Below are 144,179 nucleotides of genomic sequence, written 5' to 3'. Positions count from 1 at the left end.
AGATCACATGACATAAAGGAAATGAATAAAATAAGTGTTGACAAATATTAATCTTTAAAAGAAAAATGAAGGTGTCATTTTATATGTTACTGCAGAAGCGATCATAAATATTCTTATTTTTACTTTGTCGTATAAATTAATTTGTGTAAATGGTTATTTTATTTAAAGGGAAACTTCGCAAAAAAATCAAAAATTGATATTATGTCCATTCTGTATAAATAAAGGCAACAGTAGTATACCGCTGTTCAAAACTCATAAATCCAGGGACAAAAAACAAAATCGGGGTAACAAACTAAAACCGAGGGAAACGCATTAAATATAAGAGGAGAACAACGACATAACACCGAAACGTAACACACACAGAAACGGACCAAGCATCAGACAAAACACCACGAGAATAACAAATATAACATGAAAACCAAATACATGAATTTGGGATAGGCAAGTACCGTGCCACGTCTGATCATAAGAGAAAACACAAACGCCTCAACGTTAAAATGCAACACACACAGAAACGAACAATAATATAACAATGGCCATCTTCCTGACTTGGTACAGGACACTTTTAAAGGGGAATAAAAGTGGTGGGTTCAACCTGGTTTTGTGGCATGCCAAACCTCGCACTTTAATGGCAAAGTTAAATATAACATTGAAATGACAACATAATATTACAGGACTACAATACAAATAAATAGGAGAACATATTAGACAAAGAAAAACATGATTAATAGATAACAAAAAGCATCAGGTTTAAAATTCAATACGCCAAAAACGCGCCTTGTCCACACAGGACTTACAAGTGACGCCCAGATATAAAAGATCGAAAGTGAAAAAAGTACAAAGTTGTACAGCACTGGAGATAAAAAGTTGAAAAGGTTTCGCCAAATACGGCATTGTTTTTATGCCCGGGATAAGAACATTCTTATTATATAGAACAATTCATGCTATTGCAAACAGTAAATTTTATCAAATGAATATGAAAGAGATATACATAAAGAAACTGAAGTATTAACTAATTACAGAAAACTAAACCCGAATACATAACGCCCAGATATAAAAGATCGAAAGTAAAAAAGGTACAAAGTTGTAAAGCACTGAAGATCAAAAGTTGAAAAGGTTTTGCCAAATACGGCATTGTTTTTATGCCCCGGATAAGAACATCCTTATTATATAGAACAATTCATGCTATTGCAAACAGTAAATTTTAACAAATGAATATGAAAGAGATATACATAATGAAACTGAAGTATTAACTAATTACATATAAAAACGCTCAAATTCATAGATATTAAAGTTTCATTCTGCTAGATAAGAGATCACCATCTAATTTAAATTTAGAGTATCAATTCTCTGCGTTCGGCCATTTTGTCATCTTCTCCGATTTGCACGATATGTCTAAGGACCAAAACTACAGTAACCTGATGTAGTCATAATTGCGTGTCGATATCTTGTCAATCGTACAACAATAAGTTTAGGTTTAAGTACAAATTACATGTAAGTATGCATTAACTAAAAATTAACATATATATACGCACATTCATTAAATACTGTAAATAGTACAGAGCCCACGCCCTCCTATTTTAAGTTGTAAGTAATTTTTCATGTACTGTAGGTCTAGATGTATTTAGTTGTGTTGTTTTTAAAATAATTGATATAAACATCAGTTTCTCTTCATCAAATGCTCAAAAACGATTTTTTTTTTAAATTAATAAAAAAAGTTATTACCAAGGTTTCTGTTTTATTCACAATATAATTGAAATTTTTTTTTTTAGTGTGCGGTCTTTCAATTCACTTTTCTGTCTTGTCAGAAATATCGTAAAATACTGATTTCACTTTCTTGCAAATACCAGCCAGTGACTTACTTTTAAACAAATTTTAACACTTTTTTTTAGAAATAGTGAAACAGTTTTATTTTTTTTATCAACCTTGCTCTATAAATTCTTGGTATCCTTCTACAACACAGGGGTAGGGGTATTGGCTTGCAATGTTGATTCGATTTTTTTATAAGCCGCTATGGTAAATTCAGAAGTTTATGTGTCCTTAAAAGATAATCATCACAATCCTACCTATCACATTGATATTGTTGATATGCTCTTTAATATGACTATTTATCTATTTTTAGTATTTTATACTGTGATAATTTCCCTGGAAAATCTCTACTTTACAAAAATGATTAAATGTTTGTGTTTCATTGTTATATGCATACAATTAATAAAGCGAAAGAAAAGGTGACTCTTTAAAGAGAAATTTATAATTTTTACGTTTACAGGCAGATTATTTTGGATGTTATTCTGTAATGCCAAAGTACGTTACACACTTAATCTTTAAAACATTATCTGATCTATAAATAAAACATAAATGAAGGTTTTAATTTATGTATAACTGATATTCCACAATGGCCAAAAAATACTTTATAACAATGATTATTACAATTGTGTAACTATCTATCGTCTGACGGATGGCCTTGTGAATGTTTATTTCATAGTTAGCCAGGTGTTTACTGACACTGGAGCGCAACTCGTTTTAATTATATCACTTGTAATTATTTTTCTGGGTCGATGCCACTGATAGTAGGTATCACAATCCCAGTAGTCAGCACTACTTCTGTGCTGACATAAATTATCATTGATATGGTCATATTTATAAATTAACTGTTTATAAAACTTTAGAATTTTTGGAATATTAAGGCTTTTCTACCTCAGGAATAGATTACATTAGCTGTATTTGGCAAAACTTTTAGGAATTTTGGTCCTCAATGCTCTTCAACTTCGTACTTTATTTGGCCTATTAACTTTTTTAGATTTGAGTCTTTTGTAGACGAAACGCGCGTCAGGCGTAAATACAAAACTTAATCCTGGTATATATGAGTTTATTTACTATGAACAATTAATTAATGAAAGATCCAATTTTAAACCATAGCTTTAAGTCGTGTTATAAACTTTTCTTTCTGGTCGGGAATTAAAACGAAAATATCTTTTAATTCAAAATCAAATGACTATTATTATATTAACGTCTAACATCTAGTTGATGACAAAGTACAAATTAAGTATACATTTACTTAAAATTCACATATATTTACGTACATTCAGTCAATTACAGTAAATAATACAGAGTCCCTTGTATTCAGTTCTAGTGATTTTTTTAATGTAGAACCTAAATGTATTAACTTGTGTTGGTGTTTCTTCATTAGACAAATCGTGAACAGAAATAGTTCTTTCCAAATTATCAAAATAGTTGTTCCCTGTTTTATTCACAATATTATAAAAAAAAACTACTGATAACTCTCAGGTCAAGACCATCCATTGATTTTTGTTTTAGATTTTAAAACTTTTATGAAAAATAATAAAACAGTAAGAGACTTGTTAGATATAAAAACAAACTCTGCAAATTCTTTGCATTCTTCTAAAACTCTAGGGTGCGGGTACTGGTTTGCAGTTTTTGTTTGTTTTATAAGACGCTATGGTAAATTCAGAAGTTTTTATGTCCTTAATCTTTCATCATTACAATCACGTTGATTCACGCCAAAACACGTTAATACGACTATTTATCTTTATTTAGTATTTGATACTGTGATTATTCCTTGCAAACCCTCTACTTTGTCTGCCTTTGATTTTTGCAAAACATAAAAATGGCAAAAAAGAAAGCCACTCTTTTGGAATACTCTACGTACGTTACATTTACAGACAGTCGTTTAATAGATAATATTTTTGTAATGGCAAAGTACGTTACAAACTAAATCATTAAATAACTATCTGATCTATAAACTTAACATAAGTGAAAGTATAGTTGAACACAAAACCGAAAATTCCACAATGGCTTCACCTAATTACGATGCGTATTACACTTATGAAACAAACGATCGCTTGGCGGTCGTCTTTGTGAATGTATATGTGACAGTTAGCCAGGTGTTTACCGACACTGAAGCTCAATTAGTTTTAATTATATAACTTGTAATATAATTGTACTATGAATAATTAATTAACAAATGATCCAACTGTTAAAATAGCTTTAAGTCGTGTAATTATTTGAGCGAAATGTATTGTTTAGAATTTGAATATTCCCCATTTTGTAACTGACTTTTAATGGAGATATCATTAATTTTAATATATTCATCTCAAGTTTAAAATTGACACATTTATCAAAAAAGGTGGCGCAAAGTGCTACATATGACTTAATGTCTTTGAATTTTAGGCAGATTTGTTTTGAATAATTGGACACTTAAAAAGTATTACAGACAGAGCATGTCCCCCCCCCAAAAAAAAATAAAAATAAAAATTCACTTTAAAAATATCTTTATGGATACACTCTGTCAGCAAAATGTATTATTCCCTATTTTTTACATATCAGAATGTAGTGTTTGCCCTTTTGAGGTGGTATCCTTGATTTAAATCTAATATCTTTAGATTAAAATTAATACATTTATAAAAGAAACAAAACAATTAGTGCCACATGTAATTTGGTGTCGTAGTCAATTTATCATTGACAATCATTTACTTCAAACATATATACAAAATGGTAAAAGCAGTTTGTTGGTTAAACATGTCTATCAATTACACTGCATTTAAATTTATATGAAACTTCATTTAAAAAAGAATATGCATATGTTTTTTTTCTAACTAAATGGCTAGTTTTATTATAAAACTTATGTACATATACCTTTTCTCAAGACAATTCTATAATTTTCTAAATTTAGAACAATTTTACTTTTTTAATGACCTGCTCCCCGAAAACAATTCGCCGATATGTTTGCCGTATTCCGTGAACTCAGCGTGAGCTTTCTCGTAAAAGTCCGAGGTTCGCAATACGAAACCACTCTTTTGGAATACTCTACGTACGTTACATTTACAGACAGTCGTTTAATAGATAATATTTTTGTAATGGCAAAGTACGTTACAAACTAAATCACTAAATTATTATCTGATCTATAAATATAACATACGTTTAAGTAAAGTTGCACAGAAAACTGATCATTTCACAATGGCTACACCTATTTACGATGAGTATTACAATTGTGTAACAAACAATCGTTTGGCGGTCGTTAGTGTGAATGTATATGTAACGGTTGGCCAGGTGTCCTATGACACTGAAGCGCAGCTTTTTCTCATAACTATATTACTTGTAATATAGTTTTACAATGAACAATTATTAACTGAAGAATTCGAATTTTAAAGCATAGCTTATAATCGTGTTATCCTTTGAGCAAAATATATTTTTCAAATCTAAATGTTCCCAATTTTTTTAACAAAAAAAAAACGTCACCAAGTGCCATATGCATGCTTTTTAATGTATTAGTCAATTTGTCATTGTGTATGAGACTCTGTATGTTAGGCAGATTTGTATTGAATAATGAGACATACAAAATGCGCACAAGACATGAAATATATAAGTTTTAGTGAGGGGTTAAGGTATGCATTCGAAAGACAATTTAAGTCTTCATTTAATAAGATTGTTTTGATAAAATCAATTTAATATTTAAGAAGTTATTGAAGTTTTCATCGGCACGTGCTGTTTTTATGAAATATGTTAGGCATGACTGATTATTATATTGAATACCAATTATCATGTTGATTAGCTCGTTTGATCTTTAATAATTAGGAGTCATTAGTGATGGTATTAACTTCATATAAGTGAGCTTGGCAAACAAAGAAAACCCAGGTGTCTTTTGAGAAATAAAGAACAATGAAGATATAGTGTTTTAGAAAAAATGTCAAATAATCTTTTCGTTTTGTTTGCAATAATTGAAGCCAGTTGGGAAATATGAGAAATCTTCATATAGCTGGGAAATTTCACATGTGAAAAGAAAATAAATTCTGAAAAATGAATTTGTCTCGGTTTTCAGAATATTATCATATTGGGTACTATTTCTAAACAATTTGTAACTTGAAGTAGGATTGTATAATAAAATTCTAAACTCAATTCTAAAAAATGTTTTTCGCGTGTTATTTTCTTGTCAGTTTACTGTCCTAAATAAGTTTTATTGTATATTGAATTTTCGCCATTTATCATATTTTGGTATTTTACTGTCAAAATTAGTTTGAAAAAAAAAAAAAAATTGTTGGTCCATTATATTAAACAACTTTTTTTTTATATTTGAAAACGCACATTATTTTATAAAAATTAACATATGCATCTAAGTTCGATTTCAATTTCTACCAATATTTAACTCTTAATTGAGCAGTATGTAACGAATATATACGTCCATCCTGTGTGCAAAGATGATGACTATAAAGGGTTCTGAGTGCACTTTGCATATCCTGAGTGCACTCACGAGGTCATGAGCAGTGTAAGGACGTACCAACTTCACTCTGTCAGTATATATATATATAAATTATGACGGCGAAAACAAACTATATAGATGTGGTGCTTTTCTGTATTAACCTTTACCAGGAACGTTAAGAACTAAACCCTTGAAAGCTCCGGATGTGTACAAAATTATAGAGATATCAATTATTGATCAAAAGGGACCAAACACAATTTTCAATAAAAGGATCCTGACGGAATTCAACGACTTAAGCAATAAATCGGAAAAAGATGTCATCAATAACAAGTTGAACAAATTTAGGGCAAATTATTAAAAAAAAAAGGGTTTCTCAGTTCCTTTTTTACAAAACAAAATCTGTACAGTAATAAGGCATTCAATAAACGTTTCTGTCAAAAATACAGAAAACGACGGATCAAATCTTCAGGTCACCCCAGCTTGTGATTTTAAATTAAATTTTAAGACACTATTTTAATTAATAAAACAGAATTATATTGAAAAAGAGTTGCTCTGCAGATTGTTCCTTTTTTTTCTCCAACACGAATGCTGTTGACTATTTAACAGTATTTAATATTGATACCGTTTTATTTCTCTGAAAAAGCTTTTTACAAAAGTAATTAATAGTATCCCTTTTTTTTTAAAATATGCAGAACATCAATATAGCAAAAGAGAAAGCGACTCCTTTGGAATTCTCTACGTACGTTGCATTTGAAGACAGCACTGGGGGTTGATATGCCATATATTTTTCTAGATCTGTTGACGAGTCTATTTGGTGTGTCTCGTTTGTAATTGTTTACATAGATTTAAACTGAATTTTTGACTGTCAAATAAAACGGTATTTCACGCCAGTTTCAAATTTGACTATGAAAAATTACGATTTATAGATGATTACATGAAATTAGTTTTAAATATGTTTTATGTTTATTTTTACACCCTGTTGTTAGTTATATTTGCTGTATATGCTAGTATATCTTGAATTTCAAAACCAATATCTGGATCCATCTGGCCTGAGCATGCGCAATTTCGTCTTCAGATCTTGTCTAATCTGGGGCGGACCTGTCCTCAGGCCTGGTCAATAGCTGACTTGTCCACGTGTCTGTTCTACAATTGTCCTAAAAATCAGACCCAGGTCTAGTCTACCATCGACAAAGTTAATTTTCTTGCTTCAAAGTGCTTATGTCAACTTGAATGCACTTCAAACTCCTATAAAGATTGTTTCTCTATAGAATCTAATTATCAGAAAATTATAATAAAACTTAATATCAATGTTATATACATATAGAAATAGAAAGAAGATGTGGTTTGAGTGCAAATGAGACAATTCTCCGTCCAATTCCATTCTGTGACAAGTAAACAATTTTCGGTTAAAGTACGGCCTTTAACATGGGGCCTTTTCTGTCACCGCACATTCATGACTCTACAATCTGTTGATACCTGTATCTTGACTTTGCACAAGGTCATGTTTTTCTCTCCCTGTTTATGACGTCTTTACACTGAATCCATTTAATGTTGAATGTATACTAATTGATAAGTAGGTATTAGATATATCATCATATAGTTGTTATTTAGTTGTTATTGGTTCTTAACTAGTTGCTGGAGTACTTTCAGATCTGTATTTAGTGTCTATTTGTTGTAGGGATGTATAAGTACATTTTTGTACCCGTACATGTCCACTCTGTGCTTTTGTTAGATGTGTTTCTATTAGTACCTATCTGAAAGTTAAACCGTTTTCAACTGATATATATTGTTCTTATTTTGTACTCCTACAAGAATGTTCCAGATAAAGGTAGGGTTAGCGCCTTTAAACTAGTTTAACCCTGCCACAATATATTCGGGTTCTCTCAAGTGACAAGTCTGTAATTTAGTTGTTGATGTTTGTTGCTGTGTTCATTACAGACTTCGTTCATCATTATGCACACAATTTACGATGTTAGTTTTCTCATTTGAATTATTTTCATTTTTTCATTTCATGGCCTTTTATGGCTGACTATGCGGAATGGGCTTTGCTAAATGTTGAAGGCCGTATGGTGACCTATATCTTCAATTATTTGTGTCATTTGATCTCTTGTGGACATACACTCACCCCAGAAAATGGATGGAATTCGGGTGCATATCCTGCTCCACGTGTGGCACCTATTGTGTTGCTAATATTAGGAAGCATACCACAGTTAGGTGTGTAGTTTTGCATTTTTGCACCTGTGGATTTTTCAAATATGAGAGCTAGTACTCAACAAAACTTGTTTTTGGATAGCTGAAAATTAAAATAGATTGTATAGTTGGTTTGAAGGAACATCAATATTGTGTAATGCATGTATATATTATAAGCTGTTTTCTGTATGACAGTCAGTATTTCATGTTCATAGCAGACATTGGTCCGGAAGTTAATGTAATGTTTTTTTTAACCAATTTGCCGCACGTACTTTCTGATTAAATTTTACATAAAAATATGGCAAAAGCAACCAGGTTTTATATGATCATTTTGAAGATTAATGTTGTTTCAACAGTTTCAGAAAGGATATCCTTCAAAGACTTTGCAATCTAGTTTGAACTAAAATTTTGGGGGATATGAGACATTTTCATTCCCCTATTTGCAATATGTTATAGAAAATAAAATCTGAATATTGCCATGGATACACTAACATGGAAGTATATTTCATAATTTAAACTTTCACAGATCTATGGAGATATTGATAACATACATGCACATCATGATAGGAAATAAAGCCCTGTAATATTGTATCAACTGGGTGATGTATACTTTGTATAAAGGCTACGGAAATATTTCAACCTACAAAAGGACAGTTCACAATTGGGAAGCTGAAACCATCTCTTTTGGCGTAACTTCTTGTTTTCATACGACCTTAATTGTCAATTCCTAGAGGTTAGACAAAATATTAAGCATACTTAATTGCATCTGTTATATTTTCCCTCTCAAGTTTGATCGGAAAGATGCGTTTAACATAGTAACCATATTTTGGATAATTTACTGTATTGGTAATTTTAATTCGATGTAATATTTTCAGCTTCCGCAAATATAATTGAATATACGGGTTTGGTTTATAACAACTTACATGACTTGATAACATTAACATTTACACATGACGATTTCAAATTGTTCGTATTTTCATTCTCGGCATGTAGTTTCTCTACTGGATTCGGTTTATACTAAACATATCTATTAAAACCTTATGCGTTTCAATTACAAATCTGGAACCCCCCCTCGTGCCCCCGAATCAGGAACGTTGAAAGCCAAGAACGTTTGATGTATAAGATAAAATAACAAAAATACCAACATCCGAGGAAAATTCTAAGTCCCATTAGCAAATGGCAAAATCAAAAGCTCTAACACATCAAATAAATGGATAACATGTCATATTTCTGACTTGGTAATGAGGTATGTCAAGAGTCATATGTTCAACAGAACAGGTAAGTACTGAGACAAAAAGGAAAACTATAAAATATATAAACTGATACAAAACGTTATAGCATTTAGAATCTATAACATGTACCATCTTGTTTTCTTATAAGCACTAACATTTACATTGAATATCTATCTATTATATATGTTGGTTTCATTAAGATAATCAAGATCCTGATACAATTAAATGTGTTCTTCGTGTACAAATACCTTGATCTGTCCTGAATGTTCTTGCATTTATTTGCATTTATTTGTACTGTTTTCCTGTCATATAATGGTGTCATATAAGTAATATATTTAGCATCGCAATAAAAGTGAAAGGTTTGGCTAGCCACAAAACCAGGTTCAACCTACCATTTTTTGTCCTGTACCAAGTTAGGAAAATGGCAGTTGTTATCTTATAGTTCGTTTATGTGTGTGTTGTATTGTGTTTTTTTCACTTCAGTGTTTCTTTTGTTTCGTTGTTTACCTCTTATAGTCGATGTGTTTCCCTCGGTTTTAGTTTGTAACCGGATTTGTTTTTGTCTCAATCGATTTATGACTTTCGAACAGCGGTATACCACTGTTGTTCATTCGTTCTTGTTTTGAAAATACGTAAAATATTGGCCACTAGACCATAAGCAGTGAACAATCAGTCAAGATAACATTCTGTAGAGTTAAAGATAATGGAGGGACTCATGCAAATATCATCGTTAAGGGGAAGTGCATATATGCAGCTGTAACTGTAAAAATATAAATTCCTTTTTTTTAAAGGTCAGATAGTTACCAAAGGTAACAGGCTTATGATTTAATGAGCCAGACGCGCGTTTTGTCTACATAAGACTCATCAGTGACGCTCAGATCAAAATAGGTATAAAGTCAAACAAGTACAAAGTTGAAGAACACTTGGTATCCAAAATTCCAAAAAGTTGTGCTAAATACGGCTTAGATAATCTATGCCTGGGATAAGAAAATCCTTAGTAATTCAAAAAAATCATACTTTTGTAAACAGGAATTTAGAAGAAAAAAATGACCATATAATTGATATTCATGTCAAGACCGATGTGCTGACTACTCAGAAACGGTCAACATATGGGGTTTTAATTTTTGTGCTTCTTTCACAAATACTATACTGCAGTGGTCGCATGGTTTGACGAGTGTATGTTTCTATTGAAATTTGGGAAAACATAGGTACGGAAACACGTTTAGAGCTATATGAGCAACATCACCATTTTATGTACTACGCGTATATTTTATTAATTTAATGTGATCAAATCTGTCCAAAAAGAAGTATAACCAATGCTCATCAATCACATAAGGTGACAAATCAAGGTAAGAACCAAAACTCGCATAAACTTCGAGAGGAACAAGAATTGGTGCGTGTACAGGACAATCGCTTCTTACTATGCCAGCATCATCTTCCGTGCGAGTTCACACTGTAAATAAAGATATAGAATAAAGACGTCAGATTTTCGTAGTCCATCTCGATGTCAAAAACCAAGGAGATTTCTGTTGTGAATGATGTCCCGTTTCTAAAGAGATTTTGAGGTTTTCGTAGTCCATCTCGATGTTAATAACCAAGGAGATTTCTGTCGTGAATAGTGTCCCGTTTCTCAAGAGATTTTGTCTAATTTCATCTATTGATTGATTGGATTCTAATTAACTGAATGCTCGGTATAATGTAATGAATTGTTAACCTTTATTTCAATTTGATATGTACTTGTTATTTTATTTTTATAACGGTGAAACATGACCAAGTGCCTTCGATAGAAACACCCGAACCAAGGTTAAAATAAAGTTCATCATTTTTCTGACAGTCAACTGCGGCAGAAATGCCAGTTGTTGTTGTTCCAGTGCTACTTGGCCAATCAGTTATTGCAGAATAAGAAATTGTACGGCCCCTTTTCTTAAGGGTGTAACCAATATTATCTTGTCCGGTTCTTATATAGGAAGAAATGAAATATAAACCTGGAAACTCACATACAAACTTCCCAGTCGACTTGAATGATGCAATATCATTTATTCCAGTATTTGTTAATATGTTTGAAAACCTGACAATATTATCTGAAAAACTACCTCCACTGGAATAGGCTGTCAATGCGACTGAAAAACAATAAGAGAAAATGATTTATGCATGTGTTTCAATGTTAATATTACCTTGCTTCTTTCTATTTGATATTATTTCGGAATTCATCAACGTTTTATAATATAATGTCGTTGAACAATATGTTAACGTTTTATGTTATTTCAACCACATACTAGCATCAATCGATCGATTTGAGTAACAAATGTATCTTTCATGGTTTTGTAAGACGATTACTTTTTAAAAAGGGAGACGAACAATGTCAAAAGGACATTCAAATTCATAAGTAGAAAAAAAAAACCCAATAACAACGCGATATCAAAAGAGAAAGATCAATAGAAAAAAACCGTACGCAAAGCACAACATAGAAAACTATGGACTGACAAAAACGAACCCTTCCATTATTTATCAATGCATTTTGCAAATGACTGGTCTTTTTGTTTTTTACATGCTTATGTTTGCGCTATCCAATGCTATTTTTATCTTTATCCCTGTATCTATTTATCTTTACTTTTGTGGGGAAAAGATTTTAAGAAGGATGTTTTCCTTACAAATAAAAAATATCGAAATAAGTGCTATCTAAATAAAAGTATTTCACATGATAAAAAAGTATAAATATATATACAGGTTGTATTTTTGAAAATGTGCTCGATTAAGGGTTGTCCTTTTTTGTTTTGTTAATCGGAAATGACAATTAACAGTGTATGAAGTACAAAGACAAAAGATATTTTTTCAGATGAAATACTTGTGTTCATATTTAAATTCGTAAGTTAAAACGGCACGCTATGTTTCTCTTTTTTGATGTGTTGACAATACCGTGTATACGTAGACGATCACGACTCAAGGAATCAACAAGGTAAAAAGTCTATAAAAAAATGCCAACCTATCACTATATATTAAAGATACACATACAAGATGGATGTTTTCTTGTTATAAAATCAGGTTAATTTCACTATTGTCTACATAAATAAATATATAAAGGAATAACACTTCGCTTAAGATTTTATTATTTTTGTTTTTTTATAAAACTAAATTTTGATTAAATTAGAAGTTTTAACAATTCATCCTTTGAGAATTAGACTTAAAGAATGTTTGGTGCATTTGAATGCTACACTGTAGTAGCTGAATTAACTATTCCCTAAAAAGTTTTTTGTTAAGAAAACTATCGAGAATTCAGAAACAAAATATAATTTAAAATCGTTAAATCCTGTCACGAACGCTTCAAACCGTAACTAATGAAGCACTTTCAATTCGCAACAATCATGGTAAAATTATAAACAAAGTTTTGTTTCTAACAAGAAAGTGTAAAAAAGTCATCCGGATTCATAATAAAACTTATGGAGAGTGCTTCGGACGCATGAAATTATAAAACGTGTTGTTTTCAATTTTTATGAATGAATATTTGGGAAACATTGATTCGTTTATTATGAATATTTATACTGCTTCTGTTTATGCTACGATTTGTTTTATAAAAGTGTAATTGTTTAATGTACTGGAGCTGGTGTATTGGAATGTAGGATTTCATACACTTACCCTTCATTAAAATGAGAGAAAATAAATATTTATAATCTAGAAAATAATATACCTTTTCTACTATTTTCCAATATCAAAGTCTTGATATTTGCTATTTCTGAGTATACATCAATAATGGTCAAATTTTGGTTAGTTTCGATACTCTGAAGCTGATTGTTTGTCTCCTTAAACAAATGCATCATTCGTAAATTTACGTCATCAAACGTTTGATTTTGATTTTCAACAAGCATATGCAAATCGTCTAAGAAATCCTTTTGTAATTGTTTAATGTTTTTACCAGAGTTCAGTGTTAAATTGTACAAAGCTAAGAAATCCTGATTTCTTGCATTTTGGTTATTTGTCAGCAAACTTGCGGTCTGCTGAAGTGAATGTATCTGTGTGTTCACAGCGAGTAAATTCATAGTCTGATTAACATTTTTCAAATTTTCGAGAGCAGATACTTTTTTCTCCAATTCTAACGTGAGATTAGTTAGACGCCCAACCTCTGTGTTATGTTGTATTTGTAAATCATGATAATATTCCTGCACCTTCGAACAATTTTCCGCCAATATCGTGTATTTTTTCTCCAAGTCAAACAGTCTAGCACTGTCATTTTGTTTGCTTTTTTCGCTTAACTTATCCTCCACGACAGAAAGTTTATGTTTAAGTTGTTCTGCCAGTATCGTAAGCGTTTGGTCGTTGTCATGTTTTAGTTGGTAGATCTCTTGTCCAACTTCGTCGATTTGATGTTTCAAAACTTTCTTTTCAGCTAAGAACTCATTGATTGCAAGACACCTACTAGTTCCATTTCCATTTGGTTTGACTGCATTGTCTGGTTCAATGAGAAAACAATGACAACTCACAAATAAATTGAGGAAGCACAATAGAACTTTATAATTTACAAACCGTATATATTTTTCGTCCATCCTTCAGATCTGATTAGTTATGACAACATATAGTCTAACTGTTTTAAAATTGATCTGCAATAATATTTATATCTCAAGGTATTTTGCCAAGTCATGTTATTTTTCTAACATAATAACAAATAACAGAATCAATCACTATCCTTTTGTTTACTTATTTGACAACGTTAAGATATCTCAAATCTTCATAAGCTCTAATTTTTTTCTGTACCCAGTAGTTAGTAGTATAGTAAGGGTATGTTCCAATTCAAAAGATTTAATTTAAGGAGGCTCGCGAGTATAAGATTTTCAGAAAAAAATAAACATTTATTTTTCAATACAAATTTTATTTATTACCTTAAGTAGTTGTTAGCAAATTCATTCCAAAAATCAATTCGTGTAGGCCCCAGGTGACTTTTAAAATATAGATATCATTGAAAAAGCTCCAAATTATCTCCCTTTGGTGCAAAAATGCCTTTTTTTGGCATTAGAATTAAAATATCTTTTATAACTCATCGGTGACCTATATTTTTTATTGTTGTTTTCGAATAAGCTGTACATAAACCAAATAATTGTACAATTTAAGAGATTTCTGTAATTTAGTTATTTTTTTATTTCGATATCACTGCTATTTCTCCTATCAGTTCAACAGAGAAAAATTACATTAAAGGGAAACTTCGCAAAAAAATCAAAAATTGATATTATGTTCATTCTGTATAAAAATGCTCAAATTCATAGATATTAAAGTTTTATTCCGCTAGATAAGCGATCACCATCGATTTTAAATTTAGAGTATCAATTCTCTGCGTTCGGCCATGTTGTCTTCTTTCCCGATTAATAACAACGATATGTCTATAAACCACAAAGGAACAAAACTACAGAAACCGATGTAGTCGTAATTGCGTGTCGATATCTTGTCAATCGTACGGTTGTTTTATCCGACTAACTAACTTGCTACGGAAAATATTAAATTACCATGGTCTGTTGTTTTTAATCTGTTGATATTGGAATTAGGTAAAAAGTCAAAGTTGAAATCATAAATAAGTGTTCCGTGAAAATTGTTTTCGAAAATCTAATTTGTTCATAATTCTTTAAAGTAATAAAATTTTTTCTAATAAATTCTGATCTTCCCTCATCTGATCACCAGCATGGCTAAAGGTATTACTTCCAGGTATTGTGAGGGGTGTGAGGTGACACGTCCAGGTATTCAAGCGATGTCCTGTCGGGCTTGCAAGTTCATGCATCGTTTCACTTCTGCAGGTATTGATCAGTGTACACGGCCGATAACTTATAACTTTCCTTTTTGAACTATCAGATGTATAATATACAACTCTGTCTTACTTGTCATTACTAAACTCATACGCTTGTTTATAAATAACATTTCTGGTGTAAAGAATATTATTCATAAAAATATAAATAATACCCAAAAAATAAGATTTGATGAAATTAAACTATTTAAATATTTTTTCCAACAGTGAATTTGGGAAAATGTAATATATACTCATTGTCAATAGTGTAGGACAGATTGGAACATACCAGAAATATTAATTTAAAAAAAATGTACGCACTTGTCGACGATTCGTTTATACGACTGGGTAGAAAGTTACGGAACTGTAGCGCAATTTAAAATATATACATGTATACATTGGACATAAGAAAAAACATATATTTTGAATAAATTGGGGTAAAAGATTTGTAAATAGACTAGTCCACGTATGCCAACAGTATGTAATCATCGAATGCCGATAGACTATTGTATACCAGAAGAAGAAGAAGAGAACAAATTTGATTTAAATACAGGTCGATGTATAATTTGCTTTGGTTCATCGAAGTTGTGGACATAGTAAAATCACAGATTTATATTTCAATAAGATTGTTCACGAACAAAGGAAGGAATTCGTCATCACAATTGTTATATATGCCACGTGACGAACACTGATTATCCCCAAGGGATGTGAATATTTTGCTGGGAAACTATTGAGTATCAAAGTTTCAAATTAATTTCGGGATTTATTTTCTTTCTTGGTATTCAATAACAGAAAAAAAAAAATTACTCGTCCGCTAAATAGGGGTATTCTTGTCAGATAAAAGACTTTAAGTTATATTTAAAAAATAGGGAAATATGACATTAAATTGGTTCTGTCTTTTTTTTAAACATCGTTAAAAAGATGTGTGTTTAAGGTGAACGCCACAAGAACCCTGTAATACTAGTACGAGAGTATAGCATGTAAACATTCCTTCTCAATAATATGGTTGTATTGGAAAGCTTTTCATACAGATTGACAACTCATGGTCCGATATGCATGTAATATTTGCCACATGACGCCCATAGTTCTTTCTACCATCATCATCTTATTCTTTGATATTGCTGTAAACATCGATGGTTCACACCCAAACAAAATGGGAGTAATGTACCTTCAGAGCTTCTCCGTGTTATACACTTGTGAAACTTAATATATAGACGAAATTTCTGTATTGAAATGAATCTACATCTCACAAACAGGATTTTCAAATAACGATTTTGAGTAATCACCTTACAAACCAATATAAACGTATGGCAAGATATAACCATGAAGGAATTTAGTTTTTGTCAGACGCAAGAACTCATCACTATCATAAACGTATACGTATATATGCATGCAGTTTCAAATATCAAGAACAAGCGGTCGATGTCGATAGTCCGTTTTCTAACTGTTCAGAGTTAGACATGTCACTTGTTCATTCTTGGAAGCCTTCATATTCCCCGTCCAACGATGGGAACTCGTTCTGTTCGTGTTGACTATAAATGCTTGTATGGTAGTTCTGTCGTTTATCTGTACAAGTGGTTGCATTTCCTCTCCTTTCCCAACAAACGAACTAACGAAACGCTACTAGTCTGCTTTCTCTGGAGCTCATCCTCAATGGCGCTTATAAATACGTCAGGAAACTTACATGTATACTAATAATGATTGTTTCAAGAACAACGATGTATGGACGAACTATTCTAAATTCGTCAATATCAGTTATGCATGACTAAAATATAAGTTTTATTACAACTACTGTATTACTTATTTGGATTAATGACGGCTATCATGTTCAACATTGCACAAATATTATCATAGAATTTAAAAAAAAAAAATGTACAAAAATCCTCAAAAAAAATAATGCCTTAGCTTAGATAATTGGTATTCTTTTCACAAAAAATTCGTGTAAATGATTGTCAAATGAATTTAATTATGTAAGAATGAAATGTTAAAAAGAAACTAAAAAAACATCATGCATGCTGTATGTTGTATTTTATTTCAATTAAAAACTTTAAAATTGCGATAGTTTAATGAGCATTTAAACACAGCCAGATTTGAATACAAGTTAAGAAATTCCGGTAAAGTCAATGATATCAAACAGATGTGCAATGGTATATCAAATTGGGTAATATTGCATTTAGTTTTTATTAAAGATTAAAACTACTATTTTTTACATCATATTTGAATATTTACGCCAATTGCCGCTAAGAAAGTAATCAAAAATTGTTTCCTTTTATTTTTATACACTTTCGGAATTACGAATCTGAATTTTATTTTCAATTAATTTACACAATTTAATTATTGTATCTTTATTCTCATCGTGTATTAAATCTTAGTGTATTAAATACAGCATACTCTTTCTAATCCTTTCTGTCAAGTTATCCTTTCCAAATAACAACATTCATACCTGTGTACGCTTGAACTCACACCTGCGGCTAAATAGTTACAAGGTAAACGAATTGACATCAAGCCGAGAAATATACAGTGACCTTTACAAAATTATATACACACTCTGCTTACACATTAGTTGCATTGAAATGATTATCAAACAATAACGGTAAATAGAACTGAAATATTTTCAGTTCAATATCAGTAAAAATGTTCAATAAATATTTTATGAAAAAAATCTCAACAATAATTAATTAAATTTATTCGAAAACATTTACTAGAGATAATTTTATAGGAGTTTAATTCAATCAATACAAAACGGTATATGCATATTCATTTTCGTTCATTCTTATATTGTGGTTAATAACTACGACCATTCGTCAGCTGTGCGCTTTTAATTACGTATATTGTCCATAAGCTGTAAGAGTTAAACAGATTTTATTTTTTCCCAGAATTCAACACATCGGGCTTAAACGTCACGACCCACTCGAGAATTCAACCAAAAAAGTTACAAATACTTGATTTTTCCGTTATTAGAAGGAATATAAATTTAAAACTTTGCAAATGTGTTTTTTATGTTAAGATGAGCATAATTAGATGATAAGTAAAAAATCGCGGAATTTCCCTTTAACAAAAATGTATGCTTCTTTCGAAGGCAGATTGTGAGCGTAAATGAACGGTGACCCCATTTATTTAATTCATTTTTCTTTTAAGTATAAGATAAGTTTATTTATAGAAAAATATAGCGACATCCTATATTGAATTAAAAAAAAAATGATTTAGACCCGCGAGCCCCCTTAAGACACTATAATATGTATTCTCAATTGTTATACTACTTAATCAAATTTTATACAGCTACACGACAGTGTTTCTGGATTATTTAGAATGTAAAACTAACCCTTGAAATTTGTCATTGCAAACAGATCAAAGATTTGCAGGTAATTTAAAACTTCATCTACCAAATTTTCATTTAATCACGTAGAGGCTTATACCAATTGCTGTGTAGTATTATATTTATTTATATATTTATTTATATATTTCTATAACGATTATGTTATCTATCCAAGTCAATATTCTCATGCAGAGTTTTTGTGACCTCAACGAATGGTAAATGGTGATCACATAAAAAATTATATGCTTTTACCATGACATGGAGAGTTAAAGATAAAACAACTTTTTTGTGTTATAATTGTTCCGCAGTTAATGCAATAAACCGAAGGTTGAAACTGAAATATATATATATAAACAAGTCGACATTCCATTTTAAATTTTGTTCATAAAATTTAATTGTGTTTTGGTTTTTATTATCGCAGGCAAATCAAATGCACATTAGGAAAGAAGCACTTGCTGTAAGTATAACTTTATTGGATTACATACAAGAAGGATCTGAACGATGTTAACAAAGAAAAATTGACAAAGAAGTATATAATAAAAATGGAGTTAATAATATACAGCTGAAGAATTATATGCGCAAAAACACTGTTCATTTTAAAATTAAAAAAAAAAAACCCCAAAAAAACCGAAATTAAGATATACTTTAGATGATATGCGTAGTCGTTCAGGTAATAATCGAAATAAAATATCAATACGATTACATGAATGACTGTTTATTGTTGGGAGTACCGACGCTTCATATGTTTTTTCTTAAAGTTTAGTCATAAGATTTGATTTAAATCTCACGCCTGTAGTTGTTAGAGCTGTAATAGTTTTGAATACTTTCGAGTTAATTACTTTTCGCGATATACTTTGTGCGAATTTTTGCTTATAGAACAATAAGGCGAATGTAAATCGGCAACGAATATGTCAAATTTGTATCTTCATTTATATAAATACGAACACGCAAATATGCGAAAATCGCCAAAACAACACGCACCATAATCGATCAAGATGTCTAAAACACGAAACGCTATGAAAACAAATATCCGCAAATGAAGTTGGTTAAAAGTATACTTGAACTGGTTGGATGTTAAATACCGTCTGTTTTTTTTTTTCACATATAACAGTACATATTTATCTTACAGGTAAGGCAAGTTAACGACTGTGATTTCTTTTGCTACTTATCGTTAACCCTTAACGTAACTGTTGTGCGACAGTTGCTTTTCAGTTCCCTTTTTAATTTTTGTTACCTCATATTAGTATTTAACATTGAGAATGAAAATAGGGACAACAACTCAACTTAAGAGCCGGAAACAGACGAAGTACACCGATTGGTCTAAAAAACTAGCTAAAGAATGTCTGCACCTGTAGGATGTGGACTATTATAGGTGACTATGCGGTATGGGTTTCGTTCATTGTTGAAGGCAATAAGGTGACCTATAGTTATTAATTTCTGTGTGAATTGGTCTCTTATGGAGAGATGCCTCATTAGCAATCATACCACATCTTCTTTTTATATTCAAGATAGTCATGTTAATAGACAAAGCTATATATTTATATTTTCTATTTTATGCATGTAAGCCATGTTGGTTAGGAGACAAAATCAAAGGCAGCATTTATAAAACTAGATACCGCAAAGATAATTGTAGATAAATTTTGTTGCATTGGGCCCTATAGCATCACAGGAAAAGATTTCTGTTAAAATAAACGGACGACGACAACGATCTAAATTTCAGATCACGTAACATGCATAGTAGCAAAAATTAAAGACAAAAATAAGACTTATTAAGAAGAATAAATGTCGGAAATACAAATCAAAGTCAATCCGAAAGCAAAATTATAAAAAAAGATTAATTGTATATTACATATAAATATGTTTGAGTTAATTCAAATTCTTTAAAGTGTACAAGAAAAATATGTTTCCGAGGTATTTTCGAAAAGATAAAATTTTATTTTTAAAAAATTCAATTCTTTTAACGAATATTGATTAAATCAACATACTTAAATGCTACATATATATAGTATGCTAGAACAAAAAGAAATGTTATGCGTCTAACCCAAAAAAATAATATCATGTATAATCGGTAGATATATATTAAAGGTAAAACACCTTTATATTTTATTCTAATAATAATACTGAAACATTGCAACTAGTATTGGGTTTTTACAGACAATTTTAAATATTTTACCACTTCATGATTCATATTTTTAAAACATTCAGAAAATTTTGGTTGTTGGTTGTTTATTATACGGGTGCATTAAATAATGTGTGACTAGAATGAACATTTCAAGTCAGTCGTCATTCCGTCCGTAAGTGATGGGTAAATTTCCCTACCTTTTTTGTACCCAGTCAGGAATATGACAGTTGGTAGCCATTCGTTTGATGGGTTAGATCTTTTGATTTTGCCATTTGATTAGGGACTTTCCATTTTGAATTTTCCTCGGAGTTTAGTATTTTTGTGATTTGACTTTTCCCTCATTTAACCGACTGAAAAGTATGCATATATCGTAAACACACAGCTTCGTACGGATACAGAGGCCTTGTGTGCTGGTTGTATTTTTCTTTATTACGATGTGTGTTATACTATTTTTCTTTTTTAAACAATCGCGAAATCGTTTTCATAAACGTTTAAAACTTTTAACAAATACTTTTGCTGTACATTTTTGGTCCTCATTGCTCTTTAACTTTATTTGGCCTTTTTAACATTTTTTAAATGATTATGAGCGTCACTGACAAGTCTCTTGTAGACGAAACGGTGTAACTATAAAATTTTAATCTTGATAGCTTTGATGAGTTTATCTGCAAATTTGTTTTAAAGTATTTTTAGAGTAGAGAAAGATGACCTAATGTTAAATATAAAATATTTATATTTAAACCTTGTGTATCCACCTAGTTAAATGTTGAAGTTTTAGTTTATAAATATACATAATAAAGTAAATAAATTGCTCCAATTCATGCGACCTATTATCTTAAATCATATCAGTACATGTCCTACAAATGAGAACAAAACAAAATGTAAGGTTATTTTCCTTGTTACAATTTAGGACAACTTTAAGGTTTACTAAAAATTATAATTTCTCACGAGTCATGGTATTAATATAAATTGTATATAATGTATATAAATGTACAATTCACTATAAAAACCTAAAATTCCTTAGAGAAGAAATCTCACATGGCAAATATAATGATATTTTTTTTACCTTTTTTGTTTTTGTATTACATTTACGATAGTATCTGATTATTTTATAATTTGATTATATGTTTCATTAGTTTCTTCATCTGCAGTGTAATTCAATTTTTTTTGTGTGATTACAACGACTTCCAAAAAGTACACAAGTTTGTATTGTGAATATTAACAAACCTATGAGGAATTATTCTCTTGTTTTCTCAAATTGTATACGTGCAAAGTGTGTATTATTGGTCATTCTTGTAATAGGTTACGTTTAGGATAGTTATGTCATTATTGATAGAGGTTTGTTTTTGATGACAAATGTAGGTTTTGAACCAAGGTTTTAAATTGAGAAATTTGAAATCAGCTTTATTGAAGATTTACGGACGTAATCATGATAAATTCTACTTTTAACATGTTTAATAAACGTCTGTGTCACAAATGGCGACTCGTTGTACTCACAATTCTGTCGTGTGTAGAAATATTAAACCTGGTTTTGAAGCTAGGTAGCTAGATTCTGGTACTGAGATGACCTCGTTAGTCAAAATCGAAGTATCAGTCTAAATATGAGACGAAAAAGCCATGTCTGTTCTTTCTTTGTTTGGTTGCTGCCCCTGAATTGGTAATTTGAAGAAAATTTTGCAGCTTTTGGTTATTATTTTGAATAATATTATGGATAGAGATAAACTGTAAACAGCAATAATTACAGCAAAGGTAATCCAAAAAATAAGTCACAATGACCAAAATAGTCAATTGACCCTTCAGGAGTTATTGTTCTTTAAATTCAATGTTTAACAATTTACAGAAATTTTGTAAATTTTTACAAAATATTTTCCACAGTTACTACTTGGCCATGTAAGGGATAATTGTAAGCAGCAATATTGTTTAGTGAAGTAAGATCAACAAACACATCACCATCACCAAAACACAATTTTGTAATGAATCCATATGTGTTCTTTGTTTAATATGCACATCGACCAAGGTGAGCGACACAGGCTTCTAGTTTAAGACAAAACAATATCAAGATGTTAGATTTATGTATTAATCAACTGTGTATTAAATTCTATGTGACCTTGGTATTACGAAAGGTTGCAAAATATCTTTTACTATTTATTTTCGAATAATTTGCGATATATAGAAACCGAATCTATAAATAAATAGGTTTGACATACACAATATTTTTTGGAATATTATTTTACAAGGGAACTATTTAAGTTCAGATAATAATACACATGATACATGTCTATTGGATTGTATGTTAAATATTCAAATTAATTGGTAGCCTTGAATATTTAAAGTAACACATCATAATAAAGCCGTAGTAAATTGAATTTTGAAAAGTTAGAAGAGATTGCATTTGCGTTTTAACATTTGATACTCATTAAATTATAATTTTAGTTGTCGTTCATTTCGGCATGAAAAATCCAAAGATATGTAAAAAGCTGTATGGAATTGATAAATAGAACAAACGAATCTGCAATTGTTATCATTTACTTCCTACTAATGCAGATCTTGGTCACTAAGATTGTGGTAGAGAAGTCGATAATACAAAGGAAGATGAAAATAATATTTTTTTTAGCTGAAGGGGTCCCTAGTCTCATCATATAATACCCTTAACTTGACACTTTATCTTTTCTAACGTGCAATGCCCATTGTCTTAAGTCTTTTATAACCACAGCATCAAGTAAAATCATGTTTGTTCCCGACCTTGTGCACCCTTACATGTAGAATGAATCATGACAAAATAAACAATAAAAGGTGTTTACAAGTTTCAGTTCCGTGTACGTTATATTTCCTCATAAAAAGAAAGCATTTAATTTCATTTAACGGTTAACGATAAAGAAAAAAAAACCAACCTCTTACGATGACAATACCTAAACTGAAATCAAAACTGTATATTCTTAAGAAATGCATAAAATTAAATTGCTGTCATGATAGGCAAATAATACATGTATATGAAACCATGCCATATTTATGACAACATGTAAACAGATCACAGAATAACATTTGTTAGAAGCATGCAGTAAGATATACTATTATTCAAACATTCTTAACATGTTAAATGCTGCCGGAACTTGATTGATATTTGATACTTTTTGTTTGTGTGCAATTTGTGAGTTTAAACAGTGGATGGATTTTAACAAAATTAAATTTCAATTGAAAATGAAACTGGTATTACATGGTTCATTAAATAATATCAAAACTGTTTCTTTCTGTTCAACTTTTGCGTGAGTTCTATTCTTCCCGTAAGTTTATATACGGATTTAACACTGGGTCTATCTTGGTAGGGTGACTACCCTATTGTTAAGACGGGTATTTGTTGCACGATATCATCCGTTCAAACAAAAATAAATAAAAGTAACAGTTGTATACCACTGTTCGAAATTCATCAATCGATTGAGAAAAAAAACAACAAATAAGAGTTACAAACTAAAACTGAGGGAAACGCATCAAATATAAGAGAATTATGACACAACAGAAACAGACCATTAAAATGTAACACACATAGAAACGAACTATAATATAACAATAGCCATTTTCCTGACTTTCTAGAGGACATATTAAGAAAAACAATGGTGGGTACCTTGAAGATCCTATAAGTCTTTAAGGATCTTCAAGGTACGCTCCATGACTTTCTAAGCATTAGTGCTCCAATCGAATCTTCCTATTTACTTAACTTTCAATTAAGAATTGAATGCTCTTTTTTGTAAATTTATTGGGGTGTAAAAGCGTTGACCGAAGTACATTTTGTATGAAGCGTTACAAAATAAAGCATTAAATACTTATAATTACATCTTTACCTATAGGATCATAAAAACACGCCTTTTATCAAGTTTTTATATCATTTACCTGTGCACTTTATTGTGGGACCTCGTGTCATCATGAATAAAAAGTTGCATTGTGTAATGCAATTGATTAAGGAATATCACGAGATTGCTAGTTAGCCAATCAGAATAACGTATTATAATGAAACATACATCTAATGTAATTATAGAGTAATAGGCAATTGTTACATATTGCTCATATGCAAATCGTTATCTGTTATGGGTGTCATGCTGGTTGATTAACCAGCAAATGCACTTGAAATAAATCTCTAAAAAAATGATACATACGTGTTAAGACAATATATTCATTGATAAATGTAAAACGTGAAAATTTGTAAAATAATCGTAATGTAAGGACAATAACTATTATACTATGTAAGGCGTTAACTGTGAGTTGCAGTCATTTATGGTTTTATACGTTTTTTTGATTATCATTTAGACATTTTTATTTCTGTTCTTGCGTGATTGAAGCAGAGATAAAATTGTCCCAAATAGTAATTTAAAAGCAATTTTCCTGGATGTCTTTATTAAAATGATTGATAACCACAGGTTTTATAGATATTGCATTTGCTTTTCATAGTTTCAATATATCAGTAAAAAAAATTGCGTTATTATAATGTTACAGGTCAGAACCTCCTACAACGAGTTAATTTATGGTTTCAGTAATCATTATGTTCTTGTTGGTGCTTAATAGGTCATCAATTTTACTCCTATTCAGTTTACAGATTTTTCAAAGTTTTCAATTTCTGAAAGAATGTCATATACAGGCAATAGTAGTGAATTGACGGTTTAAAATTATTTATATGTTGATCATGTTTTCCTGATCATTTTTCTGTTTCCAGTTTTTGTAAATCTATAAGTATTCAATGTAGTAAGTAAAACGTAGGAATTTTAAGAATATGTTTTTTTCAGGCAAACATGACGTCAAATTAACTGTTCTATATGCATCCATTTTTGAGTCCTACATACAACCTCGGTCATATTGACGTATTTTCAGAACATGTATTGGTGGTAAGTTTTGAAGCTGCAGCATACTTCGTTACAATACAACATATAAGATGATAGACTAAATACAATAAATTGGTCAGAAATCATCATTTGAACAATATCTTTGTTGACTTTTATCACTGACAAACATGAAACTGTATGCGTTCTGAACATTCCGTGAAAGTAATGCTTTTACTTTTAATTCAAGAAAGCAAATCTCACACTACAATTATTATTGTGACCAATTTTGATTTCGATGAGTGCAATATATTTAAAGGAAAATAGAAGAATAACAGACGACAGACCGACAGTGATAAGAAAAGCTCACACTGGACCTCTGCAAATACAAAATGTTTGACTTGTATAAGGTTTTTAAAGGTTGACATTGGTAGACATCAATTGACTATTTCATTACTCATAATTATTTCCAATTCTATTCATACAAAATTGTTTACAGGGGAAATTTACACATATTCCTTTAATATATTTTTAAACTTCTTCATTGAAAAAAGCATTATCAAAAATAAGGTGACGACTAGTTTTTTTTTTAGAATAGGTAGAAACAACGTATTGTTATACATCCATATATATGGGATTTAATCATTATTAAAGTGAGCATTGAGAAGTGATGACACGTTTAATTTTGTTCCGCAATGGTGCTCTTATTACTATTCTTCTTTTAACAGCTGGAGTGTTTGCAGGTAGGTATCAAACTAATTATTTTTATTTATCTATGCATCGTAACCATGCATATAATTTATGATGGTCTTTGATCGAAATTACGACGCTGGTAAATGATTGAGGATTTTTTTCTGATGTTTTTTTGCTATAAATAGATAAATTGTAAAATAAGAAAAAATCGGTTATTGTAAGTAAGTTTTGTTAAACCAGGTTGAAATGCTGAAATACAAGAATTTCAATTGAACAAAACGATTGTTTTTAAAATCACATGTTTATAAAAGGCCTTTCGTGCATTATATAACCACAAGTGCCATTACAGAGCTAATTACCTTTAATTTGTGTTGGTTAATGCCCGGGTGTCACAATTTCTGTAATGTGTAATTTCGGGCTAAATCCATATCAACGGTAGGCATTTGTCTTTATTTTCAAGTGAAACTTAAACACACTCTTAAAGTAACAATAGTATGTATTTCATTGGGTGAATTCATACGCTCCCATGACTTTAATATGTATTTTCTACTTCGCCCCAATGTTTTGAATATTATGAACTAAAATCAATGTCGAATATCATACTAACAGCACGTTTTATGCACTTGTGCAACTTAAAAAATACTGTGAACAAATGGTCGGTTTGCATGTGTATTTATGTCCGGTCATTTGGGATTAAACAAATGGCAAAATCAGAAATAGTTTGCATAACGAATTGTCTTTTTTATCATATGAACGGATTTAATCTTTACAATCATCTTGCCTATCTGTAAGTATATGTGCTTTCTTTTCATCTTGCAGTTTAAACCTGTACTCCTCATACTTGAAATTGAGAATGAAAATGGGGAATGTGTCAAAGATACAACTACATTACCAAAGGGCGGAAGACAGTCGAAGTCTTCCTATTGTTCCTCAACACAGCGAGAAAATCTCACACACAGAGGCGGGCTCCAGAGGGTTTTCAAACAAAAATATGTTCTTATTCATTGTAAATGGATATTATTCTAAACTCCAAATCATATAAATGATCTAAAATTAAAAATTATACAAGACTTACAATAGCCAGAGGCTCTTCACTTCGGACAAGAGCAAAAAAGCGGCCAAATCACATTACAAATGTATATGATTTAGAAAAAAATCACTATTTGAACGCACTACTGAGTAAATGATGTATATGAATAATGCTATTGATACACGAAGGATAATATTGAGGATAATATCTAGTATCAAACACATATTAAGAATTGAATAGTTAATTGTTATTTGTAAATATTATGTTAAGGTGGGGCAATATGAATTCTTTCCGTATTCTAAAGTAACACACATTAAACTCAAACCTTGATTATGTCATTTTAGCAAAACAAACATAATGTGCAAATAGAATTTTTTGTCAAATAACTAAAATTAGTAAGAGGCAATAGCTATAAATCAAAGTTCAGTTTAAAAGTAGATATATAGGTTAAGAGACAAACAAGGTTATGAAACAAAAAGAGAAAAACGTCCTGTTAAAAACAAATCAAAACACAAAAAGTTATATATTTCTCCTTCCTTTCTGTTGTTCATATTGATATATTTTAAGAAAGAAATTAATTTATTAATTTTCCCCCTTAACTAAAATTATTTACAACAGTCGTAAATCTTTTAGGATGAAAATAAATGAATGTGGTTAGTTCAAAGTGCTTTGATGGATTTAACTTTAGGCGGGGTCTATTTTTTTCTAACTTTATTGTCTATCATCGTCCTTTGTATCCCAATGAATTCTTTAGAAACTATGTAGTAACGCTTTGACAACTAGATAATTAGTTTGTTTGGTGTTTAATGCTCTTCAAATACTTGTTAATTAATTGTTGCCTAATCTAGTTTGCTAATGGATAGCATACATATCCTCATAATTAATTCAATTGAAGGGGGGATAAACAGATTTAATAAAAGTGTAATACTAAATAGTTTTCTAAAGAATTCATTGTGATTCAAAAGATAATAATAGACAATAAAGTAGTAGAGAAGATGGTCGAGCAGACTTTTAACAAGGCTAGTAGTGATATTTGTCAAGGATATTTTCCTTATTATGCTTTTTGCCAGAACCAGAATTATAATTTAGTACGCCAGACGCGCGTTTCGTCTACATAAGACTCATCAGTGACGCTCTTATCAAAACAGCTATAAATGTATTAAAATGTTTTTCATGTTGATAAAATAAAGACATCTTCAATAAATAAACAGGAAGGATTAGTCATCTGACAGTAAAAAAGTATGTAACGCTCCTATATTCATATATTCTCTTCGCATAGGTTATTTTATATAGCTTTTGTCGTATGAAGGACATTTTTTTTGCATGAAATTTACCATGATCAAATTTACATTTATCGTAATATTAGGGGACATGATGATCATGATTTGCAACTTTCTAATTGTTTACATAAAAGAAAGCATTTTTTTAATAGATCCATGTACAAATCATTCTTTGATTGAGAATGAAGAGAAAAGATCGTCAGCATACACTTATAATTTCGACACTGATTTCGCATTTAGTGATGATGCATTGGAAGAGGGGTGGTACAAAGTTATCAGCAAGTCAGGGACGGAAATACCGACTGAAGCACCCGATACATTCAAATGTGGAACGTGGTATCCAATATGGCTAGATGGTAACTACAACAAACTAGTTTGAATAGAAAACATATTACATATCTTAGGAGGATGATCGAAGCCTCAGTACCTTCTTAACATATTTTTAATAAAAACAGATTCTTTAATTTTCGATTTATTTTTACAAAATCATGGACACTATACCAATGTGTTGATAACTGTTTTTTTTGAAGCCTTCAATTGAAATCCAATATAATTCCGAAGTGACAAATTTTTATACAATTTTAAGTTCGGAAATTTGCAGAAAGTCTGCAACTCAAGATATTGTCCTTTAAAGCATTTGTTTTTGAATGAAGATTTTGATGTTTTAATTACATCATTTTCAAAGTGCCAATATGCCAATGTTATTGAATTCCATCTTGTTGTTTAGGAAAGTCTATACCATTCAGAAAAAGACAAAAAGTCTTACAATTTGTACTTTATTTGACCTTTTTATCTTTTTTGAAATGTGTGTCTACTGAAAACACTATAAGCCTTATGTCCATGATTAGTTAATTTCATTAACATTTAGATATGCATTTAAAAACGCTTTTCACAGATCAACCAAAACAAATAAAAAAGTAAAGAGATTGCGTCTGTTTGTCATTTTGTGACGATTATGATCATCCAAAAAGGTATACATAAACAGAGAAGCAAAAAAACACAAATGGACATTCAAGCTCATTAGTCGGGAAAACAGTTGACCATGATGTGACGAGAAAGATTGCAAAAATATCAGAAGACAAAACACTGCAAACAAAACCGAACGAGCGCTATGCAAAATGAACCCCACCAATAACTGATGGTGTTCCTAATCTTTGTCGGTTTCCTAAACGTAGAAAAGCTTTTATCAGCTGGCTCCTCTCCCTTGCCTTTAATATATCATAAGGTCCAATGAAATGCAGAGTAGCTTTGTCTTCTGGACCTAATTTATCTTTGATATGATTACAATACCTGGGTGATGTAGACAGGCATGTTATCAGTATCTGAAAAGAAAAATCAGTTATACTTAATTAGTATACTACTAGAAAGTTACTTGTTACCTGCCCAAGAGATGGTATAAAAGACACTTTAAAGTTCTGATATTTGTGAATATAGCACACTGGAAAAAAAGTAGAAGTACCCAGTGATCTTGCTCCACAAAATGATACCCCTCCCCCTTGCAAAGTCCATGATTTGCTAAGGGGAAACCCTAAAAATAATTTTAATAAAAAAATTAAAGAACCTCACATACCCCACACCCCCACATTGTCACTTAACAAACAAAATCTCACCAGATTCCTAAGTTCAAAGACTCATAACTCTACAAAAGTCAACTGATAAAAATTTTCTTGTGGATATGCACAATTAACATATAATGTCCTCATAAACTACAAAGTTTCAACTGTTGCAGTAGTATAATTGGGCCAAAAAAGTTCTAAGGGGCATAACTCCTAGAAAAAAAATTGAATCGTAATTTCCTGCAATAAGCTCATCTACATATTAGTATGTCCTTATTATCTACAAAGTGTCATGAAATTTTGTTGTGTGGTTTCAGAGAAGTTGCGATGACAAACTGTTGCAGTAGTATATTTTGGCCAAAATTCTAAGTTAAAGGGGCATAACTCCTACAATAAAAATTGAATCATAATTTCCTGCCGATATGCACATCTACATAGTAAGTCCTTATTATCTACAAAGTTTCATGAAATTCTGTTGTGTGGTTTCAGAGAAGTTGGGATGACAAACTGTTGCAGTAGTATATTTTGGCCAAAATTCTAAGTTAAAGGGGCATAACTCCTACAAAAAAAAATTCGTAATTTCCTGTCGATATGCACATCTACATAGTAAGTCCTTATTATCTACAAAGTTTCATGAAATTCTGTTGTGTGGTTTCAGAGAAGTTGGGATGACAAACTGTTGCAGTAGTATATTTTGGCCAAAATTTTAAGTTAAAGGGGCATAACTTCTACAAAAAAAAAAATCGTAATTTCCTGTCGATATGCACATCTACATAGTAAGTCCTTATTATCTACAAAGTTTCATGAAATTCTGTTGTGTGGTTTCAGAGAAGTTGGGATGACAAACTGTTGCAGTAGTATATTTTGGCCAAAATTCTAAGTTAAAGGGGCATAACTCCTACAAAAAAAAAATTCGTAATTTCCTGTCGATATGCACATCTACATAGTAAGTCCTTATTATCTACAAAGTTTCATGAAATTCTGTTGTGTGGTTTCAGAGAAGTTGGGATGACAAACTGTTGCAGTAGTATATTTTGGCCAAAATTTTAAGTTAAAGGGGCATAACTTCTACAAAAAAAAAATCGTAATTTCCTGTCGATATGCACATCTACATAGTAAGTCCTTATTATCTACAAAGTTTCATGAAATTCTGTTGTGTGGTTTCAGAGAAGTTGGGATGACAAACTGTTGCAGTAGTATATTTTGGCCAAAATTCTAAGTAAAAGGGGCATAGCTGCTACAAAAAAAAAAAATCGTAATTTCCTGTCGATATGCACATGTACATAGTAAGTCCTTATTATCTACAAAGTTTCATGAAATTCTGTTGTGTGGTTTCAGAGAAGTTGGGATGACAAACTGTTGCAGTAGTATATTTTGGCCAAAATTCTAAGTTAAAGGGGCATAACTCCTACAAAAAAAAATCGTAATTTGCTGTCGATATGCACATCTACATAGTAAGTCCTTATTTGTTGTGTGGGGTATAATAAACTGCTGACACAGAGAAATGTCTTGCTGTCAGCAGAAAATTCTGAAAAAGACAATTTGAGGGACAGCAGCATTGACAATTAATACGAAGTCGCTAGACCATGACATCGGGGCAGGGCATCCAAATAACTAAACTGATTTGTACTGATAGTAATGCAATTTTATAGAAAATATCATTTATCTATCAAAAGGGATCATTAATTTTACTGGACTGAAAGTATTGATCATTTAAGAGTTGATCGAAACATTTTAATCAATAAGCTATATATTAACATTACCTTTGTCTCATGGAGCAAAAGGCCAAGACATTGTTTTATGAAGCAAGAATTGCCTAGTCCAATGATCAGCTGTCCAACATGTTGGCTAAATCCTCTTATCTTTGATGGATCCATAGTTTGAAGTGTCTCCTTATCAATAGCCTCTGGTTTTTGTCTAGTATCATGAATCTTTTGATCAACTAATGAATCATTGGTTGAAACTTTAACCTAAGAACAAGGAAAACCATATAGGACCCACTAATTCATAATTAATAACTACTGTACATTCAGAAATTATTGCAAGGTTTCTTTATACAAATAATTTGACTGGTTTAATATCGCAATAATAACTAGAGGCTCTTAAGAGCCGGTGTTGCTCACCTTGGTCTATGTGTTGCAGTGCATATTAAACATAGGACACTCTACATTTTTTAAGACAAGAATAGAATTCATGACAAAACTCTCTGTTTTTGTGTCAGTGACTTGTTTGTAGAACTTACTTTACTAAACATTCTTGCTTACAGTTATCTCTATCTATAATGAGCTTGGCCCAGTAGTTTCAGAGCAGAAAATTTTTGTAGAAGATTAACTCCTGAAGTGGTCAATTGACAATTTTGATCATGGTGACTTATTTGTAGAGCTTACTTTGCTGTTTACAGTTTATCTCTTTCTATTATAATATTCAAGGTTATAACCAATAAACTGCTTCGCTGAGCGCAGCTGGATACGCCCCCAGAGGTCCAACCCTGAACAGTTGGGGCAAAAATGGACACAATATTCAAGCTTGATACAGGTCTGAATTTGGATTGTAATTAAATATTTGACATATTATAGGTTTCTGAATAAATGTAGCCAAAGAACTTGGAATTGGTTATATGAATAAAACCCCAAAACTCGGAAACGGTAATTCTGAAATTTATAAAAAATGAAAGGGAGCTCACGTCAATAGATATAAACAATTCACCAAAGTTTCATGCATATTGGTTAAAGTTTTTTTGAGTTAATGCATAGATGCCAACCCCCTTTTGACACAATCAGTAACAAACTATCAAATTTTCCGTATTTTTGAAAAGTTTTCAGTAATCATTCATAAACGTGCATTTACCAATAAAAATTACTGACGAGTGGTTGCAAAGTGATGTACACTAAAATTTGTCATTTAACATGTTGTCTGTAGTATGTTTTCCATTCATTAATTGTTCAGATGTTCTCGACTCAAACATTTTTGTTTTGTCAAGGAGAAGTAGAGAAAGCGGGAAATCTACTTAATAAAATGCAAGTTTGCCTCTTCGGAAGTCAGTTAGTTACCCAACAATAGGTTGATAACTCCCGTGAAACCGGATGCATTACATTGGCGTTTCCTAAATACTGGACCAGGACGGAAAAGTAATGATAAAAATCCGCGTTTTACAAAATTGAACGTCGATGATTGGGAATCCGTAACTATTCGACTTTGACCGTAATAGCGTAGTTTTTATCGCAAAATCTGAAAAACTACGGAAAAATCGTAATGGTTGGCATCTATGGTTAATGTCCGACATGTTGACGAAGGACTGACGGACAGACGGTCAACGGTATACCATAATACGACCCGTAAACGGGCATATAAAAACTGCAAAATTTCCTTAAAATTAACAATTCAGGGGCAGCAACCCAACAACAGGTTGTCTGATGCATCTGAAAATTTCAGGGCAGAAAGATTTGTACCTGATGAACAATTTTACTCCTTCTCAGATTTGCTCTAAATGCTTTAGTTTCAGATATATAAGCCAAAAACTGCATTTTACCACCAGGTTCTATTTTTAGCCATGGCAGCCATCTTGGTCAATGGGTGTAGTCATCAGATACATTTTTTAAAGAAGATACCCTAAGCATAATTTAGGCCAAATTTGGTTTAATTTGGCACAGTAGTTTCAGAGGAGATTTTTGTAAAAGACTACAATAAAATGCTCCGCTGGGCGCAGCTTGATACGACCGCAGAGGTCGAACCCTGAACAGTTGGGGCAAGTATGGACACAACATTCAAGCTTGATACAGCACTGAATTTGGATTGTGATTAAATATTTGACATAGCATAGGTTTCTGACACAGAATGTGCTCTAAGAACTAAAAAATTTTTTAATTTACCTATTCAAACCATATCATTATCATTTGCTTTTATATATAAATCAGAAATAACCAATTTAAAATGGAAAATTTTAAAGTAAAAAAAAGTAAAAAAAAATCCCCCCCCCCTTATTTTGTGAACCCCCTTATGATTCATCACCCCCAAACTCAATCCCAGCCTTCCCTTTGTGGTATGGTACCTTGCAGTACAATTTCATAGAGATCTATACACCTGAACACAAGTTATTGTCTGGAAACTAGAAAAATGCTTGTTTTTTTGGCCCCTTTTTGGCCCCATATTCCTAAACATTTAAAGCAATTACCCCCAAACTCAAACCCAGCTTTCCCTTTGTGATATGGAACCTTGTAGTACAATTTCATAAAGATCCATACACTTACACACAAGTTATTGTCCTGACTCTAGAAAAATTCTTGTTTTTTTACCCTTTTTGGCCCCTAATTTCTAAAATTTTGAAGCAATTACCCCCAAAATCAATCCCAGCCTTCCCTTTGTGGTATGGTACCTTGCAGTATTATTTCAGAGAGATCCATAACTTGAACACAAGTTATTGTCTGGAAACTAGGAAAATGCTTATTTTTGGCCCCCTTTTCTTAAACATTTGGGCAATTACCCCCAAACTCAATTCCAGCTTTCCCTTTGTGATATGGAACCTTGTAGTACAATTTCAGAAAGATCCATAGACTTACACACAAGTTATTGTCATGAAACTAGAAAAATGCTTGTTTTTTGCCCCTTTTTTGGCCCCTAATTCCTAAAATTTTGAGGCAATTACCCCCAAAATCAATCCAAACATTCCCTTTGTGATATGGAACCTTCCAGTACAATTTCAGAGAGATACATACACTTGCACAAGTTATTGTCTGGAAACTAGAAAAATGCTTATTTTTGGCCCATTTTTGGCCCCTTATTCCTAAACGTTTTGGGAAATTACCCCCAAACTCATTTCCAGCTTTCCCTTTGTAATATGGACCCTTGCAGTACAATTTCAGAAAGATCCATACACTTACACACAAGTTATTGTCATGAAACTAGAAAAATGCTTGTTTTTTGCCCCTTTTTTAGCCCCTAATTCCTAAAATTTTAAGGCAATTACCCCCAAAATCAATCCAAACATTCCCTTTGTGATATGGAACCTTTTGGTACAATTTCAAGAGAGATCCATACACTAACACACAAGTTATGTCAGGGAGTTACAAAAATGCTTATTTTTGGCCCCTAATTCCTTAACTGTTGGTACCATAATCCCCAAAATCAATCCCAACCTTCCTTTTGTGGTATTGAACCTTATGGTAAAATTTCATAGAGATCCATTCACTTAAACTAAAGTTAGAGTGCGAAAACCAATCGGTCTTCGGACGACGACGACGTCATACCAATATATATATATATATATACGACCACAAATTTTTTTTGCGGTCGTATAAAAATTTACGAAAAATTGTGAAAAAATGACTTTAAAGGGCAATAACTCTTTTTGGGGTGAATTGACAATTTTTGTCATGTTTGACTTATTTGTAGAGCTTACTTTCATGACTTTGCTGAACAATTTTTCTGTTTACAGTTTATCTCTATCTATCAGTCAGGGGCGTTACTTAAACAAGTTATTTTTTTTAATTACCTAATATATAAGTAATTTTTTATTTTAAAAATAATAAAATTACTTAATAGAGTTATTTTAATTTTCAATAGAAACATAGACTAAATGTAGTTTTCATGATTTTTAAAACACCATTTTATATGATAAAATAAAGAATTTATCAGATTTGAGAGGAGTATAGAGATAAAGGGTTACTTTGAAAATAATGACAAAAATATTATTTGAATAAGTTATTTTTAACATTTTTGAAAAAAAATAGCAATTACACTTACCTATTAAAGGCACATAATTGAATTAGGTTACAAATTATAAATAACTTCAGGTCTTAATTAATTCACAAGTATCAATCTATTTATATCAGTCTACCTTCAAGATTTTAGAGGAAAATGATAATTTAATAGTCCCAAGAGACCAATCTTTGACCCAGAAGCGTCGTTATGAAAGATAAGTGCGTTGGAAAGTTAATTAGTGTTTCTGAAGAATTAGTTTTTATATATCAAGGGAAAAATAACCAGATAACTGTGAAAATTATTTAAAGCTAGTAAAATCTGTATTCTTAAACACCTATAAAAATAATATTTAGAAAAATAACTTATATAAGTTATATTTAAATTAGCCTCGTTTTCAACATTACTTGTATAGGTAATTTTAATTGTTACTTGTTTAAGTAATGGCCCTGACTGATCTATTATAATATTCAAGATAATAACCAAAAACTGCAAAATTTCCTTAAAATTACAAATTCAGAGGCAGCAACCCAACAACGGATTGTCTGATGCATCTGAAAATTTCAGGGCAGATAGATCTTGGCCTGATGAACATATTCACCCCCATGTCAGATTTGCTCTAAATGCTTTAGTTTCAGAGATATAAGCCAAAAACTGCATTTTACACCCATGTTCTATTTTTAGCCATGGTGGCCATCTTGGTTGATGGGCGGGGTCATCGGATAGTTTTTTTTATAACTAGATACCCTAAGGATGATTTAGGCAAAGTTTGCTTTAATTTGGACCAGTAGTTTCAGAGGAGATGATTTTTGTAAAAGTTAAGGGACGACGACGACGATGGACGCCAAGTGATGAGAAAAGCTCACTTGGCCCTTTGGGCCAGTTGAGTAAAAATTGCATTCTGATATCTGATACATAGTTTATATTTTCATGGTACATGTTCATGGATTTTAGTTTTTTGAAAAAAATCAGTGGAGAAATTTTAAGCCATCTGATATAAACCTTCGATATAAATTCTTTAAATATTTGGCAAGAATAGTACACAGGAGAGCACTTACAAGACTAGACTTAAGAAATCTGCATACATTGGAAATGAAAATTAATTGTTGACACACAAGCCTGAAATTTTTTTACTTTATTTATATATGAAGAAGTACCTCTGCAACTGTCATTATCTGTATCTGTGTTACATCCGTTACATCAAGCATTTCATTTGATGAAATTATGAAAGTTAAGTCTGGAACTGCCACAACACGTACATCCTTGATCATGGTTTCCTCGACCAATCCTATACTACAAAAAGAACCATTTTCAAAATTAACCTTTCATCATTTTCATATACAGGGTACCAGGATTTGATAATTTAGGTCGAGTCAATCGATTGCGATCTTGTTTTAATCAGTTATTTAAGGTGGTTACAATATTTCATGGATTTTAAATATGTCAAGGGCTAAATATTTTTGTGAGGTTTTTTGTTCATGCTTTTCTTGTCACTGATTTTGATCTTCCTTAATGTTTATAGGACAAGGTACAATTTGGGGTAAAATTTTCCTTAACATAAACTGTAATCCAATGAAATATTTGGCTTCTATTCTTGTATGAAATATTTGCCTTTCATTGGTTACACAACCATAAATAGAGGCTCTAAAGAGCCTGTGTCCCTCACCATGGTCTATGTGCATATTAAACAAAGGACACAGATGGATTCATGACAAAATTGTGTTTTGGTGATGGTGATGTGTTTGTAGATCTTACTTTACTGAACATTCTTGCTGCTTACAATTATCTCTATCTATAATGAACTTGGCCCAGTAGTTACAGTGGAAAATATTTTGTAAAAAATTACAAAAATTTACAAAATTTATGAAAATTGTAAAAAAATGACTATAAAGGGCAATAACTCCTTTAGGGGTCAATTGACAATTTTGGTCATGTTGACTTATTTGTAGATCTTACTTTGCAGTACATTATTACTGTTTACAGTTTATCTCTATCTATAATAATATTCACGATAATAACCAAAAGCTGCAAAATTTTCTTAAAATTACCAATTCAGGGGCAGCAACCCAACAACGTGTTGCCTGATTGGTCTGAAAATTTCAGGGCAGATAGATCCTGACCTAATGAACAATTTTATCCTGCAAGATTTGCTCTAAATGCTTTGGTTTCAGAGATATGAGCCAAAAACTGCATTTTACCCTATGTACTATTTTTTAGCCATGTCAGCCATCTTGGTTCGCGGGCGGGGTCATCAAACACATTTTTGAAACGAGTTACCCTTATGATGATTGTGGACAAGTTTGGTTAAATTTGTCTAAGTAGTTTCAGAGGAGAAGATTTTTGTAAAAGATTACAAAAATTTACGAAAAATGGTTAAAAATTGACTATAAAGGGCAATAACTCCTTAAGGGGTCAACTGACCATTTTGGTAAAGTTGACTTATTTGTAGATCTGTCTTTGTTGAACATTATTGCTGTTTACAGTTTATCTCTATCTATAATAATATTCATGATAGAAGTTTCCATGTCAAAATTAGACCTTCTTATTCAGTGACTCATACTATAGTAAGTCATTTTTGTGTTTGAAACAATTGACAAAGGTATCAACTAACTGGATCTGGATGGTAAGTATTACTTTTGATTTCACAGCACTCACTTCATACTAACAACATTTCACTTGAGCAATCTGCTAAAACATTTTACCAGTTGATCAGTTAGTTGGAGAAGAAATCTAACTGCAATTTGGTAAACTGTTTTGGCCATTGCTATTGTGATACCCCAAAGGTCACTGGATAAGCACAGTAATAAGTTTTTTACATCTTGTGTTGAAAACCTGAGGACTGACAGATGTATGAGCAAAACTCATGATTATGCAAAATTAAATCAATTTGTACAAAAGAAATTTACTAAGTCAGAACAAGTAAAATTTTCAATTCCACCAGTCACAATAAATGGTCTATTTAATGAGATGATCAAACTTGACATTAATAAATCCACCGGATCTGATAACATAGGACCAAAAATTTTAAAATTGAGTGCTCCTTTCATAACGTCATCTTTAACTTACATTTTTAACAGAATAATAGATACAAGTACATTACCCAGTGTTCTAAAGAATGCAAGAGTAACCCCTGTTTTTAAAGCTGGTGAAAAATTCATGGCAACAAATTATAGACCAATTTCTGTACTTCCCGTTTTATCAAAACTTTTAGAAAAGCATGTTTCAAAACATTTGTATGACTACCTAAAAAGATTAGATCTTTTACACCCAGCACAGTCTGGGTTTCGACAAGAACACTCTTGCCAAACTGCCCTTATCAATATCATAGATAAATGGATACAGGATATGAATGATGGTAATATCAACTTAGCAGTCCTGTTGGATTTTAAGAAAGCTTTTGATGTAGTAGATCATGATATTCTCTGTAAAAAACTTGAAATTTATGGATTTGATAATACTGCTGTTTCTTTTTTTAAATCATATTTGAATGAAAGAACTCAACAAGTACAAATTGGTAATGCTCATTCTGAAAAACTTTATATCAAGTATGGTGTCCCCCAAGGCTCCATATTAGGCCCCCTTCTGTTTATATTATACATAAACGACCTTCCTATTTATATGCAAAATTGTTGCACTGATTTATATGCCGATGATTCAACTTTACATCTTTCTGGTAATTGTTATCAAACTCTACAGTCAAAGGTACAAGAAGATTTACATGGTGTAGAGGAATGGTGCAATGATAACAATATGTTCATCAATAAAAATAAAACAAAATATATGATTATTGGAACGAAGCAAAGAGCAATGCCACATTACAATGAGAGTTGTTTAACTATTAACAATCAAGTGATACAATCTTCCACATGTGAAAGTCTTTTAGGCATTAAAATTGACCCTTCCCTCACATGGACAAACCAAATTGATGTGATCTGCTCAAAAATATCATCTAGACTATATCTACTATTAAAGATTAAAAAATTTCTAAATCTAGACTGCAGAAAATTATTCTATAATGGTTATATCTTGCCACTAATTGATTATTGTTGTATAGTGTGGAGTAGTTGTAGCAGTGAGGGTTTAAAAAGGATATTAAAATTACAAAAGAGGGCTGCTAGATTAATACTAGAAACAGACCCATTCGCTCCTTCTGCACCCTTATTCAAACATTTAAACTGGATGACAGTTGAACAGAGAATAAAATATCATAAGTTAGTGATGACATTTAAGTGCATTAAAAATGATGCCCCATCATATCTTACTAACAAGTTTCATTATGTTTCAGACAGAAATCCATACCCCTTGAGAAATGCTGTTCAAGGAAACCTCATACTCCCTAAACCAAAAACAGAATTGTTCAAAAAATCTTTTATGTATTCTGGACCATTCTTGTGGAATAATTTGCCAATACCGTTAAGAAATATTACAAATGTTAATTCTTTCAAATACAAAATAACAGATCATTTATTGAAATCAACCTAGCTATATCAATAATATTAAAAACTGATCATGTCATCATGTTTATTTTTTTCATCACATTTTATCAAGTTGTATTAAACATTATTATCATACTTGACTTTTTATACTAATGTATGCAATGTATATGTTTGCATTTTGTTTGATTTCTCATGATGAGGGCCTCAGGGAAGATTAGTTATATAGCTAACTGTGTAACCCTCTTAAAATAAAGTATTGTTGTTGTTGTTGTTGTTGTTGTCCACTTAAAAAACACACCAAAATGTGTCTATATGAAGTGAAAACATCCATTGTTTATGAATGCTTATCGTGTCAATATTTTTAAATCACTTAAACCTGTCGAGCATTATTAAATATTGATTCGTATTCACATATATGTTGTTTACAAATCCAATCAATATTAATAAAGGAACAGTAGTTTTGTTTTGTTGTTGTTAAAATGGGACAGTAACTATATAATCATGATAATAGCCCAGATACCATTTATGTAGGAAGCAGGCCATGCGATACCCTCCTATATTATTAAGATATTTAACGTTTGGCATCACTGGGGTATATTTGTGCAAAAAAAGTTCACTTATAATTAATAAACGATAAATTTAACTGTACAAAACTAATCAATTACAATTTTTATGTTCATTCTAAGTATGCATGACATATTTGCCACTAAGCAACCAAGAGTTAAATTATGCGTTGCAAATTAACAAACCGCGTTGCACAAACTTATGCTAATCAAAGCATTGTCAATGTTGTGATCCAGCCATATTCATAGCTAGTCTGATATTCTTCTAACCATACTTTTTTTTTCTCTTTTCATTTCCAATCTTACTATAAAATTTCTGTGTAATTGTCCAAATGTAGGGAATTTCACAATATTGATGCAAATATTGATATATTTACATATTGATATGTCAATTTTAGACTCTGTCAGATTTTTTTTTAATAAATGGTGGTACAACAGGTCATGAGATATTAACTGTGGTGAATTAAGACTGGGGTTGTTTCCAATTAATACTTACACCTTTGAGTGTAATTATTTGAAAATCATGACATTTGATAATCATACTGACTCTTACTTGCCAATTGAAAGAATTGGAGTTATACCATTTCAAAAAAGTGTGGGAATCAACTTAGATCTATTAATACACATGTTGACCCAAATTTCGTTGAATAACAACTTACACAAGCATAAGATACTTATATAAAACAAAATTCTTATCAACTGATTCAATTGATGTAAAAATACTTTTTCAAAATAATTCATAAATAGTAAATCATTATAAATTTTGATTTACAAAGGAACTATATGCAAGTGTATATCTAAAATAAAAGGGTTGTTCGTCCAATCTTTTCTAAATTCAAGGGCAAATAAAATGTCAAAAGTTGGCAGTTGATGATTAACATGATTAAAATGGTGTAGAAAGATTCCACAAATCATAAAAACACATTATAAGTTTCATGATATGTCTTCAACTTAGCATGGCTGAATCAATAAAACCACTGCAAGCAAAACGCATTTTTATTGTGCCATTCTTATTCTTATCTGGTGTCTATTTGAAAGCAGAAGTCATTGATATCATCTTTCACTGTGGATAGACAGGATAATGTTCCATGTCTTGGGCATTGGTCTTTACCAAACAGAATACCTTTATTTCCTCCAGATGTCGTTTGATCTGTTTTAGAATCCTGCAACCAAAACCAGACGTCTTTAATCATGTTTTCAAAAATTATTAAATTGCCATAAAAGTTATTGCCTTTACTGAGGACATATTATTGCTAAAAGTTTTGAGATGTTCTGGTGTTTTAAAGCGGACACGCTTTGCAAATAATAATAATTGAACACGTTTGGATCATTTAGGATTTTGAGGACATGTTTGGGCATTGTTGGGGAGATTGACACTTTTGGAAGTGTTACATATACATTGTATCATGTCTGTCTGAATTTCAAAATTTTAAAGAAATAACATTTTCATTCCACTAATTAAGCTTGCTCATGTTGTTTCATTTCTTGTTGTAGCAAGATGTTCGTAAGGAATCTTAGCTGCTATTCTCAATTTAAAAAAAACAATATCTTACTGGTTTTACATGTATGTACATGTATTGTAACACAATAGTCCAGCAATGTGAAAAAAACCCTGAAAAGTCAGTCCTCATTCTGCAGTATGTTAAGGTTAAGCACAAAGTGGTTAAAGAAACAGTCTTGTCAATAGTCATGATAGTAATGGTCAAAATTTATTTTCACCATATTTTTTAAAGAATTTACCTTCCCTTTAGGTTACACATTCTGCAAAACTTCTCCAGCATTGTTGTGAACCTCATTTCTTCCACTGTTCTAGAAGTCAACAACAAATCACGAAGTATTTCTTTTAGGTCATTTTGAAAGTCATGTCTTCCAGCTTCAATATGATGTATCATAACTCTGAAAAAAAAATCCTAATTATTTATATAAGAACTGGACACTGATTAGAGGTGCATAGAATCTGCTGTCGATTTGGAAACTTGTTCTATAATCTATTATTAAGTCAGACTTGGTGTCTATTTGAGTCGTACCTGTACATATATATATGCAAAATCAAATAAATGGGGAATATGTCTATGGGACACAGATGATGCCCCCGCTAGCATATCATATAAAGTTATAAAGGGCAGGGTTTCCCCGAGTCAATTATTTTTTTCGCCAACTTACATAAATATATTTTTCGTTTAAAATGTTCCTTCTTTCTAACCCCCCCCCCCCCCCCATTTACTTTTTAAAAGATACTATAAAAATAGCAATATAGACATCATAATTTTGACTTCAAAAGTTTATCGGATATACATTTCCCTTCCAGTTGAAGGATAAAGACTAAAGGCAGAGACTTTTCTTACTTTTCAACAGGTTTGGAACAACCCTCCAAATGTGGGATATCCCTTAAATAAGGGACTGTCCCTCAGACAAGGGATCATTTTGCTGTTGTAGAAAAGTAAAAAGAAAAATTTAGCTTTTTTTTAACTTAAACGGGGAAAAATTCATTATATTTGGAACAACTTTTCTTAAAGAGGGGTCCACTTATTTTTTAAAATAAAGAAGATACATGTACATGATGTATAAGTCCAGGAATATTACAAAATTCTTGGACATGTTTTGACCATATAATACCAGATAGTTGTATAGTTCTTTGGGAAAAGTTTCTTCAAATGATATGAATATGTGCCCTTTTGTACTAAAAAGTGGTTTTTACAACAAAACATTTTTTTTTTATCACTTGAAATTGATCCCTGATTTAAGGGATAGTCATTACATTGAAGGGTTACTTATTTGAGGAGTTGTTCCCAACCTGTTGAATATATTTCTTCATAACGACAGTTTTCTTTTCCGGACCATCGTAAATGAAAAAGTTGAGACGTAAAAATATGCTTGAAACACGTGCGTCGCCAAAACGAAAAATAAATAAAATGGATGAAATCAAATCATTATATATATTTCTTTCGCCAAATTCTTTCGCAAATGATGAATTTTAATCGCCACAATTTTTATTTTTTTGCAAAATGCGAAAATGGTGAACGCCAGCGGTAACCTTGAAAGGGACATAACTGAAGAACAGTAAAAGTGACGCTACTCAAATTTGTACTTGATCTGAGTTTTGTGGTTATATGTATTGTGTATAAGTTTTATAACATTTCGTTGAGGCAAACTGAAGGTAGAGAACGGAAACAAAAAATTCAGCAATTATTCCATTTGTAAAGGGGCATAACTTTAGAACAGTAAAAGTGACACCACCAAAATTCAAACTTGATCTGTATTTTGTGGTATTAAGCATTGTGTATAAGTTTCATAACATTTGGTTGAGGCTAACTTTAGTTAGGGAATGGAAATGAAAACTAGTATTTTTTCCATTTGTAAAGGGGCATAACTCTAGAACAGTAAAAGTGACACTACCGAAACTCAAACTTGATCTGTGTTTTGTGGTAATAAGCATTGTGAATAAGTTTCATAACATTTGGTTGAGGCAACCTAAACTAGATTTGATTTGATTTTTGGTGTTTTAACGCCACTTTTAAGCACCGCTTTTGGGCCAATTTTTATTGGTGGAGGGAGCCGGAGTGCCAGGAGAAAACCACCAACCTGTGATAGGAAAACTGACAATCCTAGTCAATTTAGATTGGAGTCCAGTGCACCCGCACAAGCGGGGTTCGAACTCACAACCTCAGTGTTGACTGGCTAGTGATTACAGTAGTAACTACTTAGACCACTCGGCCACTGAGGCCCCTCCTAAACTAGAGAGCGGGAATGAAAAATTCAGCAATTTTTCCATTTGTAAAGGGGCATAACTCTAGAACGGTTTAAGTGACGCCACTGAAATTTAAACTTGATCTGTGTTTTGTGGTAATAAGCCTTTTGTAGAAGTTTTATAACATTTGGTTGAGGCAAACTAAAGTTAGAGGACGGAAACCAACTTTGGGAAGTAAGCCAAAATATTTATCAAATGGAATTTATTTTAAGATGTTGCATTAGAATGGAGATATCTGTATTGTATTTCGTTGCTAGGTAAACTCAATTTGTGACAGTCAAATCTACGTTTCACGAAGGCCAAGCTTAAAATACAATACAGATATCTCCCAATTACAGATATTTGAATTTTAATGAGGGCCGGTAAATAATGAAAACTTATAAATGTAAATAAAATGCTCCGCTGGGTGCAGCTTGAAACGACCACAGAGGTCGAACCCTGAACAGTTGGGGCAAGTATGGACACAACATTCATTATAAGCTTGATACAGCACTGAATTTGGATTGTGATTAAATATTTGACACAGCATAGGTTTCTGACACAGAATGAATGTGGTCTAAGAACTTAAAAATATTTTTAATTTGCCTATTCAAACCATATCATTATTATTTGCTTTTATATATAAATCAGAAATAACCAATTTAAAATGGAAAATTTTAAAGAAAAAAAATGGAAAAAAAGGAAAAAAAAATCCCTCCCCCAAATTTTTTGAACCCCCTTATGATTCATCACCCCCAAACTCAATCTCAGCCTTCCCTTTGTGGTATGGTACCTTGCAGTACAATTTCAGAGAGATCCATATATACACTTGAACACAAGTTATTGTCTTGAAAGTAGAAAAATGCTTGTTTTTAGGCCCCTTTTTGGCCCAAAATTCCTAAACGTTCAGGGCAATTACCCCCAAACTCAAACCAAGCTTTCCCTTTGTGATATGGAACCTTGTAGTACAATTTCATAAAGATCCATACACTTACGCACAAGTAATTGTCCTAAAACTAGAAAAATGCTTGTTTTTTGCCCCTTTTTGGCCCCTAATTCCTAATATGTTTAGGCAATTACCCCAAAATCAATCCCAGCCTTCCCTTTGTGGTATGGTACATTGCAGTACAATTTCAGAGAGATCCATACACTTGAACACAAGTTATTGTCTGGAAACTAGAAAAATTCTTATTTTTGGCCCCTTATTCCTAAACGTTGTGGGCAATTACCCCCAAACTCATTTTCAGCTCTCCCTTTGTGATATGGAACCTTGTAGTGTTGTGATATGGAACCTTGTAGTACAATTTCAGAAAGATACATACACTTACACACAAGTTATTGTCATGAAACTAGAAAAATGCTTGTTTTTGCCCCTTTTTTGGCCCCTAATTCCTAAAATTTTGAGGCAATTACCCCCATAATCAATCCCAGCATTCCCTTTGTGATATGGAACCTTGTGGTACAATGTCAGAGAGATCCATACACTAACACACAAGTTATGTCTGGAAGTTTTTTTTGTCCCCTTTTTGACCCCTAATTCCTTAACTGTTGGTACCATTATCCCCAAAATCAATCCCAACCTTTCTGTTGTGGTATTGAACCTTATGGTAAAATTTCATAGAGATCTATTCACTTAAATTAAAGTTAGAGTGCGAAAACCAATGTGTCTTCTGACGACGACGACAACGACGCCAACTTCATACCAATATACGACCACAAAAATTTGTTTGCGGTCGTATAAAAATGGAAAAAAAATGGTAACATTTGTCATTTCCATGTGTAAGGGCAATAACTCCCATAAGAAGTTGTCTGACAGTTTTACAGCTGTGAGGTTTAATTATGCATACAAATTTTCCAAAATGCTAAAATTATCACTGATACCTTTATCTTACATTCATTTAGAGTATTTTCCTGAAGAAATAACTGTGAAGAACTTCTTAAAAGCAATCGTGCTTTGAAAACGTACACAGATTTAACATATCCGTCTCTGGTCCATGTTTTACCATTGTCAAGTCAACATCCAGTATTAGAAAAATGTGATTTTTAAAATATAAAGCAAAGTTGTTGAGAACATAATGTCTGTCACCATGCTGGTGACGATTTGTCTCGGTGCTGAAGTGTCTAGAATGCTGCAAACTTGACACATTCAGTCAGGGGTACTACTTGTACAAGTTATTATTATCCACCCCTAGTTGATCCGGCCCTATAATAAAATAATAATGAATAATTAACTTCGGCGGATTTGGTGACATATCTGAATCAGTATAAATGGAATTTGTAAAAAGTATCGATGAATAGTGACAGCAGGTAAGCAGGTAAGTGAAGGATGCCTAATATTACCTTTAGCATGTTTAGAGAAACATTCAGATGAATTACTTTAAATCGATACAAAAATGAGTAATCAGTGTGATTTGTACAATTTGTTAAGCAGCATCGATATCAGTATATGAATATGAAGTTATTTTCCATGATAACCATGATAACTCAGAATACAATTGGGAAAAGTTTATATTCAATTCCGACACATAGAAGAGATAAATAGATATTTACAATCCACTGGAACACATAATAATGTAATTACCATAATGATCATTAGTCTATACATTTGTAATTGGTTTGTTTATTCAACAATTGTCTGATGATCGTGAACCAAAGTAAGGCTGGTCGTAATCACTTAATTCAATTAAAATCATAGCTATTAAAATTTACTAAGAGCTAATTTCCTAATTCTTGTAGAGTAAAACTTTGGTGGCTTGCTTGCTTTGTTTGTATAACAATGTATAAACTTTTAACTCAAGCTTTGACATCTTCAAACAATATATATAGGCATAGTTAAACCTGTATATATTATATTTACATTTAATTGGACGTTATCCCAATAAAATTGTACAATATACAAACAAAGCAAGTAAGTAAGCTAACCTGAAAGTCTTGCTCTACATGCATTAGGAAATTAGCTCTAAATAAACAATTCACAGGGCCGTAACTAGGCCTTGGGAACAGACGAGGCAGGGGTTTAACGGGAGCCGCCGATTGAGGCCCCCTGGCCGAAAATTGTAACATTAATTTATGGTTCGAAATATATCTTGTTACCTCCGTTGTTTGTATCATATTTATCGTTTTGTTTCATATTTACCATATAAAGAACTGTAATAGTCTATCAGAGCCGGTTGACAGATATTTGCCTCGAATTTTGTACCATCAATTATATAAAATTTACAGTAGGTTATATGTCTGATAGTAGAAAATGCGGGACAAGTGTGTGTGGTCAACGTTTTATTAAAAATAACACACATTTTCAATAACACTTTAATAAAGCGCAAAGAGTGGAACCTAGTCACTGTCTGTGAATGCTAGTTTGACCTTTCTTGTGCCACTATTATCCCATCGTCTGACTACTTTCTTTGAATTGAATAATTAATTTTTTTTGCTAATTCTATAAACATGATAAATGCATGTGCGTATTGCTGTGTGTTTGTTTTTCTTACAATGTACATTGGCTAGAGGTATAGGGGAGGGTTGAGATATCAAAAAACATGTTTAATTTTTAGTTCATTTATATATTTCAGAGTTTTATAGTATGACGTCCATTATCACTGAACTACATGTAGTACACATTATTGTTTAGGGGCCAGCTGAAGCACGCCTCCGGATTCGGGATTTTCTCGCTGTACTGAAGACCCATTGGTGGCCTTCGGCTGTTTTCTGCTCTTCGGTCGGGTTGTTGTCTCTTTGACACATTCCACATTTCCATTCTCAATTTTATTACACCCGAATCAATAATGATACAAATTAAATACTCTCTAGTCACCTTTACCATGGTTAATTGTGTGACCGTCTTTATTTCACAAGCCCAAAGTATTCCCACAATACTCCATGGAAATTCAAAGTATCAAGCAATCAAATTGTCATTCTGCCAAGGTCTTGTCCTGTCCGTTTAACATTTGAATGGAATAATCACATACATTTTGTAACTTGCTCTCTATATATAGCTAAAAGAAAGCCTACTTCATGTACTTGCCGTTAAACCAAACAAATCCTCCATCCATCCAAAATAAATGTTTTGTTTTCGAATAGCAGCCAGGTTTGCAGCAAAACATTTGAAAATGCCTCAAATCTTCATTTTATTTGAAAGAGAACTACATACAAATTGTGGGGTGTTTAGGTATTCATGTGTGATCTGTGAATGCTTCTTTAATAATATTAACTGAGCAAGGTGAAGAATTCAAACTATTTTAATTTTGATTTACTTTGCGAACTGACAACATGACTGATAATGTTGGAAATATCCATTATCAATAATTCATTTTCACGGGAAATAAATAATTACAGAACCAAATGCCGGTTTACTGGCGATGGTAATCAGATACAGAGATATTGATACCTTACGTTGAAATAAAAGTACAGAAGCTGCACGTCAACATAAATTACTATTCGAAGTATGCATTACTTAATTCTTGATGTTAAAATGCAAGGATGTGTTCTACCCTCTGCATGCATGCCTAACTTTCTCCATTTTCTTTTTTTCCCTTATTATTTTTTTTTGCCAGCAATTGCCTCGTCTGCCTCATTGTAGTTACGGCCCTGATTCAAGGTCTTTATAGTTGGATCTTTTATTAGAAGTTCTAATAACGTTTGTCAGGACCTCAGCAGGAATATCAACTCTTCCTGCTGCTTTTCAAAGATAAGCATGAAATACATGTACAGCTTTTAAGACTTCTTCTTATATATATCTATAATAATATTCAAGATAATAACAAACTAGAGGCTCTAAAGAGCCTGTGTCGCTCACCTTCGTCTATGTGAATATTCAACAGAGGACACAGATGAATTCATGACAAAATTGAGTTTTGGTGATGGTGATGTTTTGTAGATCTTACTTTACTGAACAATCTTGCTGCGTACAATTATCCCTATTAATTAGGTTTGGCCCAGTAGTTTCAGTGGAAAATGTAAGTAAAAACTTACAAATTTTATGAAAATTGTTAAAATTTACCATAAAGGGCAATAACTCCTTAGGGGGTCAATTGACCATTTTGGTCATGTTGACTTATTTTTAGGTCTTACTTTGTTGAAAATTATTGCTGTTTACAGTTTATCTCTATCTATAATAATATTCAAGATAATAACAAAAAAGCCAAAATTTCCTTAAAATTACCAATTCAGGGGCAACCTACTAACCAGTTGTCCAATTCATCTGAAAATTTAAGAGCAGATAGTTCTTGACCTGATAAACAATATCAACCCCTATCAGAATTGCTCTAAATGCTTTGGTTTTTGAGTTATGAGCCAAAAACTGCATTTTACCCCTATGTTCTATTTTTAGCCATGGCGGCCATTTTGGTTGATTGGTCGGGTCACCGGACACAATTTTTAATCTAGATACCCCAATGATGATTGTGGCTAAGTTTCATTTAATTTGGCCCAGCAGTTTCAGAGGAGAAGATTTTTGTAAAAGATTACATAGATTTACGAAAAATGGTTAAAAATTGACTTTAAAGGGCAATAACTTCTAAAGGGATCAACTGACCATTTTGGTCCAGTTGACTTATTTGTAAATCTTACTTTGCTGAACATTTTTGCAGTTTACAGTTTATCTCTATCTATAATAATATTCAAGATAATAACCAAAAACAGCAAAATTTCCTTAAAATTATCAATTCAGTGGCAGCAACCCAACAACCAGTTGTCCAATTCATCTGAAAATTTCAGGGCAGGTAGATCTTAACCTGATAAACAAATTTACCCCATGTCAGATTTGCTCTAAATGCTTCGGTTTTTGATTTATCAGCCAAAAACTGCATTTTACCCCTATGTTCTATTTTTAGCCATGGCGGCCATTTTGGTTAATTGGTCGGGTCACCGGACACAAATTTTAAACTAGATACCCCAATGATGATTGTGGCCAAGTTTGATTTTATTTGGCCCAGTAGTTTCAGAGGAGAAGATTTTTGTAAAAGTTAACGACGGACGACGACGACGACGGACGACAGACGACAGACGCAGGACACCAAGTGATGGGCCAGGTGAGCTAAAAACTGCAAAATTTTGTTAAAACTACCAATTTGGTGGCAGAAACCCAACAATGGGTTGCTCGATTCGTCTGATAATTTCATGGCTGATAGATCTTGACAAATTGAACAATTTAACCCCATGTCAGATTTGCTCTAAAAGCTTTAGTTTTTAAGATATAAGCTAAAAACTGCATTTGACCCCTATGTTCTATTTGTAGCCATGGTGGCCATGTTTGACGATGGATCAAAACTTCGGAGTTTCAGAGAAGAAGATTTTTGAAATAGTTTATGACAACAGACGACGAAGGACGCCAAGTGATGGCATAAGCTCACATGGGGCCCTTTGGGCTCCGGTGAGCTAAAAAGGGAGACAATGCCATTTAATATAAGGCAAAATAATAAAAACTAGAGGCTCTAAAGAGCCTGTGTCGCTCACCTTGGCCTATGTGAATATTACACAATGGACACAGATGGATTCATGACAAAATTGTGTTTTGGTGATGGTGATGTGTTTGTAGATCTTACTTTACTAAACATTCTTGCTGCTTACAATTATCTCGATCTATAACAGTACTTTCTGTGGAAAATGTTATTGAAAATCTTCAAATTTTTAGAAAATTGTTAAAAATTGACTATGAAGAGTAATAACTCCTTAGGTGGTCAATTGACTATTTTGGTCATAGTGACTTATTTTTAGTTCTTACTTTGCTGTACATTATTGCTGTTTACAGTTTATCTCTATCTATAATAATATTCAAGATAACAAAAAAAACAGCAAAATTTCCTCAAAATTACTAATTCAGTAGCAGCAACCTAACAACCGATTATCCGATTCATCTGAAAATTCCAGGGCAGATAAATCGTGACCTGATCAACAATTTTACTTCCTGTCAGATTTGTTCTAAATGCTTTGGTTTTTGAGTTATAAGCCAAAAACTGCATTTTACCCCTATGTTCTATTTTTAGCCATGGCGGCCATCTTGGTTGGTTGGCCGGGTCACCGGACACATTTTTTAAACTAGATACCCCAATGATGATTATGACCAAGTTTGGATTAATTTGTCCCAGTAGTTTCAGAGGAGAAGATTTTTGTAAAAGATAACTAAGACTTACGAAAAATGGTTAAAAATTGACTAAAAAGGGCAATAACTCCTAAAGGGGTCAAATGACCATTTCGGTCACGTTGACTTTTTTGTAAATCTTACTTAGCTGAACATTATTGTAGTTTACAGTTTATCTCTATCTATAATAATATTCAAGATAATAACCAAAAACAGCAAAATTTCCTTAAAATTACCCAATTCAGGGGCAGCAACCCAACAACGGGTTGTCCTATTCATCTGAAAATTTCAGGCCAAATAGATCTTGACCTGATAAACAATTTTACCACGTGTCAGATTTGCTCTAAATGCTTTGGTTTTTGAGTTATAAGCCAAAAACTGCATTTTACCCCTATGTTCTATTTTTAGCCATGGCGGCCATCTTGGTTAGTTGGCCGGGTCACCGGACACATTTTTTGAACTAGATACCCCAATGATGATAGTGGCCAAGTTTAGTTTAATTTGGCCCAGTAGTTTCAGAGGAGAAAATTTTTGTAAAAGTTAACGAAGACGACGGACGACGACGACGGACGACGGACACCGGACGCAAAGTGATGGGAAAAGCTCACTTGGCCCTTCGGGCCAGGTGTGCTAAAAATCTTAAAGACTCATTATCTTTAATAAATATGTACAATGATGTATGGAAAAGTTTGACACAAGCTTTCTGTTTTTTTGGTGTTTTTTTTTCGATTTTAAAGACTGAAAATAAAATATATTGACTCTGAAATTAAAATTTTGGGTTATATATTAAAACCACTATATACTCATGATACTGCACCAGACTATGCGAAATACGTCGGACCGTCGGACAAATCCGGTGAATAATGGATCGGTCTGGTAAAATTTTGTTGAATTCCGGTCCGAATGTCCGGTGTTTTTTTTTATGGAACATTCTAGCAAAATTGCCAAACGATCTCAAATTCATTTTCATCTTTATTATTCACCACAGCGATGTTTGTTTTGTTCAACCGCTAGCTTTATGCCGAACATCGACAACCAGTAATGTGTAAATCCGGGTAAAAACATATCTGACTGTCAAAAACAACAATGGATGCCATCATTGGCACAACCGGAAATGCAAATAAAACCGGATCAGATTCTGGGAACGGATAAGGATAATTCCGGGTTTGCCGATTTAAATACAATAAATGAATAAAAATCCAAGCAGATCACAAAATTTAGCTATGAAATATAACCACAAGAATTGAAAACCAAAAGATATATGAAAAAGAAAGAAGAAACAGGAAATAATATTTTATACAGAAACTCTAAATTATGTTTAGTTCACAAACATTGTCAAAATCCAATAAAATGGGACATTACTCTTCACTGAAATGCATTCAAGCAATTGTGCACAACTTTCATAACAATATCCCCTCTTGTTACATCATTTTGTTTTAATTTTTGCATTTCGGGGAGGAGTAGGGCACAACAAAGTCATACATATGTTTGTTGTTTTTTGTCGGATAATATACAATTAGATGTAAAAAAAAATTGGTCTGGTAAAATTTCATTCGGTCTGGTAAAGCTAGGATGCTTACCAGACCGAATGTCCTGTAAAAATAAAATTCATTCGCATAGTCTGCTGCACAGACTTTAAACCCATTGACAAGGATGATGGTGTCTAAGTAACTGCAATTCAGAATACCGAACATGTTGAATGAGGGCATTTTTTTAAAGAAAATACTTTTAACCATGCTATTGACATTCTTATCTTTATCTATAATCATATTTTTTACTTTTCTTTATTTTCTGTTTTTTTTATATTTTTGGTTTATTTTTCTATTTCAACAATTTCTTTATCATATTGGCTTGAATTTTTTTATTTTGTTCATCTAAAGTTCCTTTCTTAGTGGTCCATTTATAAACATGATAAAACATCATTTCCTTAAGTTCTACATGTTCTAGTTCGTTAATATATGATCATGATGATAAACCTGTCATCCATACATGTTTACTACGCATGGACGGACTTACCGGACAACAACACTTCTGTGAAAACAGAGGTGACCCATTTGTCTGATTGATTTTCAAATCTTTTCAGATATATGATTGCGGAAATAAGATAGTAAAAAATGTACGTAACATTGAGTTTTCAGTGAATAGATTCAAATCAAATTTGATGCAATTTTTATATAATAAAGAAGAAATATACACGATCAAAGCCTTAGATGGGCGGAGTTACCAGACTGCATCGTATCTTCATTTTTATTCCCTATAAATATTTTTTTATATTGGGGCGGATCGACTAAGGGCCCGATTGACATGAAGCTACAAGAACTTGAGAAGTACCTGACTGACATTGCAGTAGTGAATGAAAAGATGGTAATTTTAATTTTACCTGGAACTACTACCCACAGTTTTCATCAACTCTTCATCATCATGGTGTTCATCTGAATCAGCATCAACTTTGGGAAGAAAGTTTTTAACAAGATATTCTATAACTTTAAAATGATTTTCCTGTTCAAGTTCTTTGACACTTGTGTCAAATGTCAAGTTAGCATTCAAATAATCCATCATCTTGATTAAATCTGCATCGAGGGGTGGCAAAACTGCATTTATATTTGAAAACATGTCGAAAAATTCATCAATGCTCTTCGTGGATGGGTCGATCCAGTTCCAATTAATCTGAAGATTTTCTAGTTCGCTCATCGTCCAATCACTTGTTTCACGCGGAATGTAACTAATCAGTGCAGTTAATTTCTTCTTCTTATCGCTTGATGCGGAATAATAATCGCCATCTGATCTTTTTGTCCACAGTGGATCATCTTCTGAATTTGAGCTGTGCCGTTTGCGTTTGCGTTTAGGTTTCGAGGATGACGCCATGTTGTGCCGAGGATAATTGTTCTCAACTCATCAATATACGGCAGCCGGTACGGTCACAGAACCGTTCGAATGCAGCACCGGAATACGTCCCCAGAACCATTTAAAAGTCATGCGCAGCACTTGTTAGCTAAATACCGACAAACAATTGTGACCTGAATGACCACAAATAAACACAACATAATATATATTATATATATATATTGTAATCACAGTAGTCTTAGATTATAATTATCAGTTTCGTTTGTTTGTCTCAGTGATTAAGGAGGTTATATGAGACATATAACCTCCTTGGTCTGATTAAATGATAACGAGGTGTTTGTCGCTCCTTTTTTTAAATAAATTGTGACCTATATTATAGTTGTTATAGTCATATCCCATAATTATTGTAGCTGAATATTTCTCTTATGTAAAAAGTACCCAGTAATCAATAAAAAAATTATTTGATCTATATGTATTCATCCATACGGAGACGCCCTTTAATTTCAACGATGAGTATTAATGGTATTAATATCAAAAGTCTATTATAGTTTAATACTTGTATACGTTATATTATTAGATCTTTAATTATAGGTATCTCCCAAGAGCGTTGCTGGAAAAGCTGGTTTGCGGGACGGTGACTTGATTTGCTACATTAACAAAGCTTACGTCGCTGACGTCACACATCAACACATGTTGATTTTCATTTGTAAATGAGTGGTTTGGCAAAGTTGCATGTCCACCGATGTCCAGACATTGTGCGAGAAAATATTTTAAGAAGATACGATGCTACTGGAAACAAAAAAATTGGTCGTTTCTTCGTGGAGAATTGAACTTAATATCAAAGAATACAAAACTAGCTCTTTTTTTGTAGATAAAACTAGATAGCTGACATGCTTTTACATCGAAGAGTTAAACTTGCTTTAAGTCGTGCTCAAACCTTTTAACAGAAAATAAAGGAAAATGGTGTAAACGTGCACGGGACACAGTCAATGCATAGAAAAAAATACATATTATCAATGGTCAGGGTTTTTATTTCTGTTCTTCATCTTGATAGTCGCTGAAGGGTCTTCAACAATGAAAGAATCAATGATACCATAAAACAAGGTCAAGATGATCCCTAGTGTCGACTCAAGCATTACTAGTACTTAAAGCATAATACTGCAATGTCACTATATTTAAATCAAGTCATAAAAAAATCACCAAAGTCTAAAGACAATACAGGCAGATCCGGTATTAATGATCATGAGAATTACGATTTTTGCATTATCCTACATATCGGTCTTTAAATGTTGTCCCTAAAACCTAAAAGTCTTAAATTACAACGAATCTATATAATTGCTTTGAGACAAGAATATTGTCAAAAATAAAATAGATAAAAATTAATTGCGTTTCAATGTAAAATAGAATCCGGGAAACGCTCAGAATGCACGATTTTGCGTGATTTTTCTCGGAGCTTCTGGGGGCCTTGAGCAGCGGCCACCCCAGACCCCTCGCCGAAATGTTTTACAATGAATCTATATATTTGCTGTGAGACCAGAATATTGTCAAAAAAAAATAGATAAAAATTAATTGTGTTTCAATGTAAAAAAGAATCCGGGAAACGTTCAGAATGCACGATTTTGCGTGATTTTTCTCGGAGCTTCTGGGGGCCATGAGCAGCGGCCCCCAGACCCCTCGCCGAAAATTATTTTGCCTCACTTTTAAAACAGGCTAGTTATGGCACTGGAAAAGGTTTTGTTGAATTAGTTCTAAGGACGTTTTATCCTATATTTTAATTTTAAATACAGAATTAAGTAGGTTCTTATAGGGTGTATACTTTCCTGTAAAAATGGTTGCATTTGAATTACTTATATTATTACTTCACAACTTAATTCTGACAAGGTACGTTATTGGTTAAAATTAATATTTAGTAATTTATGTTTAGTTCTGGATAGGTGACGTCCTTTATATCATAATTTAAAAAAAAATCATGATTCTTACAAGGTATAAAGAACTATATATACAAGTTGTGTCTAAGGACGTTCGCCAGAATTAAGACTGGTACATAAAGAATGTATATATGTTACAGTGAATTTGTATAATCAGGGATTATGTAGAATCCCTGATTTTTCAGGGAATATGTAGAATCACTAAAATCATTAGTAATTATATATAATCCCTGAAAATGACCAGTGATTTTACATAATCACTGAACATTTTAATAATTATTCTACAAATTCCCTAATATAATTTCAGGGATTATGAATAATTTAAGGATCCTTTGTTTGATAAAAAAAAATGAAAATATATAAACAAATTCTCATTTTTTACTTTTATATTCCTTGCCAGATGAAATAATTTTGCTTTTGAACACAGAGGATGGTTTTAAAGACTATAACCAGCAAAGGGTTTTGAGATAAAGTTTAAGTCTTCAAAATTAACAATATCAAGATTCCCTTTATAGCGATAACTTTACATGTAGTGTTTGTTTATTAAAAGCAAGCTTCAAATGGATATCCATGTTCTATTCTTAAATCTACAGAGCATGTTATTTGTGGTACATGTAAAACAAATGGTGAAGAAGTTTATGGAAGATGTTTTTTTCGTTTTTGTTCAAACAGAGACATGTTTCTGGTTCAAATGAACAAGAAATCCAAACAGAGAAATCTTACACATGTAATGTATAGAAAAGCTAAGGATTGACAATTAGAACAAAGTTTTAGAGCATTTAGTGTTATAATCCTGGTACCTAATTGATAACTAATTATATTCTCATAGCAAAAAAGGAAAGGGAATTAAAAAAAAACATAATGGTTCAACAAAAGTCTGATAAAGGATATTGCCTGGTAAAAAAACCATATCTCAATCGAACCAGTTCGAGGTTGCTAATTTCTCTTTTTTTTACAGATGTTTTTACTGAACACTTTATTCTCAGGCGGGTCATAAAATCTGATCTGATATGTGAAGAAAAATGTTTTCTAAAATTTGGATATTGTCAATGTGTGAAGCATATTATTTTAATATATTATGTTTAACATTTTAATATACTGTGCTTAACATTTTGAAAAAGAACAAATTATCATTTTGATATTTTGTTCTTAGCAGTCTACAATTTAAGTTTATATAGTGTATTGCTGTTTCAATATGATTTCATAGCATAAATAATTTGACTTTTATTCATTTTCTTTATAAATAAAACTATTTCTTCATTTCAGTTATTATGTATAATCCCTGTCGTTATTTCTAGTGATTCTATATAATCCCTGAAAATTTTAGTGATTATATATAATCCCTAAACTGGCCAGTGATTCTACATAATCCCTGAAAACTTCAGGGATTCTACATAATCACTGATTATACAAATTCACTGTAACATATACATATTATTGGTACTGAAAAGGTTACTTTTATATATTTTTAAGCCCCCGGTCGCCATTTAGTTTTACCCTTGTCAGTCTGTACGTCCGCCCGTACGTCCGTACATCCGTACTCCGTATCTCCCTGAATTGGTTTCCGTTCTCCAACTTTAGTTTGCCCCAACCAAATGTTATGAAACTTATACACAATGCTTATAACTACAAATCACAGTTAGAGATTGAATGTGGGTGGCGTCACTTTACCTTTCTAGAGTTGTGCCCAATTATAAATGGAAAAATTGTTGAAATTTTCATTCCCGTTATCCAACTTACGTTTGCCTCAACCAGACTGTTATGAAACTTATACACAGTGCTTATAACCCCATAACTCTGATCAAGTACGAAATATGGTAGCGTCACTTATACTGTTTTTCAGTTATATTATATGCAAACAGGGACACCATTTGTGTTCTGACCAGGTATGGTTGTTTTTACTGTAAATAAAGGTTGGTTCTGAGGAGGTACCGACACAAAGTTTTCTTAGTAAATTTAGTTCTGACAAGGTATGGTTGTTTTAGCTATAAATAAACGTGGGTTCTGAGAAGGTAACGACATTCAGTTTACTTAGAAATTTAGTTCTGACAAGGTATAGTTGTTTTAGCTATAAATAAACGTGGGTTCTGAGGAGGTACCGACACAAAGTTTTCTTAGAAAATTTAGTTCTGACAAGGTATGGTTGTTTTTACTGTAAATAAAGGTTGGTTCTGAGGAGGTACTGACACAAAGTTTTCTTAGTAAATTTAGTTCTGACAAGGTATGGTTGTTTTAGCTATAAATAAACATGGGTTCTGAGGAGGTACCGACACAAAGTTTTCTTAGAAAATTTAGTTCTGACAAGGTATTGTTGTTTTTACTGTAAATAAACGTGGGTTCTGAGGAGGAACCGACACTCAGTTTACTTTAAAAAGTTTGGTTCTGACAGGGTATGGTTGTTTTTACTGTAAATAAAGGTTGGTTCTGAGGAGGTACCGACACAAAGTTTTCTTTAGAAATTTAGTTCTGACAAGGTATGGTTGTTTTATCTATAAATAAACGTGGGTTCTGAGGAGGTACCGACACAAAGTTTTCTTAGAAAATTTAGTTCTGACAAGGTATGGTTGTTTATACTGTAAATAAAGGTTGGTTCTGAGGAGGTACCGTTACAAAGTTTTCTTAGAAAATTTAGTATTGACAAGGTATGGTTGTTTTTACTATAAATAACGGTTGGTTCTGAGGAGGTACCGACACTCGGTTAACTCAGAAAATTTAGTTCTGACAAGGTATGGTTGTTTGTAATGTAATTAAAGGTTGGTTCTGAGGAGGTACCGACACAAAGTATTCTTAGAAAATTTAGTTCTGACAAGGTCATGAAGGTATTGTTGTTTTTACTGTAAATATAGGTGGGTTCTGAGGAGGTACCGACACAAAGTTTTCTTAGTAAATTTAGTTCTGACAAGGTATGGTTGTTTGTAATGTAATTAAAGGTTGGTTCTGAGGAGGTACCGACACAAAGTTTTCTTAGAAAATTTAGTTATGACAAGGTATGGTTGTTTTTACTGTAAATAAAGGTTGGTTCTGAGGAGGTACCGACACAAAGTTTTCTTAGTAAATTTAGTTCTGACAAGGTATGGTTATTTATACTGTAAATAAAGGTTGGTTCTGAGGAGGTACCGTTACAAAGTTTTCTTAGAAAATTTAGTATTGACAAGGTATGGTTGTTTTTACTATAAATAACGGTTGGTTCTGAGGAGGTACCGTTACAAAGTTTTCTTAGAAAATTTAGTATTGACAAGGTATGGTTGTTTTTACTATAAATAACGGTGGGTTCTGAGGAGGTACCGACACAAAGTTTTCTTAGTAAATTTAGTTCTGACAAGGTATGGTTGTTTTAGCTATAAATAAACATGGGTTCTGAGGAGGTACCGACACAAAGTTTTCTTAGGAAATTTAGTTCTGACAAGGTATTGTTGTTTTTACTGTAAATAAACGTGGGTTCTGAGGAGGTACCGTAACAAAGTTTTCTTTTAAAAATTTAGTTCTGACAAGGTATTGTTGTTTTTACTGTAAATAAACGTGGGTTCTGAGGAGGTACCCACACTCAGTTTACTTTGAAAAGTTTGGTTCTGACAGGGTATTGTTGTTTTAACTGTAAATAAAGGTTGGTTCTGAGGAGGTACCGACACTCAGTTTACTCAGAAAATGTAGTTCTGACAAGGTATGGTTGTTTTAGCTATAAATAAACGTGGGTTCTGAGGAGGTACCGACACAAAGTTTTCTTAGTAAATTTAGTTCTGACAAGGTATGGTTGTTTATACTGTAAATAAAGGTTGGTTCTGAGGAGGTACCGTTACAAAGTTTTCTTAGAAAATTTAGTATTGACAAGGTATGGTTGTTTTTACTATAAATAACGGTTGGTTCTGAGGAGGTACCGTTACAAAGTTTTCTTAGAAAATTTAGTATTGACAAGGTATGGTTGTTTTTACTATAAATAACGCAGGGTTCTGAGGAGGTACTGACACAACTCGGACTACCAGATATCTCGGCCCAAAACAAACTCGGCCTATTACAAAGTCGGCTTCACAAACTTGGTCTATAACAGACTCAAACTATCACAAACTCGGACTGCTAAAAGATATAAGTATGATAAACGAAATAAGTATTATTTTATATGAAATTAACTATCAGTACTTTATTTTAAATGAAGTAATGGGTTAAAATGAGGGTACCCAAATTGCACCCATTTCAACAGTTTTTCACCTACATTTATTCAAGGAACAGACAAAAATGTTCATTCTGTGTTTTTTGTAGACGTAACCAATTTACTAGTTCAACACTGAATCATAGAAAAATGGGTTTGAACCTTCCTCCAAACAACCCAAGAATCTGTAATGAAGAGTATCTAAACTTGCAAGTGAATATAGTTCATCAGCAATGTTTCTGAGCTTATTTTGTCAAAATTGAAGCAAACTTGCCACTAAAAGCGTATTATTTCACTGTTTGACTATGAATGAACTTGGCCAAAAATAACTATATCTTGCTTTATTATATTTCTTGTAGCTAAAACCCTTTAAACATTGTATTTTTAAAATCAATATGAGATAAGGTATCTTCTGGTACCAGTCATACTTTATCATTTTTTTTTTATCTTAAGTGAATTTTGGTGGAATTAGACCTCAGTCAATTATTCTCTGAACAATTTTTTAAAATTTTTTTCCCCCGTCTTATTCTTTAATTTGCAAGGTTTTCTTGTTTCAAAAGATGTTTCCAAGTTATTTCATATATGATATCAAGCAGATTATACATTATTGAAACTGACCCAGTTTAACTGAACGCCTTTCTTCGTAAGAGTTATCTCCTCAAACACTATTTTTCTTGTTATCTCTACTACTTTAATTCACAACAGTAAAGACCATGACAAAACTACTTTCCCACATTGCTATTAAATCCTCAGGATGTTGACCACAATTTTGACCAGATAAATAATTAAAATGGCAAGGTGCACAACTATAGATGTCATGATGGAAGTACACCACTAATTCATATGGCCCCATTGCTTTCTATGTTAAATTCCTCAATTTCAAGCACTCAGGCACAGCTCTTTTGTTTTAAGTTCAAATAAAATGACAATCATTGCATGTCAAAGCAACACTTCATGGTGTCTTGTACTGAAAAAATCAGCATACCTTTAATGGCATATAAGAAAGAACTGGTTCCCAAAACTTCGGATGTACCAAAATAGGTACTTCAGATCTGACAAACAGGCAAAATGTACCCTCTTTTTTAAATTTCATGCAATTTTTTTTATTATTAAAAATTATAAGTCAAAAAGTGTTCAACAATGATCACCAGTCATTCAGCTTTCATTTGATATCAAAATTGCCTAAATATTCTACATATTTTGAAAGTTACACCCATGCGTAGGAACTATTTTGTGTTAAATATGTACTACTTTCTGGTAATGGTATGTGCTTTCCGGCCGGCCCGAATTAGTGGTGTTACACCTATAACAGAACCAAACTTGCCATATTGACTTCAGCATTTCTTAATTTCATTCTATGATCTATTCTAAGCAATAAAAAAACATATAAAGCTTTAGTCCAAACACTATTTTACTGATTTTAAGCTCAAATTGGACTGGTAGTAACATATGTGTTATGCAAAAAAAACTGCATATAAGGATATTACCAATGGCCAGTATGATTTTTTTATTCTCAATATCGTGGTTCTATTTGTTAATTTAAACTAGGAAAACAATGTGCTTACCAATAGTCATATTTTTGTCAGAGGATGTTCATTTAATAAAAATATATTAGTCCAAACCTAAGACATAATTGAGAATATTGTCCCCCCTTTTTTCTTCAAATTAGAAAAGGGACATTTTTGGTACAAACCAAACTTCTGTGGTACAATATAGATTATTAAGAGCAATTTATATATCCCTCAGCTGGATAACATGCAAAACTGGTTCAAAATTGCATGTACAGTGAGATTTTGGAATTCTTATATGAGTATATATACTAATTGCCTAGATTGTAAATTAAAGGCTACCATAAGAAAACCAATAAAACTTGAAAAATCATTGGATTATTTGACCAAGAGCTATTTTTTTTACAATAAACAAGTCATAATATGCATGTTTTATTGATTTAAATCCCAAATAATGCAAAAATAAGAACTTGGGGTGACAAGTCTTAACTGCATGCATGTTGTATGACCATTAAAGGCTAAAATACCTTATTGTGTCAATTTAAGAGCTGAAATTTGGCATAAACAGAATTGTTCATCCCCAAAGGTTGATTAATCATGATTACTGACATCAAATATGACCAATTTTCATTGGAATAGGTAAAACTTCTAAAAATTGAATTTCTGATGATTCTCTGTAATAGGAAGTACACCACTAATTCATGGCCCCATTGCTTGCTATGTTAATTCCTCAATTTCAAGCAGACACAGCTCTTTTGTTTTAAGTTCAAATAAAGTGACAATCACTGCATGTCAAAGCAACACTTTATGGTGTCTTAATGTACTGAAAAAATCAGCATACCTTTAATGGCATATAAGTAAGGACTCTGTGGGAACGTCACGTCAATAAACTCGATCATATCTGCCGTAATGCATAATTGGTGTTATCGACGTTGGTAAAAATTACAAAAAAAAACTTTTTCACTCGATGTCCGTTAAAAATTAAATATCACAGGAAACTTAAATTTTAGCTCTTCAAACTAGGCTAAAAGTTATAGATTTTACCTTTTTGTATCTGTAATTCATAACAATGTGAAAATCGGTAATATTATCCACAACGTTTATTTTTCGCTATCATATGCAACAATTTAAGGGCATACGATACAGTATTGAACCTGTATTTACAAGTTGATGAAAATTGGCATATAGGCTATTTTTTACCTCATTAAATCAAATATGTAATAAAAAATATACCTTCATGTGCTACTTTTTGAGTAAAATGAGTTCGAAATTTTGTGTATTTGCTCAAAATTCAGATTTGTGTCCGTATTTTCTTTTTCGAAAGAAAGACATAACTTTTTTGTTTTAAAAGATAAACACAAAATACTTTTTGTTAAATAATCGGTAATTTCTGTATTTTATAAGTATCATTAAAAATTATGCAATTTTTATTCCGAAATAACTCTATATTTATCAAATGTTCATGAATAGAGGAAAAAACGTCATTTTTTGCTGCATGTTTATCAAAATTTAAAAAATTGCGCTATTTACAGTTTTATAAAATTTGGGTCACATAATCTCGTAAACAGACATCAAGGTTGGGAATGATTTTGGGGGTTATGGTCCCACCAGTTTAGGAATTAGGGGGGCAAAGGGGCCCAAATAAGTATTTTATCTTCAATCAAAACCTTCCCAGCTGCAGATGGTTTATGCATGTAATAGGTGTGTTCAGCTATTAAAAGGAAAAGAATGCCAACATTGAAAGTGAAACTAAGGTGAAACATTTCTTTGACTGATTCGATCTACAAAAAAAAAATCATTCTTAGACAGGTAAAAATAATGATAAGTTTTGTAGTCATATATTGGTATCACGTCATTGTCCTCCAAAGACATTTGGTTTCTGAACAATAACTTTAGTATAAGTGAATAGAAATCTATGAAATTTGAACACAAAGTTTATGACAATGAAAGGAAGGTTGGGAATGATTTTGGGGGTTATGGTCCCACCAGTTTAGGAATTAGGGGGGCAAAGGGGCCCAAATAAGTATTTTATAACTTGTGGTATGGATCTCTCTAAAATTATGCCACAAGTTTCCATACATCAAAGGGATAGTTAGGATTGGCTATGCAGGGTTATGGCTTAAACCGTTAAGGAATAAGGGGCAAAAGATAGGGGAAAATTGTTAAGGGACTATTAAAAAAAATCAAATTACCTCCCTTACACTGCTTTTGAATTATGCATCAAGAAATGTTGTTTTGTCTTGAGGTGATTAGCTGTCAATTTTTTTTTAGAAATTACTTTTAAAATTTAAAACTGATTAAAGAATATTAATTATAACCATTTAATACAAAAAAGAAGATGTGGTATGATTGCCAATGAGACAACTCTCAACAAGAGACCAAAGTGACAAAGAAATTAACAACTATAGGTCACTGTATGGCCTTCAACAATGAGCAAAACCCATACTACATAGTCAGCTATAAAAGGGGGGGGGGGCAATTTTTTCCCATTTCAGATTTTAGAAATTAAATAGAAAATTTCTTCAATTATTTTTTTTGGGGGGAGGGGGTGTAGGGGGGTCAATTTACAACAGCATAGTGTATTGCACATTACATGAGGTAATAATGATCACCCTATCCTATAAGTATTTGCTTTATCAATAAGAAAGTTATTAGTGTTATTTGTCTTCTAGAAATAGTAACAACGTATACTGTATGTACGGTAGAGTATGGTACAGTATGCTATTAGCTTTTTACAACAGACTTCAAGTAAATATTTTTTCGGAAGCACTCAAGTCCTCATTCGGAACTTGACAGCATCATGTTTATGAAGCGGCCATATTATCACTGATACTGCGGTTGGAACCCAAATAAAGCAGAGAGTCATACATTTGTTTATGGTAAAGCTATCCTATTCTGAGGATTGCAATTTATTATAATTATTATATAGATAATATAAAGGAGAATATGGTCAAAAGTTTTCGTCACCTAGACATCTACATCAACATTTGATTATTTCATATAGAAACACATTTTTTTCAAAAATATCTGGAATGACATGGTTGTATTTTAACAAATAAGGTGTTGAAAGACACATAATCGTGTAAAGAATTATTGTGTAATGCACTACCGTCTAGTCTACATGCAGTGATATTGTTTGCCTCAAATAACAGCCGAAATTCGGCCTTTCCCCCTAGAGAAAATTCCCAATTTCTAAAAAAAATGGCTTAAAATTCCTCCCAAAAAGGTCTACATTTTCCCCAAACAGTGATGGCATTGGTAGTAATCTTTGTAAATATCGTATTCATGTTATTATTTTGATATTATAAAGCACTTTTGAGATCCAGTTTTCTGATCAGAATCATCATGGTGTTTGTAACACATGTGGTTTTCAATGCTTTAAAGTACCATCATTGCTTCTGTTTCTTTCCCCTCTCCGAAAAGTACCTTCCGGGTTGAAAATGTCTGACAACCAAAATATACATGAAAAAACAGTGCAAAAAAGACAGCAAAGGTCAGCAAAAATCGGAGATGTGTTTAGAATAATATTTCCCAATTTCAATAAAAAATATGCATTTTTCCCAATAAAAAATGGTAGAGGTAGTTTTGAAAAAAGACAACAATATCACTGACATGGTCTAGACCCCTCATTACGCCTTGGGGGGGGGGGGACATGAAAATACCAGGCGTCCGCCGGTCGTGTTCTGAGACTGAGGTCCTGTTAGTGCTCTCACAGTCAGGTCTGTACAATTGTAACCACATTTGATATAACTTATACTCTAGGTTAATATCAACAATATCCCTGACAAGTTCTAAAATGGTGGGCAATCAACTTTTTTAAAGAGTTATTCCCCTTGGAAATATTAAATTTGTAGAAAATAGCCTTGCTAGCACTCTAACAGACCTGTACTACAGCAATACAATTCTTCTCTGATTATTTTATAAAACTCATCATTCTTTAAGTTAATATCTGCAAAATCTTGGACAGGTCCATAAAGGTGTCAAATCATCTTTTCTCAAAGAGTTATGCCTCTTGGAAATATTAAATTTATGGAAAATGGCCTCGTTAGAGCTCTCACAATTACAATACTTGGCAGATTTTTACCAAACTTAAATTTTTATAGGATAGTATCAACATTATCTTGAACATGTTTTATAATGGTGGCCCATCACCTTTTTTTCAAAAGTTATGCCCCTTGGAAATATTAGATTTATGGAAAATTGCATTGTTAGCTCTATGACAGGTACAATTCTTGCCAGATTAGATAAATCTTATACTATAGGTTATAAACAACAATATGTCAGAATAGTTCTATAAGGCCCAAAATATATATATATCTGTTTAAGGTTTAAGGTTACATGCTTAAAAAAAATAGGGTAGGTAGGTCGGTAATTTCATTTTATTTTATTTTTTTCATTTTATTTTTTGTGACACGATTTTGAGTGTGCGGTTTCATCTTGTTGTGGGCAAAGTTGATCATGGCTGAGTTTACCCATATTTTTAATGAATGGATTATTTTTTTTGTTATTGATTTGAAAAAATGTAGGCAAAATGGTTATTTCATCACACCACTCGCAAATTTCTTTAAACAGCTATCATATTCATGATTATGAATATTAGGATGTATCAGGCAACATTATATTCACTTTTAACACAAGTTCAGTTTATTTTTCACTTTATGATGGAAATAAAATGGCTTAGGTTCAGCACTTGGTCGGGTAACCGTAAACAGACAAATATTTTTTGTTTGGCCTAATGGTGGTTGTTCCACTTTTTATGCCTCTGATGTAGCGGAGAGGCATTAAGTTTTATGTACACTGTATATCTGTCTGTACATCAGTCCGTCCTTATGTCCCATAGTTGGTTTCCATTCTCCAACTTAAGTTTGCCTCATCCAAATTTAATGAAATTAATACACAATGCTAATTACCACAAAACATAGATCAAGTTTGAATTTTATTGGCATCACTTAAACCCTCTTGCTGCTGGAGGTACACATATGTCCATACTGACTGTATCAGAGGGTCAATTATGTCCATATTTCAATTTATTCATTTCGCCTCAGTGCTGTATCTTTCAAATGAAAGACTAAATTTTAAACATGATTACATGTTTCATCAATGGATCCCAAATGTAACAGTCTTTATGGAAATGACATTATCGTAGAGTGGACATCTTACTTCATAGACATTGAGCTGTTGTATTTTCTGGCACATGAAATGCAGCCTTCAAAAACAATGTTTAATCCCTCAAGAGTTATGTTGGTTTAAAAATGGAAAAAATGCTAATTATTTTGTTTCTGCCCTGTAAATTAGCTTGGCTTTACCAAATAGTATGAAACTTATACCTAATACTCTAGTTTAAAAACACATATCATGTTTAAATTTTGGTTATTTCAGTTTAACTGTTCTAGAGTTATGCCCCTTTAAAATGGAAAAAAGGCTGATTTTTTCATTTCAATTCTCTTACTTGAGTTTGTCTCATCCAAATGTTATAAAACTTGTACACAATGTTTAATATTACAAAATATAATCATTTTTGAATTTTGCTGGTGTCACCTTGCCTGTTCTAGAGTTAATTAAGCTCCTTTACAAATGGAAGAAATGCTAAAAAGAAATTTTCTGAAACTTTAACACAATGCTTATTACCATGAAATACATATCAGGTTTGAATTTTGGTGGTGTCACCTTGCCCGTTCTAGATTTAAGCTCCTTTGGAAAAATTTCTGAATTTTTTGTTTCCATTCTCTTACTTTTAAAGTTTGCCTTAAACAAATTTTCTGAAACTTAAACACAATACTTTTTACCACAAAACTCAGATCAGGTACTAATTTGGGTAGTGTCACTTTCACTGTTCTTCAGTTATTTTTGTTTATAACTTTATATGATATGCAAGCATCATCCCATGGATACATTTCCCATTTATGTTAAAAAGTGTTTAATGTCTCTTGGAAGTATCAAATTTATGGAAAATGGCCTTGTTTGCCCTCTCACAGCAGACATGATTTATGCTACTATAAGTTCTGAATTTGGACACTTTAAAATTAGGAGATGTGCTGTGGTATGATTACAAACCAGACAATTCTCCAACACAGACTAAATGACAAAGAAGTTAACAACTATATATGCCATGTCAGTTAACTGCTAGTAGGCTGTTGTTATTTATGTATTATTGTCATTTTATTTATTTTCTTTGGTAACATGCATCTTCTGACATCAAACTCGGACTTTTAATGTGCATATTGTTATGCGTTTACTTTTCTTCATTGGCTAGAGGTATAGGGGAAGGGTTGAGATCTCAGAAACATGTTTAACCCCTCCACATGTTTGCGCCTGACTCATAAGACAGGAGCCTCTAGCCTTTGTTAGTCTTGTATGATATTTTCATTTTAGTTTCTTGTGTACACTTTGGAGAGTATGTTGTTAAGGGGCCAGCTGAAAGATGTCTCCGGGTGCGTGAATTTCTAGCTGCATTGAAGACCTGTTGGTGACCTTCTACTGTTGTCTGTTCTATGGTCGGGTTGTTGTCTCTTAGACACATTCCCCATTTCCATTCTAATTTTTATACATTGCCATAGCTTCCTGTACATGCTGTATGGCCTTCAACAATGAGTTAGACTTATACCGCATAGTAAGCTGTAATAAGGCTCTGAAATAAAGAATTTAAAAAGAAAACTAAAAGCAGTGATTAATGTACAAAAAAATAAATGAAAAAACAGATATAACAGACATTTATCTAGGTTTATTTGGTCTAATATTGTATAACAAATGTATATTTAAGATATGATATATTTGAAATCCTACATGTGGCTTCCCATTATTTTTGGTTCTCATGTGATTATAAAAGAACAAGGAGGATTGTACCTGGGAATTTTGATGACATTGACATTAAGTTTCTAGGAAAAAAATAGTCTAGGGACATAAGTTGCTGACATCAGACTATGCTAGTAAATTCTGTAACCATGGACATTTTACACAATAAGTTAACACAACCATGACTAGTCTACTATTATTTGTCTGTCTGGACACATTTAACAAGACTAATTTATCTTTTAAATATGAAAGACACTGTAATGAACATATATGTCATGTATAGATGCTAAATAATATTCAGTCAATTTCAGAGGAATTACTGTGGATTCATTTGTGTTTTTAGTGGGTTCCAATTTTCATGGATTAAGGAAAATTTGCATGTTTGTGGATGTTTAATTGCATGGTTTGGCCAATGTGTGCTTAGTGATGATACAATTCTATAGAAATTTGTTACTTGCTGAATGTTTAATTTTTGTTGTTTACCTGTACATACGAAATCAATGAAAATTAGTATCCAAAGAATAATAATGAATCAACAGTACATGCAGTATATTGAAACAGAGACATCAATTTTACAATAATCTTTTATTAGGTACCATGCGTGATGCTACAGATGTATTTAGATATGAATCACATTCATTGAAAAACTCATCTATACCTAACAACCATTACTTGGAAGAAGAAGATATGACCACCATAACCATGTGGCATTTGCTAGGATGTTGTCTGTTCTAGAGGATGTGTGGATAAAAAAGCCAGCATCATTAGGAAATGTGATATATTGCACCTCTTAAAGAACATATTAAAGTATACAGTACATGTATAGCTTAACTAGAGATCCCATGCTTTTGTGTCTTTCACTACTATTGGAGAATTTTCAATGTGGGATAATATTTGATTAATTGAATTGCAAAACATTTTATTTCCTTTCTGGTTTATTAATGGTGGAAATTAATTAAACAGAATTGTATATTTTATTAGGAATGAGCTAATTGAAAACTGTTTCTTGGTCTTTTTCATATTTCTCTTATAAATATCTGCAAATTTAAAAAACATAATATGTGATAGTTTACTGAAAGTTTTATCTCCTTAGATGCTATGACATGGAGAATTTCGTTATTATATTCTTCAACTTTGTACTTCATTTAACCCTTTAAGGGAAAATGGTAGTATTACATTTTCCCAGAATTAGGTTGGCCTTTTGTGTACCCAAGACAGGTGGAGGAAGTCAAATTAGAAGAGCTGTGATTGGATGTAAGGGTACAATTATTTTTTTTATTTATCTATGAATAACTACAGTGTGTAAATTTACCATATAAATTTTAAAACCTATTGAAATATTTTCTAGAGAATTATTCGAAAAGGCTTCCAAAATTTCATAAATTTGGTGCAAAATGACGGTGGGCATGGATAACATAAACAAGCTCCGTTGGAAATTGGTCATGATACTATTTGGCTTCAATTTTCAGAATACAGTAATAAAGTACTAACACCACACATAACTGTTTTATCCAGGTTTTTATTATAAAAACTGGTAAATTTAGAAAATGTTAGTAAATTTGTCGCCTATGGCAGAATAAATAGTACCGTTTTCCCTTAAAGTTTTTTATTTTGATCATCACTGATGAGTCCTATGTAGAGAAAATATGCACCTCTGGTGTACAAAAAAATATAAACGTGATAAACCAGCTTTTATTTCTCAAACTTGATTTGTGGTAAAATTAAGCCATTTCTAGCATGTCTTGCTAAAGAAGTTTGCATTGATTTATTTTTGTGATTACAGATTTTCTATAAAAAAATATTTATTTGTACTAGGAAAGATCTTTTTTTTTTTTAAATATTCGCAACAATTAATATTCACCTTGTTCATGTTGTTATTCTACACTTAAAAGTTGCAAAACATATTGCATGGTGCAAAAAATAGTTGGGTTACAACTTACAGTAATATTTATTAAATATATATGTTTATTACAGAATTGGTAATAACAGTGAAATATTCCTAAAAAGAAATTTATAAGGAAGTAACGTGCAAACCAACAAAGTACCTGACATGGTGGACCTTCAAGAGTTGAAGATGTGGTGTAAGTGAACCTTTTTTCAGGTATTTATCCTCAATATTATTATATAGATAAAGATATTCAAAACTGTAAAAGGCAAAAATGTTCAGCAAAGTACATTTAGGATCCACAATTAGGTTTGATGACCAAAATTTTAAATTGACTTTTTCTGGAGAATTGCCTTTTAAAGACAATTTTTCACAATTTCAATTTGTTCATTTATTAAAAAAGAAGATGTGGTATGATTGCCAATAAGATTACTCTCCACAAGAGGCTTAATGACACAGAAGCTAACAACTATAGGTCACAGCACAGCCTTCAACAATGAGCAAAGCCTGGACCTCATAGTCCGCTATAAAAGGCCCAGAAATAACAAATGTAGAACAATTCAAACAAGAAAACTAACAGCCTAATTTATGTACAAAAAAATGAATGAAAAACAAATATATTTGTAACGCTTAAACAAACCACAACCAATTAATTACAGGCTCATGACTCATGACTTGGGACAGGCACATACATACAGAATTTGGAGGGGTTAAACATGTTGGCGGGATTCCAACTCTCCCCCAAACCTAACAGTACAAAATACTAATAGAACGAACTATATAGAAATCAGTTAAAAAAGACTAAAAGCATCAGATGGATACAAATAAAAACAGAGTGGATCAATGTGGCCGAGTACTTGTATATTCCAATAACAAAATTAAGATTCTGATCTGAGAGTACTCACAGTTACTGCGACTAATTTGCTTAGTTTTAAAAATCTTCTCCTTTGAACTTGCTGAATTAATTTCAGCCAAACTTCAACGGAATGAGTTTCAGAGTGTCTATAGTATACATTTTGTATTTCATTTCCTTGTATGTCAAATAACTTATCCACAATGGCTAAAATGGAACATAATGGTTAAATGTATTTTTTTGCAGTACAATGTAGGTACAAATTGTGACTGCAGCAGACTGAATTTAGTTTCTAACTTTTCTCCAAAAATTATAGATGTACTGAATACTTAAATCTGACAGAAATTTTTTTTTAATAGATTATGTATAAAATGTTATTATATTTTTCAGTATCTGAAATTATGGGTTTATGAATTTGAACAGCTTTTAATATACCAGCAGTTCCAACAGCATGGTTCCTGCAATCCAAAAAAAGAGGTATTCCTCTAATAGGTTTTCTTGGAAATTCATAAGATTTTTTGTTTAATGGTGTCGTTGCACTTGCTTTACTTTTCTTCCAGCATCTAAAAGAAGGAATTTCCTTTTTCATTAATTTACATTTATCTTGAAGAGTACATTGTATAAATCTCACATCTCTATATTTTCATAATCAAATTTTTTTTGGTGGAACTTTGTATCAAAAACATCTGTTAGGTTTTGGTCTTAAATCTAATTATTGCATACTTCCTACTTAAATGAAGGGCCCAGAATAAAACCCAAAGATCTTATCTTATTTTGTTGTTGTCTTGTATAGTGGCGCAGCAAAACATAATGATCTATTTTATAACTTGCCTGTTGATGAAAAGTTTATATTTTTATTCAGAACTGAAGAACTACATGAGGAAGTTGCTAAAACCTGCTTTAATATTTTATGTATGAGAACAAATTTCTTATTTGTATATAGCTAAATCTTAAATATATATAGTTTTAAAATTATGTAAAATATTGTTTACCGGTAATTAATTGTTTGATATTATCTCATAATTCATAATAGAATGGCACTTGTTTGTGTTTTATTAATTAAGCTAAATGTTATTTTACTGTTTTAGTTTTAATATATGAGAAACTTTAAAAAGAAAAAACAAGATCACAAAAATATTCACCAATTTTATTGAAAAATATGATAATGGCTATTTAGATGGAAGCGTTGGTTGTATATATTGATGTTGGGATGTTTTAAGCGTTTTCTAGGCGCATAATTGAATTCAGTCAATTCATGGCAATTGATTAGTAATACTTAATTAACAAACAAAAAAATTACATTTTCTTTCAGTATGTTATCAGTTAGCTTTAATATAAATTATGGCAACTATATTCATTGAACTATTAATCATGTTAATTCAGTAGTTAGTTTTGTTTATAATCAGATGTACATGAGTAGAGAAAGTGTTTAGATTCTGATTTCTGTGCTTTCAGATAGGTACAAACCTGCTAGTATAAAAACCTGCAAAAGAACAAAGTACAGAACAGCGTTGTAACCACAGATGGGATTCATTTAATTGTTTACTTAGTCTTTTAATTAATTGATAAATTAGATGTTTAATTCTAATATATAATAGTTCATGCAAATAAGAATGCTCTTCCAAAAAACTTGGTGTGTTGTAGTTGGTTATGGAAATACAAATTGTCTTTGAATAGTTAGTCCCTTCCTGTCCAAATCTATTTTATTGGGTCAATCAGCTCGACAGATATTATTGTCAACTTTTTTTAACTAGTTTATTGTGAATTCTATTTTCTCACATTAATTAAGTTTGTTTTAAACTAGTTCATTGCATTAAAAGTTAATGTATTGTATTTTAATACGTATATTGGAATTACGTTGTCGTTGTCCTATTAAGAGTGAAGACATTTGGTTTTTCCACAATTACTTTAGTAAATAAAGTAAATAGAAATTTATGAAAATTAAACACAATGTTTATGAGACAAAAAAAGGATGGTTGGGATTGATTTTAGGAGTTTTGGACCTAACAATTAGGAATAAGGGGCCAAAAAGGGCCAATTAAGCATTTTTCTTGGTTTTTCGCACAATAACTTTAGTATAAGTAAATAGAAATCTATGAAACTTAAACAAAGGTTTAGGACCACAAAAGGAAGGTTAAGATTGATTTTGAAAACTTTGGTCACAATAGTTTAGGAATTAGGGGCCAAAAGGGTCATTAACATAACTTAGTTTGATTTTAACAAAAAATGAATTCTTTAGGTTCTTTGATATGCTGAATTTAATTTTGTATTTAGATTTTTATTTTTTTTATCCTGTTTTCAAATTGGTCTACATTAAGGTCCAAAGGGTCTAAAATTAAATTTGATTTTTGGGCTCTGTTATCAAATTGGTTCACATAGAAGTCTATAGGGTCCAAATTTGAACTTTATTTGGTTTCATCAAAAATTGAATTCTTGTGGTTCTTTTATAAGCTGAATCTAACCATGTATTTAGATTTTGGACCATAAAAAGTAAATGTCCAATTCAAAATTTTTAAGTTCTTATTAAACCACATTCATTCTGTGTCAACTATTTAATCACATTCCAAATTCAGAGTTGTATTTAATAGGCATGATTGTTGTGTCCATACTTGCCCCAACTTTTCAGGGTTTGGTCTCTGCGGTTGCATAAATCTGCACCCTGCAGAGCATTTTTTATTATTTACGAGTTTGTCATGTTAATTTTTATCTCTAAGAGATAAAAATTTACACTTAAGAGATAAACATTTACAGTAAAATAGATAAAGACTGAGTAAATTTTTAATTATTTATTAAAAACTTGAATCATATTCATGATATTAAAGTCCTAAAAACTATACTTATTGAATAATGCCTTATTTCACTTTCAATTAAGCAGCTCCCTTGAAAAGTTGATCTGTTACTGTAAGTTTAAATAGAGTCCCCCATGAAATGATGTCCCATGGACAAAATTTCACAGATATGACCTATGAAATTTGGTCCAGGACATAATTTTATTATAAAATATTGTCCATTTCTATGTAAAAGTGTCCCTTTCTATTGTGACCTTCATTAGACATTTTTTCATAGTGAAATCATGTCCATATTGTATAAAAGTCTTGTCTAATACCAAAAAAAAATTATTTAACAAAAAAATTTAAGACAAAATTGACATTTGTTTTTGTAATAATATACAATAGGACTGGAATCTATGAATTGTTTTAATATCTTTGAATTGTCCTTTTTAACAAGACCAATAATGTCAGGAATAATATTCATAAATGCCTGATTGCCGTTTCTTCTTGCACATACGTTTCAGTCTTGGAGGCGTCACCACTTGTTTCAATTTGTCCTTATGAATTACAAGTTTTAATGTTTTCTCTTGTGTTTTTTTGTCAACATGTATATAATACATTTCATTGTTTTTAATTTGAAACTGCTTTGCCTTCCTTCTAAATGATCTTCTTTAATTATTATTAAACTCTGGAGGGTATTGACCATCACACACATAATTATACAGCTGTTTATATTCATCACTTTCCATTTTGTTCACATCAGTGTTGTCTTTATTTAAATTTCAATTATGATTTAACTAATTGATTAAAACATTTCAATGATTTCTAAATTATTTCCCTTCTTTAGGGACAGAAAAAAATAGCTACACTATGAAATATTGTCCTTTGTGACATATTTTTATAAAGCATCCATGAAATTATGTCCAAGTACTAGGGACAATTTTTCACTAAGGGAGACACTATATTATAGTTTACAAATGTGATATTCTGTCCCATGAACAAAATTTCACAGATGAACTGTGAAATAATGTTCTAGAGGACACAATTTCATGGGACACCTTTTTGGCTTACATTACCACATAAAAAAAAAAAATTGAAATATTTAGTATAAAAAAAAAAATTGTTGGTTATGTCAATCAGTACTTATTAGTATCAGTTTTTATGCATAGGTGAAGAATTTTGAAATGAGAATTTATATATTTGTTTTATATGCCTATTTATGGAAGGTATTGTGGTAATTTTGCATAGGTACTAATAATGTCTGTACCAAAAATCTGTAGTACTGGAAATATACTTCAGTACTATTTTGTTGCTCTAAAATTATTGTAATATTTAGCAACCTGTATTTTACAGTACTTGATTTGTACTTGAAAATTTGATAGTTATTTTATTTTACTATATGACTTTAAATTATTTGTTTTCATATTGGTAAAATCATAGGAAACACTCTTTGATAAAACATATTCACTGTGAAAAAAAGATGTATTAACTGTAATCAAGAAACAATCATTGTATATTATCTATGTGTTTGTGTGCCACTGAAAAGTATTTGTATGGTTATTTATCAAGTCAAATATAGAGTTATCTCCCATATGAAAAACAGTTTTTCCATAATCACATAGAAAAATCAAAGTATTGATTGGAGTCAAAGTGAAAATGTATTAGTTCAAAGACTCAGTAGGTTAATCTCAACCCATAGAGTTTACATGCAAACAATGTTCCCTGAATGAAAACAGGTCAACTAGATCCTTAAGGAGGCTAGAGGGTACCAAAATGAAAGCAAAATTTTAAACATTTCTTTTTTTCATTACAAATTTTAATTATTTCACTATAAGTTGTTTCTTTATGTTATTGTACAAAAATCAACCAATAAAACTGATTAGTTTTGGCCCCAGATGACTATATGTTTATTTCATTGAAAAAGCTCCAAATTATCTCCCTTGTTATTTTTTTCAAATAAGCTGTACTTTAACAAAACAATGAACTAAACAACTGTAAAATTTAAGCAATGTCTGTAATATTTTATTTTGATATTACTCTTTTTCTCTCCTATTATAATAGTTCAACAGAAAAAGTATCTGAACAAAAAAGCAAGTTTCGTTCAAGGCAGATTGTGAGCTTAAATGAATGGTAACCCAATTTTTATACGCCCGTCTTTTAGACAGGACGTATTATGGTATACTGTTGTCCGTCTGTCCGTCCGTCATCCACACCTCGGACAATAACTCAAAAACACTTTCACCAATTTCCATGAAACTTTAATGAATTGTTTATATCTATTGATGTAAGCTCCCTTTCAATTTTTTAAATTTCAGATTTTAAGTTTTGGATTTATGGGGCTTTATTCATAAAAAAAGGGGGAATTTTAAAGAGCAATGGGCGTATCATGCGCTAAAGCGCAGCCCTTTATTTTATTTTAATTTTCTATTAAGTAAATGATAAAGTTCATTTATAGAAGAAAAAAAGCGAAATCTTATATTTAAAAGTTATACCTGTGAGCCCACTTCAAAAGGATGTTCAATATTACTGTAGATGGAATTGCTGCAGGCCTGTGTTTTTGTGTATTCAGCTCTTTTGATTATTCATTGTACTGGTTTACATATTGTCTGTCATTTTTATTGTCATAATTCGTGATACCTAGTTTCACATTAAAGCTATCAAAACAATTTCTATATTTTATCGTATATAAGAATTCAAAACACAGTCGGGCTAAATTTAGCATCAAACTTGAAAGTTCTTATTTGCCTAATTTGGTATATATCAATATCTATTTTATTGAGTAGAGCTAACAATATCTTATCATTCTATCAGCTTTTCTCTCCCAGTATTTCAATATTCAGTTAGTTTTTCCATTATTTTACATATTTCTTCTTTAATGCTAAGATCATGATACAGATAAATGACATGATCAAATGATCAATATATTTATATGCATTGTTATATAGATTCATGAATGTTAATTATTTAAATCATCATACTAATATTGCATTCTATTGTTTATTGTATTATGCATTATATGCACTTGCAATAAAGACAGTTTAAATTTCTAATTGTTTGTATTTTCCAGTCAACCAGCCATAGGTTATCTGTATTCAAATACACATCAGTCAGACATTATTGGTCACACATACCATTATTCAAAGTTGCAAGTCAAGCATTCAACCATCATTCCCCCAACCCAACAAACACTCTATTGTATCAACACATCCAATAAAAAAATATGTATTATTTGATGTTCCAATACATTTCCATGTGTCAAAAATTATTGGTGGCCAAGGTTTCTTGGTCAAACTGATAGATTTTTGTGTTTTGGTTTGGTTTTCAAATACTATAAATAGCAATATGTAAGCTATAGAAAAGAAGATTTGGTATGATTGCCAATGAGACAACTCTCCATAAAAGACCAAATGACACAGAAATTAAAATCAATTGGTCAACATATGGCCTTCAACAATGAACAAAGCCCATACCGCATAGTCCGCTGTAAAAGGTCCTGAAATGATAAATGTAAAACAATTCAAACGAGAAAACTAATGGCCTAATTTATAGGTACAACAATAGACAGTAAGTTGATGGGCGAGACGTTTCAGCATGGGCACTCTTGTTTAGTTTGATTTTAGCTTGGAACATTGCCAAAGATGTCGAGTTATGGATATTCGGTAGAAACTACAGGAAACCCTGTGTAAAAAGAGGGGGCAGTTATATACCACTACATGGCTGAGGCATATAAAAGACAGAACTGTATACAGACAAATTTGACAGAAAAAAAGTGATATCAGATGCTGAAAGGGAAGCATTGACTGGTTTTGCCATGTCTGCTATATGGACAATTGGTCAATGACATATTTAGTTATAAAGGTGGCAAAATATATTCTTGTTATAGCTGAGAACTTAGTCTAGTATAAAAAAAAAAGAAGATGTTGTATAAATACCAATGAGACAACTCTCCACAAGAGACCAAATGACACAAAAATTACAACTGTAGGTCAATGTATGGCCTTCAACCATGAGCCAATCCCATACCACATAATCGGGTATAAAAGTCCACGAAATGACTATGTTAAAAAATATCAAATAATAAAACTAGTCTAAAACTATTGACTATGATTATTTGTGACAGACTCAACCGTTAAAATTCTATTGACTTTCTGTTTAGACAGTAACACAATTAAGTGGACTAGTTCGTTGTTGGCTTAAGCAAGAACGTATATATGTTAGTTATACATTGGCTTAAGATATACTTACAATGGGAAGAACATGTGACACCTATATCTGTGAAAACTAACAATGCACAATTCAGGGTACTTTTAATTCGAAAGTTCGTTTTTCTGTTCATTTTCAAACTTACAGTATTAACAGTGAGTATTGCACTACTTTCATGTGAATGAAAAATGTTGAAATTTTCCAGTTTGAAAGCACAACCTGTTCATGACAACTAAGTAGCTAGACTTTGAACATCTTAAAGTTTTTTTCACATAACTATTGGTTGTAGTTGTAACTTGTATATATATGTGGTATTATTGACTGAGGGTATAATATGTATAAGGATTCAGAGGCGGATCTAGGGGGGCAGGGGGCCCGGGTCCCCCCTTTTGGAAAACATTTGGTTGCTTAAATAGGGAATCAATGAAGCGTCTGAGGCAGTTAGTGGACCCCCACTTGTGAAAATTTCTTGATTCGGTCCGCCACTGGGATTATACATGTATTTTCTATTCTATGGAGTGGTACTTACTGAGTATTTTTACTGGTACATATGCTTTGTAGAATTTATAATGGTTTTGTCCATTTTTTTTAATAAAGCAATCATTATTTATTATATCAACCGGTTTTGTTTGTTGGCAACCTCAAATAGCTAAAGCACCAAACAGCAGATTCACTGTTACAGTCTTTAAGAGAGAAAAATAAAAACAAAATTGACAATAGCAATAAGTCATCTAAAAATTAAAGAAATAAGTAAAAAGCTGCATCGGTTATGATCACGACTAACCTCTCTAAACAGTTTTTCGTTTTACCTGCGTTGCAATCGTTTTAGTAACCAATACTGAGCTTGATTGATTACGTCCAGTGGCAAATATGTCATTCATGTCCAGGACGTGAAACCATTCACGATGACTACAATTAATAGGTAGGATATGTAATCGCAAGCGTACTCCGTCCTGGTGTACAAAAACCTATTAAGGACCAGTGGCAAATATTTCATTCATGTTCAGGACGAGAACAAATTTACAATGAAAACATTAGGTAGGACATGTAACCGCTAGACTCTGTCCTGTGTGTCCAACAGCATATTTAGGTCCAGTGGCAAATATTTCATCCATGTACAGGACGAGGACAAATTAGCAGTGCGGGATACGATAGGTTGGTCACAGGACTATGTCAACCTGTCCAATTAACTGGATGGAAAAAAATATTTTCACTGCTTCTACTAGACGAAATCCTTATGTAAGTTGGTCTGCAGCTTGGTAATGTTAAAGCCAGTAAATAAGTACACCCGCCGTGAATATTTGTTAGCACTGTATCCGTATCACAATGTTTCAAAGACATTTTGTTTATTAACTATGTTGTCCGCTGTCTCGATAATATATATATATATATATTATAAGAAAAAGCACTGTGTAAGCCTGTACCCAATCGTTTATATATATATATATAGTAGACCACACGAGTGAAGCTTAGGTGGTCGTGTGGTCTAGCGGGACGGCTGCAGTGCAGGCGATTTGGTGTCACGATATCTCAGTAGCATGGGTTTGAATCCCCGGTGAGGGAAGAAAAAAAAATTGCGAAAGCAAATTTACAGATTTAACATTGTTGGGTTGATATTAAGACGAGTTGTATATACATAATGTACACAGCCATGTATCACCATCATGGCTGATTATCCGATGGATACATCTGTTGTAGAGTTGTCACTGACTCAGACGTACTTGTATTACATATTTTTTTTATAGGAAATAGCCTCCTGTATCCCTCCACTAGAATGATTTCGATTCAAAAAAATGGAATAATACTTTCTAGGAGAAAAAAAAACAATCTTTATACCCTTAAAGCTTTAGTTAGAGCACCGTGTCTGTCTGTATTTCCGTTTGAACGGTATTTTTCCAATACAAAAGAATCATGTTTCAATGATTTGGAAAAATATATATACATGTATACAGCTATGCGACACCTGTATCACGTTTGTTTCAATCATTTTAAACATGTAATTGCAGTTACTTGTATGACTCGTACGTAATATATATTTACTTATCGGTCCTTTAACAGTACTTTCGTCTGTACTATTGTTTTTGTCTGTTTGTCTTTTAATTTTAGCCATGGCGATGTCATTTTATTTTCAATCTATGAGTTTGACGAGGTTCTTTGACTCTCCCTCTGGTATCTTTCGTACCTCTTTCATACTATACATGTAAAACAAGTATACAAGCAGATATCATAAAAGAACCAGAATCAATGCATACAGACTGTATATAATGTATATAATAACCATATATAATACTTACAGACTGTTACTAAAAACACAGACAATACTTACAGACTATAACTAAGAACCAAATACAATACTTACAGACTGTTACAAAGAACCAAATACAATACTTACAGACTGTAACAAAGAACCACAGACAATACTTACAGACTGTAACAAACAACCAAATACAATACTTACAGACTGTTACTAAGAACCAAATACAATACTTACAGACTGTTACTAAGAACCACAGACAATACTTACAGACTGTATCTTAGAACCCAAGACAATACTTACAGACTGTATCTAAGAACCATAGGCAATACATACAGACTGTATCTAAGAACCATAGGCAATACTTACAGATTGTATCTAAGAGCAACAGACAATACTTACAGACTGTAGTACGAACCACAGGCAATACTTAAGGCATGTATCTTAGAACCACAGACAATACTTACAGACTGTATCTAAGAACCACATGCAAAACTTATCATGCTTATGGCATGTATCTAAGAATAACAGACAATACTTACAGACTGTATCTGAGAACCGCAGACACTACTTACAGACTTAATCTAAGAATCTCAGGCAATACTAACAGACTGTATCTAAGAACCACAGACAATACATACAGACTGTATCTAAGAACCACAGACAATACTTACGGACTGTATCTAAGAACCACAGACAATAGTTACGGACTGTATCTAAGAACCACAGGCAATTCTTACGGCATGTATCTAAGAACCACAGACAATACTTACGGACTGTATCTAAGAACCACAGGCAATACGTACGACATGTATCTTAGAACCACAGACAATACTTACGGACTGTATCTAAGAACCACAGACAATACTTATGGACTGTATCTAAGAACCACAGGCAATACTTACGGCATGTATCTAAGAACCACAGACAATACTTACAGACTGTATCTAAGAACCATAGACAATACTTATGGCATGTATCTAAGAACCACAGACAATACTTACGGACTGTATCTAAGAACCGCAGGCAATACTTACGGCATGTATCTAAGAACCACAGACAATACGAACAGACTGTATCTAAGAACCATAGACAATATTTATGGCACGTATCTAAGCATGCTAAGAACCACAGACAATACTTATGGACTGTATCTAAGACCCACAGGCAATACTTTCGGCATGTATCTAAGAACCAGACAATACTTACAGACTGTATCTAAGAACCATAGGCAATACTTACAGAATGTATCTAAGAACCACAGACAATACTTACGGACTGTATCTAAGAACCACAGACAATACTTACGGACTGTATCTAAGAACCACAGACAATACTTACGGACTGTATCTAAGAACCACAGGCAATAGTTACGGCATGTATCTTAGAACCACAGACAATACTTACAGACTGTATCTAAGAACCACATGCAAAACTTATCATGCTTATGGCATGTATCTAAGAATAACAGACAATACTTACAGACTGTATCTAAGAACCACATGCAAAACTTATCATGCTTATGGCATGTATCTAAGAATAACAGACAATACTTACAGACTGTATCTAAGAACCGCAGACACTACTTACAGACTTAATCTAAGAATCTCAGGCAATACTAACAGACTGTATCTAAGAACCACAGACAATACATACAGACTGTATCTAAGAACCACAGACAATACTTACGGACTGTATCTAAGAACCACAGACAATAGTTACGGACTGTATCTAAGAACCACAGGCAATTCTTACGGCATGTATCTAAGAACCACAGACAATACTTACGGACTGTATCTAAGAACCACAGGCAATACGTACGACATGTATCTTAGAACCACAGACAATAATTACGGACTGTATCTAAGAACCACAGACAATACTTATGGACTGTATCTAAGAACCACAGGCAATACTTACGGCATGTATCTAAGAACCACAGACAATACTTACAGACTGTATCTAAGAACCATAGACAATACTTATGGCATGTATCTAAGAACCACAGAAATACTTACGGACTGTATCTAAGAACCACAGACAATACTTACAGACTGTATCTAAGAACCATAGACAATACTTATGGCATGTATCTAAGAACCACAGACAATACTTACGGACTGTATCTAAGAACCACAGGCAATACTTACGGCATGTATCTAAGAACCACAGACAATACGAACAGACTGTATCTAAGAACCATAGACAATATTTATGGCACGTATCTAAGCATGCTAAGAACCACAGACAATGCTTATGGACTGTATCTAAGACCCACAGGCAATACTTTCGGCATGTATCTAAGAACCAGACAATACTTACAGACTGTATCTAAGAACCATAGACAATACTTATGGCATATATCTAAGAACCACAGACAATACTTACGGACTGTATCTAAGAACCACAGGCAATACTTACGGCATGTATCTAAGAACCACAGAAATACTTACGGACTGTATCTAAGAACCACAGACAATACTTACAGACTGTATCTAAGAACCATAGACAATACTTATGGCATGTATCTAAGAACCAGACAATACTTACAGACTGTATCTAAGAACCATAGGCAATACTTACAGAATGTATCTTAGAACCACAGACAATACTTACGGACTGTATCTAAGAACCACAGACAATACTTACGGACTGTATCTAAGAACCACAGGCAATACTTACGGCATGTATCTAAGAACCACAGGCAATACTTACAGCATATATCTAAGAACCACAGACAATACTTACGGACTGTATCTAAGAACCACAGGCAATACGTACGGCATGTATCTAAGAACCACAGACAATACTTACGGACTGTATCTAAGAACCACAGACAATACTTACAGACTGTATCTAAGAACCATAGGCAATACTTACAGAATGTATCTTAGAACCACAGACAATACTTACGGACTGTATCTAAGAACCACAGACAATACTTACAGAATGTATCTTAGAACCACAGACAATACTTACGGACTGTATCTAAGAACCACAGACAATACTTACGGACTGTATCTAAAAAACCACAGACAATGCATACTTTGGTTTGTTGTGGCATGTATCTAAGAACCACAGACAATACTTACGGACTGTATCTAAGAACCACAGGCAATACTTACGGCATGTATCTAAGAACCACAGACAATACGAACAGACTGTATCTAAGAACCATAGACAATATTTATGGCACGTATCTAAGCATGCTAAGAACCACAGACAATGCTTATGGACTGTATCTAAGACCCACAGGCAATACTTTCGGCATGTATCTAAGAACCAGACAATACTTACAGACTGTATCTAAGAACCATAGACAATACTTATGGCATATATCTAAGAACCACAGACAATACTTACGGACTGTATCTAAGAACCACAGGCAATACTTACGGCATGTATCTAAGAACCACAGAAATACTTACGGACTGTATCTAAGAACCACAGACAATACTTACAGACTGTATCTAAGAACCATAGACAATACTTATGGCATGTATCTAAGAACCAGACAATACTTACAGACTGTATCTAAGAACCATAGGCAATACTTACAGAATGTATCTTAGAACCACAGACAATACTTACGGACTGTATCTAAGAACCACAGACAATACTTACGGACTGTATCTAAGAACCACAGGCAATACTTACGGCATGTATCTAAGAACCACAGGCAATACTTACAGCATATATCTAAGAACCACAGACAATACTTACGGACTGTATCTAAGAACCACAGGCAATACGTACGGCATGTATCTAAGAACCACAGACAATACTTACGGACTGTATCTAAGAACCACAGACAATACTTACAGACTGTATCTAAGAACCATAGGCAATACTTACAGAATGTATCTTAGAACCACAGACAATACTTACGGACTGTATCTAAGAACCACAGACAATACTTACAGAATGTATCTTAGAACCACAGACAATACTTACGGACTGTATCTAAGAACCACAGACAATACTTACGGACTGTATCTAAAAAACCACAGACAATGCATACTTTGGTTTGTTGTGGGTAAATCATATTAATTTCCATGTGCATTTGTATTGTGTACATTTTCGTACATATTTCATCAACTATTTATTTAAGAGTTGTTTTGTGTACATGCCTCACATCTTTCATATTATCTATTTTTAACTAAATTAAGGCCAAGGTCTTTATTTACCTGACTGTATATTTACAGTATAAGTACACTTCATAGACAAACAAACCATATTTGACTTCTAAAAACACACTAACAGTACACAAACTGAAAGGTCTCACCTGCTTTACAGACCAATGATCTTAGGAGTCTTGTAGATTTAGGTTTCACTACAAGTATCACAGACAATTCACATTTCAGATAAATCCTGCCAGACACACACACACCTTACAAAGATTATATACACACCATAAAGTTGACCTACTGCTTCAAGTGTTTGAGGAATGAAACTTAACATATAACTTTAAACATAAAATGAGGTCAAGCACATATGAACCCTGTCTGATGGACATGTAGACATTGCAAGAAACCCATATACCAAATATAGTTATCCTATTCCTTATAGTATCAGAGGCGTATTTAGGGGGGGGGGGGGCGGGCCCCCCCTTTTTGGGAAAAAATTTGGTTGCTTATATAGGAAATCATTGAAGCGTGACTGGACCGGGGCCCCCTCTTAGGTCAGTTAGTGGGCCCCCACTTATGAAAATTTCTGGATCCGCCACTGAGTATGTATGTTATTCAAATGAAAATCATTTTTTACTTAGTGAATATATTGTAGTCTTCTTTTAATGAAATATAATTTCACACATGCTTAGCTGCAATACAGTCCATAATAGGCCTTATATTAGCTCTCAATTCCTGCTTTTTACAGGAAATGGGACTTTGAATATGACCCTGTGTAAGAAATTTTCTCTCTTCTTCTTCTTTTTTTTTTATATATAATAAAAGTTATATATTTAGACACCAACTTTCCTTTAAATATACATATTGGATTAAAAAATATCAATCAAAACATATCTAATCAATTTTGTTCTTTTATTATAAATCTTCTAATTTTCTAAATTTGCATATAGGTAATTGAATAAATTATCAGTAATACCTAAATAAAGTTTATAAAATATTAAAGAAAACAAGCATTCTGTGAGTATTGCATGGCAATAGTCCCTACATAGTCACCTAGTGTTTACTGTTAAGAATTCACTGTATTGGAACACAATTCTAACTTGATCTATAACATGTCATGGTGTAAACAAATATCAAGTTAATATCTTCAAACATGATGAAAAAAGTTTTGATAACTGATTATCTATGTGAATTTTCTAAGTTCAAGGAATATAACTCTGCAGAAAATCATCAGACCAAAACAAAATTCAATCTTGATCTGTAACTTGTGATGATAAAAATATAAACCAATTATCATATCAATATCTTCTAGCACGACGAAAGAGTGCCGGAAACTAATTATTTTATTGATATTTCTAAGTTCAAGAGCCATAACTCTGCACAAATCAGAACAAAATTCAAACTTGAACTGTAACTTGTCATGATAAAACTATATACTAATCATCAAATCAATATCTTTAAAAATGACAAAAAAAGAAGTGTGGAAAATTGATTATTTAAAAAGTCTAAATCGAAGGATAACTCTAAAAAAAAAAGCAGCCTCAGAACAAAATATGATTGTGATCTGTAGCATGTCATGATAAGACAATCTACCAAATATCAAATCAATATCTTCAAGCATGAAGAAAAATAGTGCGGAAATTAAACTGATTTGCAGGACTGACAGATCAAACCTAAAGTATACTTCGACTTCATCAGTAGGGGACTAATTATCCATACATATGTGACATGCGTCATGTAAAATTCATACTTATCATGCATAATATTATGGTATAAAAGAAGTAGACAAAAAAGTTACTAATTAAACAAGAATGTGTCCTCAGTACACGAATGCCCCACTCGCACTATCATTTTCCATGTTCAGTGGACCGTGAAATTTGGGTATAAACTCTAATTTGGCATTAAAATTAGAAAGATCATATCATAGGGAACACGTGTACTAAGTTTGAAGTCGATTGGACTTCAACTTCATCAAAAACTACCTTGACCAAAAACTTTAACCTGAAGCGGGACAGACGGACGGACGAACGAACGAACGGACGGACGGACGAACAAACGAACAGACGAACTGACGCACAGACCAGAAAACATAATGCCCCTCTACTATCGTAGGTGGGGCATAAAAAAAAGAGTAAGAGGTCACAATGTATTTTTGAGAGAATTCTTTTTGAATAGGAAGACTAATACAGACATTTTTTTTAATATATTCTAATCTATTATAAACCAAACAAATTTATTAACCAATTTACCATTTTCGAAAATTAATAATGCATAAGCAATATATCTTAGAAAAAGACAATAATTTATACATTTAAATAATTGTAAATGAATTATTTGTGACTCTTTGACTTTCTGTCTGGTTACTCAAGGTCCTTTGAATACTTTTTGTTTTTCAACACAAAAGGCAACAATCAAGGGGCATGACATATAAAAAGTCAATTCAGTTTAAATATTCATCATAATTAAAAGTAAAATTATTTGTTATAATGAAGTATTAGCATATCATAATCATTATGTATGTTTTTCTGTATTTACAACAAATACATATACAAATCACATTGTGGGGAATATTAATCTAATGATGAATGCACTCTCTATACAATGAAGAAAATCCCCAATAAAAAATGAAATTTAAAGTATTTGAATACCAGAATTATACAAAAAGAATCACTGGTGTGACACTTTCCAAAGTTTCTTCGCATGTATGATGTCATCTTAAGTCTTTATAATCTAATGTCTTTTAGAAATTTGTTTTTATTTATGCCAAGGTTCTCTAAGTTTTATTTAGATAGGCATTTATATTGTTATGGTATAAATGATAAAATTATGTTTTTTCAAAGTTAAATGCAATTGGGGGGAAAAGATTAATACTACACATATCAAGTAAGAAACAACACAGTTCATACCTACAAGGTACTAGTACTCAAGAAAAACATCTTAATCTTATAAAATAAAAACCCAAAACAAAGTAACGGTACTTAAAACTTTAAATAGTAAATGTCAATGATACTCAAGAAGGAAAATGATTATAAACATCTACAACATTTTTAAAATGAGTAATTACCAAAACAGATATATTAGAACAATACATTACATGAATTTTACACAACTCTGTCATAGTCATAAAATATAAAGCAAAACTAAATATTAAGTGCAAGTCTTCTCTGTTCTTTAAAGTCATTCTTGTCCTTCAATCTTTGACACTTGTATTGCAACCACTAAGGATCACTAAGATATATTGGTGAACCTAAAATAACATTGATTCATGTAAGTGCACAAAATATAGTTCAATTAATAGAATAAGCATTCATGTTAAAATGAAAAAGAAATAAGTTTGAACTGATCTGTTAACATCTGCACTAGATGACTGACTTTTCCAATGATGTGTTCAAAACTTAAGTTGAAGCTGTGTCTTTCTCTGATCTTCCTGCTTGGGAATGTTGCCAAAAATACCTTTTTTGGTTTAAGAATATTTTACCAAGTATAATTTAATATTACTTAAAGTCCTTAAACATCTTTTATAGCTTGACAGTAAAATACAAAAATCTCAAGTGTGATTAAGCGTCTCTTAATGTTTAAAAAAAAAATCCTCTTTTAATTCAAGGGCTGTGCAGATAATAACATTGATTATGTAAGACAATTTGTGTTTTGTTTTTATCCTGAAGGCTAGCCCACTGGATTTTTATTTGATATTTATACATATGTTCCAGACCAAAGGATAATTTGGGCTGTACATGTACAGTCTGGACCGTTTGCGAACTTTTACACAATATGCATACGGTTGGATTTGAGATAAACAAAGTGGTGATATAGATATAGAGAGTTGAGATAAATATACAAAATGGGGATATATAAACATAGTGGTGATAGATATGGACTTGAGATAAATAAACAAAGTGGTGTTATATATACAAGTGGGGATATATATAAACATAGTGGTGCATATATAGAGTTGAGATTAATAAACAAAGTGGTGATAGATATAGAGTTAAGGTTAATGTATAAGTGGTGATTAATATATAAAGTGATGATAGATATAGACTTGAGATAAATTAATAAAATGGGTATAGATATAGCATGTATAGAGAGTTGAGATAAATATATATAATGGTGATAAATATAGAGTTGAGATAAATATACAAAATGGGGATAGATATAGAGTTGAGATAAATAAACAAAATGGGGATAGACATACTTAGTGGTGATCGATAGATATAGAGTTGAGCTAAACTTACAATTGGTGAACAATATACATAGTGTGTTAGATATAGAGTCGAGATAAACATACAAAGTGGAGATAGATATAGAGTTGAGATAAATATACAAGTGGTAAAAGATATACATTGTGGGGATAGGTATATATACAGAGAAGTGACAAGTATACAGAATGGTGAATAAATAAATTCATCATAGATACCAGGACTAAATTTTATATATACGACAGATGCTCGTTTTGTCTACAAAAGACTCATTAGTGATGCTCAAAGCCAAAAAAGTTATAAAAAAAAAAAAAAATGCCAAATAAAGAACGAAGTTGAAGAGCATTGAGATCCAAAATTCCTAAAAGTTTTGCCAAATACATAGATATTCAAGGTGGTGAAATATAATTTAAATGTTAAATAAATACAAAGTGGTGACAGATATAAAAGGAGGGACACCTATATAGTGGTGGGACAGATATATATACATAGTGGTGATAGATATTCAAAGTGGTGATAGATTTACAAAGAAGTGACAAATATAGAGTGGGGTTGTAGATATATAGAGTAGTGATAGAAACACATAATTTTAATAGAAATAAGAAGAGGTTTTAGATATACAAAGGGTGATAGATAAACAGAGGAGTGATTGATATACCTATAAATATTCTATACCATTTATTCCATTAGGAACATATACTGTTATATTTATTCCTGTGGAAATAATATTCCAGAATAATGTTTCCTTTTGGAACTTGTATTATGAAGGAACTTCAATTCCATGACAGTGATAGATATAGAGGTGAGATAAATAAACAATTAACAAAGTGGTGACAGATATACATAGTCACTGTGGTGTTAGATATAAAGTTGAGATACATATACAAGTCGTGATAGATATACATAGTGGTGATAGATATATAGAGTTGAGATAAATAAACAAAGTGGTGATAGATATAAAGTTGAGATACATATACAAGTCTAAATAAATATACATAGTGGTGATAGATATAGAGTTGAGATAAATAAACAAAGATGATAGATATAAAGAAATGAGATAAATAAACAAAGTGGTGAAAGATATACATATTGGTGATAGATAAAGAGAGTTGAGAGAGAAATACAAAATGGGGATATATAAACATAGTGGTGATAGACATAGAGTTGAGATAAATCTAGAAGTTGTGATAGATACACATAGTGGTGATAAATATACACAGTGGTGATAGATAAACATAGTGGTGTTAGATACAGACTTGAGATAAATAAACAAAACGGGGATATATAAACAGTGGTGTTAGATAAAGAGTTGAGATAATTAAACAAAATGGGGACAGATATACAAAGTGGTTATAGATATAGGGTTGAGTCAGAGATAAAAATACAAAGTGGTGAAAATATACATATTGGTGATAGATACAGAGAGTTGGAGCTAAATATACAAAATGGGAATATATAAACATAGTGGTGATAGATATAGACTTGAGATAAATAAACAAAGTGGTGTTATATATACAAGTGGGGATATATATAAACATAGTGCATGGTGCATATATAGAGTTGAGATTAATAAACAAAGTGGTGATAGATATAGAGATTAGATAAATAAACAAGTGGTGATAGATATACATAGTGGTGTTAGATAAAGAGTTTAGATAAATAAATAAAATGGGGATAGATATAAGATTTGAGATAAATAAACAAAATGGGGATAGATATAGACTTGAGATAAATATACAAAATGGGGATACATAAGCATAGGGGTGATAGATATAGAGACATAGTGGTGATAGATATAGAGAGTTGAGATAAAAATACAAAATGGGGATATATATAAACATAGTGGTGATAGATATAGGGTGGAGATAAATATACAAAGTGGTAAAATATATATATATTGGTGATGGATATGGAGAGTTGAGCTAAATATACAAAATGGGGATATATAAACATAGTGGTGATAGATTATAGAGACATAGTGGTGAAAATATAGAGAGTTGAGATAAATAAACAAAATGGGGATATGTATAGAGTGGAAATAAATAAACCAAAATGGGGATAGGTTTACATATTGGTAATAGATATAGAGTTGAGATAAATTTACAATTGTTGAAAGACATACATAGTTATGATAGAGAGAGTTGAGATAAATATACATAGTGGTGATAGATATAGATATAGATATGAAATTATACAGTGTGGTGATTAGTTTTCAAAATGTTGATAAGTTTACAGATTGGTGATATACAGAATGGTGTTCAATATATAGTGTTGGTATAGATATACAAAGTAGTGATATGTATATATGTAGAGTGTTTTGAAAGACACACAGGCTAGCAAACACCTTTATCCATACAGTGTAAATTCATTCATTTTTTATGAAACCATTTTTTTTAACAAGATTTAAAAAAAAACTACAGCTGTAAATTAACCTTTTGCATTGACTGGAGAATTCTTTATTTTCCTTGGTAAATTCTTCCACCAAACAAGTCCTCATTTTCAATCCAGCATGTTATCTGCAAAATATAATATACGTTTATACTACATGCGAGTACAGTAAAACTTATATCCTGAAAGTTTAAATAAGTAATTTTTTATTTGAAGTGAAAGTCCTTATATAAAAAGGTCTTCAAATTGTAGGGTAATGAAAAAAGTGGTATAACCCTGATGGTTTTATACCTTAAAGTTAATATACCATCTACGATAATTTTTTGGGGAATGATTGCTTTATAAACTGTGTATAGAAATAAGGTGAGGTCTCTGAAGGATTGTTCATTAAACCAACAATATACATGTAGGTAAAAATGATTAACCACAATTTTCTACAGGATCAACCATTATAAAACAAGCTATAAATTTGATCAACCATTAGTTTCCATTGGATCAGCCTTCATAAAACTAGCAATATAGTTGACATTGAAAAACTTCTATTTAATACTAGATCAATCAAAAAAACCAAGAAACTAAACATGCTTAAGTGAGGTTGATAAGCAGCTATTTCAGACTACATATATATATCTACAATACAAGCAATATAGGAAGGAATGATAAACCTCCATTTTATACAGTATCAGTCTTGAAACCTGAAACATAGATAAGGCTGATACATGTAATTTCCCATTTTATAATTGATATACCGTTTATAAAACAGGCATGATACTAGGTTGATAAGCTACAGTTTTTAACTGGATCAGCCTACATAAAACAAGTAATATATTATAAAGGAGAGGATGATGAACCACAATTTCAACCTGGATAAGCCTTTCGCAAAATAAGAATATAAGTAAAGTTGAAATACGACCATTAAAACATGGATTAGCATTCATCAAACATGGTCAAACTAACAATATAGTTGCATGAGGCTGATATCTATACTTGATCAGCCTTCAGAAAACAAGTAATAAAAGTGAGGTTGATGTTACACCATTTAAAACTGGATCAGACTTCAATCACTGAAAAAGAAATATAGGTGGAGTTTATATGATATATTTAGAAAAGACATTGCCATTGGTGGATAAACAGCTATGGTTTTCCAAACAATGGGAGGGGGAGCCAAGTTGCTGAATAAGTTAGTAAATAATTTACAATTTCAACATTTCAATTAAAAGCCTGTCAACATTCAGATTGTGAGTTTGCAATAGTATGTGGCAGCATGGCCAACTGTATTAAATTCCAATTTTAATTGACTAGAATTGATATTTTCCTGTTGAACAATATCTCTGGGGCAACTCAAAATATTTTTCTTAAATTTTCAGGGTAGTTATTATAGTTTTTGAGATATTAGCCATAAAGTGCAGGTTTGGTAAAACAGATTTCTTGTGCCTTCATGAAGCATTATTGATACTGGCACAGAAGTTGACCAAACATCATCTTATAAACTTTAAAAAGACATTGAAACATTAATTGTGACTCTTATGTTAATCATTACAAAAATAGTTTTTTTTTTATTTAAAAAATGGATAAACACTCAAAATGTTAACCTTTATCATGCAGAAATAATTTCCATCTTTATAGGCACAAATATTTTTTCCTTTTCAAGTGGAAATATTTTCCGCCTCTTTAGGTTGAATAATTTCAAGTGCTATATTTCCCTGTTATAGAACAGATTTTTTCCTTCCAATATAGGCGCATATTTTGGCTCTATTCCTACTTGAATATGTCTGGAACCCATGTAAGAAAGTTTCTAGGCGTAAAGGGGGACCTCAAACGGATTCCCTGTAAAAAAAAAACACCTGGAATCCATCAAAAATCCACATGGATTTTTTTATTTAGGGACTACATTGTAATAAGAGGAGATTTTGAAAGAAAAGTTTACCGGTAACAAAGAATAATACATGTAATGTAAAACTAGGGGACAAACAATAGTGGACTTTTTATATGTGCTCTTATTTTTTGCAATTTCATACTTTTCATACCATTAAAACTATTAATCCTGCTGCAAATGTTTGCACCTGTCCTAAGTCAGGAATCTGATGTACAGTAGTTGCCGTTTGTTTATGTAATTTACATGTGTTTCTAATGTTTCTCCTTTTTGTGGTCTCGAGCCTTCGACTTTAGTCGAAAAAGCGAGACTAAGCGATCCTAAATTCTGTCGTCGTCGGGTGTCGTCGGTGTCCAGGAATATTCACTCTGTGGTTAAAGTTTTTGAAATTTTAATAACTTTCTTAAACTATACTGGATTTCTACCAAACTTGGACAGAAGCTTGTTTATGGTCATAAGATAGTATCCAGAAGTAAATTTTGTGAAAATAAAATTCCATTTTTTGCGTATTTTACTTATAAATGGACTTTGTTTTTTTCTGCGGGGAAACATAACATTCACTCTGTGGTTAAAGTTTTTAGAATTTTTATAACTTTCTTAAACTATCCTGGGTTTGTACCAAACTTGGACAGAAGCTTGTTTATGATCATAAGATAGTATCCAGAAGTAAATTTTGTGAAAAAATAAATCCATTTTTTCCGTATTTTACTTTTAAATGGACTTATTTTTTCTGCGGGAAAACATTACATTCACTCTGTGGTTAAAGTTTTTGAAATTTTTTAAATGACTTTCTTAAACTATCCTGGGTTTGTACCAAACTTGGACAGAAGCTTATTTATGATCATAAGATATATAGTATCCAGAAGTAAATTTTGTAAAAAGATGACTCCATTTTTTCTGTATTTTACTTTTAAATGGAATTAGATTTTCTTCCAGTTAACATTACATACAGTCTGCATTTAAAGTTTTTTAAAAACATTTATTAGATTCATTAACTATCATAGATTTTTACCAAACTTGGACAGAAGCTTCTTACAATCATAAGATAGTATCAAGAGGAATATTTTTATTGATTTTTTTCCCTCATTTTTGTTGAGCCTGCCGTTTACAGCAAAAGTAGGCGATACACTGGGTTTGTTGTTTGGTGTGAGCCAAGGCTCTGTTTTGAAGGATGTTCATTGACCTATAATGGTTTACTTTTTTTTAAATTGTTATTTGGATGGAGAGTTGTCTCATTGGCACTCACACCACATCTTCCTATATCTATTTTCCCTGAAATATTGCAAAAAAGACATATTCTGACCTAATAGAATCTCAAAAACACATTTTGCCTTGAAACATTTGTGAAATAGGGATATTAGACAGTTAGTTTTCCCGGTTCAATGGTTTTACACTAGTAATTTGGGGGCCCTTTAGAGCTTGTTGTTCGGTGTGAAGCAAGGCACTGTGTTGAAGGCAGTACATTGAACTATAATTGTTTACTTTTATAAATGGTTATTTGGATGGAGAGTTGTCTCGTTGGCACTCACACCACATCTTCCTATTTCTATACAGTTTGTGTATATCCTGATATTATACCCTGATGCAGAGCAACTATGTACTCATTTTTCTTAATTTTTCTCCTTATTTCATATATTTGACTATAAAAGAAAACTTAATTGTTTCTAACTTTAATGCCAAATTAGATTTTTTACCCAAATTAACATTCCATTGAACATGGAAAATGATAGTGCGAGTGGGGCATCCGTGTACTTTGGACACATTCTTGTTATCATTCAATGGGTCCACAGTATATTTTATCATGATGCTGTGCGATTTGGATTTAAAATTATTTTTTTGCTAAAATCCCAGTAGATCATATGATCCAAAAACTTCATTCAATCCCATGTTCTATAATTTTAACAGCAGCAGCCAGGTTTGTTGATGGATTAAAACTAGGCAACATTTTTTTTTTCTGTTTTTGTTTTCAACTTTAAATTTAGTTTAATCAAAAGTAGGGTATGGAAATTATACACAATACTTATTACAACAAAGCACAGATCAAGTTAAAAATTGGATGGCTTCAGGAGTTGTGCCCCTGTTTTAAACATAAATTTCTGATCTTTTAGTTTCTGCTTTCTAACTATAGTTTGTCTCCTCCAAATTTCATGAAACTCCATACACTATGCTGAATATATAACCAGAAACACAAATCAAGTTTGTCATTGGTTGGTTTCACTTAAACTGTTCTTGAGTTATGCCCCTTTATAAATTTATATTGAAAACTGTATAAAAATCGCTCATACAGTTGCTCGGTAATAATTTATTGAAAATTATTGATTTCAGTTGAAATGATAGGACAATTTTTTAGTGGGAACTCACTTTTGTCCAACGACTTTTGTATTTGGACCAGTATAAGTTGGTCCCTTCCGTAAAACATTCAGTATGCCTTCTAGTCCAGTCAATTTAGCATAAATTTGACCCTAACCCTAAAGTAATTGCAACAGAAGATTTTTAAGTTTTAATCTTTTGCATTATACCCCAAATATACACAGAAATAAGTCCCATCAAATTTAACTTGAGGAAGACTAAATAAATCACTATTTAAAATTCCTATGGAGATTTGCATTGAAAAAGTAGATAACTCTCGAAAAAAAGGCAGAAATTTGAATAAAAATTGATAGAAAGTTATTACTTTACTGCTTCTATTCATCAGAATGTATTGATTCTTGATTTTTTAGCTGTCTTTATAGAGTATAACAAACAACTCTAAAGGTGTTTTATATCTTTTATCAAGCTATAAACTTAATTTCATAATTCATTGGTTGACCCTTTTTTGAATTTTTCAACGTGTCAAGGTAAAGAATCTCAAATTTAATCAAAATAATTAAGCATGTATTCTTCTTTTTTGTGGTTTAAAGTTTCTTTAGATAAGTAAGTTGCTGAAAAAATATAATATACAGATGTAAACAATACCAAATTTTCACATTACTTTTTCTAAATTGTCACAAAGCTTCAAATTTGCAATTTTTTAAATGAAAAATGCATGGAAAAAATAAAACTACCCATAACACTTAGGTTTTGTACATTTCATGAGCAGAAGATTATATAATTTAGTCAAATACAAACCTATAACCCCATTTAAGTTTCATACTTTACATAAATTTCAAGAAAAACAACCAAAATCTGACCAAAAAAAAGACTTATTTTTGCAAGAGTTATCTCCCCTTCTAATGTTAATTTCCATAGGAAATTAAAAATGCTGATATTGAGTTTTTCTCAAGCTGGGAACAGTATATCTAGTATATATAACATATTATATAACATGTTCCTGCCTCAAGTGAAGTTAGATTTAATGGGACTTTTTTCTGTGTATATAAAAAGGGCATAATGCTATAGATTATAACTAAAACATTTTCTGTTGCAATTAGTTTGAGGATAAATCTTAGATTGACTGGACTATTCGGAATATACATATATTAACAAATATTGTCAACAATTTCAATAACGGCCGGGAAACAGACTAACATCTCAGTCTGGTAAGGCTAGTATTTTATTTTTTTCTGGAACGCCTCACATTTTCTAATTTTATTATCTATAGCATGTATAGGACTGTCTACGAGTGCAGCTAAAACAAAAAATATATCATTTACACCCATTACTCTTTGGCCTTCTTCCATCTTCATCGTCATTACCAGTCTGTCCCGATTTTGTTGTTCATCTACTCTTGACTCTTGCTGATCCGACATGCTGTAATGGCCGTAGAAATTATTTATTTTTGTAGAAATATTCGAAGCAGCTCAGGAAAGGGATGCTGGCCTAGTTCCGGAACAAATCACCTGTTTACTTAGTCTGTTGTAATAAGCTAATAGCATACTGTACCATACTATACCGTACATACAGTATACGTTGTTACTATTTCTAGAAGACAAATAACACTAATAACTTTCTTATTGATAAAGCAAATAGTTTTTGGATGGGGTGTAATGATGAATACACCAATCTTTTTCATTTTAGAGTCATATGAAACAAGTGACCGGTGAAAAATAATGTTTATCCAATTCTTGAACTAATGCATGTATATACATTTGTATATCATAAACATAGTCTTCTGTGCACGATTTTATCATTTTTTACGCAACCATATCGTATGATCACCATTTTTTTTCTTTCTCAGTCTGTTATGAAGTGAAAATATGGAAGCTACTTAAATGTCATGTTTAAAAGGTTTGCCGATTGACACCTTATAGTAAACAATCAACAATTTAACGTGGATATTGAGCATGTGTTTAACATGTACACAATCAGATAATAGTCTATTTTAAAGACAGATCCATGCGTATTACAATCACCGGATTTTCACGAGAGGGTCATGCTGAGGTCACTTTGCATACAAAAAATATATCGGCAAATTGCTTCCTGGAAGCAAGCAATTCAAATAAGGTAAACTTCTTCAAAATATGAACAAAAAAAAGATTTTTTTTCAGAAAAAGTATATGTACATAAGTTTTATAATGAAAACTTTCCATTTAGTTATAAAAAACATATGCATTATTTATTTTTTTTAATTTGAGGTTTCATATGACTTTAAACCTAATTTAGTCAAATTGGTAACTTTATTGTAGATGAAGAAAGTGAAGAAGAAATTGCAGAAATATTTAGACCAGAAAAGAAAGGTATATGTTTTTTGAGAAAAAATAAAGGCAGCAGTAGTATACTGCTTATAGTATTGTGGTTATTTTAGTGAAGCAAAGGGTCAAAGATGATTGGTATAGATTTCACTAAAATTTATATTTTAAAGATCAAATTTATTTGTTAATGCATATGGATTCACCAATATAAAGATACACATTACATATAAGTCTGATTAACTTGAAACTTAGTACACATGTTCCCTATGACATGATCTTTCTAATTTATATCAACTAAAATTAATTTGTAGATATTCATCCAGATTTTAGAAAATAAATGGGGAGGTTGGGAGGATTTTATTTCAAAAACTTTATTTCATATGAAACCCTCTTGTGGCATATACTTCATATATGCAAGTGTAATAATAAGCTTATATCATGTATAAGGAATTATACATAATTTTTACAATTCTGAAATAAATATCTCTGATGGCAACCACTGTTTTACATTCAATTTTCGCTATAGAAACCTATTTATAAGTGACTTGAGTGTTGAGAAATGCACTCTTCAGTTGTACTACCTACACTCCATTTATCATGTTTATTTTACTTCTAAGCAAAGCATTATGGTCCCCATAAAATAGCAAATGTATTGGTATGCAAAACAAGTATGAGAAGTACAGAATAAAATGAAAACTCAAACCGTTTTAAAAATAATAGGGTTGGTGCCTTATACATCATTGTACATGTTATATGCAAGATGCAAAATATAATTACAATGTAAAACATGAACTTTAAAAATAAGAAAGTTGTTTAATGTCGAATCTGTTAAGGGTATAAAGACGGAGGGTGTTTGCTGTTTGTCATAAAAAAAACCAACAGCCATCATGAGTGGGTAATTCTAAGGAATTGTGATAATAAAATACATATGTTTGTCGACTTTTTGAACTCAATATACAGTCATAAATCTAAAAGTTTGTGCTTGTGTCAATTTCTTTTAATCCAGTCATGTTTTATTGTACCAATGTCATAGGTGGATCCAGGGGGGGGGGGGGGGGGGGGCGTGGGAAAAAAATGGTTGATTATATAGGGAATCACTGAAGCATGACTGGAGCGGCCCCCCCCTTAGGAAAAGTTCTGGATCCGCCACTGAATGTGTTCCATGTTCCTTGCGCTTTGGATATCATTCCCAGTCCAAATTTCCCGACACAAAGCCATTGTCTAAATAAAAATATCCATTTTTTTCTATTCACAGAATTTTTTTGCGTTCTTGGACACAGCCTATTATACATACTTGTAACCTGAATATTTCATGCCTTTCTCGTAATCAATGCAATCTCTATTCTCTGCAGATGATGTTGTCATATTAGAACATGTTGACTTAATCATTATGTCTAGATTACTGCAAGAAAAACAAAGACTGAAATTTGAAACAGGAAGTTATGAATGAAACAAAATTATTGATGGTTATAGGTTCAGAATGAACAAAATCCTGAAATCGTATTTTTTTTTATTAAAACAAATCTGGATGAGTCGATTTCCGAGAGGGCCTGGGTGGGGTTGAAAATCAATTAAATCTAATTGGCCTTAAATGCCAAATTATATTTATTACTCTAATTTCACAGTCCACTGAACATAGACAATGATAATACGAGAGAAGCATCCATGTACTTTGGACACATTCTTGTTTGTATGAAAAAAACAATAAACCTTTTCCAAATGTTTTGCTGTTTTAAAAAAAAATATAGATATTATACATTATCTTCATTCATTCTTGAAAATGACAATAGTATTAAAAAAAGGAATCCAACTGTATCAACAATTTTCTTACTTGCAAGTCAAATTATAGATTTGCATAATTTTCATTGTAGGAAGAAGATATGTGCAATGGAGTGAGAAAGATTCGAGCATTGTAAAATCCTACTTCAAACAATACATCCAGGATGTTTCTAAAGAAGGTGCAAAAGGGAGAATGCCAGGTATGTTTTATTGCATATAGTATTAACCACTTATTCATGCCTTGTTATTATGAATATCATACATTGATTTCATTATTCAGACTATTCAGTCAAAATAATCAGTTTAAATAAGGTTCAGGTGTTGCTCAGGCTTTAGTCTTCTATCTTGCGATTTGTATACTGTTTTAATTGTTTTTTGATTTTTTTCTTGTTTTTCTTGTTGTTGTCAGTTTATTTTAGACATATGAGTTTGATTGACCCTTTGTGTTTAACTGTCCCTCGATGTAAGATTAGATATGAGGAAGCGTTTACTGAAAGTTATATACTTGCATATGAATTATTTTTATTCAAATATGTACTTCTTTCTGATATGTTCTTTCTGACATGGGCTGATTTAGTTGTGTTACTTTTTATGATTCAAACGTCACTGATGAGTCTTTTGTAGAATAAAATGCACATCTGGCGCAAATACAAAATTTTAATCCTGGTATCTTTGATGAGTTTATTAATAGCTTAAATGCTCGAATGATAAGCTTATCCTTTGACAATGTATGAATTTTTGAACATCATATGGTGCATTACATTTGCTCGCAAAAATCATTGTTTACACCAATTATTTTACAGGTAAACGCGGGTTAATAGAGGTATTATAAGATTACACTTATTTCTTATTTTACTTTTATTTTTTTAGTCTCTTATTATGCACAATCACTTAGTCTTGGAAATATAAACAAGATAAAAGATTGAAAAACATAGTAAATCTAGATATTTTACAATCGTAACATGCACAAAAGTACATGTACATGTATGTGCTGAATAAAACTGCTCATTTTAGTGAACATTGAAAGATTCCAGGGTATTTTAGTATGCCAGGACTCGGCTAAAGGAAGTACAGATGCCTTTGCAATTATTCATAGTGCATTGCCATGAAATATCTGGACTGTCTACAGAGGTGTTTACAACTACAATTTTACTATAGTTTCTAGGGATTTCAGTGAAAAAATACAGACTACTATTGTCATACCAAAAATTAAGGATTTGAAAGAAAAAAATTGTTTCGTTTCAAAAGCATAAGTTTAATGACATGTTTGGTAGATTGTTCATTAAAATGGCTTGGTTTACAATTCTGAGTGATATTTTGTGTGATAGTGGATGAACATGTGTCTTCCCTGAAGCCGCTATTGCAACACCTAGAATGGCAGATGCTTTTCATGTATGTTCAAATGTAATTATAAATAGACATGTACATCAGATAACTGCATGTGGTTTGCTAGTAAGTTGACTTCTTATATTACAATTCATCAGGCACAAACAGAGAATAATGAGTCGTGAATGGCAATGTTGGTACCATACGTTTAATAGAACATCCCTTCGAGACGAAAGATGGTAGCTGAACCAGAAGTCAGTAGACTGGTAGATGAATTTGCAAGATTTATTGGCTTGAGTCATTCTACAACAGATGAACGACAGCACCAAGACTACAAAAACACAAAAGGATTTTTTCAAAAACTTTAAAATACTTTCTAAAGGAATGGACGAGTTTTGAAATCAATTTGTAGAAGAGTCGTCAGATTTGTACAAAATTTACTCTTTTAAGGTGGTACCCAACACTTTCACTAAAATTAATTTGAGTCGTTTAATTTTCATAAAATTTTGTCAAAGTATTTACTTTGACACTTTAATAAAAATATAAAAATTTAAAATGTTTTGAACCAACTGTTTTGTCAGAAAAATTACACTGGTTATATAGCAATTTGTCGAACATCAGTTTTGATCATTGAGAAGCTTAATATTCCTTTTACAACACAGTGTAATTAAAACGTTTAGCTGACTTTACAGAGTTATCTCCCTGTAGTGTTAGGTACCACCTTAAGGAAATGGTTGATTCAGAAGTAGGTAAGATATGAATATGAACTCCAAGATATTGAGTTCAAATAGTACGATCTTTGAATTAATGAAATGCGAAACGAAGGATAGTCTGCTACCGGTATTTTTAACCAGATTAAAAAGAACGTTTTCATTTAAAATCCGTTAAATGAAACTGGAAACTTATTTGCAAAGCTGGAGAACCTGGACACTGACTGCATCTCTTTTCTAGACTTTTCATTTCTTCTTTAGCCACAAAAACCAACTGCTCCTCCTTCTTTGTTTCAGGGTGTGGTATTAATTCACAGCAAATGGGTATACTTGAAACGTTCTATGATTTGCCATCAACTGATTCCCTTTCTGACGCATATATCGTTGGTGGGACAGCAATGGTAAATTTATTGCCACCACTCGGGGCAAACATATTTGATGATAATGCAAATGATATCATACTGCCTTACATAAAGTATCCAAGAGTAGACATCTATTTGATGTTTACTTAATTAATTATTTTAAGGCTGGGACAAAAACAAAAGGTAAAGTATTGGTGCTAGACGGCAAGTTGTTGGTTCTGGAAGAACCCCAAGGGTTTTGAGTAGTTTGTCGGAAGATGACAATAAAACGGAATTGTTCAACTTTCTTGCCGACATAATTGCTATTTTAGAGACTATATATAATGAAAATGATTATGCCACTCATCAAGGTGAAAATATTCTTTGCAATTTCAATACAGATGCTTCCTAGCTATCCCCTTGTGACCATGAAAAAGCATATACACAAATGATTGTTTATGATAAGCATGCTGCTGAAAGGTTGTAAAAAGTAGTTTTACCTAGTACTGAAATAAATGTAGTAGTATTAAGAAATGCAGTACTCCCAAGATTAGGTGTGGACAAATTAAGGATAGGTTTTTGAAGGAATAAAGATTTTCGATGGCTTCCTGAGCATGTAATATCAACATTTTTTGGTCCTTGTGTAAAGCTTTTCCTTTCCTCTGAACATTTAGTGAGTGTGTCGGCATCAGAAAGTAAAGAGATCAATTTAGCAGACATTGGAAGTATTCTAAGATTTAACAGACATTTTTGCCCGATTTTGTATGAAGACACAGACATGGACATCATAGAAGTATTTGTTTGCATCATGTACGGAAACTTCACTGTTTGCTGTTAAGGATGCACGATTTAGATCGTTTGCAAAAAGCAGTGGCCTTATGATGCTATTCCGCCTACCACAAAATCCTTATCAATACCATTACCTGTGGGAGGCAGAATAGTACCATAAGGCTGCATCCATGCAAACGATTTTAATCTTCTGGAACACATCAAAAGAGTAGCATATCAAGTTGGACATGTTTGGACTCGTCCGATGTTATCCATTCCACATGTACCAAGTCATGAACACAGGAGTTAGGTTAAAGAAATAATACAATGACAAATGGAAACCAAAATGGACTTCTTTGTTGGCAGCTGATCCTCGTGTCATGATTTTTTGAAATGCGGATGCAAGAAATTCAGCTGTGTTGGTAACTGTAACGCTATCATTCTGGCCTTCCGCGTATTTTTATATGTCAGACAGATGTCAATTACAGATAATTATAAGATAAGCAATCTGTCTTTCTAAACAAACTATATATACATTTGAACTTAACAAAGTCAGTGATATCTCTAATTAAATTGAGAGAAATGATATAATTGACATTTTTCACGTTTTGATGCCATTTTGGGACCGGAAGTCATTTTTTTCTTCATGTAGGCATTGTTTTTTCGTGCTTTAGGAACTGTAATTTAATTTTTATCAAAACTTACATTGGATGAGACCTATTACACAGCTTTCAAAAGATTTACGAAATTTAACCAATTTGATAAGACGCCATTTGCAAAATAAGCGGTGGCCATCTTGAAAAAATGCTTTTTTTTTATGGCCAGCAGCTGATTTTTATACGACCGCAAAATTTGAAAAATTTTTCGTCGTATATATCTATCACGTTGGCGTCGTTGTCTGCGTCGTCGTCGTCGTCGTCCGAATACTTTTAGTTTTCGCACTCTAACTTTAGTAAAAGTGAATGGAAATCTATGAAATTTTAACACAAGGTTTATGACCACAAAAGAAAGGTTGGTATTGATTTTGGGAGTTTTGGTCCCAACATTTTAGGAATTAGGGGCCAAAAAGGGCCCAAATAAGCATTTTCTTGGTTTTCGCACTATAACTTTAGTTTAAGTTAATAGAAATCTATGAAATTTTGACACAAGGTTTATGACCACAAATGAACGGTTGGGATTGATTTTGGGAGTTTTGGTTTCAACAGTTAAGAAATTAGGGGCCAAAAAAGGGCCCAAATAAGCATTATTCTTGGTTTTCGCACAATAACTTTAGTTTAAGTAAATAGAAATCAATGAAATTAAAACACAATGTTAATGACTACAAAAGGAAGGTTGGTATTGATTTTGGGAGTTTAGGTCCCAACAGTTTAGGAATTAGGGGCCAAAAAGGGACCCAAATAAGCATTTTTCTTGGTTTTCGCACCATAACGTTAGTATAAGTAAATAGAAATCTATGAAATTTAAACACAAGGTTTACGACCATAAAAGGAAGGTTGGTATTGATTTTGGGAGTTTTGGTCCCAACAGAATAAGGGGCCCAAAGGGTCCAAAATTAAACTTTGCTTGATTTCATCAAAATTGAATAATTGGGGTTCTTTGATATGCCGAATCTAACTGTCATGACTGTGTATGTAGATTCTTAACTTTAGGTCCCGTTTTCAAATTGGTCTACATTAAGGTCCAAAGGGTCCAAAATTAAACTTAGTTTGATTTTGACAAAAAATGAATCAGTTAGGTTCTTTGATATGCTGAATCTAAAAATGTACTTAGATTCTTGATTATTGGCCCAGTTTTCAAGTTGGTCCAAATCGGGGTCCAAAATTAAACTTTGTTTGATTTCATCAAAAATTGAATAAATGGGGTTCTTTGATATACCAAATCTAACTGTGTATGTAGATTCTTCATTTTTGGTCCTGTTTTCAAATTGGTCTACACTAAAGTCCAAAGGGTCCAAAATTAAACTTAGTCTGATTTTAACAAAAATTGAAATCTTGGGGTTCTTTGATATGCTGAATCCAATAGACCATCTAACATCATAGTACTATCTTTTTACAAAATAAAAAGCAATTATACCAAGCATGTTCCATTAGATAGACCATCTAACATCATAGTACTATCTTTCTACACAATAAAAACCAATTATACCAAGCATGTTTCATTAGATAGACCATCTAACATCATAGTACTATCTTTTTACAATATAAAAAGCAATTATACCAAGCATGTTTCATTAGATAGACCATCTAACATAATAGTACTATCTTTTTACACAATAAAAACCAATTATACCAAGCATGTTTCATTAGATAGACCATCTTACATCATAGTACTATCTTATGTCGCAATAAAAACCAATTATACCAAGCATGTTTCATTAAATAGACCATCTAACATCATAGTACTATCTTTTTACAAAATAAAAAGCAATTATACCAAGCATGTTTCATTAGATAGACCATCTAACATCATAGTACTATCTTTCTACACAATAAAAACCAATTATACCAAGCATGTTTCATTAGATAGACCATCTAACATCATAGTTATATCTTATGTCGCAATAAAAACCAATTATACCAAGCATGTTTCATTAAATAGACCATCTAATATCATAGTACTATCTTTCTACAAAATAAAAACCAATTATACCAAGCATGTTTCATTAGATAGACCATCTAACATCATAGTACTATCTTTCTACACAATAAAAACAAATTATACCAAGCATGTTTCATTGGATAGGCCATCTAACATAATAGTACTATCTTTCTACACAATAACAAGCAATTATACCAAGCATGTTTCATTAGATACACCATCTAACATCATAGTACTATCTTTTTACAAAATAAAAACCAATTATACCAAGCATGTTTCATTCAATAGACCATCTAACATCATAGTACTATCTTTCTACACAATAAAAACCAATTATACCAAGCATGTTTCATTAGATAGACCATCTAACATAATAGCACTATGTTTCTACACAATAAAAACCAATTATACCAAGCATGTTTCATTAGATAGACCATCTAACATCATAGTACTATCTTTCTACACAATAATAACCAATTATACCAAGCATGTTACATTAGATAGGCCATCTAACATCATAGTACTATCTTTCTACACAATAAAAACCAATTATACCAAGCATGTTTCATTAAATAGACCATCTAACATAATAGCACTGTCTTTCTACACAATAAAAACCAATTATACCAAGCATGTTTCAAAAGATAGACCAACTAATATCATAGTACTATCTTTCTACACAATAAAAACCAGTTATACCAAGCATGTTTCATTAGATAGACCATCTAACATCATAGTACTATCTTTCTACACAATAAAAACCAATTATACCAAGCATGTTTCATTAGATAGACCATCTAACATCATAGTACTATCTTTTTACACAATAAAAACCAATTATACCAAGCATGTTTCAAAAGATAGACCATCTAACATAATAGTACTATCTTTCTACACAATAAAAACCAATTATACCAAGCATGTTTCAAAAGATAGACCAACTAACAAATTCAGTAATTTTTTTCATTTGTAAAGGGGCATAACTCTAGAAAAGTAATAGTAACACCATCAAAATTTGACTTTCATCTGTATTTTGTTGCAATAAGAATTGTGTATAAGTTTTATAACGTTAGGTTGAGGGAAACTTAAGTTTGAGAAAGAAAACGACGAAAAATTCAGCAATTTTTCAATATGTTAACAAGCATACATTTATTTTTGGCATTGCACAAGTCATGTCTTCTTTGACTGTTCATGACGTTGAAATACTAAATCTCTGTAATGTAATCTGTTTTAGTTGATTTTAGTCTCTGATGCTTGATTTTTTTTAAATTAATTGTTTTTGGCTTTTCAGTAACTGTGAGTACTCTCAAATCGTACTTTCTTGTTTATTTGACCTGTTGATACTATTTGTAATGCTCTTTAGTTATTTAATGTATACTTATTCAGGGATGTAACTGGTCTATATACCAGCTTTGAAAAGTGTTTGATAGTACTATACATTTTCTCTAGAAAGGTTAAAGTTATGCCACTAAAATTCAAACTTGATCCGTGTTTTGCGTAATAAGCATTGTGTATAAGTTTCAAACATTTGGTCGGATCAAACTATAACATCCATAGCTAAGGCTGCGGCATAAAAATGTTGGTTATCCCCATTATTATTCAATCTATTGATAACTTACCTTACTATCCTTATAAATCTATCTATAATCAGCTTGCATGTTAAATAGTCTAGAGCCGTTCCATTGAATTCGTCTTCTTTTTCTGTTTCTTGAGGAAGTTAAATCAACCTGTTCAGTCACTATAAAGTGTTACAATTCATATTTAGACGCAACACATAAATAGTGACCAAAAAGGTACCGCAATCTCAGGATGAACGCTTAAATAAAAAAAAAAAAAATATGAACACACCTATTATGTCTCACCCCGCAACATTCTGTATGTATGTTCCTGTCCCTAGTCAGGAGTCGGTCATTCAGTGGTTGTCCTTTGTTTATGTGTTACATATTTGTTTTTGATAATTGGACTGTTAGATCTCTCGTTTGAATTGTTTTACAATGTCATTTCGGGGCCTTTTATAGCTGACTATACGGTATGGGCTTTGCTAATTGTTGTTGGCCATACTATGCCCTATAGTTGTTAACTTCTGTGTCTGACTCATTTGATCTCTTGTGGAGAGTAGTCTCATTGGCAATCATACCACATCTTCTCTTTGACATAAAATATTTTAACCTTCGTTTTAAAAAACACATGTCCAAAACTGGAATATGATTTGATTGCGTTAAAGATCTGAACACAGACAGAACAACTAACATGACTAAATTCATATATTTTTGTTCAAGCATAATTGATTTGAAGTCATACTCTCCTCGTACATACTTGAATTTAACACGAGATGGATTGTATGAATAAATGATATCGTTATTTTGAAACTTTCGGATGCACAATTAAATTTCCTAATGGTGCACATGCGCAAAAGCGTAACCAATTTGATTAAGATTAATCCGAATAATCCAGTTGTTTCATTCGGATTATTCCAATTATTAATGTATCAAAGGCAATTATAACAACAATCAGTGAGAAGTGTTATTATGACCTATTAATGCTCCAAAACAAGCCATTAACTTTTAATTATTTTCATGTGTTTTCTTGAATTTCGAGAATTTATACCATTTAAATATCTGAAAAGGTTTATTTAACTTAAATACCCATAATATTAATATTTTAGTATTATGCGTCCTTGATAAAAGTAAGGAGAACGAACCCAGGGCCTTACTGCTGATTAATGTTGATGTTTGAGTTCTTTTATATACGTTATAATATGAATATACCCAATAATCTAGAAAACTTGAAATAAAAACATAATCAACCTAGTTGTTTTATACTCATCTAAAATAGATATTTTTCAAAGGTCTTTTTTCTTTTTTTACCGTACACCTTTTACATTTATTGACATTATAATAAAAATCATAAACATTTATGAATTACAATTAATATATATCTTTATTTTTATTTCTTATAAACACGATAAATATATTTTTTATTGGGGCCGGATCGATTTTACATATGGGATGGATCGACGTTGGGCCGGATCGACTTGGACCGGATCTACGTGGGGCCAGATCGACCCAAAAGCTTATTCTTGCTGTGACACTTTCCTGTCGCAGAAAGGGATCAAGGCAAGAAATAAAATAGCCTTTCATGACTTCACAAAATAACATATTTTATATTTTTCCAGCACCAGCAATAATTTTATCCCTCTATACAGGTATAAACACCATATAGAGGGTTTGTTTCCAACCGGATAAATAAAACTTAGATATGATGTCTTCTCCTTGTACATTTTTTGTACTTAGCTACAAAAGGACAGCAGGAGTCTACATGCCAGTTTGTAGAATTTGAAGCGTTTTACGTTTTAGTGGTTTTATCATAGAGTATTGACCCTTTGACTGCCATAGCATTGGAAAACGTTTTACCTTTGACTGCTAAGAATCGGCCCGGCTTCGAACTTTATAAAACAGCGCCATGGCAACCCTGACAACAATTGATAACGTCACGCTATTCTGCATGGTACCTGTATATGATTGCTCGTTTGATGACACAACCGTATGTCTGCTTCGTTTATTTATCACTCTTAAGTGTCGAATGTTTTTACTGTATTTGTGTTTTTTTTATATTTTGATCAGTCTTTTAATTGGTGTTAATTGCAATTTATTAGTATTTGTAAAAACTGATAGCCTCATTGACTTTAATAAATGGTATTCAGAAGATCTGTGCCACATGGCCAATATTTTGGCCTTAATGTTATTTCTCAAAAATGCCACGGCCCATTTTAAATCGTTTGTGTTGTATGAAATAAACCATAATTAGTTATGGTGACAACACCAGTGTTTAGTTTAAAATATTTAACGGTTTTACTTCGATTGACAGGCTCCCGTTCTAGAACAAACTCTATGTGTAATATGCTTTATTAAACTCAAATGTGCGGATTTGTGTATCAAATTCCATTGTCAAACTTTTGAAGAAGAAAAATAAAAGCAATAAAAAAACTTCGGGCTTTGGAAAAGTTTTTCTGATTTTGTTCTACATGCCTTTAGTTTGTATAATATCAAACATCGTCACAGCAAATAGGTATTTCGTCGATTTCGGTAAATGATAGAGCGAGAATATAAATTTATTTGTGAAAATTGCCACTGTGTGAAATTAAGTTCCTACAATTACAGACAGGCAAATTTTCTTTGTCTTGTTTTACTTTTTAGTTGATGATAAAATTGAAAATGGAAATGGGGAATATGTCAAAGAGACAAGAACCCGACCAAATATGTTAAAGGATATTTCTTAAAGTCAAGTGGCAAATAAATATGCATATATTAAGGACGTGAACATGTCACTTCTTCATGTACCAAGACCTAATTCTGATTTTTTTGAAAAGAACATTTAAATATTCTGGTCTTATTACCTGGAATAATTTACCAAATAATATTAAAGAAATAGATTATTTAGATACATTTAAGACCAACTGTTCAAACTATTTTCTAACTGAACAGAATAAAGATGCATGAAACTAATGTATTTCTTTTTCTTCTTCTACTGAATGCATATGTGCTTATTTAACTGTATTATGTATTTTATATTGTATGTATTTTTGTACGTTTTTTATTTGTATTGATAGTTTTTGAAGATTAACATGTAATTGTTAAATGTGTTACCTTCGTTTAATAAAGAATTTTATTATTATTATGTAAACAATCGCCATATTGCTTTGTGACGTATTGGAATTTCCACAATAATATATATATTTTCGAATAACAGCCACTTTAACTCGCTTTGTAACTACGATGTACACCTTATCTACTAATATATATAAATAACGTCACATAATCTGTATATCTGTGTGGACCTAATCTACCATGTACCTATCTGATCACGTGCCATGAATATTAATACACAAATTCTTGTTCAAATGAAAAAATCCATAAGATTTAAATAAACGCAATTTCTTTTATGGTTGTGAAAATATTGAAGTTTCAAATATTAAACTCATGCAACACACATTATTTACATTTACCACAATTGATATTCTGTACAAAACAAAATCGAATTATACTGCATTCTTTTATACTGAATAAAATATCTGATATATAGATTCACTTACGTTTGCATGCAGTTTATTCACATTCGAGAGATATTTTCCTTTTTGTGTTTCAACACATCATCTCATTGTCAACTCATTGTCAACATTGATGTAAACAATCGCCATATTGCTTTGTGACGTATTGGAATTTCCACAATGATATATATATATATTTCGATTCACAGCCACTTTAACTCGCTTTGTAACTACGATGTACACCTTATCTACCAATATATTTAAATGACGTCACATAATCTGTATATCTGTGTGCACCTTATCTACTATCGTGCCTATCTTATCACGTGACATGAATATTAATACACAAATTCTTGTTCAGATGTTAGATTCCATAATATTTAAATAAACACAATTTCTTTTATGGTTGTGAAAATATTTAAATTTCAAATATTAAATTCATGCAACACACATTATTTATATTTACCACAATTGATATTCTTTATAAAACAAAATCGAATAATACTGCATTCTTTTATACTAAATAAAATATCTGATATATAGATTCACTTACGTTTGCATGCATTTTATTCACATTCGAGAGATATTTTCCTTTTCGTGTTTCAACACATCATCTCATTGTCAACTCATTGTCAACATTGATGTAAACAATCGCCATATTGCTTTGTGACGTATTGGAATTTCCACAATAATATATATATATATATCGATTCACAGCCACTTTAACTCGCTTTGTAACTACGATGTACACCTTATCTACCAATATATTTAAATGACGTCACATAATCTGTATATCTGTGTGCATCTTATCTACTATCGTGCCTATCTTATCACGTGACATGAATATTAATACACAAATTCTTGTTCAGATGTTAGATTCCACAATATTTAAATAAACAGAATTTCTTTCATGGTTGTGAAAATATTGAAATTTCAAATATTAAATTCATGCAACACACATTATTTATATTTACCACAATTGATATTCTTTATAAAACAAAATCGAATAAACTGCATGCAAACGTAAGTGAATGTGCACCTTATCTACTATCGTACCTATCTGATCACGTGACAACAATCCACTTTATGTGCCAGTTGTAGGTTCGGTAAAGCATTCTAGTAAAGTGGCTTTCTAAATTCAGGTCAAAGTTAAAGTGGCTTTTTGATAATATATGTATTTATAGTGATTTAGATGTTGACTGCTGTACCTCTATTTTTTTTACCTTTTTACCTATTGTGTTTGTTCACGCATCGGGGACAATATAATGGAATTTGATGCGACTGTCATACAAGTGAGAGGTTTAGCTAGCTATAAACCCAGGTTCAATCCACCTTTTTCTACATTTGAAAATGCCTGTACCAAGTCAGGAATATGACAGTTCTTGTCAATTCGTTTTTGGTGCGTTTTGTTATTTGATTTTGCCATGTGATTATAGACTTTCCGAATTGATTTTCCTCTGAGGTCAGTATTTTTGTGATTTTACTTTTAATTTTGAGACAATGACAACAAATATAAGAATACACTTGCCAAAACTTGATTACAAAGCTATAGTTATTAAACTCATAATTGGGCACGAACATGTATGGTGCGAACGGACTTTGGGTGCGAACATATAGGGTGCGAAAGTGAAAGGGGGCGAATATGAGTGGGTGCGAACGTGAATGGGCGTGAACGGACCCGTGTCTCCCTCCCTTTTCTCTCTCCCTTACCTTTTCCGACATATATTTCATTAAAATCCATAAAACATTCAGGAAGAGTTTCGCTCAGAAGATTAGTAATGCCATACTATTAAAGTAACGAGTATCTCCCCTTTAACATTTAGAACTTTCCGTCATGTAAATATTTCTTCAATATCCACAGTAGATGCGCTTAAAAGAAATACTTTAATAGACAGATAGGGTGCTATATGCCTGCAACGTGATCAGACGCATACAAATTCCCATCTAGGACATTTCAATACAACCTCCCATATTTTCGATATTTGACAAATTTTTCGGAAATAGTCCGGCCTGTCAAGGACGGCAGTAAAAATCGTGAATGCGTGCCCCAGCTATCTCTGATGCACGCCGTTTCCGAATTAATTTAAAAGTATTAAATTCAGAGGCGTAGCACTCAAACTTATATTGGTACGGAAGAATTAATATGGGTCGCGAAGCGATCCCACCTCGTTGAGGCGGATATTCGGCAGGGGTTCAGGGCCGCTCAGTGGCGTAGCTTGCCTTCTGTTTATACCAAGGCAGGGGGTCAGGGGGCGCAGCGCCCCTGAAGCTATCAAGGTTTTTACAATTTGAACAAGAAAGAATCGTTAAAAATAGTTGCTGTTCAATGTTAGTTCATGATAATAATGTAAATTATATGTCTTACTATCTATACTCAAAGCTATAAAAATAACAAAATACGTGAAGGTATCACATTAGACAACCAATGAAAAGTCAGTTTCCTGACTTGCTAGCAGTTACAGAAAGCAGGAACATATATATTGACATACTGTTCCCAGCAGAAAGCCAGCTCAAATGCCTAATGCATGGCTCCCAATATATTTCCAAGCCGTAGTACACTCTAATATAGTTGGCTGTACCTCACTGTGACATGAGTTAACGTCATATCACAAGAAATTACGTATTATAAATTTCCAAAAGGGTAATCGAATTCTGCTTTACCTGCGACATCAATCATGTTGCTCATGTAAGTACAAACAGCCGACATAACGTTTTCGTTAAAACAGTAACATGCAGTTTCAATTTATGGTAAAAATTCAACATTTGATTTTTGTCATTTGGAAATGATTTTGATACTAATGCCAAATTTGTTTTTAAGCAAACATTTCCTCTTGTCTAACTTGTCATCATTTCCCAGCGATGCCACATTTGCATGATTTGTTTATGAAAAGAATTGTCGAAATCTTAACTCCAGTTGATGCAATCTTGGTTTCACTGAAATGGACACAAATAAAAATATTTATTTGCAAAACAAATGATTTTTGTTATTTTGTAAAATCATGATATTTCAGTCAGGAGATGCAGTTCACATGTACTTTATATACATTTCCATTTATATTGAGTGTATGTTTAAGAATATATTACATTAGACATATCGAAATTTAAGGACCTCATTGCTCGTCAACTTCGGACTTCATTTGGCGTTAAGAACCTTTTTTTATTCAAGGGTAACTAATGAGACTTTTGTAGACAAAACACGTGGACAAAATTAAAAGTCTGGTATCTGTTTTTCTATATGTATTAAAAACAAGTAAATATTTTTAGATTAGATAACCTAAGTCGTTTTCTTATCCGTCTACCATGTGTATCTTATGGATTTATTCAATTGCAGGATTGCTGCCGTCTGTTTTGGACGGCGTGGTAACCAGAAAAGTATGTACACGAACTTTCACTGACCTATGTGAAGAGTTCTGGAATATTGACATGAAAAATTGCACAGACTTCTATGTATACCAATTAAAGCCTAGTCTACGAGCAAAGGCTGCCTATTGTTTCGGTAAGCGACCAAAAAAAAGCTAAATGTTGTGATATGTGATATGATTGCTCATAAAAGCATGCGTATCTAAGAGGAAAGATATGTGGACCTATGCAGGTGAAGAACATGCATTTCGATTTATTTTGCTATTTTCACATCTCTTGATAGGTGTGAGAAAATTTATCTCCTCACTAGTGAAATATCTGGCAAATGATTGGTCGATATATGATTGTAACCTGACATGTTTTGTTGTGTCATGAATTTTCCTATTGTGACGTCATAACAAAGGTGACCATTCCTGATGTCGGCACAAAACAAGTACACATCGTTCTTCTTGCAATCACAAGAGTTAAATTTTAATCATTTAAAAAGCTCCTCAAGCCTCGCGTTTTGAAAATTAAAATTCAACTGTCCCAAGTGGAGAAATATCGTATCATACTTGTTGTAGTTGTGAAATCTATATGTCACAGATAGAATGCTTGTAGATATTCTTGCACCTCAACTTAAGGTTGGCTTTTGTAATTTGACAACTAGTATGATATTTTCGTTGTTTTTCCCTTGTTATGTGAGTTAGACTATTAATTTTCTCATGATGAAAAAACTGTCTCGATAATAGAACATTTGTATCACGAACTGTTTGACCATTATGTAATAACCGTTTCACAGTTGATATAGGATATGTTCCTTGTGTCGTAACTACAATCTGGTTCCCTTTTCACGAATGTTACCTACCGAATTAGACAATTTCCCGGACTTTTAATATCATGAGCAACACGAACGGTGTCACATGTGGAACATCTCAAGTTTTTCAAAAGGGGTTCGTGTTGCTTAGTCTTCAGTTTTCAATGTTGTGTCTTGTGTACTTTTATGTGTCTGGTTGTCTTTTTCTTTTTTGGTAATGGCTTTGTCAGTTTATTTTTTATCTATGAGTTGGTATGTCCCTCTGCTAACTCACGAACTTCTTTTTCATATATTGACTTAACTTTTTCCTTTGGTAATAATGGTCGGTTAAAAATTTAAATTCAATATTCTATCAAATATGGTCCTTTGCATTTTCCGTTGAAAATCTCGATCGGTGTGTATTACAAAGGATTTCCTATTTAACGTTTTATATTCTAAACAATTATTTCACATTTCGATGTTCTCTATCCGAGAAGTGTCATCTGTTCATTGGGCATGGTCATGCATGTATAATGTGAAAGAACGTATTTTTTTGCAGAACATAACATACTTTTTAAATTACACTTCTCTCACAATGAAAATTTTATTTGGTAAAACATGACTTGAAGGAATTTATTTTTACTCGAACAATATGACCGATTTCGACGCTTATTGCCTCTATTCCTTTGAAAAATCTACCATAACATTATTTCTGTATGATATCTGAAAGAAAATAAATATATATACAGTTATATATCGTATTTAAATAGGGACAGGAGGTTTTAAATGTCCAGATGGTCAGTCTTCCCTGAATGGATTTCATCCCGGCTGCACAAGTAAGTATATGCTAGCATTGCTGACTGTAGTTAAAAAGTTAAAAGATTTCTACACCATAATTTTAATTCTTTGAAGTTATTTGACTGTTTTCTTTCATATTTGTTTTTAATTTAAATTCTGACAAAGTTATTATAGCATAGCCTTGATAACTGTTCTAGGAAAAAGTGTTATTATGAAATTCAGCATTAGGGATTTTTGGACCTAATAGTTTCATGACTCGAACGATTTGATGTAGTAGGCTTGCTTCAAATATCATATTTAAAATTTTGAGATTCGGAACTTATTTCATTGTTTTCCAAGTGTGTTATAATCTATGAAAAATGGTAACATCATTGCTAGATAACCTGGATGTTCATGACATCTTTACTTGAAATAGATAATAAAACGTATTTTAGTTAGCATTGTCGAACGTTATTTATTGGTTTCGTATAGACATGAACGCAATTTGTTATTCAATACGGGCATATATTGTGCATTATCTTGATCTTTAATTTGTTAAAATATGTGTTATGATAATCTGTTAACAATGTATGTCACATTAAAGTTTGCAATTTGATATCATGAATTGGAATTTTTTTGAAGAAAAATGTAATTCAATCTGTATTTTAAAATCTTACAGTAATTATAATAACAATTTTAAGTATTTGTTTTTACAAGGACGCAATAATACAAACATGGTTAATAATCTTAATAGAAAACATCTAATTCTAAATAAATGTTGATTTTACTTTTTGCATTTAATACATAGAATCAACTAAATTTTGTACTCGTCATGCTTCAATTCTCGTTCGGAAATGTTTACTTAGTCTAGAAAATATAATTATGCCTGCGCTCTAATAGATAACTCGTTAATAGTAACCTTTAGCACAAATTAAAATGCATTTGCTATGAAACCTTAAAATATTGCAAAAATTGCTAGTAAAAGCTTTTTAGCAAAGTAACGTTATACGTTTCGTTAATAAAAAGCAAAATAACCAATCATAAAACATTTTTTTAAAAGATTTTGTATAAACTATGTATGATATTGTTTTTTTTTTGGAACATGTTATATTTTGAGTGAATAACTTACATTGCATTTTCATTAAACATGTGCTCTTTTCAATAGATAATTATATTGGTTTTGTAAATCAATGTTGTGAACAGTAAAATACTATTCTAAATATAATATTATTTTCCCAATTTCAATTCTCAATTTTATTTTAATATTTCTTTAACATTTGGTTAAAATAATGGGTTGTATAGATACGGAAAACCAAGATTCATTGTACATAATGATTTCTTCCGAATGGAATGTTTTCATATCTATTATTTTTTTAATACTCATAGTTGCTTTAATTCAAATATAGGTACCGGATTTCCTACCGAAGAAGTGGTCCCTCGAGTAATATCAAGTTTGGATATTGGATCTTTTGATCAAAAGAATCCACAGTATGGACCAAGTCTCGTTGTGGTTTTTCAGTGTATATTTGATGAAGTTTTGTCTTATGTTTATGATGTGAGCTGGTATATTAATGATCATTATGTCAAAGAGTACCAAAACAAATTGTACAATGAAATAAGAAAGACGGACCTTCGTCCAGAAGACTGGGTTGGAAGACATCGTATGAATATGATTGTAAGTAAACTATTTACAATGTAAAAATATAAAACGAAATACTTAAAATCCCATATTTTTGTAGATTAAACCGTCTTTAGTCTAGATCAACACCGAATGATCAAACAATAAATGACAATTGCTGTGAAAAAAACATTGAAGCCTAAAAACTTAATTTAGGATAAAACAACAGATGAAAACATTGAAAACATTTATATATAAATTTATACTAGAACACACCCACGAAATCTCGGGAACATAGAGCGTATGTAAACTGTAAAAAAATATAACTGGAGAATTTCAGGAGAGGCATCAAAAGTCAAAGGGACTTGGAACATTTGTTTTGCCCACCCCCTTTTTTCCAAATACCTATTTTTATTCCTTCTGTTTTTTTGTATACTATGAAAATACATATATATTTCACAAAAAGTCAGTCCGATGACGGAAACAATATCTGGATGCCTTTATTTTCGTTTTCCTCCCAAAATGAGTTAACCCAAACTGAAATACTTTGAGCAAGGGTGGTAAATGCTAGAACACATCCGCGAAATGGCATGCAGAGCGTGGTTGAAAGTATGTAAACGGATTAATTTTTGAAAAAAGATTTAATGACTGGAGGATTTCAGGAAACGTATCAAAAGTTATAGGTACTTTGGGACATGACAATTGTTTTTCTAGCCCGGCTCCTCATTCCCCCCCCCCTATTAATTTCATGTTCATAATTAATAAACAGCGTTTGTCTGTATAATATTATGAACATTCATTACTATAAATAAAGTGGTTTTGCTTTTTACTATCAATTCTCAGTTTACTAATCGATCCACGGCGGTCATTGACATATTATATAGACCCTCTCTATTTAATAAACTCTGTGGATATTTAACTTGAAAATGATAGCAGATAACAAATACACTTTATTCATAGTCTGTGTATGTTCAAAGTACAGAAAAACGCAAACCGGAAGTCTAGTCTGACTTAAAATTTCGTCCAATGACGGAAAAATATCCGAACGCATTTTTTTTCTTTTTTCTCCCAAAATAAACCAATCTGAATAATCATAAGAATGGATGACAAATGCGACTATACATGGTACCTATAGGACACAGAGGCATGATGGTTGATTTATTGTGGAAGAAAGAGAAGCGACACACAAAATGAGGTCTTCTCGTTTAATAATATAGATGTATGAATTACTGGAATTGGTTTAATGAATACATGTATTGTGAATACACATTGAATTAAATTAATATTTTATGAAAACTATATGTATACATAGCTAAAAACATATTTTCAGTAGTACTTCAAAAATTAAATGTGCAATCATATGATGAATAATTTGTCTACTTGGAAATGGTTACTTTACCATCTCAAAATAAAAACTGAAGTCTTTAGGCTGGGTTCATACTTTCCTACTGTATATATTCAGTTGTTCCTTACTTCTATACATGTAGATGTACATTAGAAATTACTTAAAAATAGGAACACATTCTTTATCTCAATTAGGATTACAATCAGTAACTTTAACCGATGCCCGTCAATCAAATAATAGTACGGTTTTGAGTTTTTCTGATTCAAATTGTTGTCATTCCAATGTTTTTTTCGGTGGTTGTGGATTCACTGCTTGTATAAAAATTATTCAAGTAATCAACTATAAACTATGGTGTGTTTCTTTAAAGGTAAAGTGTTCAGTTAGACTAAGGAATGCAACTGGCACAATACCTGGGTTTTATCACGACAGTGACTGGTTTAAAGCAGGGGTTTATGTAAGTATCAAAGTATATCATAGTAAATAAAAAAGGCGACTAATAAAAAAAACTTAAATTGAAAATAAAATTGGAATATCACTGTGTTAAATTAATCAATAAAGATTTTTTTGAAATTCAATTAAGGCAGCTAATATTTCTGATAATTTTACGTGTTTGTATAATTTATTTATGTTGTAATCTGTGAAAAGAATGTATTATCTCTAAATATTGTTGGTTAAGTCTAGCTGTTTCAGTCAGAATTCTACTTCGTCAAAATTATCTCATCCTTACTTCAACTTATTTTATCAATTGTTAAAACGGATGTCATTGTAGGGATGACGCGCTTCAAGTTTACTTCTCGTAAAGTATATAGTATATTCTAGTATGTTATTTAATTATCGAGCCCAATTAAATAGTGTTTTTAAATCTTTCATAGCCTATTAATCTTTTTTTCTTGAGGTTTTGTGCTCCGTGTGGAGGGCATCACTGTCACTAAGAGCTGCAATTAACCCAAATGAAATGTTTGTGCGTTTGTAGAATTTTGTTTCTAAAAACGGTCATTTGGGTCAGATCAAAGCTTTATAAAGAACTATCTGTATTCTTTTTGAGGAAGTAGTTTTAGCGGAATGTTTTCTTGTGAACCAAAAAGACCAACTACTTACATTCGCGCATACCACAATGGATTAGATTTTTGTTTAAATGTTTTTAAAGTTTACAAAAATTTGGAAGCGCTATACTATGATTAAACATGTTTAAGTAAAAACGACATATATAAGATGCATAAAATTCTTAATCAGGGCAAAAGTTTCAAAGAAGGAAAGTTGCCTCCCAAAACATCAATATAATAATATAAAACTAGGCACCATTTAACATTTTAAACCAATATATATAATCAATTCCAATATACCAATTTAGGATCTTCTCCTTCTCAAACAATGAGGTCCATTTCTTTCTTTTTTTCTAATTTCAACTTGGTATCCGCCTGGTTTAACTCAAAATGATCAGGGGTTTGTTTTGTACATTGTTTCGAATCCTAACGCAACAAAATATTTATTCATCTTAGATGAGATGTAGATATGATTTCTGTTTCAGCCTGAAAACTTCCAATACCAAGTCATTGAAAGTGAAAATACTTTAATATCCTACAACGTTACAGTACCTGTGGGATGTTTTAGTGCCTATAATCAAAACCAATGTCATCATCTACTTTATATCACTCAGCCTAATTACCAGCAGACACCAGCGACATGTTCGTCAAGTAATATTTTACAACAGGATATTGCTTTTAACGGTTTTGAATTTTGCGGCTTATCAATTCCATCATCAACTCATGGACAGAAAATTCAGTTTAATGTAACAGGATACATTGATGGACAGTACAACGGAGATAGAAAACGCACCACTCAAATAAGTGTTACGTCACGACCTAGTACAGCTGATCGATCTGGTGCTTGGGATAATATTTCAATTCCGATTATAAAGGTGATTAGTTTCTAGATTGAATTGTCTTTCATTTGTTATATTTCGGAGCCTTTTGTAGCTTAGTATGATGTTTGCTTCTTGCTGAAGGTCATGCGTTGATCTTTAGCTACTAACTTCTATATTAAATTATCCCTGATAACGATTTGACTCATTGGCCTTCATACCACTTTTGTATTTTTATAACTACATCGGGAAGTGTTCGAATATCTCAAATGAGACATTTCAGTTATTATTTTATGATTCTTAAAACACTTTATACAATAACGTCCATTTTGATGGTAATATCTCAATGTATGACTGAACAGGAGAAAAGGAAAAATAGAAGTTTACTAAATCTCTCTTATTTATACCAATTAGAAGATATTTTTTTGGTTGACATAATCATAACTTAAACTATGAATACAAAATGTCATTTAATGTTTTTTTGTACCAAATACCATGACAATATGTTTAAAGAAATACATACATGATATTATATCTTCACTTTCCACAGTAAGTACCAAAAATTATTGTGCATGTCTCAATCAAACAATCAATTGATATGTTTTCCCGGAAAAGTGAAATAACTTTATATAGTAACATGTTTTTATTGTAAAAGTTTAAAAAAAATAATACTGTAATGTTCTTTAGTTTGACTACTCTCAGCTGTGGTAAATTAAGTTAAAATGTCATAAAAACAAATTTAAAACTCAATGTTTCTTTTTTTCTTTTTTCTAGATTTTAGTGTCTGATGCCGATGAAAAAATGAAAGGTCGTCATTGTCAAGTTTACAACGATCCACATTTCTATACTGCAGATAGGAAATATTATAACTATTATGGGACAGGAGAGCACATACTCTACCAGAACACAAAATATCCTTATCAGGTAATTTAGATATTAAAATTGAGTGATTCATATAAACGTTTATCACACTTAATTCTTGCACCATCCAATAAATGTATTTTTTAAAACTTCATTTTATTTAAGACTTCATACAATTTGTATCTCTACAATAGATTTAGATAGTATACAGCCATTTCACGACTGTTATACAAAGAAAATGAACGTGTCATAAAACTTAGAGGTTAACCCACCATTGTCTTTGGAGAGTATTTGAAGAAATTCGAATATTGCAATAGTTTTTGACTCGTTCTGATGAGTGATAGCGATTGATTCTGTAAGTTTTCATTGAATACTTTTGCATTTGCCTTGGAGTTTTGTATTTTCATTAAAATTTTCTTAAAACAGGTTGTTAATCTGTAAAAAAACAGGAATCAGGATAACGACGTAACTTCGAAAGCGTTGTACAAAATCTGCATAATTGGCGAGTTCAGTCAGTATATCGATATGAAAAAGCGGATTGTTTTGCTGTATCCTTCGAAGTCAAAATAAAAACGTTCGTCTAACAATTAGTTGTAGTCGTCATACTATATCGCCAATATGCGAATTACAGGTTTGACTATATATTAAGCACAATAACAACTGTTAAACTCGACTCCGTTAAAACAATTCTCCGACAGTTTTCATTCTTGGTCGATTTGTTATTCATCATAGTTTATAACATGTACCCTCATTTCGATAAGACGGTAGTTAAAAAAAAATATAGGTCTTTTACCTTTTCATTATTAAGGTAACGCAATACTTTGTAAAGGTAACTTCACAGATCTTTTCCTCGAACTTTTCTACATAAATGTGGTTATTTGTCAGGATGTGTGGTTTAGCCTGTGTTATCGTCGTTTTTATTCATTACAAATATCTGCATGAGTTATGAGGCTGTAACTCTCACCGGGCTACTTTCCTAATTAAAGAGTGCATGGAAAATCTTAATCATTTTAACAAATTGAACTTTTTTCGTTATTTTAGTTGTGGCACTCCACTTTTCCCCGTATGTGAATTCGTATGGATATCACGCCATCGATCAATACTAGTAAGACAACTAGATTCTCCAAAAATCTAAGGTTAATTAAATATATTTCATTGTGTTTTAAATCTTTTATAGAGATTCAACAAATCCATTTTCTGTTATTAAAGGTAAATGCAGTGTTTACAAAATGTTGGAGGGCATCATGTAACTGTGGAATAGCTATACGAAGTGGCAAGTCCTTACTGGTAGTAAGAACATGTGCAACAGTTTCAAGAACAAAGTTTGTGCGTGGTTTATCAACACCTTATATTGCTAAACGAGTATGCGATGACAGTAGTATATCTATTGACAATAGTCAGGATTCGGGTAAAAAATTTGTTGTAAGTGCTATTTTATACCCCAGTCCCACTAGGCCACGATCGCACTACGATCTGTGAAAAAAATGCAAATTTTGATGATCGTAGTGCGATCGTGTAGATCGCAGTAAGGTCGTATCACGGTCGTGGTAAGGTCTTCAAGATCGTGAAGAGCGTGGCCAACTTTGAACATGTTCAAAACAATCGTGGTGCGGTCGTGGCGAAATCAGGTCGTAGTAGAAGCGAAGTGAGAGCGCACTAAGATCGCAAAGGTCGCTGTACAATCGTAGCGAGATTATGCCCCCGTCACACTAGACCAAGTTCCCATCACGTTCCCAGTGCGTTCTGAAAAAGTAGGCGAACGTAGTGGGAACTTCTAAGTCGTGGTACGAACGCAGTGCAAACTTATATGGTCGTACTGCGAACTTGCATGGACGTGGTAAGGTCTTATTGGACGTGAAGGACGTGAAATAATTTTGAACATGTTCAAAACAAACGTAGTGAGAACTTCCTGAATATAAAACGCAGTAAAGACCTAATAAGAACGTATTGAGAACGGCTTGGTCGTAGTAAGGACGTAGATGACACTAGTTATGAACCGTATGGACGTAGTACGGACGTGATAAATTTGAAAGCCGTCATCACTGCGTTTTTACTACGTTCTTGGAGATTGCATCAGGACCTTACTACGACTGCTCTACGTCTTTACTACGATCTTTTAGAACTTGGTGATTTAGGGAAGTTTTCAACACGACCTCGCGAAGACTATTCTACGTTCTTATTACGTTCTAAAAGACCTTAGTACGTTCTTTGTACGACCTATCGGTATGCAGTACGTCTTTACCACGTCTGCGGTGCGTTTGCAGCAGGTTTGCATCAGATCTCTGTTACCCGTGTTGAATATGGTATATATAGGGTTTTTTTTAAAGACGGAATCATTTGTAATTGTACTGTTGAACGATAGAACAAGATTAACTTCTACTTCATACATCATTACAAGGACAACAAGCTCTTCTTGATGCTCAAGTTGCGCTTTTCTGCTTCAGGATAAAAAGAAAACAAAGGAGACCCAGAACATGGTGGGTGCGTCCCTGGCTTACTCAGGAAAGAAGGCTTATGTTTGGCCACTATGATAGACTGATGCAGGAGTTGAGAATGGAGGATCAACAGTCGTTTTTCAACTTTCTGAGATGTTCGACGAAATATTGAATAGAGTAGGTCCCAGAATTCAAAGGAGAGATACCCGGCTTAGAAAAGCATTGGAACCAGGCCTGAAGCTCGAATAGCGTGATATTGCTGAAGAGTTCCAGCGAAAATGGAATGTTCCACATGCCTGTGGTGCTCTCGATGGCAAACATATAGCCATTAGATGTCCTTCAAATACAGGATCACTCTTTCATAATTACAAGGGATTTTTTTCAGTGGTTCTCCTTGCATTAGTTGACGCGGATTACAAGTTTTTGTGGATTGACATTGGTGGTTGTGGATCAATGTCTGATGCTCAGATCTACAACAATTCTGAACTTAAAGAGTGCTTGGAAGAAGAAACGATTGGCTTTCCAGACCCGGATCCAATGCCGAACGGTGACAAAAATGTGCCATATTTCATTCTTGGAGATGACGCTTTTGGTTTGAGAACATATCTGATGAAGCCTTATTCTCAACGAGGCTTAACAGATGAACAATTGATAACTAATTACAGAATATCGAGAGGAAGACGTGTGGTTGAAAACGCATTTGGTATACTGGCCCAACGATGGCAATTATTACTTACCACCATGATGCAGCAGCCAAATGTAGTACGAAACATTGTCGAGTGTTGCGTTTGTCTGCACAATGTGATGAGACTACGATATCCAACACAACAGAACGCGCAACTTGACATGGAAAATGACCAGCATGACTTGATTCCGGGCTTATGGCGAGCGACCGCAAATATGTATGAAGTAAACATGGTAATTGGACCAAACAGAGACACCGTAGCTGCAAAGAAGCAAAGGGAATACCTTCGACTATATTTCAATAGTCAAGCTGGCTCAGTTCCTTGGCAAAACCGCATGATAAGTGCATAGTTGGTAACTGATGGAACAGTTTTGATTTATAAAGAATGTACACATGTATTACAAGGATATTTGAATTTTTGAATATATTATTATATTTATATATTTGGCTTTGTGTTACTTGTCCTACGGGAAACCTTGTCTAAAACAAAACTCGTATTCCAGAATTACAACTTGGCTTATCCTACCTTAAACGATCATTTTTAACTCTTCTGTTACCATATCTTCAAAACATCGACAGATTTTCCCATCTCAACTGCTTTATCACGCCAAAGTTTTTCTTTTTTCGCCGTATCTTTATATAAATTTAACTTCTTATTATACAAAACTGGGTTGGCCTCTAACCACTCAATCATACTTTGCTCCTCTTCTGGTGAGAAATCAATAACTGGTCTCGATTTTTTACTTGCCTTAGGAGCACTAGCAAAGTCTGACTGAACTGACTGGGTATCATCTTCACTATGTCCCCCCTCTAAGTCATTTTGTGCATGAATTGTTGGTTCTTCCTCGGGTGTTGCTTCTTTTTCAGCAATTTCTCGCTGATTACATGCGGGTGTACTCCTACAAACTCCCCTTTTACTATTTCTTCCGCGACCTCTAGCTGGCATGTTGCTGAATGAAATAAAAAATGCCCGTGAATTTTTCTGTTTTGTATGGAGTACTTAAGACGTAACTAGAACCTACTACAGAGGTCGTTCTGCAAACTTTATGGACGTTGTAAGGACGTGGTAGGAACGTAGTGAAAACCTTATGGTCGTAGTAATAACGTAGTGAACACCTGATGGTCGTAGTAAGAACGTAGTGAACACCTGATGGAAGTTATATAGACTTGACACGAACCTAATAAACACTTGTTGAACGTGGTGCGGTCTTTGTAAGGACGTAGAAGGGTCGTGTTAGAGACCGAATAACGGTATTATCAATCGAATTTGAGCAAGTTTCTACTACGTTTAAAAAAAAAATTAAGACGTAGTGGAAACTTCATGGACTTTGTCTCAGCGTGATTCTATTCGGAGAGACTGCGCTACGATCGCACAGCGACGTTATCACGACCTCACTACGACCATCACGTTCTCACTACGACCCAACTACGCTTTCACTACGACTATACCACGCTGTTCACGACCATAGTACGATTCTAGCACGCCCTTGCCGTCCTCATCACCCTCTTCTTACGACCTGACTACGTTCACACTACGACCATCATTCTCATTGTCATTTTCACATAAAATATATAAAAAAGCTCCCTAGATTTTGTTTGTTTGAATGTAATTATCCATTTGCTCTAACAGCTCAACCATGCTTCTCGTTTTTATATAGATTAGACCGTTGGTTTTCCCGTTTAAATGGTTTAACACTAGTAATATTTTAGGTCCTTTATAACGTGCTGATTGATGTGAGCCAAGGCTCCGTGTAGAAGGCCGTACCTTGGCCTATAATGGTTTACTTTTATAAATTGTTACTTGGATGAAGAGTTGTCTCATTGGCACTCATACCACATCTTCCTTTTGGTGGCATCACTGTATTGTTTCCGAGAAATCTACGATTTAATCAGAAAGAGAAGGAATTGAACTGTATTGATATGGAACACGATGTTGACGTTAAATTGCTGAGAACGTAGTAAGATCGCGCTATGAACGTAGTATAATCGTGGTAAGAACGTGTTATAATCGCAGTATGATCGTGTTGCAATCGGATAACTCGTGGTATGGTCGTAGTGAGAACGTGAAGAGCGTAGAAAGATCTTGATAAGCGTAGTGAGGTCGCAGAATAAGCGCGGTGAGAACGTGGTATAATCGTAGCGGGATCTTTGTAGAAGCGTAGAGAGGACGTAGTAGCATCGTGAAAAAAAAACGAATTTTTTCATTTTCATGCCGCTCATACCGCGACATCACCACGATCTAAATTTATTTTAGATCGCGGTGAGCGTGGTGCGATCGTGGTCTTGTGGAACTGGGGCTTTAGTCAGGTTCATTTTAATCATTAAGTATTGATTCTTTTTGTTTTACAATATTTCTAATTTTATCGCTCTAACGAAGATTTTGATAATTGTTGTGACTCTACTGTTCTAAAGTTGATTATATAAATATAATGGAATTGTATGCGACTGTCATACAAGTGTGAGGTTTAGGTAGCTGTAAACCCAGGTTTAATTCACATTTTATACACAAGAAAATGCCTGTACCAAGTCAGGAATATGACAGATGTTGTCCATTTGTTTGAGCTTTTGATTTTGTCTTTTGATTAGGGACTTTCCTTTTTGAATTTTTCTCGAAGTTAAGTATTTTTGTGATTTTAATTTGTGTTCGAAAGGAGCCAAAATCAAATTTTGGGATCCCCTTTTCCTTCATCTGCATCATTAACTTTTAATTAACAAGGCTACTCTCTTTAACTCTTCACATGTTTGAAATATAGAATTTATCGTTGATGAAAAGGTCGAAGAGGTTTAACGTACCCTTTAACTTTCAGCGTCTTGTTGGATGCCTACTGTTTATATCGTTTTGCATCGTATCAATGTCATTTGATAAAAAATTCTTAGTAACAAAAAAAAAGGAAATAATTATTCATTCAATTAACAAATTAGGCCTCTAAAACTGATAATCTCCAACAAACGACACTTTCCAAAAGTGTGGACTCGTGTCTTTTTATATCTTTATATAGAATATAATGCATGACAAAAATATATATTTATTTAATCTTGTATCAGTGATCTTATTTTCGTTTTTGAGTGTATATCTTTCTATTTTTGTTACTAGGGGGTTGGGCAGTATCGTCCTTTAATTGCAATAAGTCAAATTAGAAGGTTATTATTTATTGACTCTTCTTTTCTTTATACTTTTTGCTGATTTAAAATTTTATCCATGTATATATAGTATGTTTATAATAATAGACAGACAAGTAAATAATAATCGTAAATAAGGGGCAATAAATACAATAAGGATTCAGCTGACGACTTCGATGTATTTGTATATGTTGACTTGTTTATCATTTTATATGTGTCTACATATCCGTTTTAATTTTCATGACACACATAAACATAAAAAAAGGTTATATTCATCCTTAAAATGAAATAACTTCAATAAGAAGTAAGAGGATGATTTCGATCTTGCTGACCATTTTTTTTATATCTTGTCTAGTAGATCATGTTCTCATTTTTCTGTTGATATCGTATTATTATCCTTTTGAAGATATAAGGCAACACTTAACATTGGCACACATCGTTATTAAACACCAGTAACTCGAAGGGCACATTATTCTCGGTGTACTTATCCTCTGTACATAGATATAAGAAGATGTTGTATGAATGTCAATGAGACGACTCTCTATCCAAGTAGCAATTTGTATAAGTCGACCATTATATGTACTGTCAAAGTACTGTCTTTAACACGGAATATGTCTGCTTTTGAGATTTGTTTGAAGCCTCGTCGAATATCTGTTTTTTCATGAATCGGCAATGTTGCTTTAATATGTATACTCATGTTATGTCGGACGCATTATACTTCAACAGTTTGTCTTAATTCAAAGTTACTCTAAAATAACTTGACATATATTTGTTTCAAGGTAACTCTACCAATTGGCACAGAGATAACATTTAGAGTAAATGGTAGATATATAGACTATATTTACATTAAACCGTCTGTGTTAGACCTTGGTAGTACAGAGGGTCTCTGTGGATATGTCAGCAGTGAAAATAAAAATACAGATGACGATTTTCTTAGTAGAGGAGAAACAATCGCCATTACAAATTCACAACAATTTGCAAAATCCTGGATGTGAGTATAACTAACATTTCGTTTGTTATGATAACGGAGCACAATATTAAAATATGGAGGTTGAACAAAGCTGTTTTAGTAGCAAATGAATTGGCGGGTATTTAATTCCTCTGTATTGCAAAACAAAAATCTTAACACAAAAATAAAGGTATTTACTTGAGGAAATTAAGATTGTGTGAAAGTTTAGTCTATACTATTGGTAGACTAAGTATTTTTAGTATTATTTTTTTTATTGTCTTTATGAATATAACCTTTTCTGTATAGTCTGTATTGGGTGATATCCATTTGACGTTGCTCTATACTTATACATCACGTCATTGTATTCTTGTTCTATGGTACAATTCTTGTACTGGTATTCTTGTCTTTCATTTTTTCTAATGTGCTTTTTCTATACACCTTGTTGTGTTTTTTTGTTACATATGACGTGGCTCTGTACTATACATCCCATTATTGTGTTATTGTGCTATGTTGAATATGTGTATTCTTTTCTTTCAGTTTTGCTAATGTGCTTTTTATATTAGCATTTTGTATTTCTGTGTTACATACTTGTTTATTTTTATAGTGATTAATATTATAACACAATGTTGACTGCTGTTCCCCTGTTTTTTTTACATTATTACCTTTTATATCTTTTAGGTTTTGTTCACTCATCGTTAACGTTGTCAATGAAATGAAATTTTATGCGACCGACTTCTAATTGAGAGGTTTAGGTAGCTATGAAACCAGAATTAATCCACCATTTTTTACATAAGAAAATGTTCACCAAGTCAAGAATATGACAGTTTTTATTCATTCGTTTGATGGTGGTTTTTTTTGCCATTTGAAAACGCACTTTCCGTTTGGAATTTTACTCTGAGCTCGGTATTTTTGTTATGTACTTTTTAGTAACTTTTTACAAAAAAAACTAATGCTTATTGAACATCAAAACAGTTGATTATTTGGTAGTGGTATTGTAGACAATAAAGCTATACTAATTTATTTACTGTGCCTATATTCAGTTTGACCTTTTATCTTATTTGAGTAAAAGTACAGTTATACATGTATAACCTTTCCACGGTTTGAATATGTTCTGGTTTAGATTTTATTTTGGTTAAAAAATTTCAAATCAATGAAAGGTAGATGCACTTAATAATTACCCATATCAGTATTGCTTCTACAGTAAAGAAACATAAGTATAATTGTACAGTTTTTAAAAATACATATAGTATCTTTATGTGATGGATATTTTGCCAGGAATTACACTTGATTATGAATACACAAAACAAATACTTGAAAGACCCTGGATTTTTCTCAAAAGACCTCTTTGTCTAGATTGTCACTAAGAATTACACTAATAATCTTATCAAGTTCTGCAATGCTAGCGATCAAATGCTAAATGATGTTTTCGTATTGTTTGTAGGATTACTGATACAAGGGAATCGCTCTTTGTAGAAAACCCAACAATAATTGAAGAATCGAATGATTTGCCTTCATTTTGCCAATGTGCATCAGAGGGTGCTACGGAAGCAGACATAACAAACAAATACCGCCTACACTGTAATCTTACGCAACCAATGGAACCATGTTACGATGTTGAAACTAATCTATCATTTAAAAGCAAATGTACAGATGGAACACGTAAAAAAAGATCCATTAATGAAATTGGTATTAATGAAAGGGGTAAAAAAAGTATAACTGATACCGATGATACAGATGATGTTATAGAATTTCCGCCATTTGAAATCTTGTCCGATGTTTATGACGAATCGTTTGTTGCTGAGGTATGTTTTAACCAATAGGCATCCATATATTGGGAACGTAATTATGTCTTTTACTTAGTTGACTTTTGTATATAAAAGCTCTTCGTTTAAAACGAGGAATATGTCAATGCAGTCAGACTTCGACAAATAATATATGACCTTTGGTTTATGATTTTTTTGGCGGGGATGGGGCGGCCTTTTTGTGATATTAAATGTATAGGCAATAGATGTATAAACGATAGATGTTGTAGCAAAATGTCTAGTGTTCAAAATAAGGTGATAGATTAAAAATTAATGTTGTTATAGAAAACGTTTAACTGTTAAATATGCAAGTCATTGTTTTTAAATTCAACAGATAGACATATTCAAAAACAGGAGGAACAACCAAATATGTTTAAAAAAGTTTGCTATTTATGAATTTATTTAATTTGGTGCATCAAAAACACATTTCTTAATAAGTCTTCATCATAAACGCTAATGCTTTAGAGGCAAATTGATGTATAAATACATAAACAAGCTGTATTGGCTTTAAACTGACTGTCAGTAATTGCGAGTACTCTCAGATTTGTGATCAGGGTCTTTTTGTTTGTCGGGTGTACAAGTCCCGGCAACTACCACTTTGTATTTTTGTTAATTGAAATTCTATTTGGCAACCATACCACATAGTCTTTGTTTATTTTTTACAAAAAAGTACCAAACTGGTTTTAAGTTGAAAAACTTTTTCATGTTGTTATATTGATTAATAAACGAACATTAAAAGAATCACTTTTGTTTGTAAATGTTTTGAAAATTGATATTAATTTAACTTTCGAATATTAAAACGTGGTTAAATAAGATCGTAAACTAATTTTTGACTTGAGACTCAAAGACTAACTTCCAAATTCCATATCCGACAATCGCGTCGCGACAGTGATAAGACCAATCAAAATAAGAATTTTCGATTTATTGATGCAAATACTTCTAAGACAATTTGATAAATTTATGGTGCTCCCTTTAAGATTCTGACATGCATAAGTGAAACATGAACGACTCATCTTTTCACCAAATCACTTACTTACTCACATTAAGACATTTATTATAATTAAATCTGCTGACATCTTCTGTTTTACAGACCCCAAGATGGCATAACGGATGGAATGAGGAGCAGGCAGAAGCCACGAGCAGGGAATATTTCGATAGAAACTTCCCAATAGATGTGAGAGTAGCCTCTGGGATATCAATAGAAGATTACATTAATTCATCTATTGAAGATATCAAGGTAATTCTACTGTCTTCATTTTCTTAAAATTATGTACTTCGATAGGTTGACTCTAAATTGTTATGCATCGTCCATTTTCATATTGTCATCATTTTCTCAAAGAAAATATTGTTATGATGGATCGGCATTCACAACTGTATCAATATGTTTCTGAAATCCAAACAATGAAAATTCGCTATGTAGGTTCGTACCATATTCACATGACTCATTTCAAACTACTGTTTCATTGAATAAATATATCTTTAATGCCACTAGACATTATACATTCAGATAAAATCATCATTATCATTATCTTAACTCATTTGTTTGTTAATAAGTGTAGAAAATTGCCATAATTTGATAATAATTTTCAACAAGTGATACTTAAAATTATAGGTTGACGGATAAAAAAACAGGTAAAAATTCACTGTTATTGACTTCGTACTTTATCTTATAAAAGTAATGAATAAACAGCTTGTAATCATGTCAGAAAGCTATAAGCTCATATATTTTGGTGAAAAGGTGACAAATGCATTTAGTTAGCTTTAAATTATTCCATTTCGAATAATTAAGCCTATTGCAAATAATAGCAATCTTCAGTTATGTATTCCTATGCCAACCAGTTTAATTAACATTAATTGCTTATTTATCATTGTTTATCAAAAGATAAATTCGTTATATTTTCGTTGCATTACAATGTTGTTTTTAAGATATTTTATAAATTTAAAAGATATTGATATTAATAAAATACTGTTTTGAATTTATTATAAATCCAGTAAAAAGGAGGTACGATTATTACTCGAACAACGAAAGTGCAAGAAAAGGAAAAAAAAACAAAAGTTCTATAATTACCATTATGTCAAAACTTCAAAGCAAAAATGTCCCTTAATAGCTTACACAATGATGTCATTGACATGCGATACTTGCCAAACTTTACATGTTTGATAAAAAAATAACAATTTTCCCATAATTTGGTTACATTTGACTTGTTTTACACAATGGTAGTGAAGTACATTTATCAAGGATCAAAAAGTTGCTTTATGTCAAATGATTTAGGGTGCTTTAAGCATGTTAAGCATTCAAACCAATGGCTTCTTTTTTCCTGCTTTCTCAGTGTAACATTGATCACTAATGAGTTATCATTTTTTTTTTTTATAAAACCTAGTATTATAAAAAATATATATTCTTTTGGAAACGAATCAGTAGATTTATTTCCCAATTCTTGGAAGTTTTCGGGAAATCAAAACAGATGAAAACCTTAAACGGAAATTGTCGTATGACGAATGACTAATATCATGTGACCAATCATATATCATGTTTATTTCTCACTGGTATATTTTTGTAATTAAATTTAATCAGATTACTGGTGACACGGCTTTCCTAGCTACTACTTTGTCCGTTATGCAAACTGCAGCAAAAGCTGAGTTAGTCAGGAATCAGTCGCTTAGTGAACAAATAACAGATGATGGAACCACTTTATTAGAAAAACTTTCCAGTCACCTTTGTTTAAACAACTGTATTTCAAACGGACAATGCAAAAACGGTATGTGTGCAATATTTTATATATGTAAAGTGTATTTAATATGTGTTTAATATGTTATATGTTTTAGTTGTATTTCATATTTGTTTGATATTCTATAGGCAGTTAATATGTTATATGTGATAACGTGACTGGGGCGTGTTAATTAAAATCAACAGAATGTTTTAATACTTTGAAAAAATTAAGCTTTTATCATGCTTGTTTTCAAAAATAATATAAAAAGTATGGGTCACCGGACCTTTTTTCACGCTAAAGGTTGAACAAAATTGTCAGATTTTGTATAGATTTACATGGCAAATCCAATTTTGTGCGATAAATACATCATAGAAATTTAAGATAAAATCTGAGGAGATCGGTCTTATAACTTGATTTATGTTAAGAAAAAGAAACAAATAGGGTCACCGGACTTGTTTTCTTGATACATGTTTAAATAGGTAAATTCAACACACTTTCTATTTTTCAATTACTGTATCGGAGTTTTCTCCCCTTCTTTTAATGAGTAATGTCCCATTATTGGCAAAGTTTAGAAACAAATGATTTAAACATATATAATGTCTTATTTATAAAATACAGCTGTACATATGATAAAAGATATAATTTTCTATCATTAGATTAAACGTCTTAAACGTGATTTACCAACTATTCTTAAAACTTGCACATTTCAAAAAAGAGCTAGACCAATTATTATTGAAAATGATTGTTTATTATCGTAAAACAAAAAATGCCTTTAATTTCATGATCTTTTCAGTTAATTTTACGAACTATGCATTTGTAGTCACAAGAGTGTTCACGGTCACCGATAATTTTACCATTTTTCATATCAATTTGATAACTGAGATAAAAAATATAAACTTATGTTATACTTGTGGACAAGAATTGACAGATACAGTAATTAAGATTTCACTTCAATCTGGAAAAAATGAAAGTTGATCATAGTATACAATAAGTCGTGAATGAATATTTTTTCATACATATTTGGATAGTACATATCTTATTGATCTTGTGTAAAATTGGAAGAAAAACCAATGTTATATTTCATATGTATCGTATTTTATAAATGAATAGCATAATTAACATATACGATGTATATTTTTTAAGTTGCAATGATTTTTGCAAAATTGTGACATACAGAAAGAAAGATACGCGTTCCTTCTTTTTACAATTTTCAGGCTCTTGTATTTGTAATGAACTGTTTGGTGGGGAAGATTGTGCAAAGCCAAAGTCAACCCCACCTTCAAATGTTAGTCTGCCTGACAGTGGGTTGTGTGATGTTAGGAAAAGAGCATGTAAGAAGACTTACGTGTATGGATATTTCATTCCTCCTGATATATATTGCAAAACCAAACATTTTGAGGTAATTTTATTATGTTGATAAATAGTGTACTGTTTCTATATCATGTATATTTATTGTTATTCTTTCGGATCTAAACAAAGAACATACCATTGTAGTGGATTTTAAAACTAGTGATACGCTTCACCTTTGAACAGAAGCTGCTTTTTGTAAAGTTATATCAAATATATTACTTACTTGCATATATTTAAGGCCATTTCTGAACTTCCTCTAAATATTGGTTGAATTGCCAGTTCGTAAATGTCTATGCTATAAGCATCTACAAATTTAATTTTAATTCAAATAATCTAAAGAAAGGGACAAATGTAAGTAGTTAAGAGTTCGATACACCAACATCATGTACTTTTATTTAAAAGGTACATGTTTGTTATTTTTCTGCAAACAAAAATCATTTGTAGACATTTACAAAAAAACTAGAATATTAAAAGACAATGTTTTTTTTTTTATAATAATTTAAAATAACTTACTATACATGTCTTTCAGTTTTTTGAAAACACAAGATCCTACAAGGAAACAACTACTGCTAAAGCAACTATGATAAATTCTTATATGGTTTCCTGTGATTTACCACATGCGCGACAGAAGAGATCAACAACTAGCGAAATTATCTTTGCGGAAGGGTATGAAATCAGTGTTTCCAATGATGGTTCAAATTTCGGTGAGGACGTTACCATTCTCGTATATGACGAGGAATGTTTTTCCTGTGAAACAGTTAATGTAACATGCACTGCTCTTGTAAGTTTTTTATTTTGTTATAAGTGTTAATAAAAAGAAAAAAAATCACACAAAATAAAACCAACAGTATACAAAACACAACATATAAAACTAAAGACTGAACAACAAGAACCCTGTATAATCTAGGGTGACCTAAGGCGCTCCGAAAGGTTAATAAGATCATGCTCTACATATGGCATCTAAAACTGAGTTTACATTTTAAAATGACGAGAATTTAGCTCTTTGTCTTTTGTCATGTTTAAATGTTGGAATAATCACAGTATTATTCATTCGCCCGAAATGAAAAAGGATTTAGTATACTTACTTTGGCCACGAAATCAAAAAGGATTTAGTATACTTACTTTGGCCACGAAATGATGTATATTCAGTTTTTATAGAAGATGCTCTTAAACGATTAGATAAGCCTCTTATATCATGATAACCTGAAAAACTAATCAGTTTTTTCATTGGTTTTTGGCAGCAAAAATATTTTCCTTGGGTACGTAAGGAATTTTTCTTGACGTATAAGAATATCGATTTGTGAGATTTCTATTATGAAATTGTAAGTTGGCGTCGGTCGAGAAGAAAGAGGGGATTTTAAGAAACATTCAAAGAAAAACTGACAATGTTATAGAAATAAAGAAAGACAACGAAGAAAATACATAGTTCATCAAAGAATTAAAGACTTAACAACACGTGCAAATGTTTAAATTTTGTATCAATTTATATGGTGTTTGTAATAGTCCCAACGCACTATATGGTATTTGCAGTAATCTTGACGACAAGAATTTATACCTGTTTTTCAATAGAAAAAATGACAAGGATGACGTTTTACATATTTTATGAAAATTATATCCGATCTACATTGGTCTTCCGGGATAAAACCCAAGAGTGTCTCTACCAGATCTGAATACTAACTGTGGGATTTAACTATTGCAAATGTCATCGAAAAGTCTGTTGAATCCTATTTGTCATCGTGATATTTAAAATTCCTGCGATTCCTTCAGGATTTTACTTTTTGTCTTTTTATTTTAGCCATGGCGTTTTCAGTTATTTACTTACTTTTAAGTTTGAACGCCATTTGGTATCCTTCGCTTTCATTTTTTTAAGGAGTGAACAAGATAAATATTTGTGTTGGTTAAACACTTATATTATGTTTATAAAAATTCTTGTTTATAAAGACTGTTGTCAACATAGAGGTTGTTTTAAGTAACAAAGCTTTTTTTAAGGATACCTGTCCATCTACCACAGCAATAACAGGAACAAATGAACAGTCAGCATCAGGTATGTTTAAATAAAATGAGGAAGGCATTACCTCTGACACATTCCTTTTTTATTTCAAAAATTGTCAGGGTTCCGTTGAAACCAGTGTTTTACCTACTTCTCGTGGTATTCGTAAACTCAACAAAAATTGGGAGAAAAAAAATTATATAATTATATAATTTTTTTTTCTTCTAGATACTATGTTTTAGTTGTAAAAACCTTTTGTCCAAGTTGGATAAAAATCAAGGATGGTTTATGAATCTAATAAATGTTTGAAAACTTTAACTTCAGATTGTATGTAATGTTTACTGGATGAAAATTTAAGTCCATTTATAAGGGATATACGCAAAAACTGAAAAAAAAAATGTTTTTTAAATTTACTTCTAGTTACTAGCTTTTGGTCATGAACAAGCTTATGTCCAAGTTTTGTTCAAATCTAGCATAGCTTAAGAAAGTTATATAATTTTCAAAAAACATTTTAACCACAGATTGAATCTAATGTAAACTGGCAGAAAAAAATCATTTATAAGTAAAATATATATACGGATATACAAGATTTTTTTTTTACAAAATTCACTTCTGGATTCTATCTTTTGATTATAAAAAAGCTTCTGTCCAAGTTTAGTAGAAATCAATGATAGTATAAGAATCTTTAAAAACGTAAACATGTTTAACCACAGAATGAATGTAATGTTAACTGGCAGAAAGACTAAGTCCATTTATAAGAAAAATACGGATAAATTGGATTTTTTTTTAAATTCACACCTATGTACTATCTTTTAACCATAAACAAGTTTGGACGAAATCCACGAAAATTTTAGAAAGTTATTCAAATTTCAAAAACTTTAATTACAGAGTGAATATTTGTGAACACCGACGACGACGACGGAATGAAGGATCGCTATGTCTCGCGTTTGCGACAAAAGTCGCAGGCTCGACAAAAACATAACCTTTATTGTTTTATTACATTAGAATTAATCAAAAGATTTGGTATTAGCAACTTTTTATAGCTGACTATGCGGTATGGGCTTTGCTCATTGTTGAAGGTCGTACGGTGACCTATGGTTGTTAATTTTTTTGTCATTTGGTCTCTTGTGGAGAGTTGTCTTGCAGGCAATCACACAACATCTTCATTTTTATACATAGAAGGAATGTAGTATACATTTTTTCTGTGGCAAGGCATAAAAAGAAGAATTAAACGTTCTTTTGATACAATAAAACCTAATCTCTTTCATCACAGTTAAGCTGCGATACGAAGCAGAAAGTAGCCACAGACGTGATTGACTTTTAAAACAGACAGTATGTGTTAAATGTGGACTACTTTTCAAAGTTTTTTAAAGTGAGTACGCTGAAAAATTTCACAAGTGACACATTCATAATGAACATGAAGTCGATATTTGCTCGACATTGCTTTCTGGAAATTATCTAATCTGACAATGCAAGGAATAAAAGTTCAAAATTCAAAGAGTTCGCAAAATCGTGGAACATAAAACATATTACGTAGAGTATAGACAACACCTAGAATCGCATATTTTAATACAAAAGTAGAAAAACTAAGAATTTAGGAATGGAATAATGTTTCAATTCCAATCAATGTTGTGTTAATAAAATTAACGGTAACAATTTTCTTGCACCAGATGTTAAAGTTTTAACAGAATTGTTAGATCTTGTTAAAGTGGTTCCGTAGATATTCAAGGAAGGGCTGAATCAAAAGTTATTAATTTGTTTCTTGAAATCTGTGGTGATCTTCCAGTTCGTGTTGCTCAGGCTTTAGTTTCTATGTTGTTTCTGTGTAGTTTTTATTGTTTGTCTGTTTGTCTTATTGTTTTTAGCCATTTGTGTTGGCTGTTAATTTTTAAGAAAGAGGGACGAAAGATACCAGAGGGACAGTCAAACTCAAAAATCGAAAATAAACTGACAACGGCATGGCTAAAAATAAAAAAAGACAAACAAACAATAGTACACATGACACAACATAGAAAACTAAAGAATAAGCAACACGAAACCAACCAAAAACTAGGGGTGATCTCAGGTGCCCCGGAAGGGTCAGCAGATCCTGCTCCACATGTGGCACCCGTAACTTATGATGTTGAATTTCCCCCTTTCTGTTCTATCATGTCTATTGCAAAGTTCGATTTCATATCGTCAACCATACGCAGCTATGTTTGATCAAACAATGCTAACATATGCAAAAGGTTAGAGTTCATTTGTAATGAATATTTGTATTAATTTGATGTCTTTCTCTCTAAATAACTTGTTGCATTATTGTTTTTATGTTAACGTAATAAGTTGATGTTTATTTTACAGATTTGAAAAAAGTACAAAAATTCTGTACGTAAATTTCCTAATCAAATGACAAAAATCAAAAGCTTAGACACATCAAACGAAGGGATAATACCTTTCATAATCCTGACTTGGTATAGACATTTTCTTATTTAGAAATGGTGGATTAAACCTCGTGTTATTGCTAGCTGAACTTCTCACTTGTATGATAGGAACGTTTACATCATGACGCAAAAGACATACTTAACTTACGGCACCTTATTTTAAAAAGATATATAAACGGTTGACTTTATATGATGTTTCTGTCGTTAACATGTTATTACGAAATTTCTTCGATTAAGATTCTTTTTCGACATAATTATTAGATGTTTGTTTCTCTATTGTTAAATGTAAAGCCATGACCCAAATATGCCACTCCTATAAGAAATCTTGAGGATCTTGTAAATTAAAGAATTGGAGAGTTCAAAGTATCTATTTTCTTCAGTCAGGGTGACTTGCTGACGTTAAGAAATTTAAAACCAAAAAACATTTCATAAAATGCTATGCAGAATTGACCAGACCTGAGAGAAGTCAATGTTAGACAAATGATATGAATGACCTTCGTGACATTTCTAATTTTAGAAAAAGGACGAGAAGATGAAGATGAAATCAATGTTGCATTACCTATTGGTGTTGTAGCTGGACTATTAATTCTTGGAGTGTTGATAGCAGTCATGATTTACAAGTTTAAACATGAAAATATCGGGTAAATAAAGAATATCGTCATTTCATATTTACGTTGTCATGCTTCCCGAGTTCTGAAGCGTCATGAAAGCATAGTTGAGACAACGTATAATGTATATAAATCTGATATTTTAGAGGCTAAATTAGGCGGATAGGGTTTTTTCTATTCATTCTTAATCAACTTTTGTATGTCTGAGAAAATGTATGACTTGTGGTTCCTGTGTAAGATAAAGGGGACCCGTAATATATTTTGAGCTATCTTTTGGTAAGGAAATATTTATAAATTTTGGAGAAGTTGAATGATTTACAATTTGGCAGCCTCCGTCAACATAGAAATGCGCAGGTTCAAATTTTTGTTCTAGAAATTCTAACAATTCACGATTCATTTGAAATGATATTGCACGCTGTGAAATATTTTATTGGTAGGAACCAATTATCTAATCAGAATTTATAACCCCGGTTTAAAAATAAAACATTTTCCCCTTTTAAGCCCCAGTCCCACTAGACCACGATCGCACCACGCTCACCGCGATCTAAAATAAATTTAGATCTTGGTGAGGTCGCGGTATGAGCGGCATGAAAATGTAAATTTTCGTTGCTTTCACGATGATACTACGTCCTCTCTACGCGTCTCCTCTCTACGCGTCTACAAAGATCCCGCTACGATTATACCACGTTCTCACCGCGCTTATTCTGTGACCTCACTACGCTTATCAAAATCTTTCTACGCTCTTCCCGTTCTCACTACGACCATACCACGAGTTATCCGATTGCAACACAATCTTACTGCGATTATAACACGTTCTTACCACGATTATACTACGTTCATAGCGCGATCTTACTACGTTCTCAGCAATAACGTCAACATCGTGTTCCATATCAATACAGTTCAATTCCTTCTATTTCTGATTAAATCTTAGATTTCTCGGAAACAATACAGTCATGCCACCAAAATCTACCAGAATACGTGGGCATGGTGGTAGGAGTTGATGTAGAGGCAGAGGGAGCAAAGTAACGAATCCTGATCAAGCAGAGATGTCGGACCGACCAATCCAACCTAAATTAGAACATATTGCTGGTCCATAAAGCTCAATGACGATATTTTAGTGAACGATAGCAGAGATGACATAGATGTATCAATATATATATATATATAGGAAGATATGGTATGAGTGCCAATGAGACAACTCTCCATCCAAGTAACAATTTATAAAAATGAACCATTATAGACCAAAGTACGGCCTTCAACACGGAGCCTTGGCTCACATCAATCAGCACGCTATAAAGGACCCAAAATATTACTAGTGTTAAACCATTTAAACGGGAAAACCAACGGTCTAATCTATATAAAAAGAAGCATATAGAAGCATGGTTGAGCCGTTACAGCAAATGGATAATTACATTCAAACAAACAAAATCTAGGGAGCTTTTTTATGTATTTTATGTGAAAATGACAATGAGAATGATGGTCGTAGTGTGAACGTAGTCAGGTCGTAAGAAGAGCGTGATGAGGACGGCAAGGGCGTGCTAGAATCGTACTATGGTCGTGAACAGCGTGGTATAGTCGCAGTGGAAGCGTAGTTGGGTCGCAGTGAGAACGTGATGATCGTAGTGAGGTCGTGATAACGTCGCTGTGCGATCGTAGCACAGTCTCTCCGAATAGAATCACGCTTTCGCTACGCTCTCGCTACGATTGTACAGCGACCCTTGCGATCTTACTACGATCTTATTGCGCTCTCACTACGCTTCTACTACGACCTGATTTCGCCACGACCGCACCACGATTGTTTTGAACATATTCAAAGTTGGCCACGCTCTTCACGATCTTGAAGACCTCACCACGACCGTGATACGACCTTACTGCGATCTACACGATCACACTACGATCATCAGAATTTGCATTTTTTTCACAGATCGTAGTGCGATCGTGGCCTAGTGGGACTGGGTATTAAATGCGGATACGAAAATATATTATATTCTGATATGACGCTTGTTTTTCACTTTTTTAAACAGAGCCAAATGAGAGTTCAAATGAACAAACTATACTCTCATAAGTTTTGATATTTGCCTTTATTTGCAAAACATGTTTGATTTTTTAGGAACAGCCAAATTAACATAATTGGACAAGAAGAGTCAGATCAGACGCCCACTCCCTGTTTAGATAAAGAACATTCAAAATCATCGATGTTTAGCATTCGAATTCAAGAATAGTAAAAGAGGCACACCAGATAAGTTATTTCTGGTGGAAACAGCTACTGTTCAGTAATTTTAGAACTTTGTTAATTCGTGTACATAATAATTTAAATCTTATAACAATATTGTCTTTTTTCAATTCAAAGTATTTCATGATCATACTGTTTAACACATATATATTCATAAAAATAAAAATAATAATGAAAATAATCACGAATTTATAAGTTATGTGTATTTATTATGAAAAGTATTAATCACAAGAATGAATTAGAAAGCCATTCCAAACCATGTACATCTAAAAGAAAAGCTTTTATTTTATATACTAAAATTCCTACAAAACTTAAATTTAATGCATAACGCATTGCTATATTTAAGATTCTTGAAGTACAATTAGAAAACATGATGTATATTTACAGCAAATTTATATAGATATTAGCCTTAAATTGAAAAAGATTTCATTTTCATCCACTTTCTTAGAAATTGTCAACTTTTTCATCTTATTTCATTATTTTATATGTCGCGCAACCCCTCGCCCATTGTTTTTTTTTAAATAAAGAATATGGTATCCAAAGAAATTTCTGCAAAATATCAAGATTTTACGAAACTCACCTACATAATGACATCACTTATGACGCAATTTTTGAAAATCTGTTTTAGCTGCGCAATTATTGGGCATTTCAGCATACGTTTTCGTCCTTCTATTTCGGATGATATCAATTGCGACAATAAATGGAATCAAATTGCGTCACATTTACATGTACATTTTTACCTATAGCATACATGTTACATGTACTATATACTTTAGATTTAACTCAAAACTCATTAAAAATGAGAAAAATCACCAAGGAATAAATTGTCCAACAACATAATGTTTTTTTTTCACATGTAAAATTGTCAGATATATCGTTCAATAAAATAAAGTTTGATAGGGGAAAACCTGCATCATTGTCGAAGAAGACAAAGTAAGTTAAGCATCAGCCATTAAAAGATGGAGAAATTAGATGGAGATTTAGTTTTAAAGTCGTAGACTATAAAGACAGATTCTGAAAACAGTATGCAAACGAAACGCAACTGATAAAAAAATAATTAACTCTGAGCTCTTCAAAATTGACGAAGAAGTAAATAAAGATTTGGAATATCTCAATTCATGATCAGTGAAAGAAGGAAACCACCCATCTCAACCAAGAATTCAAGCCGATTTCACATAATTCTTGATGATATTGGTGTTGTTACAAACGAAGATAATGACTTGTTGTGTGTAAAAATTATTAAAAATAAATACACATAAATATTGGCGCATGAATTTTCAAATGACACAAATGATACCTATATTTTTTTAAATGATGTGGCGCAGGAGTAGCATTGATGCAAATGAGTAATGGCGCAAATGAGTTCACTTTTGGCGCAAAAAGATATCGCCCCTTTTTTCCAAGGAATACTGTTTTTGACGTTTGACATGGTATTGCATTACAGCATCCCTATATTCTTAAATGTACTATAGCACTATGATGAAAAATACGTTGAAGACGTTAATAAGTGAAATGGTTGACTTCTATTTATTAATAGAGTAATGTTCTATTTGAATTATTTACTACTTAGAAATTCAATTATCTTTGCATGCATTGCAGGTGTATTTCTGGATTTTGTTTTTTACCTCGGAGACCAACAGAATGAGAAATAAAATACTCAAAACGCTAAACCATCAAAACAGCTAGTAAAAATTTAACACAAATTATGTCATATGTAATGTGATATTAATTAGAACTACAAATGCATATTCCTATTCAAATACCTATATTTATATAATTAATGATTGGTAAAAAAAAAGGAAAATGCTCTTAATAATTTTTTCATTTGATCTTCCACTTGTTTTTTAATGACATACCCATTTTGTTCAAATACTTGAAATATATTTATACGTAAAATGATTTATTTTTTTATTTTTAATTAATTTTGGCTTTCAGTAACTGTGAGTACTCTCAAATCGTACTTATTTCTTAAGTTGACCTGTTGATACAATTTTTATGGTTTTACATTAAATATTTCTCTATTTTTAAATATATAACAGCTTTGATAAGTGTTTAGTATGACTATGAATTTTCCCTTCTGTTTCTCGTACTATGAAAAAATATCCGTTCTCCATTTATACTGTTTATCTTACAACAAAATTATTTTGTTTTACCTGCATATAATAATTTATTTGGCGGCAATGTTATTTGTTCAAGGTTACGGTTTATTTTCTGTAAATATTTAATTGGTCACATCTGTATACTACTGTTGCCTTTATTTATTCACCCCTTATTTTATTGATTTTGTATTAACATTGTTTCATAGATCAAATTTATTTGTTCAGTGTATGTTCTCTTGTCTTTATATGTCTTTTGATTGAATTAAGCCATTTCAAGTGATATCTTATAGTGTATCTTTCTATGTTGTAATGTTACACAATGGTTCGGGATAAGAGTTTAGGTTAGTACCTTCTAAAACCTTTAAACCCGCTGCATTTGTTTCAACCTGTCCCAAGTGAGGAACCTGATGTTCAGTAGTTGTCGTTTGTTAATGTGGCTCATAAGTGTTTCTCGTTATTTATATAGATAAGACCGTTGGTTTTCCCGTTTGAATGGCTTTACACTAGTAATTTTTGGGGTCCTTTAAAAAGCTTACTG

General features: G+C 32.0%; 2 protein-coding genes and 2 long non-coding RNA genes across 5 annotated transcripts; 2 read left to right on the top strand and 2 right to left on the bottom strand.

The window, feature by feature from the left end:
* Positions 1–26,255: 26,255 nt before the first annotated feature.
* LOC143079818 (von Willebrand factor D and EGF domain-containing protein-like) lies at positions 26,256–141,723 on the top strand. The gene is made up of 18 exons (XM_076255430.1): positions 26,256–26,383; positions 28,796–28,999; positions 113,974–114,138; positions 115,548–115,613; positions 116,961–117,229; positions 118,885–118,971; positions 120,046–120,435; positions 121,153–121,302; positions 122,449–122,661; positions 128,259–128,470; positions 129,870–130,230; positions 131,321–131,467; positions 132,806–132,989; positions 134,156–134,340; positions 134,821–135,072; positions 136,281–136,335; positions 139,219–139,342; positions 141,420–141,723. The coding sequence occupies exons 1-18, from the start codon at positions 26,311–26,313 to the stop codon at positions 141,529–141,531; spliced, it is 3,249 nt and encodes a 1,082-aa protein (XP_076111545.1). The 5' UTR covers positions 26,256–26,310; the 3' UTR covers positions 141,532–141,723.
* On the bottom strand, positions 29,403–54,706 carry LOC143079819 (uncharacterized). 2 transcript variants are annotated; one of them, XR_012979490.1, is made up of 6 exons: positions 54,075–54,706; positions 42,633–42,788; positions 42,016–42,055; positions 37,051–37,186; positions 31,963–32,169; positions 29,403–29,965 (listed from the first exon to the last, which is right to left on the bottom strand). XR_012979490.1 is itself a non-coding variant. In XM_076255431.1 (5 exons), the coding sequence occupies exons 1-5, from the start codon at positions 54,557–54,559 to the stop codon at positions 29,753–29,755; spliced, it is 1,197 nt and encodes a 398-aa protein (XP_076111546.1). In that variant the 5' UTR covers positions 54,560–54,676; the 3' UTR covers positions 29,403–29,752. The 2 variants fall into 2 exon arrangements, 1 of the variants encoding a protein (XP_076111546.1); XM_076255431.1 differs by lacking the exon at positions 42,016–42,055 and having other exon boundaries at positions 54,075–54,676.
* LOC143078177 (uncharacterized) lies at positions 69,507–72,128 on the top strand. Its single transcript, XR_012979089.1, has 3 exons — positions 69,507–70,170; positions 70,885–71,011; positions 72,039–72,128. It is a non-coding gene; the product is annotated as an uncharacterized LOC143078177 (long non-coding RNA).
* Positions 86,075–97,363, bottom strand: LOC143079817 (uncharacterized). Its single transcript, XR_012979489.1, has 3 exons — positions 97,096–97,363; positions 91,635–91,718; positions 86,075–88,250 (listed from the first exon to the last, which is right to left on the bottom strand). It is a non-coding gene; the product is annotated as an uncharacterized LOC143079817 (long non-coding RNA).
* Positions 141,724–144,179: the final 2,456 nt, after the last annotated feature.

Source organism: Mytilus galloprovincialis, chromosome 6 (genome assembly GCF_965363235.1).
Source record: "Mytilus galloprovincialis chromosome 6, xbMytGall1.hap1.1, whole genome shotgun sequence".
Taxonomy (NCBI): Eukaryota; Metazoa; Mollusca; class Bivalvia; order Mytilida; family Mytilidae; genus Mytilus; species Mytilus galloprovincialis.
Note: the sequence above shows the minus strand (reverse complement) of the source record. Positions and strands in the feature narration are given on the sequence as shown.

Bases quoted from the DNA above. Each gene is read 5' to 3' on its own strand.
- LOC143079818 (XM_076255430.1), top strand. From the start codon at position 26,311: ATGACACGTTTAATTTTGTTCCGCAATGGTGCTCTTATTACTATTCTT. The intron at 26,384-28,795 runs GTAGGTATCAAA...TTTTTTTAATAG, and splicing joins AACAGCTGGAGTGTTTGCAG to ATCCATGTACAAATCATTCT. The intron at 117,230-118,884 runs GTAAGTAAACTA...GTTTCTTTAAAG, and splicing joins GACATCGTATGAATATGATT to GTAAAGTGTTCAGTTAGACT.
- LOC143079819 (XM_076255431.1), bottom strand. From the start codon at position 54,559: ATGGCGTCATCCTCGAAACCTAAACGCAAACGCAAACGGCACAGCTCA. The intron at 42,789-54,074 runs GTAAAATTAAAA...TTTTTTTTTCAG, and splicing joins ACTGTGGGTAGTAGTTCCAG to AGTTATGATACATCATATTG. The intron at 37,187-42,632 runs GTAAATTCTTTA...TTCTTTTTGTAG, and splicing joins ATGTGTAACCTAAAGGGAAG to TATAGGATTGGTCGAGGAAA.